The following is a 132,812-nucleotide window of genomic DNA, read 5'->3' as shown; positions in this document are numbered from 1 at the left end:
AAAACATGATGCGTCGCCACTGTGTAGGCTAATCACCCGCTGGTAGGCTATGCACATTTGCGAGCAATGTGTGTGTGGATCTATCTGTTTGCTAGCCAGCTAAATTAGCAAGTTAGTTTCTTCAATTACCAGTAGATAGAGCTCGCTTTAGTAATTATTAGCCATAGTGTCCAGCATGCTACTGGCAACACTGGTCGTGCTGAGAAGTCTAAAATATGATACAACTAGCAAGTGTTGCACTAGGAAAATATTCTCAATCCCTTGCTGAATGAAAATCGCCCACAATTCCAGTTTTCATTCAGAAGCTCAACATCAAAGCAATTTTGTAGCAGCAGAACCACCACCAGTGTTTTCAAATCTGTGCTCCTGCATATCGTCAGCTGTCGCACAGACAGGCAGACGCATAGACGGACTGACAGCCAGGAGTCAATATTATTAACCTTTACGTCATGAATTTGTCAGATCAATTACACATTTATTATGTATCACTCAACTCTGTATTGTATGTATTGTTGATGTAAGTGTTGCTGTAGTCCAGGATGGATCAGAAGGACAGATAGAACGTGCGTGAGAAAAATTATCAATAGGCCTATGCATGCAACATGTCATAACTACCTGGAGAAATCTGACCTGCAATTTGTAAACAAAGCTAATGTACTTATAATTCGTAAAACCTTTATTTGTATTACTTTGAGGTGATCCAAATGGCAAATTAATCTTTCATCTAAACATTTCGAGATACACTATATATACAAAAGTATGTAGACACCCCTTCAAATTAGTAGATTTGTCTATTTCAGCCATACCCGTTGCTGATTGGTGTATAAAATCGAGCACACAGCCATGCAATCTCCATAGACACACATTGGCAGTAGAATGGCCTTACAGAAGAGCTTAGCGACTTTCAATGTGGCACCGTCATAGGATGCCACCTTTCCAACAAGTCAGTTCGTCAAATTTCTGACCTGCTAGATCTGCCCAGGTCAACTGTAAGTGCTGTTATTGTGAATCGGGAATGTCTAGGAGCAACAAAGGCTCAGACACGAAGTGGTAGGCTACACAAGCTCACAGAACGGGACAACCGAGTGCTGAAACGTGTAGCAGTGGAAACACATTTTCTGGAGTGACGAATCACGCTTCACTATCTGGCAGTCTGGTGGGCGAATCTTGGTTTGGCGGAGGCCAGGAAAACGCTACCTGCTCGAATGCATAGTGCCAACTGTAAAGTTTGGTGGATGAGGAATAATGGTCTGGGGCTGTTTTTCATGGTTCGGGCTAGGCCCCTTAGTTCCGAAGGAACATCATAACGCTACAGCATAAAATAACATTTTAGACGATTCTGTCCTTCCAACTTTGTGGCAACAGTTTGGGTAAGTCCTATCCTGTTTCAGCATGACAATGCCCCCGTGCACAAAGCGAGGTCCATACAGGAATGGTTTGTTGAGATTGGTGTGGAAGAACTTGACTGGCCTGCACAGAGCCCTGACCTCAACCCCATCAAACACCTTTGGGATGAATTGGAAGGCCGACTGCGAGCCAGGCCTAACCGCCGAACATCACTACTCGACTTCACTAATGCTCTTGTGGCTGAATAGAAGCAAGTCCCTGTAGCAATGTTCCAACATCAAGTGGAAAGCCTTCCCAGAAGAGTGGAGGCTATCATAGCAGCAAAGGGGAGACCAATTCCTTATTAATGTCCATGATTTTGGAATGAGATGTTCGACGAGCAGGTGTCCACATAATTTTGGGACTTACTGAGTCTGGCTTTAATTAAACGTCACATTTCACTTTCTGTATGACTATCACTCAAAAATCTAATATTCAGAATTCCGTTCCTTGCGACGCTTGACAATTTTATTTCAAAATAAAAGTTGACAAAGCTGAATATTTAACAAGTTGAGGAGTCTATGGCTGACTGTCATTGAGTGATTGGTTCTAAGTTGCAATGGATAAGAGCGTTTGCTAAATGACTCAAATGTAAATGTAATACTTGTAAGACTAGGCCACCATCTAGTGGAAAATGTGTGGTACACTGTAGTTCTACTTTAGCACCATAGTATCAAATAGCCTATGACCCTTTCAACAATATTGCATTGATGTGTATTATGTAAATAATGTTCTTATTCACTTCCTTAGGCATACAGTAGTTTTGACCCTTGTTCTTTATTGATCCATTAAGCAGAAGGATGTCCAAGCCCTTGCATGGTGCTTCAACTGAAAAAAAAAGGAATTCCAAAAATTTTTCTCCCAAATAAATAAAACCAGGTGTGACATTAGGTGGGACTGTTGACCTCCCTCTGCTCAAGCCATGTGATCCCCTATTGACTGTCTGCTCCATCAGCTGGAGGCTGGAAACACTCAAATCGTGGTACAGACCGACTCTTACCATATACTGTAGCTGTTTTATTTGATTCTTGATTGTCTTTTTCTGCCTTTTTCAAGTGCTTTGAGATAATTTTTGTCATGAAAAGCGCTACAGAAATTGAATAAATTATTATTGTTATTAGGCTTTTCAAATAGGCTTGAGTAGGTTACATTATTCACAGTAAACATTAAGACGATCAATTAAACAGATGTTAGCAATATACTCATGACTATATAATATAACATGCTGTACTTGATCTAACACTGACTGACTCATATCCCTGCAGAGAGTATATGATTGTTGGGATTATTTCCATGCATAGCCCCTTTCCCTTCCTTCCCAATGCAGCCTGTGTAGCCTACGTTGATCTCAGCTAGACTCCTTGGCTCCCACTCTCCTGGATTTAGCCGCACAGCACTAATCATCATCACTCAAGGATTCCACACAAAATCTTTTCTAACCATAGTCAACGACAACTTGAGGAATAAGAAGAGAATAAGACGAATTTTGTGTCATTTTGATAGCAGGTGCCCTGCTGTGAGTCGCATGACATGTAGAATGGAGAAAGGGACGTCACTTCAAGGTAAATTATGTTTTTACAGATCAGTTAATTGATGTTTTCCCCGACCTTCCATTACTATATTCCCTGCGGAACCATTTTAAGTTGTTTCTAGTCGTTTATTATGTTCTCTGATTATATTGTAGTGTTCTTAATTGGTTGTTTTTGTTAATTTGAAATGTCCATAAAAACATCCTATAATTCCAAATATACCTGTTGGTAGCCAGGTTTTTATTATTGCATTGATTCTCAGCCGACCCATGTTTGACACACACCAGTTAGGCAAAAGGCGGTATAACTTGCCAACTCTTGTTTCAAACAATTCCGGTACGTGGGCGCACTAATTAAGTGTTGTGCAAGATAACAGCCAAGGAAATGTTTCCAAATTAAAAATGACAGAGAATCTCAATGGAGTGGTTAAATTTATAATGAAGATTGAAAAGGCATGTGGACATCCTGATTATCTGGTCTATTATATTATATTCTAGCTACCCCATGGCTTTATGTTTGTGAGGGAAGACGCTCATGGCTTGACGCAGTCTGAACACGTTTTTCTGTCATTCATTTATTTAGCTACTATGACATCTTTCATATGGCAGAATAAATAGTTCTACTAATAATCCCCTCAAATATACCTTATGCATTAACTGAAGTCCAGACTGATATGATTCCCATCATGTTGGTTCAGGTGTGTCTAACCTATTTCCCACAGCTTCAATGTTGCTTTAATGATAATATGAGGCCAAGGTCCAGCACACAAAGCACAATAGAATACTCTCACCCTTTCACAGTATGCTGGCTGTCACTGGCTGTCCCTCTCCTGTAGCCTAGGTGAGGGCAGAGGCAGCTCTGCAGTCATGTCTCCTGTGGCTGTACAAGTCTAATGAGCCTAGCTGCTGATAAGTGACTCACTCTCCCTCCTCTCCATGTGCCTCAGCTCTCCCACACTCCATAAAGCTCCTTTCAGATCCTGCTCAGTGGAAACGGCCTTGTCTCTCCTCTGTCTCAGACAGTGTCACAGCTATCCGCTGTTCTGTTCTCTTGCCAATGCCAACATACTTAAATAGCCGATTGAGGTGCCTGATACAGGTGTAGGATCTTAATCTGAGCCAGTTTACTACAGCAAGAAAATAATCCTGCAGTAACAGGAAATACACATTTTTATATGGATTATAATTAATGGACAATTTTGTAGCGGTTTGTACATTTTTCATAAGGTATAATCAAGTCTGAAATTTCAAAGTGGAAATGACAGACTTCAGAAGTCTTTTTAAACCTCAAATACACTACAAGTTTTACATTTCCTGCACTGCGGGAAAGTTATACTGCAACAGGGTAATCAAATTAAGATCAGCCAGGGTAATCCTGTGAGATCCATTGGAGCAAGGATGTTGATAATGGTGTGATGAACCCCTGGCATTTACATAATCATCCAATGATGTGCTCTTATTCAGGTCATTTTAATATAGTGTATGATTGGGTAGATTTTGTTCACGTAATCAGATTGCATTCAGGAAAGGTGAGGATAGAGAGGATCAGGTCATTCTTTTACTCCATTGAAATGAATGTTCTCCTATTGGTGCATGGTAATTACGGTATTCTGTTTTCAGCACCCTCATTTTGGAGTTTGTATTGTGTTCCCTAGAAACAAAAGTATAAAGTGAAAGCTCGGTTTTCCCATCTATAATTCTCCTTACCCTATTATCATCTCTACGTGCTTGGTTTGTTAGTCAATATTAGTTGTGTATTAGTAGTTAGCTTCACACAAACAGCTATTAACGCTGAAAGAAAATAGGACTGCATCCAGGGCGGTCACTGTACTTTTCATCCAGCTGTGTGAAATGGCAAGATACACCCAATTACTCTTCAGTGAAATATCAATACAGACTTACGCCTCCGCAAGGATCAGACTTTTAACCCCTTTTATTTGACAACATCGCCATCATCACTAAAAGGAACGGACCAACTGTCAAATAATGGTGACCATTGGGTGCTCCTACATCGGACAAGATGTTAAAGGTTAAAATAGGGAACCTCGAGGCAGGTGGACTCACTGTCTGGGAGATAGGAGAAAACAAATCTGTCTGGTCTGAATTTTCTAGCTTTTTATTAGCTTCTGGTTATCAGATTGAGTTACAGAAAAAATGTATTCTAAGACTCTGCACAGAAAACTATTACCAGAACATTGTTAATATACTCTCTCTCTCTCTCTCTCTCTCTCTCTCTCTCTCTCTCTCTCTCTCTCTCTCTCTCTCTAGCATAATGTTGATCCCAGCAGCTCCTCTATCCAGAGATGCTCACCAGCTCAGATAAATATCTCTCTCTGATGCCAGACCACTGCGCCCCAGTGGGTTTGGCTTCCGGTCCCAAAGTCTGCACCACCAGTAGGGGGATGCACGGCACCCGCTCCTCCCTCTCTCTCCCTGAGCCCGAGGCATGGCGTCGAACCCCGAGGCCGAGCCCGGGCACCACCCGTCAGGGGGGCCTAGCCCAGGGGTCCCGCTCCTGCTCCCTGCAGGTTCCCCGCTCCGGCCTGGAGACCCTGGCTCTACCCCCGCGGGCGGCCAGCTTCGACGTCCCTTACAGGGTGGAAAAGGCCGGGTCGGACACAGGCTCGGGGTCTGTGAGCCCCTGTAGTATGCAGAGGAGACGCGGGGGCATCGTGGATCAGAAGGATGTGATCAGAGCCCACGAGTCGCACAAGATGCAGAGCACACCACAGGCCCGCAGGAAAGAGTGGGAGTAAGTACACAAGATAGAGGGGGAGTGGTTTTCTCTTAACATCTCTGGCATGTGTCAAGATGAAAAGAAGCACAGGGAAAGAAATGTACAGAATGTATACAGGAATAAAATGTATACAATCATTTCTATGAATGCAGAGTATAATCAGCCTACATTGAGGTCAGTGGCGTAGCGCAGTTTTGCCTCCCAAACCCCCCCAAAATATATTATTATAATTATTCTTACTATTTATTATTATATTTTTGCCATGGGGCAGAGCGAAATGATGTTGAAGCCAAGCTACTGTATGCGTAGCTTGCTTGTGGAACATTGAGCTCTGAAGCCTGGAGCTCTGATTAACTCCTTAGCATCAGGAAGGAACTCCTTAGGAACTCACTTGACTGTGCCACTCCATCACTGTCGACCCCCCTCATTTCTATACCCCCCTCTCGCCCCCCACCAGCCCCAACACACACTCTTCATCATACCGTACATACAGCACATACTGGTATATCCTGGGTTCTTGTGTCACTCTCTCTTTGTCTCTGTCTCTCTCATGCTTTCTCTCTCTCCCTATTTCTCTGTCTATTTCTCTCTGATGAATTCACTCTCATTCTGTCTTCTCTGTGCTCTCTCTCACTCTGTCATACGCACGTACATAATTACTCTTTTGTATCCCTATTACACAAGCACACACTCTCTTGCTTCACATCCCCCCCCCCACCGCCCCCTCACTCATTCATCATATACAGCCAAACATAATTGGGAGAGTTGTTTATTTTGGGTTGCAACCCAGTGTTCCAATGTGCAACATTGAATGCAACGGTTACTCTCTCAGTCTCGCACTACGGTGTCTATCAGGTTTGGGAATCACTGGGAATTCACCCTTAACAACAGTTTCAGCATGTTAAAATGAGATTCAATTTGGGAACTCACACATTTATTCCCCCCGTTATTCCCCCTCCCCCCCCTTTATTCCCCCCCCCCCAATAGAATGTCCAGCAGAAAGGCCAGACATCACGGTTTATCTGAGTGTAGTGTGCATACCTGACCATTAGAGGATGCCACAGAATAAAACAAAGCAGACCGTGGAAAGTCAGATAGATAGTGGAGATGACAATTGAAAGAGAACGTCTTGTTCTTCCTAGCTGTACACAAAATAGTTTGGGTATTTGCTAAACATGAGCAGTAGAGCAGTAGAGACGATTAGGCTACACAAGTAGTGGATGACTGGTTTCAATAAAGTATTTCTAAGGATCTTGGGGGTGTGGTGTACAGTTAGTTACGATGAATATGTCTATTTATATAAGCTTCAGTTATTGGTATGTCCAAACCAACATGACTCAGGAATATAGCATGTCTGTTGCTAGGTAACGGAGAAAAATAAAAACGATAAAGCCACTCCAGTCAGTGTTTTTTGGTGAAAGTCTCTGTCGACAGTTACATAAATGCTCTTCAGAGTTCTGGCGATAAGTACACCCATTAACGTTTTAACGTGGTGCATCTAGGAATATCTTTAAAAAGGGCTGTGCTTATTATAACTTCCTCCTCCTAAATGTTGTGAAGAGATAACTACATAATTTGTTTTCCTGCAATGTCTAGAAAAACAAGAGATGGCAACGGAAATGCTCTTCTCCTCTTTGTATATCCAATACAGAACTTCCTACTGAAACACATAATAACAGCACACCATTTCTGCCATGACCCCCCTACTGAGGTGATCTTAGTGGAGGTGTAGTGTAGATGTGGCCTCCACCCACTACATCCAACTACCCCCACCAGAACAGGCAGAAGGTTACTCGATTGTTCCTGATGCTGTCATAGGAACAACCATGCTAAACCTTCTGATGCCATGAATTATGAAGTGACATCTGAAGGCATGATGATGATGAGCTGACATAATGATGAATGCATGATTATTATGCATGAAGTGGATTCAATCTGGAAACAAACTCAAACGTGTTTCTCTGTGCAACTTTGATGATTAGATATTGGATCACGATCGGTTGTTACATTCAACATAGTAAGCCGAGCGGTGTTCATACACGTTCAGTTCACTTGTTTTACCGGAGAGAAATATTGTTTGAAGGTGGTGTTGGCCTCTCCGTTTATCTAGGGGGACTGAAACCTTGACATGATGTGCTTGAAGCGGAGTTGCCCTGGGGGAAAAACGATTTCTGTAGGAAGAGGTTGCTCTATTGTGCAACATGGCTTTTGTTGGCAAAATGAAAAGAACAGAGCAGAAATTCAAGAGAGCTGTGTCGCTATGGAAACAACTGTTAAGATAGAGGAAAAAGGAATGTTTATAGAAATTGACAAATATTTTAGGCCTACCTCTGAGGGTCTTTTTTTGTGCTTTATGTAATGGAGGTTTATGTAAAACAGATAGCTGGATTTAAATATGTATTATTTTTTTTATTTTTTATTTCTCCCTCCTTCTTTCTCGCTCCCCCTCTCTTTCTTTTTCTCTTTATCTCTCTCTCCTTATCTGCACATACAGTATACATCACATACAGTATACCCATAGGGATGGGGGGAGGGAGTGTTTGGATGACGTGGTAGTCATTTTTAAGACCCATCTCCACATCTCCCTCGGTCCCCATTGGGAAGGGAAGGACAGCCGCAGATGGAATGAGAGAGCCTGGTTGCCAAATTAGGTCTCCATCACACTCTGAACTAGTGTTAAAGCCCCTGCGTTCTTCTCCTCTCCCTCAAAAAGGGGGCAGCCCTTCAGGATCTATTTCATGATCTATTTTTATTTCAGACATGATATTCCGATATTAGCACAATGACCTGGATTGGTTAAATGTTTTTAATAGTAGCCTACAAGTTTGTCTTCATTAATACAAATATCTCAATGCTCTCAGTGTGTAGCCTAAAGCTAATACAGTCACCTCCAGAAGTATTGGCACCCTTGATAAAGCATTATTTCATACAGCAAAAAAAATAACTGTATGAAATAATACAAAAAAGGGGGAAATTACATTGAGCTCCAAAAGTATTGGGACAGTGACACATTTTTGGTTGTTTTGGCTCTGTACTCCAGCACTTTCGATTAGAAATGATACAATGAATATGCGGTTAAAGTGCAGACTGTCAGCATTCATTTGAGGGTATTTTCATCCATAGTGGGTGAACCGTTTAGAAATCACCCCCAAGACATGCTAACCTCTCACCATTACAATACCAGTGAAGGTTAGCATTTTGGGGTGGGGTAATGATATTTGTGCGATTGTAACTTTCTCACTCATCATTATTCACGATTCATTCAGGATTATCCTTATTCATGGCAGACTCCAAAATGACACAATACATTATTTACCATTAATTTCTTTTGGGCACAAAATAATCTGAAACACAACCAAAACAAACAGAAAATGCCATCCAACAAATTTGTAGAGTCACAAGCTTGATGTAGTGAACTTTAGGGTATTTTAATCCGTATCAGGTGAACCGCTTAGAAAATTACAGCACTTTTTGTACATACAGTGCATTCTGAAAGTATTCAGACCCCTTCCCCCTTTTCAAATTTTGTTACCTTACAGCCTTACTCTAAAATGGATTAAAAAAATAATAATCCATATCAGTCCACACAAAGTTAGACGCACAAATAAAAGCCAAAGAAAAGTCCAAGGGCCACCGTTGGAGAATTACGGAACTTGGTCGCATCTTCGGGTCTCCAAATCTACAATTGCACGCCACCTGCATGCCAATAGGCTATTTGGAAGCGTTGCCATAAAAAAAAACTTTCTTGAGAGCAACCAACAAATGCAAATGCGTTGGCATTTGGATTGGAACCTGGTGCTATGGTCAGATGAGACGAAAATAAAGCTCCTGGGCCACGCACACACTAGTGGTGAGTTTGGCCACGAAAGAAGGATGCATATGCAGAAAATAACCTCATACCTACTGTAAAATATGGTGGTGGATCGTTTATGTTATGGGGCTGTTTTGCTTCCACTGGTCCTGGGGCCCCTGTTAAGGTGTACATCATCATGAACTCTACCAAGTACCAGGACATTATAGCCAAAAACATGGTTGCCTCTGCTAGGAGTCTGAAACCAGACCACAAGTGGATCTTCCAGCAAGACAATGACCCCAAGCACACATACAAATGTACAAAGAAATGGTTAATTCACCACAAAATCTACATTTTCCAATGTCCATCTCAGTCTCCGGATCTAAACCCCATTGAAAACCTGTTGTTTAAATTGAAGAGCACAGTTGATAAGCGCAGACCGAAGGATATCAAGGATCAGGTAAGATGCTGTATGGAGGAATGGTCTAAGATCCCTCACAATGTGTTCTTCAATCTCATGAAACATTATAGAAAAAGGCTTTTATCCTCGCAAGGGGAGGGTGCACAAAGTATTGAAAATAGGGGTGCCAATATCTTCTGGAGATTTCTTTAGCATTTGACATGGAGTAGGCTACAAGGAGTGCAATGTTAGCTCAAAAGACTGGTACCCAGCTCACTGGACACACCATGTAATTTCAACGTGGAAAATTGGGTAATATTGGGTAATATTTGATCAATGAAATTCCTACCTAATATATTGACAACACAACCAAATATCAACTATCTACTGCTTGGATAGTTAAATCTGAGCCACTGGCTTAATCCTATTATTTTATTTCTTTAACTTGTATTTTTTTGGTTGAGATGCAGATTTGAATCCAACATATCATAAGTTAATAGGCTATTTACCATATTGCAAAAGTGTTACTGAATTGTGTTTGGCTGTCAACGCAAACAAATATCAACGTTTAAAGGAGATGAACTCATCACTATGCTAAGGACCCTGGGACTAAACACCTCTCTCTGCAACTGGATCCTGGACTTCCTGATGGGCTGCCCCCAGGTGGTAAGGGTAGGCAACAACATGTCTGCCACACTGATCCTCAATACTGGGGCCCCTCAGGGGTGTGTACTTAGTCCCCTCCTGTACTCGCTGTTCACCCACGACTGCGTGGCCAAACACAACTCCAACACCATCATTAAGTTTTCTGATGACACAACAGTGGTAGGCCTGATCACCAACAACGATGAGACAGCCTATAGGGAGGAGGTCAGAGAACTGGCAGTGTGGTGCCAGGACAACCATCTCTCCCTCATTGTGAGGAAGACAAAGGAGCTGATCGTGGACTACAGGAAAAGGCGGGCCGAACAGGCACCCATTAACATCGACGGGGCTGTAGTGGAGCGGGTCGAGAGTTTCACGTTCCTTGGTGTCCACATTACCAACAAACTATCATGGTCCAAACACACCAAGACAGTGGTGAAGAGGGCATGACATAACATTTTCCCCCTCAGGAGACTGAAAGGATTTGGCATGGGTCCCCAAATCCTCAAGATGTTCTACAGCTGCACCATCGTAAGCACCCTGACCGGTTGCATCATCACCTGGTATGGAAACTGCTCGGCATCTGATCGTAAGGCGCTTCAGAGGGTAGTGTGTATGGTCCAATACATCACTGGGGCCAAGCTTCCTGCCATCCAGGACCTATATAATAGGCAGTGTCAGAGGAAAGCCCATAAAATTGTCAGAGACTCCAGTCACCCAAGTCATCGATTGTTTTCTCTGCTACCGCACGGGCAAGTGGTACCGGAGCGCCAAGTCCAGGACCAAAAGGCTCCTTAACAGCTTCTACCCCCAAGTCATAAGACTGCTGAACAATTAATCAAATGGCCACCGGACTATTTACATTGACCTCCTTGTTTTGTACACCGCTGCTACTGGCTGTTTATTATCTATGCATAGTCACTTCACCCCTACCTACATGTACAAATTACCTCAACTAACCTGTACTCCTGCACACTGACTCGATACCGCTACCCCCTGTATATAGTCTCGTTATTGTTATTTTGTTGTGTTACTTTTTATTATTTTTTACTTTAGTTTATTTGGTAAATATTTTCTTAACTCTTCTTGAACTGCAAGGGCTTGTATGTAAGCATTTCAAGGTAAGGTCTGCACTTCTTGTATTCGGCACATGTGACAAATAAAGTTGGATTTGATTTGAGATGTTTCTTCTGCTTGGATAGCTCCATCTATGCCACTGACTCTGGCTTTAATTCCAGTTTGTCTACAAATTAATAATTTACATGTTATATTCACGTCTCCATTTCAACCAAAAATGTAAGTTAAAGAAAAGGATCAAATCAAACTTTAAATGCACTTTAAATACAGTTTGATTTGATTTAATCCTATTAGCATGTAAATCTTGGTGGGGCTGTCACATTCTGGCCAGTAAAGGGGTTATTTGTTATTGTAGTTTGGTCAGGACGTGGCAGGGGGTGTTTGTTTTATGTGGTTCGGGGTTTGTTGGGCTATGTGTTTATGTAGAGGGGTGTTTGTTTAGAGTGTTCCGGGGTTTTGGTTAATGTTCTATGTTAGTATATTTCTATGTTCTAGTTTAGTCTTTCTATTTCTATGTTTAGTTGATGGGGTTGATCTTCAATTGGAAGAAGCTGCACTTCATTGCTTCTAATTGAAGGTCTTATTTAAGAGGGGTGTTTTTGTCATGGGATTTGTGGGTAGTTGTCGCCTTGTTTAGTGTCTGAGCACCTGACAGGAATGTTAGTGTCATTCGTTGTGTTTGTATACGTGTTTGGTTTTTCCTTCTTTTAACCAATTAAAGAAGATGAGTATACACGTTCCCTCTGCACCTTGGTCCAATCATTACGACACGTGTTACAGGGGCAAACATTTTTTTTTTTTAGCAAAGCCAATGCACAGTACAACACTAAACAATACATTAATTTCACTGTAACGGTGACAAACGGTGCCCACAAACTGTTAGGGCATACATAAAGATGTCCCAACAGCAGTCCCAACACCTTACTACTGCTACCCCTGGCTATCATCGGAGCCTTTTCTGGCAGCAAAACAGTTCATTCAGCCTAATTCCCTGCCTTTTAAAAAAACATATCTGATATGGCTGACTTGCTTAAACAAATGTGGTTTCTTCTAACAATTGAGGTGTACAAACTATGGCATAAGGGGATGACGAGTGTATAAATGGCAATCCGTAATTTCGATTAAGACATTAATGAGCAAGCTAGGACGGATGTAGTCAATATAACTATTATTCAGCACTTTTGAAATGTACAACGACAGAATTCAGAACATGGGCCGTTCTTACAGTATTCTCCCTGTACACCAAGTCAGAACCGTAAGATAAATAAAGGGGATTATAAGCAGACAATAAAAGCTCTTAAAATATTTGATGATGACATTTCTCTAAAACAGGCTGTAGGCTACATGTGCACCACCAAGTCAGAACAGTAGGCTAAGTTATGAGGGGGAAAGGGACCAAATTATTAGGGTGAGGCACATGGGCTACTAACAGCTTACTACACAACATACACTTAGTATTAATTTCTTAGCTACAGTATACATATCTCCCTGGCATATTACATAATTTATGCAGCAGCATACAAGAGATTTTTCTCAACCTGCTCCAATACAGCCCCGTCAATGAGAATGGGGGCGTGCTCGGTCCTCCTTTAACTGTAGTCTACAATCATCTCCTTAGTCTTGGTTACGTTGAGGGATAGGTTGTTATTCTGGCACCACCCGGCCAGGTCTCTGACCTCCTCTCTATAGGCTGTCTCGTCGTTGTCGGTGATCAGGCCTACCACTGTTGATCTTGTTGGAGTCATGCCTGGTCATGCAGTCATGGGTGAACAGGGAGTACAGGAGGGGACTGAGCATGCACCCTTGAGGAGCTCCAGTGTTGAGGATCAGCATGGCAGATGTGTTGCTACCTACCCTCACCACCTGGGGGCGGCCCGTCAGGAAGTCCAGGATCCAGTTGCAGAGGGAGGTGTTTAGTCCCAGGATCCTTAGCTTAGTGATGAGCTTTGAGGGTACTATGGTGTTGAAATCTGAGCTGTAGTCAATGAATAGCATTCTCAGAATATGTGGACAACTACACATACCTAGGTGTCTGGTTAGACTGTAAACTCTCCTTCCAGACTCACATTAAGCATCTCCAATCCAAAATTAAATCTAGAATTGGCGTCCTATTTCGCAACAAAGCATGCTTCACTCATGCTGCCAAACATACCCTCGTAAAACTGACTATCCTACCGATCCTTGACTTCGGCGATGTAATTTACAAAATAGCCTCCAACACTCTACTCAGCAAACTGGATGCAGTCTATCACAGTGCCATCAGTTTTGTCACCAAAGCCCCATATACTACCCACCATTGCGACCTGTATGCTCTTGTTGGCTGGCCCTCGCTTCATATTCGTCGCCAAACCCACTGGCTCCAGGTAATCTATAAGTCTTTGCTAGGTAAATCCCAACCTTATCTCAGCTCACTGGTCACCATAGCAGCACCCACCCGTAGCATGCACTCCAGCAGGTACATTTCACTGGTCACCCCCAAAGCCAATTCCTACTTTGGCCGCCTTTCCTTCCAGTTCTCTGCTGCCAGTTAATGGAACGAATTGCAAAAATCACTGAAGCTGGAGACTCATATCTCCCTCACTAACTTTAAGCATCAGCTGTCAGAGAAGATTACAGATCATTGCACCTGTACATAGCCCATCTGTAAATAGCCCATCCAACTACCTCATCCCCATATTGTTATTTTTTTCTTCTTCTCCTTTGCACCCCAGTATCTCTACTTGCACATTCATCTTCTGCACATCCATCACTCCAGTGTTTAATTGCTAAATTGTAATTATTTCGCCACTATGGCCTATTTATTGCCTTACCTCCCTCATCTTACCTCATTTGCACACACTGTATATAGACTTTTCTATTGTGCTATTGGCTGTACGTTTGTTTATTCCATATGTAACTCTGTGTTGTTGATTTTGTCACACTGCTTTGCTTTATCTTGGCCAGGTTGCAGTTGTAAATGAGAACTTGTTCTCAACTGACCTATCTGGTTGAATAAAGGTGAAAAAAATATGTTAAAAAAATAAATGACGGGTCGCCACCTCTCCTTCCCTGAATGACTGGTCGCCCCTGTTATATTCTTTAACTTAGATTTTTGGTTGAGATGGAGAGATGAATCCAACATATGTATTATGAACTTGTAGATTCCATTTGAAATCAACCAACGTTTTTTGTTGAATCCTGGGCTGAATTTTAACAATAGCTGTTGATGACTTTCCAAATGCTGAATAGGCTTAAAACGCGTAATTTATGATATACAGTACGATTGATGGTTACATTTAATTTGCTCTGTTAAGTTGAAGGTGCTTCCCGGCCTATAGTTTTTTTTTCTTATAGTGGATATTACTTAGAAGATATTACGTTGTTTTAAGGTTTGTCTATGTTGATAATTGGTTACCATGATGACATAATCCTATGGTAGAAATGTTACACTCGAAACAACAGTTGACTACTTTTTCAAATCCAGTGTATTGTCCATGTAGATTCCACATCACAATGCATTAACAACGTTGATTTAACCAGTTGGTGCCCAGTGGGAGACTAGTGGTTCTATAGAAACCCCTACAGTTCTTGTTGATGGTGTGTTCACCGATGCAATGACTGTCACCTAGTGGTACCAAGGACACACCTCATGTTACGCAGAAAACGTTTTGAAATGCATTTCAGAGAGAGGCCTACAGTATGTGTATCTACCTGTATTTTACTATAGCATAATGCTCACAGATAGGATTCCTAATGTGTTCCTTAAATTTCAACGGCGATTTCAGCCCACCCCTCTACCCACCCCCTTATGAATTATGCTTCATGCTATACATTTAGAACTTACAAGGACCTGCAAATGGTCTGGATAATGGATTTATATAATGCATAGTTCATGTGTATCTTTGGAAAGTGACAATTTTGAGAAAATGTCAGCGTATATCATTGAACGCTGAAAGATGTATTGCCATGGAAACGGAAATATGATTTTTCTATCTTATGATAATTCTCATTGAGATGGGTGTTGAAAATTGCCATACTGAAAGACGTGGGAGGGGGTTGCGTTGCGCAAGCGTGCGGGAGCTTGCGCTGGCAGCGCTTTTAGAGGCAGGTGATCATATTGAAAGATAAGCGTGCGCCTATCAAACCAGTATTATCGCATCAAATGTTTCTCTCTCCAGAAACAATTACATTTCTGATTGATAAGTGGATAAAGGAATGCAAAAATGTGTTAGTACACCAATCGTTTCGGAAAGTTACCAATATCGAATTTGGCTGGACGAGAGGAGATGCTTAAAGTTGTTGGAGACGAGTATTCCATTGTCTAACGAAGATCAACTGGGTTTAGGCTAAACATGCATTCTATAGTGTACGTAACTCAAGTTAATAGTTTTTAGAAAGTCGGTGCATCCAATGATTTTCTTATGTTGAAACTTGCTGGAGCGAGGCTGACAATCACTTTTCACTCGCCTGGACAGATGGGATGATTGATAGGCTATAGATTGAGATATTTTACAATCCGTGTAACTGAATCGTTATACATTGTGGAATTTGTATTAAGACGCCTCACGAATTTTACCTTTTGTAGTTTACTTCAGCATGGAATGACATTACATGTAACTTTTTGAGGGATAATCTTGGTGCTCCAAAAGGTCGTCTCAGGCTGTCAATGGATTGAAAGTGGATCTTTTACTATTTCAATCCATTAGATTTTTCATGCTTTGATATACAAGAAAACAACATTTAGCAAGGCTGATCAGCGTTTTTTCTTCCATAGAATGGCTCGGTTCGGAGAAGAGGTTCATATGGCGATGGATTCTCGAGACTCCGGGGACCCGGAGCGCGGGGAGGACGGCGGGGACACGGCTTCAGGTACAGGGTCAGGGACAGGGTCAGGGACGCTGAAACAAACCAAAGCAGCGAGGGCGCGCACCATGGCTCTTTACAACCCTATACCTCACCGGCAGAACTGCCTCACCGTCAACAGGTCACTCTTTATATTCGCCGAGGACAATTTCATTCGGAAAACTGCCAAGAGGATCATAGAATGGCCATATCCTTCCTTATACTTTAAATACTCACTATAAAGCTTACCTCCTGAATATCACAGCACCTAAGAGTAGTTTTCCGTTGTCTAAAAGTTAGCGCTACATTGACTATAGTGCAGTTCAGTACCATGGAAAGCACCATACTTATCTAGTGCGCTATTCTACACGTTTCACTATTGGAATTTAGTGAATTTAGTTGAAGGTTATGTTATGTATTGGCTGTCCTCAGTCATCACTGTAGTTCTTTAGATTTGATTGGACTGTTACTAGGCCCCCTGCAATCTTTTATTTGATGAGGCACAGCACATTTGTCTATAAGTCCAATGTTACTGTCTGTGTGTCAATCTATCATTTTCCATTTTTCATGACTACTTTAAATAGGTGGTCTACCTTCTGTACCTTTATCCATCTCCCTCAAACCCATAGTTGTACCTATTGTGCAATAAAATGCTGTGGGAATGTGAGCTGGTTGTGCTCACTGAAATGAACAGGCCTAGGTTGTAGGCATATCTCTGCTGCCTTGGTGCATGATGGAATATAAACAAGAGTAGGAGTCAGGACAAATGCATTATTCTTTTCACTTTTGTGTTTTGCGACATGAATATCTGTCCTTGTCGGTCATTGCAGATACTTTTGCTGTATGAAACTGGCTGAAATTAAGATCCTACATCTGTACTAATACGTTTTATATTCTAGCCATACAGATATTGCATTGATTCCATAATGCAATACACTGCTCTTTTGAGTATCGTCATACACATACATTGTGTCACTCTCCTGCTTGCTGTTATCTAACCACCATCCTAGTTGTTGTGTGGCTGTGGGACCTGAGTGGTCAAGGCAAGTTGAACGCAAAGGGTTGAAGGTATACGGCTCGAGACTGTGAGTGTTCAGGACCAGATAGTATTTTATTTTCTGCACTTGATTGAGCTTTTGTGAGGCAATGGACCTAATATAATCGTCGCCAAAGTGCACATGGTGTACACATGGCACTTCCAGGCAGGTTCAATCAAACGCTTAAAATATTTGAAAGAAAACAATACTTTGTGAGCCCAGGTCTGGTAGTTTGTGGTGAATATTAATTCAAGTGACTGTGAGTGACTAATGGGAGTCATGAATCTGCAGAGTATTATTTTGTTCTCTGGATTGGCTATTTTTAAATAGTTTGTGTCGTGCTGACATGATGTGGACTCATTCACAGTAGCTCCCAGAGGCCCCCGCCACATCCTACCTCAGTGACACCATTTTCACTCAAGGCTAGAAATTAATAATGATGGAGCGAGTGTTCCATGTGGCGCCGCTTACGATAGCCAAGACAACCACAGTCTCTCATACACACACACACACACACCCACACACACACACATGCACACACACACACACACACAGGCACATACACACAGCTATGCAGCAGCAAGTCTGTGGGTATCACATTTCACATCCAACAGGTCCCTCAAAGAGTTGTCCTGTGGGAAGAGGCTGTCAGTCCAAAGTGACTTTTGAGCACACTCAAATAACTGTTATTGTCATGTTGCCATGGATACTGTATTATCTCTGACTGCTTTGTTTCAATACCATTCTCTATATCAACCATTCCATTGTCCATCATCTGATAATCCATCCATCCAGTTTTCATTTTACTGGAACTACCAACATCCACAGCCGTAGAAGTATAACAGATTCCATTGTAATGATAAGCCCCCTCCCCACAACACCAATATAATTAGCATTATCACTATGACCTGTTTGTCAAATGATTGTTGTGTACTGTATATGATGTGTAAAAAAGCCCTTTCCTTAACCTTATGGCCCTTACACCGTTTGAGTGGGTGATCCTGGCAACCATCACGGCCAACTGCATCGTTCTGGCCCTGGAGCAACATCTTCCTGGGGAGGACAAGACTCCCATGGCCAAAAGACTGGTGAGACTACAGGCCCTGATTGGTTTTTATTAGACTTTTAGGCTGCATCTCAAATGACCCCCTATTCACTATAGTGTTTTAACGTACAGTAAATGGGTTACAGAGTTAAATGAGACAGAGTTAATTTCATTAAGAATTATCTACAGATGTTATTTACAAGAGAGTCATTGTATTACATTGCAATTCATGTGACTGAGAACTACTACAATTTTTATTTTGTAGGCCTATTGGCTAAAAGACTGTAAGTTTACCTACCTTTCTTTTACTGTTTTGTACAGTCTAAAGTGGCCAGCAAACCCCCTCGCCCTCAGAACAGCCTCAATTAGTGGACTCTACAAGGTGTCGAAAGCGTTCCACAGGGATGCTGGCCCATGTTGACTCCAATCCTTTCCACAGTTGTGTCAAGTTGGCTGGATGTCCTTTGGGGGGTGGACCATACTTGATACACACGGGAAACTGTTGAGCATGAAAAACCCAGCGGTGTGCAGTTGTTGACACAAACCGGTGCACCTGGCACCTACTACCATACCCTGTTCAAAGGCACTTAAATATTTTATTTTGCACATTCACCCTTTGAATGGCACACATACACAATCCATGTCTCAATTGTCTCAAGGCTTGAAAAGCCTTCTTTAACCTGTCACCTCCCTTTCATCTACACTGGTTGAAGTGGATTTAACAAGTGACATCAATAAGAGATCATAGCTTTCACCTGGTCAGTCTATGTCATGGAAAGAGCAGGTGTTCATAATGTTTTGTACACTCAGTGTATAATAGTGCACACATTTTTGACCATGGTCCATATGTCACTATATACAGATTTTGTCGCTGAGAATTTTCCTGAGGAAATGAAAGTGGTAGTGTGTTTAAAAAAGGCTTCTAAAGTTTTTAATTTCCATTTTGAAATTTCAGACAGATATCCTAATCTATCCATGTTGTCTCTTCCTCTACAGGAGTGTACTGAGCCTTACTTCATCGGGATCTTCTGCTTTGAGTTTGGAATCAAGCTGGTGGCACTGGGCTTTGTGTTCCATAAAGGCTCCTACCTGAGGAATGGATGGAATATCATGGACTTCATCGTCGTGGTCAGCGGGTGAGTTACAACTAGTGAAATATGGATTGCTTTACGTATGTGTGTGAAATTTGGACTAATAGTTCAAAGAAAAGAAGCTCCTGCACGAATATGACTTGTTTATTTTGTGCCAAGGTTTTGGGTTTAAGGCCTAAATTAGAACATTTTCTTTGAGTTCAATGGGTGAGTGGCAGCATGGGCCGCTTTCCTCTCTTTTCTGTGACCTCCAAAGCTATGGCTGTGTGGGTGTCCAGTGGTTTGTTGTGGACTGTATTGCAAACATGTCCATATGGATCTAGTCTATGGCAGTTAGGCAGTGACTATTACAGTAATGACTATACATTGTGTGCGTTGGGCTTCAGTCAGTGTTTGTACTTAGATGTACTGTATATGAGGATGGATCCATATTTCCAAACCTTGGACATATAAAACGTAGTCTGAAACATACCGTAAGTCATCAATTGGTGAAGAAATCTTATTCAATTGCCTTGATACAGTGTAGCTATGGATACCTGCTCATGTCATGACTTGTGTTGGTTAGATAGCTGTTCATCATTACGAAATGAAAATGTGTAACAACTAACATGTGTGTTTATGCATAACTAGGGGAAGTGTGTACTCCCCTTGCACAGTGTGGCCAGCAGATAGGTGGGTGGATAAGTGGATTGGCTGTTGTGTCGAAAACCTGTTTTGCCCCCAGGACCTGTAAATGTATTCCTGAAGAAGATTTTATGCAAGAAAAGGAGAGAGAGGCGGGATAGAGAGAGAGAAAGAGAGGCAGACAGAGCGAGAGAGACACAGAGACCGTTCTTTTGTTCCCCCAGGAATGGGTTAATTTATGCTTTATGTTTACTTATTCATAATGCTTTAAGTCAATATTATTGGCATCCATATTCGTTCAGTTCTGTTGTATGGAGGGAGAAGCAGCATACAGCATACAGTATTCAGGGAATATAGCTGTTGGCATATTGACATCAAAGCTCACCCCAACGCCCACATCTATCTCTTTCTCTCTCCACTTTCTCTTACTGAATGTACTTACATAAAAGCCCAGCTAACAACAAACGTTCCCACAACTTAAGAGAACGTTCCCTTAAGAGTTTCATTAGGTCATTAACTAATGTTTTCATAGGAATGTTCCTGTGATTTGCAAGGAATGTTTCCAAGAGAGCGTTCCCTTAATATCAAATATAATTTATCAAGAACGTGGTTACCGTGTTCTCAGAACTTAAGATATGACTGTTCTAGAAACGTTAAATGAGAGCCTTGCAAGAACATTAACCTCTACAGGATCGGTAGGTCGGGATGGTTGAGCTAACGTAGGCTAATATGATTAGCATGAGGTTGTAAGAAACAAGACAATTTCCCAGGACATAGACATATCTGATATTGTCAGAAAGATTAAATTCTTGTTAATCTAACTACACTGTCCAATTTACAGTAGCTATTACATTGAACTAATACCATGCTATTGTTTGAGGAGAGTTTACAGTTATGAACTTTGAAAGTTATTAATAAACCAATTAGGCACATTTGGGCAGTCTTGAGACAAAAGTTTGAACAGAAATGCAATGGTTCATTGGATCAGTCTAAAACTTTGCACATACACTGCTGCCATCTAGTGGCCAAAATCTAAATCACACCTGGGCTGGAATAATACATTATGGCCTTTATCTTGCATTTTAAAAAATGATGGTACAAAAAAAGACAAAACAATGCGTGTTTTTTTCTTTGTATCTTTTACCAGATCTAATGTGTTATATTCTCCAACATTCATTTCACATTTCCCCAAACTTCAAAGTGTTTCCTTTCAAATGGTATCAATAATATGCATATCCTTGCTTCAGGTCCTGAGCTACAGGCAGTTAAAATTGAAAAAAAGGGGCGGATCCTTAAGAGGTTTAATGCATCCAATTTTCTGTGGGTTAGGAGAATATTCCATCAACATCCCACCAACAAACACAGAACATGGTTGCTATGTTCTCATAACATAAGATAATAATGTTCTAGATACGTTTCATGAGAACGTGTCAAAAACATTAATGTGTCCAGTTTTCTGTGGGTTAGGAGAATATTCCATCAAACATACACAGAAAATGGTTAGAAAACAGACAGTGTTTTTAACACAAACATTGTTTTTAACATACAGTGAGTGTATAAAACATTAGGAATACCTTCCTAATATTGAGTTGCACCCTCTTTTGCCCTCAAAACAGCCTCAATTTGTTGGGACATGAACTCTACAAGGTGTCGAAAGCGTTCCACAGGGATGCTGGTCCGTTTTGACTTGTCCGTTTTGACTGTTTTCCCAAATTTGTGTCAAGTTGGCTGGATGTCTTTTGGGTGGTGGACCATTCTTTACACACACGGGAAACTGTTGAGCATGAAAAACCCAACAGAGTTGCAGTTCTTGACACACTGAAACCAGTGCGCCTGGCACCTACTACTATACCCCATTCAAAAGCACTTAAATATTTTGTCTTGCTCATTCACCCTCTGAATGGCACACATACACAATCCATGTCTCAATTGTCTCAAGGCTTAAAAATCTTTTTTCTTTACCTTCTTTTGGATTTCACACATTTCTGGAACTTCGGCCAAAATTCAAGAAATGTGTGAAAGAGGCAGCCAAAGTTCCACAAATGTGTGAAAGAGGACAACTATATACACATTATGTCCATATAAACAAGTCTGATAAATACAATCTAGAACAGCAAATAATGACATTATCATCTATTGCTAAGAATGTGAGAGTAGGATGATTCCCCTAGCAGGTCTGGAACCCAGGCCATCAGCACAATGATGAACACCCTAACCACTGTCCCAATAAGAGAGATCTCTAGGGCATGTGCTTATTGGGCTAGTATAGTTTAAGGTTAATATGCCCCAACCAACATTAGACATCTATACAGAAATCCCTTAAATTGTTCAAGTAAGTAAAAATCAATGATGAGAGAATAGTCCATTTAACTGATAACTGACATGGACATGGTGGAGTAGCAGGAAGATAATTTACAAACCCTAAACCTCAACTAAATCTTGTAATGAATAATGTGGTAATTGAGCAAGTTGAGGAGACTAAACTGCTTGGAGTAACCCTAGATTGTAAACCATTATGGTCAAAACATATTGATAAAACAGTAGCTAGGATGGGGAGAGGTCTGTCCATAATAAAGTGTAGCTCTGCATTTTTAAGAGCACTATCAACAAGGCAGGTCCTACAGGCCCTAGTTTTGTCGCACCTGGACTTCTGTTCAGTCGTGTGGTCAGGTGCCACCAATAGGGACTTAGGAAAATTGCAATTGGCTCAGAACAGGGCAGCACGGCTGGCCGTTGGATGTACACAGAGAGCTAATGTTAATAATATGCATGTCAATCTCTCCTGGCCCCAAGTGGAGGAGAGATTGACTTCATCACTACTTGTATTTATGAGAGGTATTGGAATGTTGAATGCACCGAGCTGTCTCACTAAACTACTGGCACACAGCTCGGACACCCATGCATACCCCACAAGACATGCCACCAGAGGTCTCTTCACAGTCCCCAAGTCCAGAACAGACAATGGGAGGCGCACAGTACTACATAGAGCCATGACTACATGGAACTCTATTCCACATCAAGTAACTCATGCAAGCAGTAAAATTAGATTTAAACAAACAGATAAAAATACACCTTATGGAACAGCAGGGACTGTGAAGCAACACCAACATAGGCACAGGCACATGATAACATACGCACTATACACACACGTACACATGGATTATGTGTTGTAGATATGTGGTAGTAGAGTAGGGGCCTGAGGGCACACACTTAATATGTTGTGAAATCTGTTGTAAATCTATTGTAATATTTTCTTAAAACTGCCTTAATTTTGCTGGACCCCAGGAAAAATAGCTGCTGCTTTGGCATCCATAATAAATACAATACAAATGCCATGAACCAGGAGGTAGTGAGTTCAAATCCCAGGTGAAGAAATGTTGAATAATAATTACTGTATAAATGAACATGCACAATGCAATATTGTGTGTAAAATCTGTAAGTTAAAAACACTGTATATTAAAAGCAGTGTGTGAGTAGGGCTGTAGTGTTCATTAAATTTAGTTAACCAGTAATTGTCAAGCAAATAACTGCCGGTCTCACAGTAATTGACTTTTAAATAACATAAACACATTTAGAATCTCCTGGCTTCCACGCCTAGGTTACCATCCACTGATGCAGACCTTTGGAACATCTACATTTTAAAACATCTAATAAATGTATTTAATATAGCCTCACAAGTAGAATATATCATTCACAAGAGAGAGGCTAATTTTGCCACCCATCAGACTATTTTTGATTTAATATTGTGTTTACATATACTAAATAATATATGTGTGAAATTTGTTTTGATTTAGAATGGTCCATTATCATGCACCTGTCTCGAAAAACAGCGGCAGGGGAAAAAAAATACATGTCATCTATGCACTTAAATAGCAAATGGAGGACGCTTTTCCCGTGGTTCATTTTCATGCCAGCCAGTTATGCCATACTCCTGTTGTAAAGAGAAGCAATGTGTTTTATATTAGGAAAGTTGAGAAATAAATATAGTAGGCCTAGCCTATAGAAAGCTGATGGAATCCTCCTCGTTTTAATAGAGGCCATCACTCTGTTTTATAACGCAATTGCATAGCCTTGTCACAAGTATCTTCGTCTTCTGACGATAATGCGAAATCGTCATCGGAAAAGGTAGACCAATACGCAGCAGGTGTGCAGTTGTTCATTTTGAACATTTAATTAAATCAACACGAATACAAAAACAACAAACAAAACGAACGATAAACTGACAGTCTCAACACAGAACAATCACCCACAAATCACACACACAAACACACCCTAATATATGGGACTCTCAATCAAAGGCAGATAGACAACACCTGCCTTCAACTGAGAGTCCCAACCCCAATTAACCAAACATAGAAACACACACACCAGACTAACCATAGAATACAAACACATAGACCATCAACCAAAAACCCGGAAATACTAAATCAAACACCCTTTACACAAACACACCACCCCGAACCACATAAAACAAATACCCTCTGCCACGTCCTGACCAAACTACAAAAACAATTAACCTTATACTGGCCAGGACGTGACAGTACCCCCCCCTTAAAGGTGCTACCCCAGAAGCACCTTAACAAAAAATAACCCCAAGCAACACCAAAAAAAAATCCCCTTTTCTAAAGGGAGGGAAGGGAGGGTGGCTTCCGTCAACGACGGCACTGCACTGTGCTACACCCCCCCTCCCCAACCCACCTATTTCTGGAGGTGGCTCCGGCTCAGGCCGTTCCAGGCTGTCGGGGCTTTCTGGCAGCTCGGGACAGTCTGGGCAGTCTGGCAGCTCGGGACAGTCTGGCAACTCGGGGCAGTCTGGCAACTCGGGACAGTCTGGGCAGTCTGGCAACTCGGGACAGTATGGGCAGTCTGGCAACTCGGGACAGTCTGGGCAGTCTGGCAACTCGGGACAGTCTGGCAACTCTGGTGACGACTGTTGACTGGCGGGCAGCTCTGGTGACGACTGTTGACTGGCGGGCAGCTCTGGTGACGACTGTTGACTGGCGGGCAGCTCTGGTGACGACTGTTGACTGGCGGGCAGCTCTGGTGACGACTGTTGACTGGCGGGCAGCTCTGGTGACGACTGTTGACTGGCGGGCAGCTCTGGTGACGACTGTTGACTGGCGGGCAGCTCTGGTGACTGTTGACTGGCGTGGCTGGGTTGACGCACTTGTAGCCTGGTGCGTGGTGCTGGTACTGGGCTTACCAGATTATGTACACGCACCTCCAGGCTAGTGCGGGAGCGGGAACAGGACGAGTCGGACTGGGTTGACGCACTTCCGGGTCCGCACGAGAGACAGGAGCTGGAAACCCAGGGCTATGGAGGCGCACAGTCGGTCTCGATCTTACCTCCTGCACAACCCGTCTTGGCTGGATGGAACTAGTAGCCCTGTACGAGCGGGGTGCTCGTACAGGGCAGACTGGGCTGTGCAGGGGCCTGATGGTAGCCGTGCGTGAGCGGGAGTTGGGTAGCCTGGTCCTCGGAGGCGTACCGGCGACCAGATGCGCTGCGCAGGCATCCTCCTACCAGGCTGGATGCCCGCTCTAGCACGGCACCTGCGAGGGGCTGGAATAACGCGCACCGGACTGTGCGTGCGTATGGGTGAAATAGTGCGCTCCTCAGCGAAACATAGCGCTCTCCACCCCATACGCTCCTCCATATAACCATGGGTAGCTGGCTTCCGGCTCTTCTTACGCCTAGCCAAACTACCCGTGTGCCCCCCCAAAAAAAATTCTTGGGGGTGCCTCTCGTGCTTCTCCCTCAGCGCGTACTTGGCCTCGTACCTCCGCCTCTCTGCCTTGGCTGCCTCAATTTCCCACTGCGGGCGGCGATAATCCTCAGCCTGGTGCCAAGGTCCAGCCCCGTCCAGAACTTCCTCCCAGGTCCACTTCTCCCGCCAGTCCAACTCGAATTCCCTCTGCTCCTTCTTCTGCTGCTTGGTCCTTGAGTGGTGGGTGATTCTGTCACAAGTATCTTCGTCTTCTGACGATAATGTGAAATCGTCATCGGAAAAGGTAGACCAATACGCAGCAGGTGTGCAGTTGTTCATTTTGAACATTTAATTAAATCAACACGAATACAAAAACAACAACACGAACGATAAACTGACAGTCTGCAAAGCATAGGCTCAACACAGAACAATCACCCACAAATCACACACACAAACACACCCTAATATATGGGACTCTCAATCAAAGGCAGATAGACAACACCTGCCTTCAACTGAGAGTCCCAACCCCAATTAACCAAACATAGAAACACACACACCAGACTAACCATAGAATACAAACACATAGACCATCAACCAAAAACCCGGAAATACTAAATCAAACACCCTTTACACAAACACACCACCCCGAACCACATAAAACAAATACCCTCTGCCACGTCCTGACCAAACTACAAAAACAATTAACCTTATACTGGCCAGGACGTGACAAGCCTATAGAAATGTTGCGCAACATGAGCTCATAGGCTCTCATGAAGTGTTTGATTAGATTTTATGATGACATTTGCATTGATGTCAGAATGATTAGAGGGACAATAGAGTGCTGAGTACCAGGCAGTTAACACGTTTGGTAGGCTACTAATGACCATCAGCAGGATCAGAGCTTGGAGAAGCCTAATTACTGTAACTAAACAGTCACGTGGAATATGACTGCCGTGGCGGTAATACGGTCACCATAACAGCCCTACTGTATGTGTGTGTATCACTGACCGTGTCAACAGACAAAAAGAGCTTTGACTGAATCAGTGGTTCACCAATCAGGGCCTTAATGGGCTTGGCAACAGTAACAAGGCGTAATGTGTAATGAATTTTTGTTGTTGTTCTGAGAACGTTTCTTTGGAACCATTCTTGCAACGTCCCCATGAAATGTGTCTAGAACATGAATATCTTTTTACATTCTGAGAACATGTCAACCATGTTCTGTGTATGTTTGATGTGACTTTGATGGAATATTCGCATAACCCTCAGAAAACTGGACACAGGAATGTTCTTGCAACGTTCTCATGAAATGTGTTTAGAACATTAATATCTAACATTGTGAGAACATGGCAACCAACAGGTCAATCTCAACAGCTGTTCTTTCACCATTTAGTGTTGGAAGAATAGATGCCCATTGCTGGAAGAATCCAAAACAGAGGCTCTACTTAGATTCAAAATATATCTTATTCATTTTGGGCACCGATTCAGGCTTAGAAAATGTATGCCTTTCCGACGCACTTCTCAGCAGTTGATATTCAGACTTACCTTATGCAGGTGCGTAACGGACACCTTGCGCGTGCTGAATAAATGTAATACAACCGCTGATAACCCTCCCACTTCCTGGCTAACAGAATTTCTCATGGAGTTTTCATTCATTGGGTTTTCAGTACATTTATCTAAAGCCCTACCTTTAAAATTGGTGCAACTTTAATTAGAATTTTCTCGACAGACTCACAAGAAGAGTGGTCACCAAACATTTCTGAGTCAAGATTACTTTCTGAGTTTTTTCAAAACATTATTTAAAAAACGTAAGCCTATGCAACATTAACCAATTAACAGTTCTGTAGCAATTATTTTTAGCAATAGGTTTGTGCCGTGGGCTATAAGCCCAAAACATTATCACTGCATATTGGCTATGCTTGAATTGCCCTACCAATGTTGTTCTTCTCAGACAATTTTGAAATTCTATTGAAAAAATGTAGATACAGTATATGATCACACTAGTAATAGATCATTTGTTGTATTACTTGTGAGGCACAGCTGAGTGAGCATAATATTTTTTTGTGGCCTGATGGCCTGCATCTCATGGTCAGTCTGAGGGGAGGGAGGGAGCAGCTGTGAGGCTGCCGCTCACTTGACTCACCGTCCCTCTGCTCTCCCTCCCTTCACTGAGAAAAGGGGACAGTCTTCCAGCTGATGGCGAAACTCAAGTTGCACTGCATTATTTCTGCCTCATGCACCAATTCATGTTGTTACTCTTATTACCAGAGAAAGTGAAATATTCCTCAATATAAAAAATACACAAGCTGCTAATAATAACAACACAAGCTTACTGAAACACTTTGCAATACTCATTCATTGCAGCTGCAATGCTGGTTGTAGCATGAGTGGACGTAGGGAGAACGCACATTTTATGGCTTATAAAACTGTTGAACATAGTGTTGACAGTGCTGAATAACAACTTGAATAATTTACTCATAAAAACAGCAGCTCTTTGCTGTATTCGTTGCGTCTATTTCTAGTCATGGTTTTAAAAGTTTCGAAATCTCACAGTATAAACTTTGCTGTGCGTTTGAGGCTTCTTTTTAGTCTATGGCTCGAGGAAACTGTGCAGACAAGGTGACCTGAGTTATCTATTTGGGCAGCGGTCGGCCTATGGGGGCACTTAACTTGCTGTCTAGACCTGCCGGGGAGGCAAAGTTCTACCTTCATACACATGAAATGGTTGAAAATGGGAAGACTTTGCCTTCCCGGTGTGAGGGCTGCTGAATCAAGTGCCACTACAGTACCACCAAAAGTGAAAAACGAATAAAAAAAAATGTAACGCAAGGCTTTATTGTTGTTTTGTTTTACAGAAATGCAACTGACCGTTTGGTGACCACTGGACTAGAATATATGAGAGAACTGTTCAGAATATTAGGGATCAATGGAAGAAAGCCATGTATACACACATATTCACCTCCTTTTCAATACCAATTGCTAGATTTAAAAACCTCTTAAGTATCAGACCCTTTTTTTTCAATTTTCGATCTAAAATGACATACCCATATCTAACTGCCTGTAGCTCAGGCCCTGAAGCAAGGAAAGGAAACACTTTGAAGCTTGTGGAAATGTGAAAGGAATGTAGGAGAATATAACACATTAGATCTGGTAGAAGATAATACAAAGAAAAAACCAACTGTTTAAAAAAAAAAATTGTACCATTATCTTTGAAATGCAAGAGAATAACCATAACGTATCATTCCAGTCCAGGTGCAATTTAGATTTTGGCCACTAGATGGCAGCAGTGTATGTGCAACGTTTTAGACTGATACAATGAACCCTTGCATTTCTGTTCAAAATGTTGTATCAAGACTGCCCAAATGTGCCTAATTTGTTTATTAATCGCTTTTCATGTTCAAAACTGTGCACTCTCCTCAAACAATAGCATGGTATTCTTTCACTGTAATAGCTACTATAAATTGAACAGTGCAGTTAGATTACAAGAATTTAAGCTTTGTGCCAATATCAGATATGTCTATGTCCTGGGAAATGTTCTTGTTACTTACAACCTCATGATAATCGTATTAGCCTATGTTAGCTCAACTGTCCCGCAGGGGACCCACCGATCCTGAAGAAGTTTTAAAAATACTCTGATCTTGCATATTATTTAGGGTTAGGTAACTATTTCTGAATAATAAAAAAATGCCATATTCAATTGTTCAATCCATGAAATATTGGAAGGTGAGAAAAGTGTAGGGGTTGAACAGTAGTCCTATAAATCTACCCAAGTAATCCTCACTAATCATAGAACTGTAATGACAACGGTCCAGTCGCGTGAACCGTATGAATGAATGTGGGTGTAAGTGATGGTGGCTACCGACAGTGTCTAATATTTAACACGATGCAAATTATAAAAAATACAGTGAAAAGGGCATATAATTAAAACATTCTAGAAATCACAAATCAACTCGGTAGGTTTGGCGCTATACTGTCACTTGCTTATGGCTACAGAAGCCTATAGCTTGAGTGTCAAATTTGATTCCTGCAAGTTATAAGGCCAGCATTTCATAAACTTCACTGTGGAAAATGTGATATGTTGATATGCTTAAGTTTTCTAACATATGACTGGTTTCACATTTGTCTGCAGCGATCTAGGTAAAATAGATCGAAAACAATTGTCATTTATATTTACAATCCATTTATCCAAACAGCTTACTCATTTACCTAGCTTTTATCAATAGCTCCTATCAATTTGTAAATTACAGTGCATGGAGAATGGTGTTATTTCTATCGTTGAAAAGAAAGTAGAGGTCAGAGGTCAGAATACAGCATATATGTAGACACACCTCCCCCACACCTTCATTTCTATGATCTCTACCCCAAACGAATAGTGGGTGACTAGCATGCTATTCTCATGCTTAAGTTCAAGGTCATAATATGCGTAGAGAGAAAAGTGCATAAAAAGGGAATTTTACGTTCCATCTAGTCATGCTTAACTCGGGTTGAAATCCCCCCCCCTTTTATCAGAGTCATCAGTGGGCGGGGTCACGGCAGGGCAGACAGACCACTCCATGTCCGTACAGTCTCTGTATTCAAGTGTTACGAGGACAGACACAGTATGGTCACTGTCTGGCACGGTTATTGAGTACATAGAGGCGTGGTGTTTACAGAGTAAATCCTTTTTTTTCTGAGGCGATAATGATTCGAGGACAGAACATCCATTCTGTTCTTGTTGGAAAGAAAAAGGTTGATGATCGATCTGTACCACAGAGCCGGCCCATTACTGTACAGTAGCTCTCCTGCTGGCTGGTCAGAAAAGTATGTGTGTGTGTGTGTGTGTGTGTGTGTGTGTGTGTGTGTGTGTGTGTGTGTGTGTGTGTGTGTGTGTGTGTGTGTGTGTGTGCGTGACAGAGAGAGTTGTAAATGCAATATGCCTATGGAGGTCAGGTCAGGACCTGGGTGAATCAAAGCTATTTAATTCCAATGCTTCATCCCCTGACAAGTGTCACTATTTCAAATGGAAGATGTGTCATGCCATTTCCTGCTACTCATAGTCAGTATATTGCATGCTACGTACTGTATATTCTTGGGTAGTAGTAATCAACTGATTAGTCAATCAATCAAATAAATATTTGACAGAATATTTCACTAGAAAAATATTAAATCAGGTGTGTTAGCAATATTGAAGAATTAATCAGGTGAGGAAGTTGGACTGATCTCGTGACCCAGAAAATATTCTAAAAGGTCACTGCAGCTGGGTGGTTTGAAAATCAAACTCTCCTTCTCCTATTACAATTCAATTCATTTGAACAAAATCTGTCACTTATAATGTTTTCCACATCCTTTTGCCCAGCATGGATTCACACACGGACACATCTGGAACCTGTAATACTGATGACCTGCTTTCTACTGCACTTATCTGACACACTTTCTGTTTGGAAGCATATTCCCCCTCTCCCCTCCTCTCCACCCATTCCCTCCCCTAACCAGCTAGGAAGTAAGTCAGACTTAAAAGAAACAGCACACGTGTCACGGCGGCAGCCGGATGGGAATTGAAACAAGGCCAGTGGGCCAGCAGCTGGCAGCTTTCATTTCATCTGAAAATAATCAAATCGCTGGAACCTAATCTACAGGGACTCAGATCTCAATTAAGAATTCTTAATTTTGATGGGGAGAGTGTGTAGAAAAATCCAGCACTAGTCCATCGTACACCAAAAAACGATTTGATTTGCTGGGATATTGAATAGGGTCAATTACAGTAGCTCCCCTGGCAACAAGTTTGGTATGTCATTTTTGATTAGCATATCCCAGGTGAATTTAATTGCATATGTTGGTATTCCAATTATGCTTTAGTACTGTAACAAATCAAACATTATTTATAGAGCACGTATCTTACATGGGATTGCATTTCAAAGTGCTTAACAAAAGAGAATAATAAAAGGTGAGACATTTAAATAGTAAAACAACAATAAAATAGCAGTGGACATGAAATAAAAGCCCCCTAAGTAAAAGATTGACTAAAAAGGTGGGTCTTAAGATCTTTCTTAAACATTTCTACAGTTTCTGAGGCCCTAAGATGCTCCATCAGGCTGTTCCAGAGGCCAGGACTATAGTGGCTTAAGGCAACCTCACCAAACACTTTTATTCTGACCTTTGCCAGAGGATCTGAGGAACTGACCAGGCACATATCTTAAAAGCATATCAGACATGTATTCGAGTGCAAGGCCACAAAGTGCTTTAAAAAGCAATAAAGCAATTTTTAAATCAATTCTGAAACTAACAGGAAACCAATACAGGGACTTTAAAATAGATGTTACGTGTGCTCTCCTTCTGGTCTTCGTTAGCAGACATGCTGCTGCATTCTGAATTAGTTGGACAACTGGATAGCTACATTATATGCACCTATACAGAGGTGGGGTTTCCAGCTCCAAGGATTTTAAATTGCAACCCTCTTATCACTACTCAATTTCTCTATACTCAGTAAAATGCTGGGTTGTTTCGATGACCCAATTTCTGGGTTGCAGGCATTGGGTCACTTAGTTGGGTTGTTTTCTTTAAAAAGAGCAAGGTTGGGTTGTTGATGCAGGGTTATTGATGCTAGGTTGTTGAGATATGACCCAGCGGGTCAGATCAGAAGACTTGAGGCGTGGCTTAGTAGGCTGTGGCTTTCAGATAGATATAGTTGGTCATATCCCAGTGTTGGGATAGTTACCACTTGTTACAATATATAAATAACAGTGGTGTAAAGCACTTAAGTCAAAATATTTTAAAGCAGGGGTTCTTAAACTTTTTCAGCCTGGGACCCAAATGAGAAATTATGTGTTTTCCTGGGACCCAAGTTTAGGAAAATATACAACTATACATAAATATTGGTACATTTTATTGCCCTTATACCTAAAATAAATGCAATATAGACAAAAACAAATAACAATGAAATTAAATATCCATATAAATATCTATTTATTTTTATTTCCCCCCATTAAAAACACTCTTACATAACTGTCTAGGTTGGAACTGTTGCTGTTAAAATACAATAAATTATTTTCATTCTGAACTGGAATAAACTGATTGATCACATCACACAGATGAATAACAGAACACACACACATGCTTTTTGATTGTGCAACCCTACTGTAAGTAACAGTACAGATGGAAAATGATCAGGCCTACTGTATATCTTACTGTAGAAATTATTGTTGAAAGAAAGTCTAGGTTGGAACTGTTGCTGTTAATATACAATACATATTTTTTATTCTGAACTGGAATAAACTGATTGATCACATCACACAGATGTAGAACAGAAAACAAACAAACAAACACACAAACAAACACACACACACACACACACACACAGTCCTAATGAGAGGTGTGTGGCTGGTTGAGGTTGTCAACAAGCATGTCTATTCTGGGCTCAGTTTTTAACAGTGCAACACTGAGGTCATGCTCAGCTTGAAACTGTTTCTGTACTTGTTTTTTAAGTATGTCAGAGTTGAGAACCCTGGCTCGCATAGGTATGTGGTGCCAAACTGGATCAGAAAATCTACTGCTTTCTCAGTCAGGCAGGAGACCGCTTCCTGCTGTAGATGAGCAACCCAGAACTGACTCAAAAAGCATCTTGCTTCAGTTTATTCCAGTTAAGAATAACAGTTATTACTTGTATTTTAACAGCAACAGTTCCAACCTAGACTAGTTTAACAATAATTTCAACAGTAAAATGTACAGTAAGCCTGATCATTTTTCATCTTCATCTGTACTGTTACAGTAGCTAGCTTGCTTTGGCTAATGTTAGCTATTAGCTGTTTACAAGGCCAGGGGATTGTTTTAAAGACAAACTCACATCTACTACTATGAGAGTTAGTCAGTACTCCCTTATTACTGCTGTCCTCACCTGTTATAAAATGACAACAATGACTTGCTAGCTGACTTACTTTTCCACTGTCGAAGCACTACTAAGCACTTCCCCGCAGAAAACACATTGTGGGCGCAACTTATCGCTGTATTTGCGTTTCATGACAATTGAGCTCAGTTAGAACTTGTGTCTAGCATGAGTCCATCTTATGACAGCGGTGAGTGATGGCGAGTGGGAATGACAAGTCAGTGGCTGACAGCAATTCATCTGCCGCTGAACGACAGCGCCGCAGCGTGTGTCGCGGACTGTTCTTCAAGAAAACTGCAGAAAAAAAGATCCGGTAAACCGTGAAGTAAACGTGCACTTGTCCAAATCAATTCCAGTAATTCATGAAATAATTATACATTTACTTTGACACGTCGCGACCCACCATTAAGTGTCGCGACCCATACTTTAAGAAGGGCTGCTTTAAAGTACTACTTAAGTCGTTTTTTGGGGTATCTGTACTTTACTTTACTATTTATATTTTTCACAACTTTTACTTTTACTTCACTACATTCCTTACTCCATACATTTTGTCTGACACCCAAAAGTACTCGTTACATTTTGAATGCTTAGCAGGACAGGAAAATGGTCTAATTCGCATACTTATCAAGAGAACATCCCTGGTCATCCCTACTGCCTCTGATCTGGCAGACTCACTAAACACATGGTTAATTTGTAAATTATGTCTGATTGTTGGACCGTGCCCCTGGCTATCCGTAAATTTAAAAAACAAGAAAATGGTGCCGTCTGGTTTGCTTAATATAAGGACTGTGAAACGATGTATACTTTTAATTCTACTTTTGATACTTAACCCTTGTGTTGTCTTAAGGTCGAAAATGACCCGCCACTATGTTTAACAGCAGAGAAAACTCCCTAAATTAAAAAAAAAAATCAGCTTAAAATTTGATGACTTTTCCTAGATTGACCCCAACATTAGAAAAAGTTAAATATCGCCTTTGTTCATATTTCCATGAAAGCTGTACACCACCAGGGTACAAAGATTGTCTTAAGGTCATTTTTTACCCGGCAGTTATAAAATCATTTACACACCACAAAAACCACACACACACACACACACACACACACAATGAGAAATTCAGATTATGTATGCTACTGATTGAACTCAGCCAGCAGCTACTGAAGAGGAAGATCGCCATGGTTGGCACAGTTAGAAAGAACAAGCCTGAGCTCCGCCCTGCACTCCTCACAACAAGGGGGAGAGAGGCCTTCTCAACAAAGTTTGTCTTCACCCCCACCACCACTCTAGTTTCTTACCTCCCAAAGAGGAACAAGAATATGGTCCTCCTGAGCACACTGCACAAAACGGCTGAGATCAGTGATTGTGAGGACAGGAAGCCAGCCGTCATCCTGGACTACAACCACAACAAAGGAGGCATGGACAACCTGGACAAGGTGATTGGAACTTACAGCTGCAGGAGGATGACTGCCTGCTGGCCCCTGGTCATTTTCCATAACATCATTGATGTGTCCTCATACAATGCCTTCGTGATATGGAACAAGATCAACCCTACCTGGATGCCTGATAAGCAGAACAAGAGGAGGGTGTTCCTGGACCAGTTGGGAAAGGCACTTGTAACCCCACACATTCAAAGAAGGGAGCACCTCCCCCGCACAGCATCCTCTGCAGTGCTTGTGAAAGATTTTTCAGGGGGCTGAATCTTGTCCTGATCCACCTGAGGCTGCAGCTGGGGAAGGCAAGAGGAGATGCCAATTCTGCCCCCAAAGAAGGACTGTAAAACAAATACTATGTGCTACACATGTGAGAAATACATCTTCAAAGTCCATGCACACACACTTGCATACTGTCCTACATGTGCTAATTAGAGTTGATTGATTTACGTTCTTTACGTTTTTGTTTTGTATCTCTTATCTTATTTTATTCTTATTTATTGTTGTTGTTTATACACTTTGTGGGTGGGGGCAATGGTTAAAAAATGGGAGAAGACTAGTATTATGTAGTTTAATTCCACATTGTACAGTATGTAAGAGTATATCACTATGTTGCCAAAAAAGTTCAAGACTGTTACTGTTTCCCTTCAATAAAATGCATTCAAAACTACTTTCTGCTCATTTCTGCTACTTTCTTAGGCTATACAAGTGCTATCTCTTGCTAAAAAAAAAAATGTATGTTTACACCTATGCAGTTCCTTTAGTAATAATAATAATAAACCTCGACTGTAGTAAAGAAAACAATTATGACAAGTGTGTTGTAATAAAAATGAGTGGTGTCCGCTAATTAAATGCAGTCTTTCTGCATTGTGTAGTGGGAAAACCCAGATATTCACAAAGTTTGTGATGAGAGGTTGTTTCGTCATGCAAAATAGATTTGGGGTTTAAAATTCAATTAAGTTGCTTTATTTTAGGGGTTTAGTGAAGGCGGGTCATTTTTTACCCTTGGGACAAGGGTATTATACAGAATGTTAAGACTACAGAAGGGTTAAGTATATTTTATAAATTAAATTTACCTTTGATACTTAAGTATATTTAAAACCAAATACTTAGACTTTTACTCCAGTAGGATTGTACTGGGCGACTTTCACTTTTACTTGAGTCATTTTCTATTAAGGTATCTTTACTTTTACTCAAGTATGACAATTGAGTACTTTTTCCACCACTGATAAATAATAATGTTAATTTTATATGTGATTACATGTCCCAATTGAGTCATATGTACCCTTTCCAAGATTGGCTTTTTTGTACATTATATAAAAGTATGTAACGGCTGTTTATGGAAGAAGTGGACCAAAATGCGGCGGAGTTAGGGTTCGTCATATTTAATGTCACGAACACTATGCATTTACAAAAACAACAAAAACTGACAGCCAACACAGTCCTGTCAGGTGCAACCACATTGACAAGCACAATTACCCACGAAACACAAAGGAAACGTAGGCAACTTATGTGTGACTCCCAATCAACCACAACCCTCTACAGCTGTGCTTGATTGGAAGTCACACGGCCAAAATCAATGAAACAATAAAAAACACACTCCCTTCTGCCACGTCCTGACCCAACTACACCCTCTACTGGTCAGGACGTGACAGTACCCCCCCCCTCAAGGTGCAGACCCCTGGATGCACCTAAAAAAGAACACACAAGAAAATCCCCAACAAAAAGGAACACCTAAACAATAAGGGAGGGAGGGAGGGTGGCTGCCGTCACCGACGGCACTGTGCTACACCCTCCCTCCCCAACCCACCTATCCTGGAGGTGGCTCAGGTGCAGGACGTGGACCTCGCTCCACCTTCGGCGTCGCCCACTTTGGTGGCGCCGATAGCTGCGCCGGGCAGACGGGCCACTCGGGCTGACCCTGGCAGACAGACCACTCGGGCTGGGCCGGAGGACTGGAGGGCCACTCGGGCTGGGCCGGAGGGCAGGAGGGCCCCTTGGGCTGGGCCGGAGGGCAGGAGGGCCCCTCGGGCTGGGCCGGAGGGCAGGAGGGCCCCTCGGGCTGGGCCGGAGGGCAGGAGGGCCCCTCGGGCTGGGCCGGAGGGCAGGAGGGCCACTCGGGCTGGGCCGGAGGACAGGCAGGGCACCCTGGCAGATCCTGGCAGGCGGGCCACTCGGGCAGCTCCGGGCAGTCTGGCCACTCGGGCAGTTCCGGGCAGTCTGGCCACTCGGGCAGTTCAGGGCAGCTCTGGCGACTGTTGAATGGCGGGCAGCTCTGGCGACTGTTGAATGGCGGGCAGCTCTGGCGACTGTTGACTGGCGGGCAGCTCTGGCGACTGTTGACTGGCGGGCAGCTCTGGCGACTGTTGACTGGCGGGCAGCTCTGGCGACTGTTGACTGGCGGGCAGCTCTGGCGACTGTTGACTGGCGGGCAGCTCTGGCGACTGTTGACTGGCGGGCAGCTCTGGCAACTGTTGACTGGCGGGCAGCTCTGGCGACTGTTGACTGGCGGGCAGCTCTGGTGACTGTGGCAGTTCCGGCTCAGGATTCACCAGGCTGGGGAGACATAACGGATCCCTGGCTCTGGGCGCAGGCCCTGGACTCACCAGTCTGGGAAGACCCGCTGGAGGCCTGGTTTGAGGAGGTGGCACAGGAGAGACCAGGGTGGAGAGACCCACTGGAGGACTGGTCTGCGGAGGAGACACGGGCTTGACCAGGATAGGGAGACCCACTGGAGGACTAGTCCGTGGAGGAGGCACGGGCTTGACCAAGATAGGGAGACCCACTGGAGGACTGGTCTGTGGAGGAGACACGGACTTGACCAGGATAGGAAGACATGCAGGAGGCTTGGTTCTGGGCGTAGGCACAGGACGTGCAGGGCTGGGAAGACATACAGGAGGCCTGTTTCTGGGCGCAGGCACAGTCTTTACCAGACAACCAGCACGCACCTCAGGACGAGTATGGAGAGCTGCCTCAGGTGACATCATTCCCACGACACGCTCATTAGGGCGAATGCCGTACTTAATGCACCATACTAGTAGCTCTCTCATCTCTCTCTCTCCTAATTTCCCCATTAATCCCGTCACAGTCTCTGTCTCATATCCCTCGCTCACCTCCAATGTCATCCCGACTGGCTCTGGTTCCGACCTCAGCTCCACCGACTGTCCCGTGTGCCCCCCCCAAAAAAATTATTGGGACTGCCTCTCGCGCTCGTTGCGCTCTCTCTCCTCGTAATAGCGCCTCTCCGCTTCAATCTCCCACTGCGGGAGGCGATATTCCCCAGCCTGAGTCCATGGTCCCTCTCCGTCCAGGATCTGTTCCCAAGTCCATTGGTCCATAACGCTATACTCCTGCTGCTCCTTCCTCTTCCGCCGCTTGGTCCGGGTTTGGTGGGTAATTCTGTAACGGCTGTCTATGGAAGAAGTGGACCAAAATGCGGCGGAGTTAGGGTTCGTCATATTTAATGTCACGAACACTATGCATTTACAAAAACAACAAAAACTGACAGCCAACACAGTCCTGTCAGGTGCATCCACATTGACAAGCACAATTACCCACGAAACACAAAGGAAACGTAGGCAACTTATGTGTGACTCCCAATCAACCACAACCCTCTACAGCTGTGCTTGATTGGAAGTCACACGGCCAAAATCAATGAAACAATAAAAAACACACTCCCTTCTGCCACGTCCTGACCCAACTACACCCTCTACTGGTCAGGACGTGACAAAGTACAGACTCAGAGCTTCATAATGGTATATCATACAACTGCAGGTGGGGGAAACATGGGAAAGTTAACCTTATTTGAAATGTGATAAATGATTCCACCTGGTAAACAAGTACCAGAAAATCCCCTTGAAAGATTTTCACACTTGCTCGAGGGCTCTTTCTTGAGTATGCCCACTCAGCATCGTTCACACCCCCTTAAGCCTTAACCCCACCCATCACTTTAAGTATTCACGTGAGCCCAAACTAAAGGCTAAACTGAGTGATTAAGGTAGTGTAGTAAACAAGTGGTGAAAGTAGTAGCCAACAATAAAATCTCCAGGTAAAAATACTTTATCTAGTCCTTGGCCTATATCCTAGCATGGTGTTCTTCACATTGTCTCTGGTAAACACACTATATATCAAATCAAATCAAATCAAACCACCTCCCAGACAAATCTAGCTAAATGGATGGGTCTCTATTCAATCAATCAATCAATCAATCAATCAATCAATCAATCAATCAATCAATCAATCAATCAATCAATCAATCAATCAATCAATCAATCAATCAAACTTATTCATAAAGCCCTTTTTAAATCAGCCGATGTCATGAAGTGCTACACAGAAACCCAGCCTAAAACCCCAAACAGCAAGCAATGCAGATGTAGAAGCACGGTGGATAGGAAAAACTCCCTAGAAAGGCAGGAACCTAGGAAGAAACCTAGAGAGGAACCAGGCTCTGAGGGGTGGCCAGTCCTCTTCTGGCTGTGCCGGGTGGAGATTATAACAGTACATGGCCAAGATGTTCAAACGTTCATAGATGACCAGCAGGGTCAAATAATAATAATCACAGTGGTTGTAGAGGGTGCAACAGGTCAGCACCTCAGGAATAAATGTCAGTTGGCTTTTCATAGCCAAGCATTCAGAGTTCGAGACAGCAGGTTCGGTGGAGAGAGAGAGAGAGTTGAAAACAGCAGGTCCGGGACAAGGTAGCATGTGCAGTGAACAGGTCAGGGTTCCATAGCCGCAGGCAGAACAGTTGAAACTGGAGCAGCAGCACGACCAGGTGGACTGGGGACATCAAGGAGTCATCAGGCCAGGTAGTCCTGAGGCATGGTCCCAGGGCTCAGGTCCTCTGGGAGGAGAGAGAGAGAGAATTAGAGGGAGCATACTTAAATTCACACAGGACACCATATAAAACAGGAGAATTACAGTAAGTTAGTCAAATGTCCCCATCGTTTGCGTTTTGTCTGCTCAGCTTTCTTGGGATGTTGTGCATTGTCTCTCCAGTTGTCACATCCTGACCAGTAAAGGGGTTATTTGTTCTTATAGTTTGGTCAGGACGTGGCAGGGGGTATTTGTTTTATGTGGGTCAGGGTGTGTTTGAGTATGTATTCATGTAGAGGGGTATTTGATTTATTAGTCCGGGGTTTTTTGATTAGTTCTATGTTGTTAGTTCTATGTCTGTGCTAGGGTATTGTATTTCTATGTTTAGGTAATGGGGATTGGGGCCTTCAATTGGAGGCAGCTGTCTATCGTTGCCTCTGATTGAAGGTCCTATATTTAGGAGTGTGTTTGTTTTGGGGTTTGTGGGAGATTGTTTCTTGTATTGCTGTGTGTTGCATACAAGACTGTTTTGTCGTCAGTTTTTCGTGTTTGTTTTGGATAAATAAAATGAGCATTCACGTACCCGCTGCGCCTTGGTCCATCTATTACGAAGACCGTGACACCAGTTCACATTTACAGTGTTCAATATTCCAAGACTCATCACATCCTTTTTTGTATGCAAATGGTATATCATACACTGCAGTTGTAAAAACTGCAGTGTAACTGCATGTATAAAAAACAGCCTGCATTCAGAAAGTATTCAGACCCCTTGACCTTTTCCACATTTTATGTTACAGCCTTATTCTAAAATTGATTTAAAAAAATTTAAATCATCAATCTACACACAATACCTCATTATGACAAAGCAAAAACAGGTTTTTAGACATTTTTGCAAGTGTATTAACCTTTTCACACGTAGCAATAAACGGGTGTGGTCATTCTACAGTGGTCCCTGTAGCATACGCTCAAACCGGTGTGATTAGAGCGCTTATTTAGAACATCCAGTTTCGATTGATGCAATAGTCAGCGCTTGAGCTGGCCACACTGTTTTTTTTTCTTCACAGAAACATGTTGCACAAACACAGTCCTTACATAGTTATGTCCTGAATGTTACCAGTTTATTTTTGGATGCAATGTTCAGACATTCACAGAAATAACGACAGCATAACACAATCATCCAAACCGGAAAATGTAGGTTACATCGGTCCTAGCGCTAACTGAGGAAAGATTGACGTAAAACAAGCAGTCCAATTTAGAGAACTCTCGGGTGACAGAAACCACAAAGTGAATTAGCTAATAACAATTTATATGTATAATTAATCACATCGGGGGTGAGCTCAACATTGATCGAAATAACTGAGCAAAACACTTTCTAGAAATCAAAAGTAATCAGACAATGGGTAGTTTGTGCGCACCGCTGTTTTTTTTCTCTCGCGTGAACCAAAGATAAGAGGAGACAAGATGAGTTTGGTCTGTTTGCAGTATGCATGTTGAAGGGGTGTGTCGTCTACGATCTTTCACTTCCCTTCATTCACTTCCGGAAGTTTACTTGAAGGATAATTAACATCTTTGGTCTGACAGACGTTTACGTGACACCCAGAATGCATTGTAAAATGTCAACAAACATGACGCCACACACATAGCTGGCAAATAGCTTAGAATTAGCTAATTATAATCAGTACAACAAAATACAAAAAAGTATTTTACACATCATAGGTGTCCATTACAATCTATGCAATAATCGGAATGCATTATTTGTCACCCGTACTTGAAAACATGTTAATAAAACTAAATACATTATGCTCCATACTGTATGATTCAGTTGAAATGAGAACATGCAGAAAAAAAGGCACTTAATTAGATAGGAACGCACACGTCCAAAGTTATTATTTGTAAGGAAAACAACAATGCGAGGGCCAGCTGGTTCATGCAAGACTGTGCAAAGGTCTGCATACTTGAGGTGCGAAAAGAATTGTGAAGAGGAAAGTTTGTCTGGCTCAGTAAAGCCTCAAACATAAATTGTAATCTACACTGAAATGGGCGACTTCCATCTGAATTAATGAGGTCGAACACACCTCAATTCAAACTATTGTTAGAAAATACTTGGAAATTGACAAGTTGAAACATAGCCTATAGAGAATTAGCAGGTAGCGCGTGTTAACTGTCCTGTTGTGTAATAGTCACATTTTGGAACAGTGAGTGCATTCTGACATCACGGCCATAAAACAACTCACGCTGGGGCGATTGTTCGAGATATTTGGAACTCACATGTGAAAAGGTTAAAAATAAAAAACTGAAATATCACATTTACATAAGTATTCAGAACCTTTACACAGTACTTTGTTGAAGCACCTTTGGCAGTGATTACAGCCTCGAGTCTTCTTGGCACACCTGTATTTGGGGAGTTTCCCCCATTCTTCTCTGCAGTTCCTCTTAAACTCTGTCAGATTGGATGGGGAGCATCACTAGACAGCTATTTTCAGGTCTCTTCAGAGATGTTCGATCAGGTTCAAGTCCGGGCTCTGGCTGGGCCACTCAAGAACATTCAGAGACCTGTCCCAAAACCACTCATGCATAGTCTTGGCTGTGTGCTTAGGGTCATTGTCCTGTTGGAAGGTGAACCTTCGCCCCAGTCTGAGATCCTGAGTGCTCTGGAGTAGGTTTCATTCAAGGATCTCTCTGTACTTTGCTCCGTTCATCTTTCCCTCGATCCTGACTTGTCTCCTAGTCCCTGCCGATGAAAAACATCCCCACAGCATGATGCTGCCACCACCATGTTTCACCATAGGGATTGTGCCAGGTTTCCTCCAGACGTAGAGCTTGACATTCAGGCCAAAGAGTTCAATCTTGGTTTCATCAGACCAGAGAATCTTGTTTCTCATGATATGAGTCCTTTAGGTGCCATCTGGCAAAGTCCAAAAGGGCTGTCATGCCTTTAACTGAGGAATGGCTTCGGTCTGGCCAATCTATCATAAATGCCTGATTGGTGGAGTGCTGCAGAGATGGTTGTCCTTCTGGAAGGCTATACCATCTCCATAGAGGTACTCTAGAGCTCTGTCAGTGTGACCATCAGGTTCTTGGTCACCTCCCTGACCAAGGCTCTTCTCTCCCGATTGCTTAGTTTGGCCAGGCAGACAGTTCTAGGAAGAGTCTTGGTGGTTAATTGAATTTAGCACAGGTGGACTCCAATCAAGTTGTAGAAACATCTCAAGGATGATCAATGGCGCCGGAAGAAATGGCAGCAGTTTTACGGGCGCCCAACCAATTGTGCTTTTATGTGGGGTTTTTTCGCGTTATTTGTAACTTATTTTGTACATAATGTTTCTGCATATTTGCGGTCTGTGCATATTTGTAAACAACAACTGGTGCACGAAATCTAAGGAAGTCTCTAGATTTTGCTCGCCTGACGGAGAGTATATTGTGATAAATTTCAGGCCACACTACTTGCCTAAAGAGTTTTCAGCTATACTTTTCGTGGCTGTTTATTTACCACAACAGACAGATGCTGGCACTAAAACCGCAGTCAGTCAGCTGTATAAGGAAATAAGCAAACAGGAAAACACTCACCCAGAGGCGGCGCTCCTAGTGGCCGAAGACTTTAATGGAGGGAAACTTAAATCAGTTCTACCAAATTTCCATCAACATGTTAAATGTGCAACCAGAGGGGAAACAATTCTAGATCACCTGTACTCCACACACAGAGATGCGTACCAAGCTCTCCCTCGCCCTCCATTTGGTAAATCCGACCACAACTCTATCCTCCTGATTCCTGCTTACAAGCAAAGATTAAAGCAGGAAGCACCAGTGACTCGGTCTATAAAAAAGTGGTCAGATGAAGCAGATGCTAAACTACAGGACTGTTTTGCTATCACAGACTGGAACATGTTCCGAAATTCTTCCGATGGCATTGAGGGGTACACCACATCAGTCACTGGCTTTATTAATAAGTGCATCGAGGACGTCGTCCCCACAGTGACTGTACGTACATACCCCAACCAGAAGCCATGGATTACAGGCACCATTCGCACTGAGCTAAAGGGTAGAGCTGCCAATTTCAAGGTGCGGGACTCTAACCCAGAAGCTTACAAGAAATCCTGCTATGCCCTGCGACGAACCATCGAACAGGCAAAGCATCAATACAGGGCTAAGATTGAATCATACTACACCAGCTCAGACGCTCGTCTTATGTGGCAGGGCTTGGAAACGATTACAAACTACAAATGGAAGCACAGCCGCGAGCTGCCCAGTGAAACGAGCCTTCCAGATGAGCTAAATCACTTCTATGCTCGCTTCGAGGCAAGCAACACTGGGGCATGCATGAGAGCATCAGCTGTTCCGGACGACTGTGTGATCACGCTCTCCATAGCCAACGTGTGTAAGACCTTTAAACAGGTCAACATACACAAGGCTGCGGGGCCAGACGGATTACCAGAACGTGTGCTGACGACCTGTCAGGTGTCTTCACTGGCAGGTGTCTTCACTGACATTTTCAACATGTCCTTGTCCGAGTCTGTAATACCAACATGTTTCAAGCAAACCACCATAGTCCCTGTGCCCAAGAACACAAAGGCAACCTGCCTAAATGACTACAGACCCGTAGCACTCACGTCCATAGCCATGAAGTGCTTTGAAAGGTTGGTTATGGCTCACATCAACACCATTAACCCAGAAACTCTAGACCCACTCCAATTTGCATACCGCCCAAACAGATCCACACAGGATGCAATCTCTATTGCACTCCACACTACCCTTTCCCACCTGGACAAAAGGAACATGTGAGAATGCTATTCATTGACTACAGCTCAGCGTTCAACACCATAGTACCCTCAAAGCTCATCACTAAGCTAAGGACCTTGGGACTAAACACCTCCCTCTGCAACTGGATTCTGGACTTCCTGACGGGCCGCCCCCAGGTGGTGAGGGTAGGTAGCAACACATCTGTCACACTAATCCTCAACACTGGAGCTCCCCAGGGGTGCGTGCTCATTCCCCTCCTGTACTCCCTGTTCACCCACGACTACATGGCCAGGCACGACTCCAACACCATCATTACGTTTGCAGACGACACAACAGTGGAAGGCCTGATCACCGACAACGACGAGACAGCCTATAGGGAGGAGGTCAGAGACCTGGCCGGGTGGTGCCAGAATAACAACCTATCCCTCAACGTAACCAAGACTAAGGAGATGATTGTGGACTACAGGAAAAGGAGGACCGAGCACGCCCCTATTCTCATCGACGGGGCTGTAGTGGATCAGGTTGAGAGCTTCAAGTTCCATGGTGTCCACATCAACAACAAACTAGAATGGTCCAAACACACCAAGACAGTCATGAAGAGGGCACGACAAAGCCTGTTCCCCCTCAGGAAACTAAAAAAGATTTGGCATGGGTCCTGAGATCCTCACAAGGTTCTACAGCTGCAACATCGAGAGCATCCTGACCCCGTTGCATCACTGCCTGGTACGGCAATTGCTCGGCCTCTGACCGCAAGGCACTACAGAGGGTAATGCGTACGGCCCAGTACATCACTGGTGCTTAGCTGCCTGCCATCCAGGACCTCTACACCAGGCAGTGTCAGAAGAAGGCCATAAAAATTGTCAAAGACCCTAGTTATAGACTGTTCTCTCTACTATCGCATAGCAAGCGGTACCGGAGTGCCAAGTCTGGGACAAAAAGGCTTCTCAACAGTTTTTACCCCCAAGCCATAAGACTCCTGAACAGGTAATCAGATGGCTACCCGGACTATTTGCATTGTGTGCCCCCCCCAACCCCTCTTTTTACACTGCTGCTACTCTCTGTTTATCATATATGCATAGTCACTTTAACTATACATTCATGTACATATTACCTCAATTGGGCCGACCAACCAGTGCTCCCGCACATTGGCTAACCGGGCTATCTGCATTGTGTCCCGCCACCCACCACCCGCCAACCCCTCTTTTACGCTACTGCTACTCTCTGTTCATCATATATGCATTGTCACTTTAACCGTATCTACATGTACATACTACCTCAATCAGCCTGACTAACCGGTGTCTGTATGTAGCCTCGCTATTTTTATAGCCTCGCTACTGTATATTGCCTGTCTTTTTACTGTTGTTTTATTTCTTTACTTACCTATTGTTCACCTAACACCTTTTTTGCACTATTGGTTAGAGCCTGTAAGTAAGCATTTCACTGTAAGGTCTAGACCTGTTGTATTCGGCGCACGTGACAAATGAACTTTGATTTGAATTGAAACAGGATGCACATGAGCGCAATTTGGAGTCTCATAGCAAAGGGTCTGAATACTTATGTAAATAAGTAATTTCAGATGTTTTTTGTAGTTTTTTTTAACCTGATTTCCCTTTGTCATTATGGGGTATTGTGTGTAGATTGTTGAGAGAAAACAATTATTTAATCAATTTCAGAATAAGTCTGTAACTTAACAAAATGTGTAAAAAGTCAAGGGGTCTGAATACTTTCTGAATGCACTGTAGATAGGGTAATATGGTCAATCAGGACACAGGACACAGAACACAGTTTCTGAGTTATTACAATGTTCCTATCCTCTTCATATGCTGTGTACTTGTAACAATGTATTTAATTTTTTTTTCTTCTTCATCACGTGTTGAAACTCTTAAGAAATGGAAAGTGGTAGGCCACACAAGCTCACAGAGCAGGACCGCGGAGTGCTGAAGAACGTGGCGCATAAAAATCATCTGTCCTCGGTTGCAACTCTCACTACCGAGTTCCAAACTTCCCCTGGAAGCAACGTCAGCACAGAACTGTTCGTCGGGAGCTTGATGAAATGGGTTTCCATGGCTGAGCAGCCGCACACAAGCCTAAGATCACCATGCGCAATGCCAAGCGTCGGCTGAAGTGGTGTAAAGATCGCCGCCATTGAGCAGTGGAAACGTGTTCTCTGGAGTGATAAATCACGCTTCACCATCTGGCAGTCCGACCGACAAATCTGGGTTTGGCAGATGCCAGGAGAATGCTACCTGCCCCGATGCATAGTGCCAACTGTAACATTTGGTGGAGGAGGAATAATGGTCTGTGGAAGTTTTTCATGGTTCGGGCTAGGCCCCTTAGTTCCAGTGAAGGGAACTCTTAACTCAACAGCATAGAATTACATTCTAGATGATTCTGTGCTTCCAACTTTGTGGCAACAGTTTGTGGAAGGCCCTTTACTGTTTCAGTGGGACAATGCCCTGTGCACAGAGCCCTAACCTCAACCTTATCGAACACCTTTGGGATGAATTGAAACGCAGACTGCGAGCCAGGCCTAATAGCCCAACAACACTGTCCGACCTCACTAATGCTCTTGTGGCTGAATGGAAGCAAGTCCCCACAGAAATGTTCCAACATTTAGTGGAAAGCCTTCCTAGAAGTGTGGAGGCTGTTATAGCAGCAAAGGGGGGGACCAACTCCATATTAATGGCCATGATTTTGGAATGAGATGTTCGACGAGAAGGTGTCCAGAATTTTTACAAATAGATGGCCAGCTGGGGCTAAATGGTTAGTAAAAGCACCACACATTTAATTTGTGTCTGTTATGGGACCAGAGGCTGTTACAGCCTGCTGGGGCAATGGGGGGATGGAGTTTATTCTCAAAGATTTGACCACTTTCCAGAATTTAGCTGGATTTCCACCACTCTCCGTACACAATTGAAGAAGTATGCTGACTTTGCTTTTCGAAACAGATTAAGACATATGTTCTCAAACGTCTGATGGACTGCCAGTCACGGGAAGAATCAGTCAATTTAGCCTTACTCCAAGCAAGTTTCTTTCATGAAATCTTTAATCTCTTATTTGAGGCATGTTAATCTACAACAGAGTTAAACAGAGAGGTAAAACATTTAAGGGCCTGATACGAATCAGAGATAGAGGACACATCCTCCCAATCATACAATCCCAGGTCACACAGGAAATGTTGTTCATTGAACGTTCTAAAATGTATCTTTGTAATAATGCGTGGACATGGTTTAGGTAGCTTTGAATCTCTAATGCAGGCAATGGGACAATGGTCACTGAGCTCATTAGCAAAGATTCCATTGGCAGTAAACTTATGAGGGGCGTTTGTCAGAATGAAAAAAGTAGATTTTTCAGGCAGTTTTAAATTGGGGTGTGTTGATCTGTTCCCACAACCTAATTAAATGTTCTGGGAGCTTTTAAATAACATAAAAAATGTGTTCTGGGAATGTTCTTGTAACATCAGGTGAATGTTTTTTGCACCCTAAAATAAACATTGTATAATCATCCGTACAGCAGGTCAGTTCATCTTTTGTGATGTCCTCACAATGTTGGTTCTGTAAACATTAGTTAAGTTGTGGCAAATGTTCTCATAACACAAAAACTGTCCAGTTGTGCTGGACACAATGTTCCACCCCACTGTGGGAACAGTCGGGTGGGAACATTGTGTCCAGCACAACTTAACTAATGTTTACAGAACCAATTTTGACTTTCTGGGAACATTTTAGTGAATGCTAGGTGAACATACCAAGGATATTTAATATTACACATAAAACAAAAACATTTTTCGTTTTTGAATGTTTTGGTTGTTATCATCCTAATGTTACATACAACCCTAACTTGAACTTAATGGGAATCTTAGCTAATGTTCTGGGAATGCTCCTGGTTTGCTGGATACCCTCTATGCCAAACTGCATTTCATTGTACTGTACTACTGACCCCTCTACAATGTATGTGTCAGCCTGAATGACACATTCAGACCACAGACCAACTCACCCTCCCCACTCCTCGCCTCTCATCCCTTGCCCCCTTGCCCCCTCACCCCTCTCTCTACCGTATGTGCCAGACCAGCTCATCCTCCATACTCCCCTCATCCCCCAGCCATCACCTGCCTCTCCTCATGCTGTCCCTCTGCTGTTCCTGTTAGAGTGTGTGTGTGTGTGTGTGACACTTAGCTCTGATTCATAATAGATCTGGGAGGGTGTTCTGAATGATTTATTAGCCATCTGGCACAGAGACAGCTACTCCATGATGTCTCTGTGTGTGTGTGTGTGTGTATGTGTGTGTGTGTGTGTGTGTGGATTACCTGTACTCGGCATCGCCTCACACCTCACACACAGCTACAGTGGACACTCCCAGCTCCTCAACATATATTCAGTCCACCTCTTGATTCCCTTTCTCTCCATTTTCAGTCTGTACACAGCATTGGCAATATTATACAGCACTTATAATATAGGGGGATGGGGGGGCACATTTCCAATCTTGCTGTGCTAATTGAACTGTATAAACAATGGTTTCTAGTCCCATGTGGGTAGTGGTTGGGAAAACACAGACCCAGCTATTTATTCTGTGACTAATAATGGTTTAATGCCGCATGCTTTACTAATCCCAATGGAAGCACGCTAAACGTTTTATAAAACATTTTGTTTATGAAGTTAAATGGAAGATAATGCACTTACAGAGAGGGAAAAAAGTATTTGATCCCCTGCTGATTTTGTACGTTTGCCCACTGACAAAGAAATGATCAGTCTATAATTTTAATGGTAGGTTTATTTGAACAGTGAGAGACAGAATAACAACAAAAAAATCCAGAAAAACACGTCAAAAATGTTATAAATTGATTTGCATTTTAATGAGGGAAATAAGTATTTGACCCCCTCTCAATCAGAAAGATTTCTGGCTCCCAGGTGTCTTTTATACAGGTAACGAGCTGAGATTAGGAGCACACTCTTAAAGGGAGTACTCCTAATCTCAGTTTGTTACCTGTATAAAAGACACCTGTCCACAGAAGCAATCAATCAATCAGATTCCAAACTCTCCACCATGGCCAAGATCAAAGAGCTCTCCAAGGATGTCAGGGACAAGATTGTAGACCTACACAAGTCTGGAATGGGCTACAAGACCATCGCTAAGCAGCTTGGTGAGAAGGTGACAACAGTTGGTGTGATTATTCGCAAATGGAAGAAACACAAAAGAACTGTCAATCTCCCTCGGCCTGGGGCTCCATGCAAGATCTCACCTCGTGGAGTTGCAATGATCATGAGAATGGTGAGGAATCAGCCCAGAACTACACAGGAGGATATTGTCAATGATCTCAAGGCAGCTGGGACCATAGTCACCAAGAAAACAATTGGTAACACACTACGCCGTGAAGGACTGAAATCCTTCAGCGCCCGCAAGGTCTCCCTGCTCAAGAAAGCACATATACATGCCCGTCTAAAGTTTGCCAATGAACATCTGAATGATTCAGAGGACAACTGGGTGAAAGTGTTGTGGTCAGATGAGACCAAAATGGAGCTCTTTGGCATCAACTCAACTCACCGTGTTTGGAGGAGGAGGAATACTGCCTATGACCCCAAGAACACCACCCCCACCATCAAACATGGAGGTGGAAACATTATGCTTTGGGGGTGTTTTTCTGCTAAGGGGACAGGACAACTTCACCGCATCAAAGGGACGATGGACGGGGCCATGTACCGTCAAATCTTGGGTGAGAACCTCCTTCCCTCAACCAGGGCATTGAAAATGGGTCGTAGATGGGTATTCCAGCATGACAATGACCCAAAACACATGGCCAAGGCAACAAAGGAGTGGCTCAAGAAGAAGCACATTAAGGTCCTGGAGTGGCCTAGCCAGTCTCCAGACCTTAATCCCATAGAAAATCTGTGGAGGGAGCTGAAGGTTTGAGTTGCCAAACGTCAGCCTCGAAACCTTAATGACTTGGAGAAGATCTGCAAAGAGGAGTGGGACAAAATCCCTCCTGAGATGTGTGCAAACCTGGTGGCCAACTACAAGAAACGTCTGACCTCTGTGATTGCCAACAAGGGTTTTGCCACCAAGTACTAAGTCATGTTTTGCAGAGGGGTCAAATACTTATTTCCCTCATTAAAATGCAAATCATTTTATAACATTTTTGACATGCGTTTTTCTGGATTTTTTGGTTGTTATTCTGTCTCTCACTGTTCAAGTAAACCTACCATTAAAATTATAGACTGATCATTTCTTTGTCAGTGGGCACTCCGTCAAGGAAAATATATCTACATATATTTCACGATGTTGTGTATCCCTGGAAATAATCAGAATCATGTAAACTTTACAGTGTTGAAAAGCTAGCTTGTCTAAAAATTGTAGTCTCTTGGCACAACTTTGCCCGGATATGGGGTAAGTTGAGCCGCGAGACAGGGTAAGTTAAGCCGCCTACAAATTTCTGTACTGAATGAAATATTATCACTACCATAACCATGTTTTTTTCCCAAACACAAGACAACACAATCAAACAAACACGAACACAATCAACACAATCTTTTAATAATTTTAAGCATCTTTTAACAGAGGCTTAACATCTAAAAACCACTTTGTACTTTTTTAAACAGTTTTAACATAGGGCAGACCCTGTTGTTACCTTGTATCCCCGCGATAAGGCCTTGCATTATGTCTGGGAAGAAAACATTTCAATTTGCTCTAATTGCCATCGGCTCAACATACCCCATGGCCATTGGCTCAATTTACCCATAGGCAAACATTTTGACTATATTAGCCCACACAGGTACAAGGATGCACTTTCATATTACAGTAGGTTTAAGACCTCATGTTGAAGCTTATAGACCCCAACTAATGTATAGAACAATCATAAAATGATTGATGTTGGTTTAGATAGAAGCATCATGAAACCTCTAACACAATAAATTAATTTGACTTGGTGAAAATCTGTTTTTTGGATCTAACTTGCTTACCACTTTTTCCATGTAGTTTCTTCCTTCACAGACTCCATGAAATATTTGGTGAAATTATTCATTTTGTGTATGGTTTCCTAGAAACAAGGCTGGTTCAACTTACCCCTTTGGTGTAATTTACCCCACTCTCTTCTACATACAGGACTCCTCTGTTTGTGTTGTTGTCGTTAGCTGTAAGCAGAGTTGTCTTATAATGGCAGCAACGTGATGTTCAGATTAGAGTTATTCTCTCTCTCTTTTTCTCTATTTTTCCCTCCCAGTGTTCAGTGCTGGTTCTCCGTGTAGGTGGAGGTGTGTGGGAGAGGCCGGCAGGCCGCATTCTGTTCACGTAATGAATTCAATCACTTAAAAGTCAGTTTCAGTACAATTAAGTTACACTATGAGGATGAACGTGATAGTGAAGCAACTTCTCACTGTAGCGTGAATGAACGACGACAAACAAACACTTAAACAACATAAATCAATTCCAGAAATCTGCCTATGCTACTCCTATCAATCCCTTAACATTAACAACTACTGAAAATACTAATCACTATTAGCTAGTGTATTTCTCCAATGCAGGAACTGCTTGATTTAGACTGTGTTTATGTGACAGTTGGTTTGTGTAACCTGAGTGCCAGTCTGTTTGTGCTATCATATCAACTGTCACTCATTGTCATGTTTGGCTTGACAGTGACAGCAGTGGTGTTGGCAAAAGCACAAACAGATCTGGGACGAGGCTATTGGTCGTGTGGTTCTGAGAGCAAACCTAACCAGTCTCAAAACCAGTCTCCCCCCCAGCAGATCAGCCTTGAAAAAGCAGCAGTGCTGCAGCTTTTGTTAAATGTGTTTTCTGGCTGTAGACTCCTACACCTCTCCACCACAGGAGGTTGGTGGCACCTTAATTGGGGAGGACGGGCTCGTGGTAATGGCTGAAGCGGAATTGGTGGACTGGTATCAAATACAGAAAACATATGGTTTCCATGTGTTCTCTCTCTCTCTCTCTATCTCTCTCTCGCTATCTCTCTCTCTCGCTCTCTCGCTATCTCCCCAGTCTCAGGACAACCCCCCTCTCTCTCGTTCTGTCCACGCTCTCTCTCTTACCCTCTTTCTCTCCTTCAATCTCTCGATCTTTCTTTTCATCAATCCCTCTCCCTCTTTCCCTCTCTCTGTCCCTGTCTCTCTCCGCTTTCAGTGAATATTGCGTGGGCCCACACTTGAGTTTCTGCCATGTGCTTTCTGCACCCCTCCACACACACACACACACACACACACACACACACACACACACACACACACACACACACACACACACACACACACACACACACACACACACACACACACACACACACACACACACACACCCTCGCCCACAATCCACAGCACTGACGTGTGTGAGTGAGTGAATCTATTAATCTACAGCGCCTTCAGAAAGTATTCCCACCCCTTGACTTTTTTCACATTTTGTTGTGTTACAAAGTGGGATTAAAAGGAATTTAATAGTCATTTTTTGTCAATGATCTACACAAAATACTCTGTACTGTAAAAGTGGAAAGAAATTCGAACATTTGTAAAAAAAGAAAAAAGTATGTACAACAAAACACCCGCTCTTTCCATGACATAGAAAGAGCGGGTGAAAGCTATGATCCTTTATTGATGTCACTTGTTATATCCATTTCAATCAGTGTAGATGAATTGGAGGAGCCAGGTTAAAGACGGATTTTTAAGCCTTGAGATAATTGAGACATGGATTGTCTATGTGTGCCATTCAGAGGGTAAATGTGCAAGACCACATTTTTTAAGGGATATAGTAGTAGGTGCCAGGTGCACCGGTTTGTGTCAAGAACTGCAACGCTGCTGGGTTTTTCATGCTCAACAGTTTCCAGTGTGTAACAAGAATGGTCCACCGCCCAAAGGACATCCAGCCAACTTAACACAACTGTGGGAAGCATTGGAGTAAACATGGCCCAGCATCCCTGTGGAACGCTTTCAACACCTTGTAGAGTCCATGCCCTGATGAATTGAGGCTGTTCTGAGGGCAAAAGGGGGTGCAACTCAATACTAGGAAGGTGTTCCTAATGTTTGGTATACTCAGTGTATAAATCATTGACTACACCACTGATTATTATTTATTATCATCTGACCACATTACATTCAGAGAGTCATTATCAGTAGGTAAGAACACAGACATCATTCAGTGTGGCTCTCTCTGGAGGGAGAGAGTACAAACCAAATCTCACATCTCTCAACAACCGACGCACGTATTGACAGCCCTCCACCCACACACACAAACATTGAAACACCATTTACAGCAACCAACAGGAGGCAAAGAAAGGCAAATTCACAGTCTCTATGTACTGTATACACTGTATATCTTGTACTGTACGCTGCATTCCTGACCAGTAGCGGTGCGTGGATAACATCACTGGGGAAGCCAAGCCAAATCAGTAAAAAAGCCATATTACAACCTATGTTGTGATAATTGCGTTGTTTGCTCTATAACCCATTAGTTCATACACCACCATGACATACAATAAGGCCGTGACAACAAAAAGACAACAGTCACACAGTGTCGGAATAAATTCAACTACACATACTATCAGGGATCAAGGTAAGACCCAGATGCAGACTGTCGAAGTAACACTGTTTATTGTAGCAAACCGGGGCAGACAAGACAGGTCAAGGTAGGCAGGGGTCGAAAATCCAGTTTAAGGCAGAGGTACAGGGCGGCAGGCGGACTCAGGGTCAGGGACACAGGTATAAGTACACACCGGGTATAATAGGGAAGATGGACGACACCTCGAGGGGGGTGGAGACAAGCACAAGGACAGGGGAAACAGATCAGGGCGTGACATACATTTGTTTCATCCCAAAACCGGAAATTAACATATGTCCGGTGAAGTCCACAAAGCAAGTAGTGCATACCAACAGTTATATCACCTGCAGCATGGTCAAGCAAGTTAATATCTACAGTTTACTAAACAACTACTGATTTAGAACCACAGAGTTACCGCAAGTCAGCACTAAGACAACAGGAGGACTGCCTCCGCTATTCCAGCACCATTTCAACTTAAACATTGAAACATCATCAGCTCAACAAGGTTATACATGCTTAGTTTAATACACTGAAAACAAACTTCAAGATACCAAAAATGATTTAGTCCAATCAATGTTGCTAAATATCATATGGCTGCCCATGGTGCTGATTTGTGTGTGTGTAATTGTGTGGGAATAATTGTAATCAAGATATATATATATATATATATATATATATATATATATATATATTTACGCTCAGTGTGTCGTCGGGATCTCTGTTGAAAAGTTTGTTTCTGTTGGAGAGTTTGTCCGCCCTCTCTCTCTCTCTGCCGTGGTTAGAATGGATAGTTCAGAGTAACATTCATTAATGTTGTTATAGAGTAGATGTCTTCGCGTTCACGGGTACATAATTCCTAGCTGCAGACTAGTAATTAGTATTAAAGATTTGTTCTTATTCTGTCGGTATCAATAGTCTAAGAGTTTAACCACATGGTATGGTTAAGAATTCAGCAAGAGAATTGCATGGTCTCTACTCAAACCTTAGCCTTCTGTGATGAGGTACTGGTCTCTACTCAAACCTTAGCCCTCTCATGGTTATCGAGGTAAGCTGGTCTCTACTCAAACCTTAGCCCTCTCGTGGTAATCGAGGTAAGCTGGTCTGAAGTGAGAAAACCCAGGTGGGGGTTTTATTGTCCCATGACTCCGGGTCCTGCCTGTGCTCAAGGGGCGGTCCTCTGATTTAGTTAAACTCCAAAGGGAATTGGAATTTCCTTCATTAAACAGTCTAAAATCACATTACATCATTTCACAAATAGTTTCATCTTTACTCATTCATTTTATACAACAATTAGATGTAAGCCTCATAACTGAGACTCTTGTATAAATGGGGTTATGGAAATGTGGCTGTATTGTCTCTCATGAGTTTCACAAAATTGTACCAAACGGACCAGTTCGTAGCTCGTTACTTCACTGATCTTTTATACATTCTCCAGAACATGAATGTCGTTCGGTTCTCCAGTTCTGTGAGGTGGAAGAAATTCCTTTGTTCTCTCTATGAAACTCACTCTCTCTATACTGTCTGGCCATGAGGAAGATTCTCCTCCAGGAATTTACGACCTCTCTGACCACAGCAGCTTGAGTGTAGGAGAGAGAGAGGGGGATGGTGCAGAGGTAGGGGGATGGTGCTCGCTGTGTCCAAAGAGGGCAACGTCATGACACACACTTTTAGTTTTTGTTGTGATAGGCTACCTAGCTAAAATACTTGCTAGCCTGAATTCCTCACATGGGCAACAATGAACCATCTAAGTTAACTAGCTAGTTAATGCAAACCTACTAGGCTACATCTAGGCTACATATTAAACATAAATTGTCTCAGGCCAGTGGCACAACATATTTATTTATGGTTAGATCAGAATCGCTGTCATAATCATTGGCCTGTACAGAGAATTAAGTCAAAACCAGAAGTTCAAATCCCCATCTCCGTCCATGGCTTAGGAAAGGGATGATTTAGCAAGCTAGCTACTGCAGGACATCAACACAAGCAGACCAGAAACAGACACGTTTTTCTGACAATGACGTTTTGCAAAGGAAGTGATTTGATTGGTCTGAAGCCTAATGCAAACAGGCCTCCCTTGGGCGGTGCTTTGCTGCACCAGGACAACCCACAGTTGAGCTGAACTCAATGCTGATTGGCTAATTATTTTATAATTTTTTTATCAAAGGCGGCCAAATGCTTGCTGGAATCAATCAAGTGCTACGGCGGCAACATGTTATACTCTTTTGGTCAAGACAAAGTAATCTTTACAAATTAATAAAAAATGAAAAGCTGAAAATGAAAAGCTGAAATGTCTTGAGTCAATAAGTATTCAATCCCTTTGTTATGGCAAGCCTAAATAAATTCAGCAGTTAACATGTGCTTAACAAGTCACATAAGTTGCATGGACTTATCTGGAAGGACCCCTTGGTTGAGCAGTGAATTTCAAACACAGATTCAACCACAAAGACCAGGGAACTTTTCCAATGCCTTGCAAAGAAGGGCACCTATTGGTAGATCGGTAAAAATAAAAATAGCAGGCATTGAATATCCTTTTGAGCATGGTGAAGTTATTAATTACACTTCGGATACACCCAGTTACTACAAAGATACAGGTGTCCTTCCTAACTCTGTTGCTGGAGAGGAAGGAAACCGCTCAGGGATTTCACCATGAGGCCAATGGTGACTTTAAAACAGTTACAGAGTTTATTGGCTATGATAGGACAAAACTGAGGATGGATCAACAACACTGTAGTTACTCCACAATACTAACCTAAATGACAGAGTGAAAAGAAGGAAGCTTGTACAGAATAACATTTTTCAAAACATGCATCCTGTTTGCAATAAGGCACTAAAGTAAAACTGCAAAATATGTGCGCCCTGAATAGAAAGCGTTATGCTTGGGGCAAATCCAACACAACACATCACTGAGTACCACTCTTCATATTTTCAAGCATGGTGGTGGCTGCATCATGTTATAGGTATGCTTGTCATCAGCAAAGACTGAGGAGTTTTTAGGATGAAAAGAAACAGAATAGAGCCAAGCACAGGCAAAATCTTAGAGAAATACCTGTTTCAATTAGCTTTCCAACAGACACTGGGAGACAAATTCACCTTTCAGCAGGACAATAACCTAAAACACAAGGCCAACTATACACTGGAGTTGCTTACCAAGAAGACATTGAATGTTCCTGAGTGGCCTAGTTACAGTTTTGACTTAAATCAGCTTGAAAATCTATGGCAAGACTCGAAAATGGCTGTCTAGCAACTTGACAGAGCTTGAAGAATAAAAAAAAAAGAATGTGCAAATATTGTACAATCCAGGTGTGCAAAGCCGGTTTGTGTCAAGAACTGCAACATTGCTGGGTTTTTCACGCGCAACAATTTATTGTTTGTATCAAGAATGGTCCACCACCCAAAGGACATCCAGCCAACTGCCACGACTGTGGGAAGCATTGGAGTCAACATGGGCCAGCATCCCTGTGGAACGCTTTCGAAACCTTGTTGAGTCCATTCCCCAACGAAGTGAGGCTGTTCTGAGGGCAAAAGGGGGTGCAACTCAATACTAGGAAGGTGTTGCTAATGTTTGGTATACTCAGTATAAATTATAATTCAATGTACACCACTTCCGCCCCAAAACCGCTTATTCATAAACCACACTGCTTATTAACCGTTGATCCCACTGGAAAATATTCATTCAATTTTTTATTCTGAATCTGATCATGTATTTCTATCTGCAGAATACTGGCAACAGCAGGGGCCCACATGAACATACCAGTGGATCTGCGGACCCTGAGGGCGGTGAGAGTCCTGAGGCCCCTTAAATTGGTCTCTGGGATCCCCAGTGAGTACCGTCAATATCTACCAGCATATCAATATAATTTACAGTGTCATAATACTTCAATATGTACCTTACTATAATGTCTAACTCTCAGAGGCAATCAGACATTAACTCTTCACACGTGTGTGTGTGTGTTATAACATTTTATCATCAGGCTTGCAGATCGTGCTGAAGTCCATCATGAAGGCCATGGTGCCCCTGCTCCAGATCGGTCTGCTCTTGTTCTTCGCCATTCTTATGTTCGCCATCATCGGTCTGGAGTTCTACAGCGGGAAGCTCCACCACACCTGTCTACCTACTGCTGACATCCTGGGTAGTTACATACTCCAGTCTCCCTCACACTCTCTGTGTTTTATACACTACCCCACACTCCCTCATACTCGCTCTCTACCCAAAACCTCTTTGCCCACTTCTACTGTACCTCTATCCATTAAAGAGGTTCCCTTCCCCTCCGTGTTGCATTTTCACAGGGTCCTCATCTATTTTCACAGGGTCCTCATCTCTATTATCCTGTATTTGACAATCTCTCTCTCTTTCTGTCTCTCACGCTCTCCCTCCTGCATCATTATTAAGAACATCTTTATACTGCTACTCTTTACCTGACAGCTTCATGAGGACCGGACTGTCCCATCTAACCAGTGGTGGAAAAAGTACCCAATTGTCATAGTTGAGTAAAAGTAAATATACGTTATTAGAAAATGACTCAAGTAAAAGTGAAAGTCACCCAGTAAAATACTACTTGAGTAAAAGTGTAAAATTATTTGGTTTTAAATATACTTAAGTATCAAAAGTAATGGTTTAAATCATTTCACAATCCTTATATTAAGCAAACCAGACTGCACAATAAAAAATATATATACTGTATATTTAGGGATAGCCAGGGGCACACGCCAACACTTCGACAATAATTTTCAAACAAAGTGTTTAGTGAGTCTGCCAGTTCAGAGGCAGTAAATCAAATCAAACTTTATTTGCCACATGCGCCGAATACAACAAGTGTAGACTTTACCGTGAAATGCTTACTTACAAGCCCTTAACCAACAGTGCAGTTCAAGAAGAAGAAAATATTTACCAAGTAGGCTAAAATAAAAAGTAATAATAAAAAGTAACACAATAAGAATAACAATAATGAGGCTATATACAGGGGGCACCAGTACCGAGTCAGTGTGCAGGGGTACAGGCTAGTTGAGGTAATCTGTACATGTAGGTGGGGGCAAAGTGACTATGGCTAGGTAACAAACAAACAGAGAGTAGCAGCAATGTACAAGAGGGGGGGTATCAATGTAAATTGTCCGGTGGTGAATTTTATGAATTGTTCAGCAGTCTAATGGCTTGGGGGTAGAAGCTGTTGAGGAGCCTTTTGGTCCTAGACGTGGCGCTCCGGTATCACTTGCCGTGCGGTAGCAGAGAGAACAATCTATAACTTGGGTGACTGGAGTCTCTGACAATTTTATGGGCCTTCCTTTGACACCGCCTATTATATAGGTCCTGGATGGCAGGAAGCTTGACCCCAGTGATGTACTGGGGTGCACTACCTCTGTAGCGCCTTACGGTCAGATGCCAAGCAGTTGCCATACCAAGCGGTGATGCAACCGGTCAGGATGCTCTCGATGGTGCAGCTGTAGAACCTTTTGAGGATCTGGGGGCCCATGCCAAATCTTTTCAGTCTCCTGAGGGGGAAAAGGCTTTGTCGTGCCCTCTTCACGACTGTCTTGGTATGTTTGGACCATGATAGTTCATTGGTGATGCCGCTCCACTACAGCCCCATCGATTTTAAGGGGAACTTTTCCTGTAGTCCACGATCAGCTCCTTTGTCTTGCTCACATTGAGGGAGAGGTTGTTGTCCTCGCACCACACTGCCAGTTCTCTGACCTCCTCCCTATAGGCCGTCTCATCATTGTCGATGATCAGGCCTACCACTGTTGTGTCGTCAGCAAATTTAATGATGGTGTTGGGGTCGTGTTTGGCCACGCAGTCGTGGGTGAACAGGGAATACAGGAGAGGACTAAGTACACACCCCTGAGGGGCCCGAGTGTTAAGGATCAGCGTGGCAGATGTGTTGTTACCTACCCTTACCACCTGGGGGCGACCTGTCAGGAAGTCCAGGATCCAGTTCAGAGGGATGTGTTGAGTCCCAGAGTCCTTAGCTTAGGGATGAGCTTCGAGGGCACTATGGTGTTGAACGCTGAGCTGTAGTTGATGAACAGCATTCTCACATGTGGAGTGCGATTGAGATTGCGTCATCTGTGGATCTGTTGGTGCTGTTTGCGAATTGGAGTGGGTCTAGGGTGTCCGGGAGGATGCTGTTGATATGAATCATGACCAGCATTTCAAAGCACTTCATGACAACCGATGTGAGTGCCACAGGGCGGTAATCATTTAGGCAGGTTACCTACGCTTCCTTGGGCACAGGGACTATGATGGTTTGCTTGAAACATGTAGGTATTACAGACTCGGTCAGGGAGAGGTTGAAAATGCCAGTGAAGACACTTGACAGTTGGTCCGCACATGCTATGAGTACACGTCCTGGTAATCCGTCTGGCCCAGCGGTTTTGTGAATGTAGACCTGTTTAATAAAGGTTTTGTTCACATCAGCTACCGAGAGCGTTATCACACAGTCATCCAGAACAGCTGGTGCTCTCGTGCATGCTTCAGTGTTGCTTGCCTCGAAGCGAGCATAAAAGGCATTTAGCTCGTCTGGTAGGCTCACGTCACTGGGCAGCTCGTGCCTGGGTTTCCTTTTGTAGTCCGTAATAGTTTTCACATCCGACGAGCGTCAGAGCCAGTGTAGTAGGATTCAATCTTAATCCTGTATTGACGCTTTGCTTGTTTGATGGTTCGTCTGAGGGCATAGCGAGATGTCTTATAAGCGTCCGGATTAGTCTCCCGCTCCTTGAAAGCGGCAGCTCTAGCCTTTAGCTCGATGCAGATTCCTCAATGCCATTGGATGAATCCCGGAACATATTCCAGTCTGTGCTAGCAAAACAGTCCTGTAGTGTAGCATCCGCATCATCTGACCACTTCCGTATTGAGCGAGTCACTGGTACTTCCTGCTTTAGTGTTTGCTTGTAAGCAGGAATCAGGAGGATAGAATTGTGGTCAGATTTGCCAAATGGAAGGTGGGGGAGAGCTTAGTATGCATCTCTGTGTGTGGAGTAAAGGTGGTCTAGGATTTTATTTTACCTGGTTGCGCATGTGGCATGCTGGTAAAAATTTGGTGAAACTGATTTAAGTTTAAGTTTGCCAGTTTGCCTGGAGCGCCGCTTTTGGATGAGCATTTTCTTATTTGCTTACGGCCTTATAGAGTTGGTTGAGAGCGGTCTTAGTGCCAGCTTCGCTTTGTGGTGGTAAATAGATGGCTACGAAAAATACAGATGAGAACTCTCTTGGTAGATAGTGTGGTTGACAGCTTATCATAAGGTACTCTACCTCAGGCAAGCAATACCTCAAGACTTCTTTAATATTAGACATCCCGCGCCAGCTGTTATTGACAAAAAGACACACCCCCCCACCCCTCGTCTTACCAGAGGTAGCCAGCCAGCTCTATATTGTCCGTTTCTTCGTTCAGCCACGTCTCGGGGGAAACATAAGATGTTACAGTTTTTAATGTCCCGTTGGTAGGATAATCTTAATAGTAGGTCATACATTTTATTTTCTAACGATTGCACGTTAGCAAGGAGAATGGATGGTATTGGGAGTTTACTCGCTCGCCTCCGGCTTCTCAGATGGAGCCCCAATTTGCGTCCTCTTTTTCGGCGTCTTTTCTTCACGCAAAAGGTGTGGATCTGGGTCTGTTCCAGTGAAAGCAGGTTATCCTTCTCGTCGGACTCGTTAAAGGAAAAAGTTATTTTTGGTCATAATGGACGGTAGCAGCAACATTATGTACACAATAAGTAAAAAAATAAGTTGCACAAAACGCAAAAAAAATAAGAAAATTGCACAATTGGTTGGGAGAATGTAAAACGGCAGCCATGTTCTTCGACACCATCTTTTCAAAAAGGATGACAAGGGATGTTCTCTTGATAAGTGCATGAATTGGATAATTTTCCTGTCCTGTTAAGCATTCAAAATGGAACAAGTACTTTTTGGTGTCAGAGAAAATGTATGGAGTAAAAAGTAAATTATTTTCTTTAGGAATGTAGTGGAGTAAAAGTAAAAGTTGTCAAAACTATAAATAGTAAAGTAAAGTACAGATACACCACTGCATCTGACTCTACTCTACAAAAAAATATTTTTGTTTTGTTTTTATTTACACAGTAATGTTTCAAACTGCTTGTTCTAACTAGTGTACTGTACTTATAGGCTTTTAATGTGCACAGATTTGTAAGGTGATGGCATTCGGGCAAACATATTATTCATGTTTGGGAGTTAACGTTATTTATAATAAGGGTTACATGGAGAAAATCTGACCTCTGAAATGAAAATGGATGGCCCTCCCTTCAGCAAAATATATTTCACATAAACCCTCCCTGAACACTTAAAGAATAAACAGGTGACCCTCCCCTATACCGCAAATAATAATGAAAAAGTGGATAGCAGAGAACATGTCTATCGTTTACCCTGACTTCTTATATAGACCAGAGCCTTAGATATGCAGTTTTAGAAACTGTTATTCATCCTGTAAGCATGATATGGCAATGCAGGAATTTTGATAGCTCACAGGGCTGCGGGCCAGAAGGTTGTGGGTTCGCAGACCACCATGGACAAGAGTAGGGGTGGAAAGATCTCCTTTATAGTAAAAACCTTACATGAATCTGTTGTTGTATTTGCAGGTCCGAGAAAAAAATGGCCTTTTATAAAAAATGTCACACAATTGTACTTAATTTTACATATTAGCGGAATCGTATTTTAATACCACACAAGTAATTGAAATGACAGGCTAAGAATGGACAGAGAGATAGACCTATGTGTTCATCTTATCATATTTCTCCAATGCCAAATCAGTGTGTCTTGTTTGCAACCAAACTGTCCTTGTTTTCAAATAATTCAATCTGAGACATCATTAGGATTCTGTGCATGGTGCTTTCAAAAGTTAGGCCTACCTTTCCACCCCAGACAGAGTAAGCCTACCGATGCAGAAAAATTACAGCTTTAACAGCTGGCTACTTTTCTTCCATGGCTTAACCAACGAGAGAAGGTCACAAGTGTTTCCTTAAAAGCTGTCTGAGTTTAACATCTTCTATTGTACAGAAAGTGAATAGCTTAATCAATTGATAGTGACATAATTAGATTATTTCCCAAGCAAAGTCAGCCCGTGAATGTCAAAAAACGAAAAAGGGATATCCCCATATGCATCTTTTCCGGGTATTTTGCTGCTTGTTTCTAGCATAAAGCATCGCCGATCAAAGCGCTCTTATAGATCATTTTATGTAATCAGATCCGTTTCATTTTCTTCAAAATACCTATTTCCGGCGCCGACAGAGATGGCCACCTCGCTTCGTGTTCCTAGGAAACTATGCAGTATTTTATTTTTTTTATGTGTTATTTCTTACATTGTTACCCCAGGTAATCTTAGGTTTTATTACATACAGTCAGGAGGAACTATTGGATATAAGAGCAATGTCAACTCATCAACATTACGACCAGAAATACGACTTTCCCGAAGCGGATCCTCTGTTTGGCCTACCCCCCAGGACAATGGATCAGATCCCAGCCGGCGACCCAAAACAACGACGCCGTAGAAGGGGCAGACGGAGCGGTCTTCTGGTCAGGCTCCGTAGACGGGCACATCGCGCACGGCTCCCGAGCATACCACTCGCCAATGTCCAGTCTCTTGACAGCAAGGTAGACGAAATCCGAGCAAGGGTAGCCTTCCAGAGAGGCATCAGAGATTGTAACATTCTCTGTTTCACGGAAACATGGCTCACTCGAGATGGGCTATCTGAGGCGGTACAGCCACCTGGTTTCTTCACGCATCGCGCCGACAGAAACAAGCATCTCTCTGGCAAGAAGAAGGGCGGGGGTGTATGCCTTATGATTAACGAGACGTGGTGCGATCATAACAATATACAGGAACTCAAGTCCTTTTGTTCACCTGACTTAGAATTCCTCACTATCAAATGCCGACCGCATTATCTACCAAGAGAATTCTCTTCGATCCTAATCACAGTCGTGTACATCCCCCCCAAGCAGACACATCGACGGCCCTGAAAGAACTTCATTGGACTCTATGTAAACTGGAAACCACATATCCTGAGGCTGCATTTATTGTAGCCGGGGATTTTAACAAGGCTAATCTGAAAACAATGCTCCCCAAATTTTATCAGCATATCGATTGTGCTACCAGGGCTAGCAAAACCCTAGATCATTGTTATTCTAACTTCCGCAACACATATAAGGCCCTCCCCCACCCTCCCTTCAGAAAAGCTGACCACGACTCCATTTTGTTGCTTCCAGCCTATAGACAGAAACTAAAACAGGAAGCTCCCGCCCTCAGGTCTGTTCAACGCTGGTCCGACCAATCGGATTCCACGCTTCAAGATTGCTTCGATCACATGGACTGGGATATGTTCCGCATTGAGGCGAATGATAACATTGACGAATACACTGATTCGGTGTGCGAGTTCATTAACAAGTAACAAGTACCCACAGCGTCTATTAAAACATTCCCCAACCAGAAACCGTGGATTGATGGCAGCATTCGCGCAAAACTGAAAGCGCGAACCACTGCTTTTAATCAGGGCAAGGTGACCGGAAACATGACCGAATACAAAGAGTGTAGTTATTCCCTCCGCAAGGCAATCAAACAAGCTAAGCTTCAGTACAGAGACAAAGTGGAGTCGCAATTCAACGGCTCAAACACGAGAGTTATGTGGCAGTGTCTACAGTCAATCACGGACTACAAAAGAAAAACCAGCCCCGTTGCGGATCACGATGTCTTGCTCCCAGACAGACTGAACAACTTTTTTGCTCGCTTTGAGGACAATACAGTGCCACTGACACGGCCCGCTACCAAAACCTGCGGGCTTTCCTTCACTGTAGCCAACGTGAGTAAAACATTTAAACGTGTTAATCCTCGCAAGGCTGCAGGCCCAGACGGCATCCCTGGCCGCGTCCTCAGAGCATGCGCAGACCAGCTGGCTGGTGTGTTTACAGACACATTCAATCAATCCTTATCCCAGTCTGCTGTCCCCACATGCTTCAAGAGGGCCACCATTGTTCCTGTTCCCAAGAAAGCTAAGGTAACTGAGCTAAATGACTACCGCCCTGTAGCACTCACTTCCGTCATCATGAAGTGCTTTGAGAGACTAGTATGAAGTGCTTTAAGGACCATATCACCTCCACCCTACCTGACACCCTAGACCCACTCCAATTTGCTTACCGCCACAATAGGTCCACAGATGACGCAATCGCCATCACACTGCACTTTGCCCTAACCCATCTGGACAAGAGGAATACCTATGTAAGAATGCTGTTCATCGATTACAGCTCAGCATTTAACACCATAGTACCCTCCAAACTCATCATTAAGCTCGAGACCCTGGGTCTTGACCCCGCCTTGTGCAACTGGTTCCTGGACTTCCTGACGGGGCGCCCCCAGGTGGTGAGGGTAGGTAACAACATCTCCACCCCGCTGATCCTCAACACTGGGGCCCCACAAGGGTGCGTTCTCAGCCCTCTACTGTACTCCCTGTTCACCCATGACTGCGTGGCCATGCACGCCTCCAACTCAATCATCAAGTTTGCAGACGACACTACAGTGGTAGGCTTGATTACCAACAACAATGACACGGCCTACAGGGAGGAGGTGAGGGCCCTCGGAGTGTCAGGATAATAACCTCACACTCAATGTCAACAAAACAAAGGAGATGATCGTGGACTTCAGGAAACAGCAGAGAGAGCAGCCCCCTATCTACATTGACGGGACAGTAGTGGAGAGGGTGGAGAGTTTTAAGTTCCTCGGCATACACATCACGGACAAACTGAAATGGTCCATCCACACAGACAGCGTGGTGAAGAAGGCACAGCAGCAGCGCCTCTTCAACCTCAGGAGGCTGAAGAAATTTGGCTTGTCACCAAAAACACTCACAAACCTTTACAGATGCACAATCGAGAGCATCCTGTCGGGCTGTTTCACTGCCTGGTACGGCAGCTGCTCCGCCCATAACCGTAAGGCTCTCCAGAGGGTAGTGAGGTCTGCACAACGCATCACCGGGTGCAAACTACCTGCCCTCCAGGAAACCTACACCACCCGATGTCACAGGAAGGCCAAAAAGATCATCAAGGACAACAACCACCCGAGCCACTGCCTGTTCACCCCGCTATCATCCAGAAGGCGAGGTCAGTACAGGTGTATCAAAGCTGGGACCGAGAGACTGAAAAACAGCTTCTATCTCAAGGCCATCAGACTGTTAAACAGCCATCACTAACATTGAGTGGCTGCTGCCAACATACTGACTCAACTCCACCCACTTTATTAATGGAAAAATGTATGTATTTATCACTTTATATTATATAATGTTTACTTACCCTACATTACTCATCTCTTATGTATATACTGTACGCTATACCATCTACTGCATCTTGCCATCTGATGTAATTAAATGTACCACTAGCCACTTTAATAAACAATGCCATTTATATAATGTTCTCATACCCTACATTGCTCATCTCATATGTATATACTGTACACTATACCATCTACTGCATCTTGCCATCTTGATGTAAGGTATCACTAGCCACTTTAAACAATGTCACTTCATATAATGTTTTCATACCCTGCATTGCTCATCTCATATGTATATACTGTACTCTATACCATCTACTGCATCTTGCCTATGCCGTTCGGCCATCACTCATTTATATATTTAAATGTACATATTCATATTCATTCCTTTACACTTGTGTGTATAAGGTAGTTGTTGTGGAATTGTTAGGTTATATTACTTGTTAGATATTACTGCACGGTCGGAACTAGAAGCACAAGCATTTCGCTACACTCGCATTAACATCTGCTAACCATGTGTATGTGACAAATAAATTTGATTTGATTTGAAAATCTTAAACTAACAAGCGGTAGGCCTGTGCTTTTTTTTTTTGCCATTTTCTTTAATAAAAGGTAGGCCTATGGCATACCCTCTCATACCACCACAATTCGAGTTTTGGTTTTAACTTAACAACCCTTCACTGACTCGGCTATTTAACTCCCTAGAGTCAATTGCCGCACCAGTGCGTCAATCTAAATTAAATAACCAAAAAATCCCTATCAAAATCCGTTTATTTAAACCAGAGATATCAGTTTGTTTTTACTTTGGCAACTCACGTAAACGTCTGTAGCTTCGGAACGGTTTGACCTATAAATTATTATGACCAACCTCTAAAGGGGAGACTGTCACGAACACGATGGTGTTTTCCGTTTTGACTTGTCTGAAGTGTGTACCGTCGATGTGCCAACTTCTGTTTGGTAACGTCCGAACTGTTTGGGCTACAAACTAATGGGAACATGATGGTGTTCTCCGTTTTCATCTACAACCCCCAAAAGTGTCACAGGACTCGTCTGAAGGTAACCGGTACCGGTTTAAAAAAGTGAATGGAAGTATGAAGGTAGTTAAATATGTGTAAAAAAAAAATATATATATATATATATATATCCTGAGTTTTTTTTTTAAATATCTCCTAGATTTAGGACAGACACTTCAAAACCTTGTTTCTTACGATTAGTTTTTTGATTGTTTTGGCATTGAATGTGTTATTCAATGTGTTTCTATGGGCTTTAGTAGTAAAGGCCCAAAGAAAAAGTTTTTTTTTGTTGTTTATAACTTAAGGGGTCCAACAATTCAAAATCAAATAGCTAAATGATCCATGGTATAACCACCTTAAAACAATTCCATATGTCAGCTTAGCACCCCTCCCTCCTCCTCCAACGTCTTAGACTCTAAATAATTAAAGAGTGCATTGTGGGTGGAAGAATAACCAACAAATCTATGGCTATAGCAGCCTACAGCCTAATTTTGTCTGTCAAACAGGTAGGCCTACCTCTTTTTTCTTAAATAGGAAGAAATAGGCTCCAACACAAAACCCTCTTGTTGTTATTAAAGTCGAATTAAAATTGTGACGGTTGAAATAAATTATGCCTACTAGAATTTGACTGCTTTCAGCACCATGAGCTGTCCATTTTCGATTGATTGTGCCGCGGCACCACAATGTACATTAAGTTACTCGAATCTGGCTTATTGTGAGGTCAATAAGTTTAATAAAAACATCAGGGGCAAGAAACATATTGTTTTTAATCAAATCAATTACAGTAGTAGCAAGCTATCAATGTTGACCTCCGGTCCTCCTCCTCATCTTCGCTCTCTCTTCTCAAACTGAACAGAACATAGGTTATATGCTAGTTCGCGCGCAAGAAAGTACATTTTTTGGAGTAGGCCCAATCAAAACCTATTTTTGGTAGAAACCTTTGACTCACCTCCTGAACTACCACCGTAGGCCTACACAGCGCAGCCATTAGTTATGCAGCACACAAAAAAAGCAGAGCAGGCTGGGGCTCAGGGTTGGAATATCCATTTCCGTGTGTAATAAAGCCTAGTTTAATTTACACCATCCCATTAGCTATCTTAGAAATATAACTTTGCTCTGTGCTTCTCCAAGCGTGCACTTCGTAGCCTATAGGCTATGGATCACTTGATTGAGACCACACTAAATAGCATATAGGCACACTTGATATTGCACACCCAGCAGAGAATCAGAGATGAGGGACGGCATCGGGCACACATCGATATATAGCCTAATAAGCAACTAATTCTAAAACACTGAGAAATATAAAAATGTCATCAATTACAAATTACATGACCCCAAACCCTCCCCATGACTGAAATTGAACATGACACTCCCCCATTTTCCTCCAGGTAACCATTCTGTAAATTGGAATCCATCCCTTAATACGCCCAACTGGGCTCCCTAGCTACCCATTTAATTAGTCAACATTAATTACTCTGTAATCACACAAGCCATTTTTATAAAATATGGTTTAACACAGTCAGATATGATCTCTCCAGAATGTGTATTTCTCAACCCTCAATTCACGAAGCAGCACTGACCCCTGGGATGTTGGTGACCGGTCCCTGAGGTGGTTAGCTGAAACAGATTCAGTCAGGTTTCAAGTGCAAGTTTTTAATCTAAGCGGTCCTTGAAGGAGGAAGGATCACAGCTCTCCTGTTGTAATTAAGGTTAACGCTCTTAGACATACGCTACTCCTAAACCTTATTGCCCTCTTAAAGAGCAATCTGCATTTCAAACAAAAACAAAGCGTTTACCCTGCCACTGTTTTGGTAAACAGCTGAGGGATGGGGCTGGAGAAATGTAACCACTCTCAAATTCATAGACAGAGTTATGGATGCCAGGACTGACCATCCATGATATCAAAATGTTAGTTTTAACAATGTTTTGAGGATATACAGTGTTTGTTCTCAATTACTTTGCTTACAAACAATGGAGTATCATTTTTTACATTTAGCAGACACACTTACAGTAGTGAGTGCATACATTTTCCAACTGGTCCCCCGTGGAAATCAAACCCCCTACCCTGGCGTTGCAAGCGGCATGCTCTACCCACTGAGCCACACGGGACCTATAAAACAAGCTTATATTTTGGGTTCAGATGGGCAACGACAGTTGAACTAAGCTAATGGGTTTTTTATAAGTTACATTCTTCAAAAATCAATGGGTACATATCATTCATTTAAAAGGTCTAAATTGGATGTAGGCAACTTTGTCACATTGAAAAGGTCAGATGCAGCGCTAATGTAATCAAACAATGAAAAAGCTGCGACACTGTTATTTTTGTGTAGAAAGTAACAAGCTACCTACACGTTAACCTCCACAACCCCTGCCTTGTCCTGTGTTAGAAAATGAGACGATGGATACGACCGAGGTGGAGTTTGCGTGTGGAGTGAGGAAGTGTCCGGAAAAGTATGACTGCATCGGGTCATGGATTGGCCCCAACAACGGCATCACCCAGTTTGACAACATCCTGTTCGCTGTGCTCACTGTCTTCCAGTGCATCACCATGGAGGGATGGACAGCTGTACTCTACAATGTGAGAACAGATTACTCAAAGTATTTTTTAGGAACTATTTTTAAGGTAGAGACATTGAAGTAAGGGATAATCAATGAGGGGCTATGTTGTCCTGTGGAAATAACCCACAATGTGCGTGTGTGATGCGTTCCCGGCGCACGGCATTGTGGCACAGCTTCCGCATTGTGCTTGATTTCCAGAGAATGCATAGCCCCTTGTTCTTACATAGTAACTCTTCAGTAGTGAAGCGTTAAGTCTGTACCTGTATTTATGTACCCTATACCTGTCTATTGTACCTCCTTTAGACCAACGATGCCTTGGGCTCTATGTGGAATTGGATGTACTTTATTCCTCTCATCATTATTGGCTCATTCTTCGTACTCAACCTGGTGTTGGGAGTCCTCTCTGGGTGAGTAAATAAAAGCTGTGTGTATGTGTGTATGTGTGTGTGCGTGCACATGTGGACGTTTGTGTGTGATTTTATGAGGGTTTTGGAAGAGGAAACAATGGATTGCCTCATGTCCTGCGTGTGTAGGGAGTTTGCCAAAGAGAGGGAGCGGGTGGAGAACAGGAGAGCCTTCATGAAGCTGAGACGTCAACAGCAGGTGGAGAGAGAACTCAACGGATACAGAGCCTGGATAGACCGAGCAGGTACTGTACTGTTATCTTACAACCGCTACCACCCGAGCGATAACTACATAAGACGCAAAAATGTATGTATTATAAGATCCAAGTGGATCTGCCGTGATGGAGCTACCTGGTGAATATGTTGATGGAGGGTGACTTTGTGAAGCTGCAGTGCTATAATGGCAATCTACAGTATCTTTCTCCCACGCAAGTAGAGTTTGAGAGGAAGGTGATGCGGACTCCTTGACGCAAGTGTAAATGTGTGAGTGCGAGTCTGTGCATATCTGTGTGTGTGAGCGTGTGCGCATGCGTGTGGGTGTGTGTTCACTCATCCGTGTGTGTACGCTCATCTGTGTGTGTGTGTGTGTGCGTGTGAATGTCTGTGTATGTGTGCACATCCACGCGTCTATCTGTCTGTGTTTGAATGTATGCATTAGTCATAGAAATCAGTAAGTGTTCCCTCTGTGTGTGTGTGTGTGTGTGTGTGTGTGTGTGTGTGTGTGTGTGTGTGTGTGTGTGTGTGTGTGTGTGTGTGTGTGTGTGTGCACATCCACACGTCCATCCGTGTGGGTGGGTGTTCACTCATCTGTGTGTGTGTATGCTCATCTGTATGTGTGTGTGTGTGTGTGCGTGTGAATGTCCGTGTGTGTGTGCACATCCACACGTCCATCCGTCTGTGTTTGAATGTATGCATTAGTCATAGAAATCAGTAAGTGTTCCCTCTGTGCAGGGCGTCATCAGGGCCTGCTACCTGGATGAGCTCTTACCTGATGATGAGTTCTTCCCCCTCTCAGAGCATCAACACTATGCAACACTATGCATTCAGCCCAAATACTCACCTTTGTAATGCTAATAAAATCATCTCAATATTACCTTTAAACAGGTTAGCCCCATGATTTGCTCACGATCTTCTGAGAGTGCTAAGGGAAAGAGAGAGAGAGAGCCCTGTTTATGTTTCAGGAGCACTTTATGATTGACCTGGAATTCACTTTGTGTGGATGACAATGACATGTTCATCCCAATGTTTCAGAGGAGGTGATGCTGGCGGAGGAGAACAAGAATTCAGGGAGATCTGCTTTAGATGGTAAGAACCAGAAAACACAATTCATTGAGAGGAGTCACCACCACAATGGTGAATTCAATTGTGCTGAAGTCCTTTCCTCCCACGTTCACGTCAGTAAATCCTTATGTAACAACAGGGGTCAGTGTGCTGCTAAGAGCTTTGCTTCCTCTACTGTCCAAATGCCCCTTACTGGGCTTGAACCAGTGATCCTCTGCTTTGCAAAACACGTGATTCCTCTCCTTGACAACGTTCCAATGGTTTTGGCTGCCGGGAAAATATCTAATTGGAAAGCTCAATCCGCGACATTTCAAGCTGCTGTGGAATGAGTTTCCGGTACCTTCTTAACTCCGCTACACTTACAGTACAGTACAATGTTTTTGAATGTTCTATACCATGTTCCAAAATTGTTACACAACCTGCCTCTCTCCATCCACTACACTACACTTTAACTCCAGTTGTAAACAAAGGCAGACATGTTGTTTCTCTTTGACCTCCATTAGCTTAGAGCTGCTGCAGACAATTGAAAATTGCAGTGAAAAGGCTAAACCTCTTTCAGAGGAAAATATACCGTAAAACCCTCAAGAAGTTAATTTGCTTTGATTACTGTGTGAACATCGCGGGTGTCTTGGTAACAGCAAGGTGAAAATGGCTTGGCGCACGCCTGTAGTGATATATCCTCTGTCAACAGTCTTGTTTTTATCATGTTTTTGTGAGTCTCACTCCTTTTTGGAAAACGAATGGTTCATATGACACTTTCATTTACACCATACCTTATCAACCTAGCAAAAAGTTGCCATCAATAAAGCCACATTTAATTGTCTCTTCCTCCTTCCTCTCATGTTCAGAGTATTTCAGTCAGTTTGCCCTGAAAGTTAGTATGTCAACATTACCATTTCCATCCATTAATATATCATTATCTCTATAACTAGCTTGTAGTTCCTTTTGGACGAAATGGCTGGCAAGTGAAATATGTTGTGCCGTTATGCTTATAAGCATCTGTTGTTCTATCTATGCTATTGTTTGTCCTAATTTTCTGTTGTGTGTGTATTCAGTGCTGAAGCGGGCCACCAGTAAAAATGCTAAGCATAGAGGAGGTCCTGGGGATGCAGAGATCTCCACTATAGGTGAGAGAGGAACACACAGCTCAGATCCTCATATTTAGGGGTCTTTTTGTCATTCTCCCCACCTTCATATCTGCTCTCTTTCCCCAATATCTACTGTATTTGACCTCTATTTGACATATTTACTATTTTCAACACCCTTTCTCTCTCCTCTCCAACCCTGCCCTTTTTCTTTCTCCATATCCTTCCTCTCGCTCTCTTTCTTTCTATTTACTCATCCTCTCTTCTCATTCTTCCTGCCCCAGGAGCACCTCGTATGCGGATCCGTACAGTGCGGCGTGGCCCGTTAGCGTATATACGTCGTAAGGAGCGTATGCTGCGTATCTCCCTGCGGCGCATGGTGAAGACCGACACCTTCTACTGGACCGTCCTCAGCCTGGTGGCTCTCAACACCATCTGTGTGGCCATCGTACATCACAACCAGCCCGAATGGCTCTCCACCTTCTTGTGTACGTCTGGGCTGGACTATCAATCAACCAATCAATGAATGAAAATGTGTCTTTATTAGCCCTTTTTACAACAACGATTGCACATTCAGAAGAAACTCCAGGTCCTAAGTATAGGCTATTTAGTGTATTTACAGTTACAGTAGCAAACTATCAATGCAATCTGGCCGGCTTTCAAATATACTTCTAGACTATGGAGATGTGGTTCTTCTGTTGTACAGAGTTTATAAAATGAAAAAAAAGCTAAATAGCTTGGTTTGAACAGAAAAAACTGTGAACATTTGCCCAGTCTTTGATTCATAATGATTTATTTTTTCTTCAGACTATGCGGAGTTTGTTTTCCTGGGGCTCTTTTTGGCAGAGATGTTCTTAAAGATGTACGGCCTGGGTTTCCGGCTCTATTTCCACTCCTCCTTCAACTGCTTCGACTGCGGAGTGAGTTCATTCATTTTACTCCACGTTAGCTTATGGTGAACCAAGAATTAGAAGTGGGTCAACATAAGATGTTCTTATGGTTGTACAGGTGAATCAAGGTGTGTTATATTAGGGAATTAGGAAAAACAACAAGACATTTCATGTCTAACAATATGGACAATTAAGTGCTATTCTTATGTGATACTGTCCTATATTGCTGACTAATGTGTGTTCTTAATGATAAAGGTTTGTCGTAACTTCTCTTATGGTGTTTGAATGTTGCGTGGTGTCTCTCCCGTGCAGGTGATAGTTGGCAGCATCTTTGAGGTGGTGTGGGGCTTTTTCCGGCCTGGCATGTCCTTTGGCATCAGCGTCCTGAGGGCACTGAGACTCCTGAGGATCTTTAAGATCACCAAGTGAGTGGGACATCAACCAGAATGAGGGTTAGGGTCAACATTAGTGTTGCTGCTGTAAGTATAATGTATTACCATTCTAGGGTTAGGGTTAGGGTAGGGTCAGCAATATTTTTACTGCTGTAAGTACAATGTATTACCATTCTAGGTTAAAGGTTACGGTAGGGTCAGCATTAGTGTTACTGCTGTCTTTTCCTACTAGCACTGATCTGTCTGATAACTACTTTGTTGAGGGAAAATGCACTTGCTACGACTGTGATATGTGGTTGTCTCACCTAGCTATCTTAAGATGAATGCACTTTTGTAAGTCGCTCTGGATAAGAGCTTCTGCTAAATTGCTCAAATGTAAATGTAGGGTCAGCATTGGTTATACTGCTGTAAGTGCAATGTATTACTCTCCAAAATACATTAAAATGGCAAACGGAAGATGTCGAGGTCTGTCTAGTTTGTATGTGAACCTTTTTTCCTTTTTTCTTGACCAGGTACTGGGCATCTCTTAGGAACCTGGTTGTGTCTCTTATGAGTTCCATGAAGTCCATCATCAGTCTGCTCTTCCTCATTTTCCTCTTCATCGTCGTCTTTGCCCTGCTGGGCATGCAGCTCTTTGGGGGCAGGTGAGCACAACCAGAGGGTTGGGAACACTTAGATAGGGTGTCACTGATCTCAGGATAGTGATTCAGTGCTTCACCAATATTAGGATGTCAATATGTTTTGGTATGCACAGGTCCCAGGTCCCATGACTGTATTTTCAGTTGATCTGTTCATTGACTAATGATGTGTATTGGCCATCATCACGTCTCCATATATTTACAAATATAACTTCAGATGCAGCTTGAAGCTTGCCATGTTTTGTTTTGCTGCGTCGGAAATGGAATGATAGACCTGAAATTACACGTCTAGTTGAAAATAGCAATTTCCACCACCTCCTCTTCCCACTTCTTCCTCCTCTTCTTCCCCGGTCATATCTGCCCATCCATTCTTTCTCTCCCTTTAGGTTCATCTTTGAAGATTACACTCCTGCCAACTTTGACACGTTTCCAGCTGCCATCATGACAGTGTTCCAGGTTTGGCTCGTACACTCCAGACCGTTCCTCTCACTGGCTTCTCCATTGTGACACACATAACCTACCCGGGAATATCTCCCACAACCTCCAAGGGCCAAAATGGAACAACTCTGCTCACTGCTCACCTCCCCCTCCATCTACTAGCATCCCATACATACACATATGCACATACATGTCAGAGCTGTGAAATATGGAAGAATGTTTGATCAAAACCATAAACTGTGTTTCCGAGACAAATCAAATAATACTAGTTCTGACATTTTTAACTCTGCAGGGAGAAAGAACACTGTTAACGATGTGATTCAATTATGGCCCATAATGCATTTGTGTGTTAGCATTTTATAAGATACAGTGCATTCGGAAAGTATTCAGACTCCTTCCCTTTCTACAACTTGATTGGAGTCCACCTGTGGTAAACTCAATGAATTGGACATGATTTGGAAAGTCATACACCTGTCTATATACAGTTGACAGTGCATGTCAGAGCAAAAACCAAGCCATGAGGTTGAAGATATTGTCCATAGAGCTCCGAGACCGGATTGTGTCGAGGCACAGATCTGGGGACGGGCACCAAAACATTTCTGCAACATTGAAGGTCCCGAAGAACACAATGGCCTCCGTCATTCTTAAATGGAAGAGGTTGTAACCACCAAGACTCTTCCTAGAGCTGGTCGCCCGGCCAAACTTAGCAATCGGGGGAGAAGGGCCATGGTAAGGGAGGTGGCCAAGAACTCGATAGCCACTCTGACAGAGCTCCAGAGTTTCTCCGTGGAGACAGGAGAACCTTCCAGAAGGACAACCATCTCTGCAGCGTTCCACCAATCAGGCGTTTATGGTAGAGTAGCCAGACGGAAGCCACTCATCAGTAAAAGGCACATGACAGCCCTCTTAGAGTTGCCAGATGGCACCTAAAGGACTCTCAGACCATGAGAAACAAGATTCTCTGGTCTGATGAAACCAAGATTGAACTATTTGGCCTGATTGCCAAGCGTCAAGTCCGGAGGAAACCTGGCACCATCCTGACGGTGAAGCATGGTGGTGGCAGCATCATGCTGTGGGGATGTTTTTCATTGGCTGGGACTGGGAGACTAGTCAGGATTGAAGGAATGATGACCGGAGCAAAGTACAGAAAGATTGTTGATGAAAACCTGCTCTAGAGCTCAGGACCTCAGACTGGGGCGAAGGTTCACCTTCCAACAGGACAGCGACCCTAAGCACACAGCCAAGACAACGCAAGAGTGACTTCGGGACAAGTCTCTGAATGTCCTTGAGTGGCCCAGCCATAGCCCGGACCTGAACTGATCGAGCATCTCTGAAGAGACCTGAAAATATGCTGTGCAGTGACGCTCCCCATCCAACCTGACAGAGCTTGAGAGGATCTGCTGAGAAGAATCAAAAACCAAAACAGGTGTGCCAAGCTTGTAGTGTCATACCCAAGAATGCTCGAGGCTGTAATCACTGCCAAAGGTGCTTCAACAAGGTACTGAGTAAACTTATGTAAATGTGATATTTCAGGTTTCTGCTTTGTCATTATAAGGTACTGATTGTGTGTAGATTGATGAGAAAGAAAAACAATTTAACCCATTTTAGAATAAGTCTGTAACTTAACAAAATGTGGAAAAAGTAAAGTGGTCTGAATACTTTCCGAATGCACTTTATGCTTTCTGTTTGCATATTACTTTCATTCAGATTTCAAGAGGCTGATCATTATAGATCTTGTACTTTTCAATCTAGATTCTGACTGGTGAGGACTGGAATGAGGTGATGTACAATGGCATCCGCTCCCAAGGAGGAGTGCAGTACGGCATGTGGTCCTCCATATACTTCATAGTGCTCACCCTGTTTGGGAACTGTATCCTTGCTCATCATCCTGCTAACCACAAGTGACAGATTCTGCTGACATTGTCGATAGGTTTACATGTATCTTTCTTTTTCTTTGAAAGTTGTAGCATAGACCTAAAGTAGTTGTAGGGTCATGGGTTGATTTATTGGGGGAAAAGATGGACTGAGTACAACCCAGGGGATAACCGTTTAAAGCGATTCCACTTGTTTTCAATGTATTTCAGATGTTTTGTGGAACTGTCCGACAGTAACCTAATTCATGTATTGCAGTTTCATCCACCCCTGTTAGGACTCTTGACCATACTGTGAACAGATACACTACTCAATGTCTTCTTGGCCATCGCTGTGGATAACCTTGCCAACGCACAGGAACTCACCAAGGTGTGTAGTACTGTTTTAAGAGTTTTTATGGAATGGGGTATCTTTAAATAAAAATAAGTGCTTTCGAAGAAATGTGTAAGGGTCATGACCTAAGGCCATATCTGCCCTATATCATAAACTAATTGTGGGATGTAAATTATTTACATATTGTTTTTATTTTACCTTTGTTAGGACGAAGAGGAGGAAGAGGAGTTTTTCAATGCAAGATACGCCAGAGGCAGAGATGGCCCGATGTCTGAGTAAGTGTTCTGTTTATACCTTTATCACAATGGCAGTTGGTCAGTCACCTACTTTGGCCTAGCCTTGATAATGATTAGGAGGAGATTGAATCTGAGGGGTGATCATGATGTTTTCTCAATATCTATTGATTACACAGCCATAACACCCACAGAAAAATAAGGATCCGCTATTCTCTTTGAGAATCTGATGTAGGCGTTACCAGGAAGAATGTTTATTTTCCTTAAGTGCAGCTGCATGATGAGTCTTCAGGGTTAGAGAGGCATGTTCTGAGTGTGGAAAATGTATGTGTACCTGCCTGTTACATAGCATGTGTAATGGAAATTCATTAGTGAAATTAGGGATGAGGCGCACATCCTAGTCATGACAAGCATCTTCGCTCATAAATATGATGTTGTTCTGGGGACTTGCTAAAGGATAATGCATGATTTTAATGACACTTTTTGGGGTTTATTTGAGCATGTCATTCAACAGGCAAATTAAGAAAGATAACAGGCCAGTCATACACGCATGTTTTTATTTATCTCAAATTTGTTTATTTGTGCATGTCAGTCAACAGGTAAATTAAACCAAATGACAGGGCAATTATAAGCATAGTATGTGCTTAGTGTATAAGCACCACCAACCATTCTGCTCCCTCTGTAACAGGTACAGGTAGGGGGAAAAAGGATGCATGGATTGTACTGTCCTCTGATCTTCTCCAGGCACGTTACGCTGACTCTGTCATTTGTCTGTTACTACATATTTGAGTGTCAGTCCTATGTGTTTCAGAGCTGTCAAGATGGTGCTGCTTTTGATACATATACTGTACTATGGTGTAATGTTATCTAATGCTGCTTCCATCTTGTTGTCTTGTTACTCTATGCCTGTTATGTTGCACTGACCAAAATAGATATGACAAAATATAGAAGTCTAAATTCTACCACTGCCCCTGTACGGTCAAGGTGAAACAATTTGTAACTTGGATAACCACTGTTATCTGATAAGATTTATAAACATCCACTGTCACTACTTAGGAAATAATGATTTTTCTAAGTGAACAGGATTTGGATCCATTTATCAAGCCGTCAAAGCCAAATCCCCTTGCCAAATATAAAAATATAATTATAAGAAAAATAAAATAAGATATAACCAAATATACTAGACTGGCATTAAGGTGACGTCTGTTGACCATTGGCCTTGACCCTTGACCTGGTTTTGGACTGTGTCACAAGGTTCTGTTCTGTCTTTGTTCCAAAATCACTAATGTCTTGTTTTCAACCAATCACTCATTGATTACATGGACTACAAAAGAGTTTGAATACCCGTAAGTAAAGTTGTTTGTCTGTACCCCGTGACACCTAATTCCATTTCCTTTATCTTAGAAGAAGTTAATTGCTAGATATAACAGTATTTCCCTATTTTAATCCTGCACTATTCCTTTTTGTTTTTGTGGCTTTTTGAGTTTGTGTGCTTTCTTCCCAGGTACTTTCATCATTTGAATTTCAATTGAATTTATGGATGTTTGTTTTATTTAGATGATAATTCAATATGTGAATTCAATTAATCTTTAGCCATACAATATGCAATATATCTGAGTCAAAATGTTAATATATGTCATGCAATTTTCGTACTTCATTATTGACTTACATACATACATACATGAATACATACAATGTTATATAATATGTAATATGTTTATACTGTATTTATTGTTGAAATGTATCCTTTCATTGATATGTAAGTGTACATATGACATAGGCGTGATGCTGCCCTCTAGTGACAGGCTTTGTGTTGTGCTCTGTAGGAGGAGGAGGAGGCCCTATCTCCGCAGGAAGAAAGCCATTCACAGGGGCCGTATGGCCGTCCCCGAAGAGGAGGAGGAGAGCGGCGCCCCGGGCGGAGCTGACCAGCCCCCCAATGGGGCCAACGCCTTCTCCAACCGCCGTGACAGACGGAGGAGGGGGGGAGGAGGAGGAGGAAGAGGCGGAAGATCCGTGTGGGAGCAGAGGGCCAACCAGTTACGCAAGCGGCGCCAGATGGAGAGCCAGGAGGTGCTGTTCGGAGGCAGCCCCACCGAGGACACCACTGACAACCCTACCACCGCCTACCGCGCACCCACCCGTTCCCCAGACCCCAGTCCCGGTCACCTGCCCGAGTCGCCCATGTCCGGGATCATGCCCATGCCTGAACCCCCGATGTCCATCGCCATCCGGCTGCCGGAACCTCCAGACTCTGAGCCTAGGCCTCTGTTTACATTGGTTGAGGAGAGAGCAGTGCACCATCGACCCGCCGGTGGGGACAGGAGGCACAGGGTGGCCCGGAAGTTCAGGCCTGGCCTTGGGGGGGCGGAGGAGGGAGGGGTGGCTCGGCATAGGAGGCACCGTCATCGTGAGGCCCGGGCTGAGGCCAAGAGCAGAGAGTCCCCACATGAGGAGGTCACAGAATCAGGCAGCAGAGAGAGGAAGATACTAGAAGAGAGGGAGGAGAAAGAAGAAAAAGAGGAGAAGACGGACAAAGGAGAGGTCGCCGAGGTGGAGGGAGGAGTGTCGGGCCAGGAAAAAGGAGCCAGCATTGTCAACTTAGAGAGTGAAGAAGAGCATCTGAGGTAAGACAGTGGTGCTAGGTTCCATTCTTTTACACTAAGGGTTAAGGCATTGTGATTCGTGAGATAAGACTTCAGGCCCACATTAGGATTGGCTAAGTGTCTAAACACATCCACACATTCTCTTCCATACACCTCCTCTTCAGAGTGTGTATTGCAGACATCCCTGAGCCTCCCCTATGTGATGACTTCCCTGAGTCCCTACCCCCACCCCTGTTGGACCCTCCACCCCAGATGGAGGAGGGCGAGGTGGGGGAAACCGGGCAGTGTGAGCCCCTGTCTCAGGATCCTCCATTGGAGCCAGCCCCAGAACAGTTCACAGACCCCCCAGAGCTCCAGGCAGCATCCGGGGTCAATGATTCAGAAAACAACCCAGCCTCCCTGAACCGTGAGGAGGGTGAGGAGCCAGGCCAAGTCCTAGACAGCCAGACTAGTGTGATCATAGAGATGTCTGGAGAACAGCCACTGCTGGAGATCATCCCTATGACAGGTATGCTTCCATATAGTCGCTCTTGACCGACATTCGTAGCTTGATACATTCTAGTTCATTGAAAGCAATGTAATTGCCATTGACTGTTCTGTACCGTTTCCTGCTGGAACAAGGATGGTAACGATAACGATGGACTTGTTTTATCTTCAATTTACATGTAGCTTTACACAGCAGCAAAGAGATGGATGTGTACCAGCCTGAAAGGAAGGAGAAGGAGAAGGAAAAGGAGGAGAAGGAGGCGCAGGAGGAGGCCAGCCCGCCCAAACCTGTACCTCCTGACAGCATGTTCCTCTTCAAGGCCTCCAATCCGTAAGACTCTCCTTCCTGGTCATGTTTTGGCATGCATTCTAGTGCGGTACTAATCAATTCAGTTCAGTTTTATAAAAGGACTCAGAAACATGTTTCTTTGATCCCTTTTAGTATACGTAGGCTATTGTGTTTCTCTCTCATGCACTGTAGCTGTACAGCACTCTCATTCTCAGAGAAAAAGGTATGGTTAGGGTACCATATTGTTCCCTGCGGTACAAAAATATTAGAATGCACATAATGTATCTTCAGAGGTACACTACTGATCAAAAGTTTTAGAACACCTACTCATTCAGGGGTTTTTCTTTATTTTTTACTATTTTCTACATTGTAGAATAATAGTGAAGACATCAACGCTATGAAATAACACATATTGAATCATGTAGTAACCAAAAAGGTGTTAAACAAATCAAAATCTATTTTATATTTGAGATTTTTCAAATAGCAACCCTTTGCCTTGATGACAACTTTTCACACTCTTGGCATTCTCACAACCAGCTTCATGAGTTAGACACCTGGAATGCATTTAAATGTACATGTGTGCCTTCTTAAAAGTTAATTTGTGAAATTTCTTTCCTTCTTTATGCGTTTGAGCCAATCAGTTGTGTTGTGACAAGGTAGGGGGGGTATACAGAAGATAGCCCTATTTGGTAAAAGACCAAGTCCATATTATGCAAGAACAGCTCAAATACGCAAAGAAAAACGACAATCCATCATGACTTTAAGTCATGAAGGTCAGTCAATATGGAACATTTCAAGAATTTTGAAAGTTTCTTCAAGTGCAGTCGCGAAAACTATCAAGCGCTATGATGAAACTGGCTCTCATGAGGACCGCCTGTCACGTATAGTGGCTTGAGAAATTATTCACCCCTCTTGGCATTTTTCCTATTTTGTTGCCTTAAAACCTGGAATTAAAATTGATTTTTTGGGGGGGGGGTTTGTATCATTTGATTTACACAACATGCCTACCACTTCAAAGATGCAAAATATTTGTTATTGTAAAACAAACAAGAAATAAGACAAAAAAAAGAAAACTTGAACGTGCATAATTATTCACCCCCACCAAAGTCAATACTTTGTAGAGCCACCTTTTGCAGCAATTACAGCTGCAAGTCTCTTGGGGTATATCTCTATTAGCTTGGCAGATCTAGCCACTGGGATTTTTGCCCATTCTTCAAGGCAAAACTGTTCCAGCTCCTTCAAGTTGGATGGGTTCTGCTGGTGAACAGCAATCTTTACGTCATTCCACAGATTCTCAATTGGATTGAGGTCTGAGCTTTGAAAAGGCCATTCCAAGACATTTAAATGTTTCCCCTTGAACCACTTGAGTGTTGCTTTTGCAGTATGCTTAGAGTCATTGTCCTGCTGGAAGGTGAACCTCCGTCCCAGTCTCAAATCTCTGGAAGACTGAAACAGGTTTCAACCAAAAGAATTTCCCTGTATTACGGTCATCCATCATTCCTTCAATTCTGAGCAGTTTCCCAGTCCCTGCTGATGAAAAACATCCCCACAGTATGATGCTGCCACCACCATGCTTCACTGTAGGGATGGTGCTCTCGGGGTGATGGGAGGTGTTGGGTTTGATCCAGACATAGCGTTTTCCTTGATGGCCAAAAAGCTAAATTTTAGTCTCAACTGACCAGAGTACCTTCTTCCATATATTTGGGGAGTCTCCCACATGCCTTTTGGCGAACACCAAACGTGTTTGTTTATTTTTTTCTTTAAGCAATGTTTTTCTTCTGGCCACTCTTCCATAAAGCCCAGCTCTGTGGAGTGTACGGCTTAAAGTGGTCCTATGTACATATACTCTAATCTCCACTGTGGAGCTTTGCAGCTCCTTCAGGGTTATCTTTGGTCTCTTTGTTGCCTCTCTTATTAATGCCCTCCTTGCCTGGTCCATCAGTTTTGGTGGGCGACCCTCTCTTGGCAGGTTTGTTGTGGTGCCATATTCTTTACATTTTTTAATAATGGATGTAATAGTGCTCCGTGAGATGTTTAAAGTTTCTGATATTTTTTTATAACCTAACCCTGATCTGTAGGTCTCCACAACTTTGTCCCAGTCCTGTTTGGAGAGCTCCTTGGTCTTCATAGTGCCGCTTGCTTGGTGGTGTCCCTTGCTTAGTGATGTTGTAGACTCTGGGGCCTTTCAGAACATGTGTATATATACTGAGATCATGTGACAGATCATGTGACACTTAGATTGCACACAGGTGGACCTTATTGAACTAATGATGTGATTTCTGAAGGTAATTGGTTGCACCAGATCTTATTTAGGGGCTTCATAGCATAGGGGGTGAATACATAATGCACGCAGAACTTTATTAAAAAAAAAAATCATTTCACTTCACCAATTTGGACTGTTTTGTGTTTGTCCATTATATGAAATCCAACTTATTGTGGGAAGCTTGTGGAAGGCTACCTGAAACGTTATACCCAAGTTAAACAATTTAAAGGCAATGCTACCAAATACTAATTGAGTGTATGTAAACTTCTGACCCACTGGGAATGTGATGAGGAAATAAAAGCTGAAATAAATAATTCTCTCTACTATTATTCTATTATTCTGACATTTAACATTCTTAAAATAAAGTGGTGATCCTATCTGACTTAAGACAGGGAATTGTTTTTTGGATTAAATGTCAGGAACTGTATTTAAATGTATTTGGCTAAGTTGTATGTAAACTTCCGACTTCAACTGTACATCCATCATTTCAAAGCTTACGACGTTGAATCACACATAATTTAAAAGCCCATTTCATAGAGAATGTTACAAACTAGTCTAAATGTAGTAACTTACTTTGAAAAGATGGTGATTGGGTCTAAATAGGAGTTTGTCGTTTGTTAGTCTAAATTCAGTGTGCTTGTCTGTAACTACCATTACTCGAAAGTGGACTCTTCCCATACGCCAACAAATTTTTCTCAGCCTCAGAAGCATCTGCATTCACCAAATGTTGTGTGGTTATCTTTACACGTATTCTCCAGATTTATACATAGGGAATTGTTGATATGTTGTCAAATGTTTATTTTAGATTACATTTTCTTCCCCAAAATTTGACACATTCATTATATGTACCTTTCTTTAGTATATAAAAAGTATTAATCCACAATCTCAATTCAAATCAAATCGTATTTGTCACATGTGCCTAATATAACAGGTGTAGATTTACAAGCCCTTAACCAATCTGCTATCTCAAAGTCCAGTCATGAAGTGTCTTAACAAAATGAAGCCAAAATATTTAAGCTGACTTCATCAGTGGCCAGAAAACATTATTAGAATATATGTGCATACTTAATTAGATATAACCTAATTTGTGTCCACATTCAACTGGTTAAAGTTGATTGTGATATGATTCATGGAATAAAAATACCTTATTTGGGTGTGGTCCCTGGCCTTGACCCAACACTGAGAGACAATGTCAAGAGGTACGGATCTCTTGGTATAATGGTTAAGGTGTTGGCTGGACTCCGGTTCAAGTCCTGGTCAGGGCTGAATTCGCTACATCGGTGTCAGAAGTAGGATTGTAGAGAGGTGTGTACATGTGAGGGTCTTGGTATAGAGAAGATGTACATTTTTGCCACTTAAAAGGAACAAACGGCTTTGTCACTGTGGTGGTAGCCTAAAAAGGCACATTTGTACCTTTTTCTATCTTGTCCCCTAAGGTACACAATTGCCTCTTTTAAGGTACAAACTACAAGGGTACAATTACCGTAGAGGGTACCACTACAGTGGCAAGCGTTTGTACCCCTTTACGTACAATTCTGCACCCTCTTTTCTGAGCCTGTATGAGCGACCATAAGTGTATGCGATACTGTCAACTCCGCTCCTCTTTTTTGATCTGTAGGATCAGAAGGATCTGTCACTATGTGGTGACCATGCGCTACTTTGAGATGACCATCTTGCTGGTGATCGTGGCTAGCAGCATCGCTCTGGCTGCTGAAGACCCTGTGTGCACCAACTCTGACAGAAACAGGGTAAGTTCAATATGAATCTGGAATGTTTGTATCAGTGACGTGAAGCTGTGTATTTCCTCTCACGTAATTGTTGGATGTGTTTTTGCTTTTCTAGGTTCTCCGTTACTTTGATTACGTCTTTACTGGAGTCTTCACTTTTGAAATGATCATAAAGGTGAGATACTCAAAGAGAAATGATCAATTATGAACCTCCTAAAACTATGCACAGAAATACACTTGTAACATTGTTTTCAGTGTAGTAACTTATGTTGTCTTGTGTGTGTGTGTGTGTGTGTGTGTGTGTGTGTGTGTGTGTGTGTGTGTGTGTGTGTGTGTGTGTGTGTGTGTGTGTGTGTGTGTGTGTGTGTGTGTGTATCTGTGTTGTCCTTTGTATGTGGGTGTGTGTTTGTGTCCTCCAGATGATTGACCTGGGCCTGCTTCTGCACGACGGCTCCTACTTCCGTGACCTGTGGAACATTCTGGACTTCATCGTGGTGGTGGGAGCTCTGTTCGCCTTCGCTCTGACGTGAGTCACAATACTTCTGGTGCTGGATTAGTAATCACACTGACTCACTGACTCACATATATTATACACTGTGCTGTAGCATATCTCCAAATATATAAAACTAAGTGTCTGACAAGCATCTTCTGGTTGATGCCTCATGCGGGGATATAAATATTGCATTTCTTATGTCTTTGTTTAACTCTTTCCCCTCTGACAGGTGAACGTGTTAAATAACTTTCAGTGTCTTGTAGGCTAACAGACTAGTAACGTAATCAAGTAGCTTGCTAACGCACCAAATATTCCGTTCTGGGTTGCGAGATGAATGAACTTGTGCTTCTCCCCTGCCTTATATATAGATATGACTGTGTGTTGATTTCTCTGTTGTGGATATAGCTGTAACTGTGATCCTCATTGTGTATCTCTATTTATGCTTCTATTTCTCTGTTGTTCCTGTGGAATTTATCACTGTTGGGGCTTCCAGGAATGTGATTGGGTAAAGCAAACACTTCTCACTCTCATACTTGTCATGTACAATTTGTCATACACTTCTCATAGAATTCTCATGCACTTCCCATACTTCTTGTACACGATTCGCCGTGTCTTTTGTCTGATACTTCCCACTCAGCTACAAAACTTTAAAGTACTGAATACAAGTGAATTCATATTACTCTGATAATTTTCTCTATAGTATTGCTTGTCATCAAAAGATAGATTGAGATCTTTTTTGTTAATGTGTGTGTGTGTGCGTGCGTGCGTGCGTACGTGCACTCGCTCGTGCATGTTTGCGTGCATGCGTGTGTGTCTTCCCTCTCCCCACAGTACACTAAAACACATGTCTACATCAACAGGAACAACAAAGGCAGAGACATCAAGACCATCAAGTCCCTCAGGGTCCTGAGAGTCCTACGACCTCTGAAGACCATCAAGAGACTCCCCAAACTCAAGGTAATGCACTGTGTATATGTTAATTTATGTTCATCTGCCAACATGTCAATGTTTAGTTGACCTTGGCTTCTACATTAAAATGAATGAAACCTTTCAAGGAATTTCCAGTGAATGTGGGTTTTTACCTTCGATTTGTGCTACCATGTCATTATGCTATTATCTTTCCTTCTCCTATACAGGCAGTGTTTGACTGTGTGGTGACATCCCTGAAGAACGTCTTCAACATCCTCATCGTCTACAAGCTCTTCATGTTCATCTTCGCTGTCATCGCCGTGCAGCTCTTCAAGGGAAAGTTCTTCTATTGCACAGACAGCTCCATGGACACAGAGAAGGAGTGCCAGTGAGTCAAACACACAGATATACACACTGCCTGCTGCCCCCTCTTACAATACACACACTGGAACAAACAAAGCTATACACATTGACCTTACTAATTTATCTCTTCATAATCGAATCAATAAATAAATACCATTAAGTCGTGATCATCCACACACCACCCATTTTGTGAGTGATCAGAGGAATCCTAACTTCCTCTGGCTCTGTCCCCTAACGACCATTCTGTTTCCTACAGAGGTTATTACATAGACTACACTCGAGACAAGAAGGAAGTGAAGAAGAGGGAGTGGAAGAGACATGAGTTCCACTATGACAATGTCTGCTGGGCTCTGCTCACCCTCTTCACTGTTTCCACTGGAGAGGGCTGGCCGCAGTGAGTCCCTGATGTTCCCAGCCCTACATTCTTAGAAAAAAAGTGTTCCAAAAGGGTTCTTCGGTTGTCTCCCATAGGAGAACCCTTTTTGATTCCAGGTAGAGCCCTTTTTGGTTCCAGGTAGAACACTTTTTGTTTCTATGTAAAACCCTCTGTGGAAAGGGTTCTTCATGGAACCCAACAGGGTTGAACCTGGAACCAAAAAGGGCTCATCAAGCGGTTCTCCCATGGGGACAGCCGAAGAGCCCTTTTAGGTTCTAGATAGCACCTTTTTTTCTAAGAGTGTATGCTCTAACACCAAATGAATGCCATTTGATAGAGGATTCAGAGAGACTGTTTAGACATTAGAGTGTTACTATTCTCTCTTTCTCTATCTTTCTCTCTCCTTCCCTCCAGGGTCCTGCAGCATTCTGTGGATGTGACAGAGGAGGACAGGGGTCCAAGTCGGGGCAACAGGATGGAGATGTCCATCTTCTACGTCGTCTACTTCGTGGTCTTCCCTTTCTTCTTTGTCAACATTTTCGTTGCTCTCATCATCATCACCTTCCAGGAGCAGGGGGATAAGATGATGGAGGAGTGCAACTTGGAGAAAAATGAGGTACAGGACAGAAAACCCCATACAAATGCACTCCCAGTCTACTGTAGCTTAAACATACTTCACTCATACACAAATTCTTACAACACAAATACATTGCATTCGGAAAGTATTCAGACACCTTGACTTTTTTCACATTTTGTTATGTTAGTCTTATTCTAAAATTGATTAAATAAAACAAAATCCTCATCAGTCTACACACAATACCCCATAATGACAAAGCAAAATCAGGTTTTTATTATTTTTTGCAAATGTATTAAAAATAAAAAACATATACCTTATTTACATAAGTATTCAGACTCTTTGCTACGAGACTCGAAATTGAGCTATTTGAGCATAATGTTTCCATTGATCATCCTTAAGATGTTTCAACAACTTGATTGGAGTCAACCTGTGGTAAATTCAGTTGTTTGGACATGATTTGGAAAGGCACACACCTGTCTATATAAGTTCCCACAGTTGACAGTGCATGTCAAAGCAAAAACCAAGGAATTGTCCATAGAGCTACGAGACAGGATTTTGACGAAGCACATCTGGGGACGGGCACCAAAACATTTCTGCAGCATTGAAGGTCCCCAAGAACACAATGGCCTCCATCATTTTTAAATTACTCTTCCTAGGGCTCGCCGCCCAGCCAAACTGAGCGATTGGGGGAGAAGGGCCTTAGTCAGGGAGGTGGCCAAGAACCCAATGGTCCCTCTGACAGAGCTCCAGAGCTTCCTCTGTGGAGATGGGAGAAACTTCCAGAAGGACAACCATCTTTACAGCACTCCACCAATCAGGCCTTTATGGTAGAGTGGCCACTCCTCAGTAAAAGGCAGATGACAGCCCGCTTAGAGTTGCCAAAAGGCACCTAAAGGACTCTCAGACCATGAGAAACAAGATTCTCTGGTCTGATGAAACTAAGATTTAACTCTTTGGCCTGAATGCCAAGCGTCAGTTCTGGAGGAAACCTGGTACCATCCCTACGGTGAAGCATGGTGGTGGCAGCATCATGCTGTGGGGATGTTTTTCAGCGGCAGGGACTGGGAGACTAGTCAGGATCGAGGAAAAGAGGAACAGAGCAAAGTACAGAGAGATCCTTGATGAAAACCTACTCCAGAGCACTCACAACCTTAGACTCGGCGAAGGTTCACCTTTCAACAGGACATTGACCCTAAGCACACAGCCAAGACAACGCAAGGAGTGGCTTCGGGACATGTCTCTGAATGTCCTTGAGTGGCCCAGCCAGAGCCCAAACCTGATCAAACATCTCTGGAGAGACCTGAAAATAGCTGTGCAGCGACGCTCCCCATCCAACCTGACAGAGCTTGAGAGGATCTGCAGAAAATAATGGGAAAAACTCCCCAAATACAGGCGTTCCAAGCTTAAAGCAACATACCCAAGAAAACTCAAGGCTGTAATCACTGCCAAAGGTGCTTAAAAAAAGTACTGAGTAAAGGGTCTGAATACTTATGTAAATGTGATATTTCAGTTTTTTTATTTTTGTAAATTTGCAAACATTTCGAAAAACCTGTTTTTGCTTTGTTATTATGGGGTATTGTGTGTAGATTGATGAGGGGGGAAAAAACTATGTAATGCATTTTAGAATAAGGCTGTAAAGTAACAAAATGTGGAATAAGCCAAGGGGTCTGAATACTTTCCGAATGCTCTGTACAATTACAGGAGTTCATGAAATTGATTCACCTACAATAACCATCTTGGTATCTTGATCAGATATACACTTTTTATTGATCACAATACTCGTAACAGATGAATTCCTGTTTTTTTTCCTCTTCTTTTTGTTATCTCCCCATCAGAGGGCATGCATTGACTTTACCATCAGTGCCAAGCCCCTGACCTGCTACATGCCTCAGAACAGACAGACCTTCCAGTACCGACTGTGGCACTTCGTGGTGTCACCGTCGTTTGAGTACACAGTGCTGGTCATGATTGCCCTCAACACTGTGGTGCTCATGATGAAGGTATGGAACCTATATCTTTTTAACAGAGCTTATAAACATGACATATGTGCAGGCCTTTGTTAGAATCTAGTTTCACTCTCAAAGTCTCAAATCCATAGGAGAGAGCCCAGTGTGCCCCTGTTTGTCTGATAACAGTTTAATATTACACATCTCAGACTCTTTGTATTAAATATTTTACCCTCTTCTTTGCCATCGCTCTGCAGAGGTTGACATTTATTGTCATGAGTTGTATCCTGGAGGCAGAACTGAGAGGTTTCCACTAGATGGGCCATCTGCAAAGTCAAAATTGGCTATATCGTAAAGATAGGTTAAAACAAAAATTAGCTTTCTGGTCTTAATTTAAGGTTAGAGTTAGGTATTAGGGTTAGCAGTGTGGTTAAGGTTAGGGTTATGTTTAAACTCTGATTTTATGACTTGGCTAGTAACCACTCTGTAGAGCTGCCTCCAGTTCATGAGACATCTCAATAAATGCCAACCTGCTCACTGTTTGATACATCCTGGTATTACCCTGACTGTGTCCTGTTATCTGCAGTACAACTCCGCTCCAGCAGCGTATGATACAGTATTGAAGCACCTGAACACAGCCTTCACCGTTCTCTTCTCCCTGGAGTGTATCCTCAAGATCATGGCCTTTGGTTTTGTGGTGAGCAAGACAGTAGGACATTAGTGAACTGTTGGCAAAATGTAGTTAACTCATCCAATGACATGGTAGCATGTACAGATATAATCCTTTCCATTCAAGAAAGTAGCCTTGCCATTTTACAATGGTGTTCATTTGTCCCCTGACAGAACTATTTTCGAGACACTTGGAACATTTTTGATTTCATCACCGTGCTCGGCAGCATCACTGAGATCATTGTGGACTTACAGGTGATATTTCACTCTAGCTCCTTAACCTTTACTTTATAACAATTCTGATTCACAAGGTGGTAGTACTGTAAAGCTTTTTCTCTCAGTAAAAACTAGGCTATTAAAGTTGTAAACTCACTCCGTTCACTTGAGTGCCTTTCAATCAAATCTATCTCTATATGTCCCTATCTGCCTATATCTTTACAATTTCTCTAACACCTTCTCTCTCCCCGGACCCTTCTCCTTTCTTTATATTCCTTGCCGTCTCCACCTCTCTATATTTCCTATGGTCTGTCTATCTCAGTCAATAAACACGTTCAATATGAGTTTCCTGAAGCTGTTCCGGGCTGCCAGGCTGATCAAGCTGTTGAGGCAGGGCTACACAATACGAATCCTGCTCTGGACCTTCGTACAATCCTTTAAGGTCAGCCATGTTCTCTCCTACTTTTACCATCTCTCATGTCCACTTAATAAATATCCAACTTTGTTAATATAAATGGTTTTCAGTCTTTATTTTGTATGTCCCTGGTCCCAGTACACTACGATGGACCACCAACCTTTTCTGAGTTAAGATGACTTTCGCAGTGAAAAAGCAAGCCGAGATCTACCGCTAACAATTTTTATTTTACTTGACTTAATAAATGTAACATTAAACTAATAAAAACAGTTCCATATGAATGAGGTTTATGCAGTAGGTCTAATACATTATCACAGCATATTGGCGATATTCCTGGCCTGCCAATATTGTTCCTCAGACCATATTATATTTGAAAACTCAAGCTTGCATAACAGAATAGATCAGTTGGTGTAGCACTTGCGGGGCACAGCTGAGCATAAATAAAAAAAAAATGCTAATAATTAAAAAATTTATTTTACTGGACTGATGGTACCTGCATCTGATGGTCATGGTGCTTTCAAGACAACTGGGAACTCGGAAAAAACAAGGTCAAATCATGACTTCAGTGAACTTCTGGTCTGAAAGTCGGTGCTCTAAAAAGATGCCAGAGTTTCCAAGTTGGATGACCGTTCAAAATGATTTTCCCCAGTCTGATTTTTTTCACCGAGTTCACAGTTGTCTTGAACGCACTGAAATCGGAAGTCGGAGATTTCCAAGTTCCCAGTTTATTTTAACATGGCATTAGTCTCAGCGGAGGGAGGGAGAGAGCAGCAGAGGGTCCGCCTCTCACCGTGTCTGCTCTCTTCTTCCTGTCCTCTGGTGAGACTGACCAGAGAGAGGGCCAGTCTTCCACCTGATGGCGAAACTCGAGTTCAAATCAAATTTTATTGGTCACATACACGTGTTTAGCAGATGTTATTGTGGGTGTAGCGAAATGCTTGTGTTTCTAGCTCCGACAGTGCAGTAATATCTAACAAGTAATATCTAACAATTTCACAACATATACCAATACACACAAATCTAAGTAAAGAAATGGAATTAAGAATATATAAATATATGAACGAGGAATGTCAGAGCGGCGTAGACTAAGATACAGTAGAATAGTATATAATACTGTATATACATATGAGATGAGTAATGTAAGCTATGTAAACATTATTAAAATGACTAGTGAAAGATTATTGGGATCTGTGTGGGAAGCTGGACAGGTAGGATGACTGACAGTGAAGGTGAACAGGTGGTCACGGAATGGATGAGACTGAGGCAGGAATTCCTTTAACCATAAAGTGGTATATTTATTGGGTAGTCTGTGCTGCATAACAAAGGAAACAGAAAGACATGTATCCAATCAAATTCATAATCACAAATGTCAAGTCATAACAATCATTCTCATTATTAACACAATTACGTAATTCAGCAATTCAGTTCAATAAGAAGTCAATAGGAATCACCATTGAGTCATTTAGGCTCATAACTATTCATCATAATCAGGAGAATAATAATACAAATAATTAAATCAGTGATCGGTTATTCAATCTATAATCTCCATCAGTTTGATATCAGAATTGATCAGTTCAGCAAACAATAATGACGTTTCATATTTCACCTTTCAAGTTTGACTTCATATGTACATTTCATTTCATTACATATTAACCAGATATCGATGGCATAATTGGCCTGTGATGATCTGCAGGGCTGTGATGATCTGCAGGGCTGTGATTATTGTCTATTTACATTACGCAATAGGTTTGAAGCGTGCGCTCCAAGCCGCGTTCCGCGGTAATAACTATAAATAATTACTGATGGCCCGCTCTCCCGATCGCAACAGATAGTTCAGATGAAAGGTAACAGATTTGGTGGACTTACATGGATTCATGGACGCACAGAATGTCTGAATTAGACGCCGTTAAGGAAGAGAAAGCAGCCAGGTCGGGCGATGGCGATTTCCTCCTTTTAATGAGTTGGGATCTGTCGGACATTCCACCTGATCTAATTAAAGTCCCCTGGCCCAGCTGAGCAAATGGCCATGAATTAAAGGATTATTCCACCAACTCCATGGGACTTTTCTACAACTAGTGTTCCATTTATTAAAGTGGCCAGTGATTTCAAGTCTATTTATATAGGTAGCAGCCTCTAATGTGCTAGTGATGGATATTTAACAGTTTGATGGCCTTGAAATAGGAGCTGTTTTTCAGTCTCTCGGTCCCAGCTTTGATGCACCTGTACTGACCTCGCCTTCTGGATGATAGCAGGGTGAACAGGCAGTGGCTCGGGTGGTTGTTGTCCTTGATGATCTTTTTGGCCTTCCTGTGACTGGTGCTGTAGGTGTCCTGGAGGGAAGGTAGTTTGCCCCCGTTGATGCGTTGGGCAGACCGCACCACCCTCTGGAGAACCCTGCAGTTGTGGGTGGTACCGTTGCCATACCAGGCGGTGATACAGCCCGACAGGATGCTCTCAATTGTGCATCTGTAAAAGTTTGTGAGGGTTTTAGTTGCCAAGCCACATTTCTTCAGCCTCCTGAGGGTGAAGAGGCGCTGTTGCGCCTTCTTCACCACACTGTCTGTGTGGGTGGACCCTTTCAGTTTGTCAGTAATGTGTGCACAGAGGAACTTGAAGCTTACCATCTTCTCCACTGCGGTCCCGTCAATGTGGATATGGGGGTGCTCCCTCTGCTCTGTCCAGAAGTCCATGATCATCTCCTTTGTTTTGTTGACATTGAGTGAGAGGTTATTTTCCTGGCACCACACTCCCAGAGCCCTCACCTTCTCCCTGTCGGCTTTCTCGTTGTTGTTGGTAATTAAGCCTACTACTGTAGTGTCGTTTGCAAACTTGATGATTGAGTTGGAGGCGTGCTTGGCCACGCAGTCATGGGTGAACAGGAAGTACAGGAGGGGGCTGAGCACGCACCCTTGTGGGGCCCCAGTGTTGAGGATCGATGAAGTGGAGGTGTTGTTTCCTACCTTCACCACCTGGGGGCGGCCCGTCAGGAAGTCCAGGACCCAGATGCACAGGGCGGGGTTCAGACCCAGGGCCTCGAGCTTAATCATGAGCTTGGAAGGTACTATGGTGTTGAATGCTGAGCTATAGTCAATGAACAGCATTCTTACATTGGTATTCCTCTTGTCCAGATGGGATACGCCAGTGTGCAGTGATGGCGATTGCATCGTTTGTGGATCTATTGGGGCGGTAAGGAAATTGAAGTGGGTCTAGGGTGACAGGTTAGGTAGAGGTGATATGATATGATCCTTGGCTAGTCTCTTAAAGCATTTCATGACGACAGAAGTGAGTGCTACGGGGCGATAGTCATTTAGTTCAGTTGCAGCGCATCTGCCTCAGGCGCAAATTCATGTTGTTCCTATGACCAGAGAAAGTGAAATACTCCTCGATATTAAAATAGACACGATGAGCTGCTGCTAATAATAAAAACGCAATGTTAGCGATACACTTGGCTACTCATTCATTGCAGCTGCAGCCCGAGTGTAAGCAGAGAGAAGCCCGTTTTATGTTTTGTAATAGTGTTGAATAATAAACGGTGTTGAAAGTGCTGGATAAAACGTATACATGAACTCACCCATAAAAACAGCAGCTCTTTGCTGTATTTGACAGTCTCTCTCTGGTCATGGTTTTAAAAGTTATGAAATCTCACATAGGCTAGTATCAAACTTTGCTGTGGCCAGGGTCGTGGAAGCTGTAGGTAGGCACTGTGATTTGAGCTATCCGATTGGCCAGCACAGTAGGCGCACTTGATTTAGCCACAGATCTCCCGCAGTTTATATTTTCAGACAAATGGAATGGTTCAAAAGGGAACACTTTGCCTACCCAGTGTGCAGGGCTTCTAAATCAAGTACATCTGCCGTCAACAGCGCAACACAAAAAAAAGGAGCGCTGCCTTAATCGTTGGCTTTTCTACAGAAGTGTTTGGTGATCGACTAGGAATGCCTTGAAGATCGACCAGTCTGGTTGGTGACCACTGACCTGCAGTATGCTGCTAGAGTGTATGCTATTGGGAAAACCAAATAATTATTTATCTCTTTGTATCTCTTCTTCTCTCTAGGCCCTTCCTTATGTGTGTCTGCTCATCGCCATGCTGTTCTTCATCTATGCCATCATTGGGATGCAGGTAATGCATCCAAAAGCTTATATGCTTTACAATGGTAACTTCAGCCTCAAAGGCATGGATCATCCACTAGATTCAGGAGTGGATGATCAGGGAGCCGGAACACACACCAATAGTTACCAAGAAGCCCAAACAGATATAATATTTGACTAAAACATAATTGTTCCCAGGTGCGCAACGTTCACTGGTGACATATCCCCCACACATTCTGAAATTGCATTTTTGTCCCCCCCCCAGTTTTATCATTGGAATGTGATACAAAATGAGGCAACGGTGTGCTTTAGGACCATACAGACGCCTCCAAGCAGTACATCTCACTTCTAAAAAGTTGCACCCCTGATTGTTTCAAACCATGTTTACATTTGTATACCATCCCTTATATCTCTCTATTATACGTGGGAATACTTTGGAACAGATTTCCAAAATTAAAATCACTTGGAGCTGATTTGTTAGTGTTTTTACGGTCTTTTATGACCAACAACAAAAAAATGCATGTATTTATTTTTTGCATAGAAAACATGGGGGAACACCAGTTGGAGAACCCTGCTCAAAGGGATGTTGTATAATGGTTTTTTTCTCACCTGATCCATACAAGGTGTTTGGAAACATCAAACTGAACGACGAAAACCACATAAACCAGCACAACAACTTCAAGACCTTCTCCGGTGCGCTGATGCTTCTCTTCAGGTGGGCGCATTGAGAAGGACTCGGAAGCTGAACTGAGATATTCTAAACTATAAGTAGATGATTATGCTGACTGATGATGAATTAATATATTGGTTAATGTTTAATAGACTAATTGGTTGATCAAATAATTGCTTGCTTGCTTGCTTGCTTGATTAATGAATTGACTTATTGATTAACTCATTGATTGACAGGAGTGCGACCGGGGAGTCATGGCAGGAGATCATGTTATCGTGTCTGGGGGGGCAGGAGTGTGAGCCAGACTCCTCCATGGCACCCATGACCATGTCCCCTGACCACGAGGGAGGCTGTGGTACTGACTTCGCCTACTGCTACTTTGTCTCCTTCATCTTCTTCAGCTCCTTCCTGGTGAGGACGCTCCTGAAATACAGTTTTTCTCCTTATCTCCACTATTTGTCAGTGCTCTTCTCTCTCTCTCTCTCTCTCTCTCTCTCTCTCTCTCTCTCTCTCTCTCTCTCTCTCTCTCTCTTTCTGTCCATCTTACTGATACACAATGTGCATTTTGATTGTGCAACACAAATACACATTCTCTCCACTCTGTCAGCACTCTCTGTCCATCTTTTTCATTCTCATACTTAAAAGCAGTTATTTTTATTGTATGCATGCACATGTGCACATCAGTATAGCACATACTGTATATTTGTATATACACACATGCTGTCCTTCACACGTCCGCTCCTCTTGTGTGACTCTGTAGATGCTGAATCTGTTTGTGGCTGTGATCATGGATAACTTTGAGTACCTGACCAGAGACTCTTCCATCCTGGGACCTCATCACCTGGATGAGTTTGTCCGTGTCTGGGGAGAGTACGACCGCGCAGCATGGTGAGAGATAAGAACCCCACTATGTCTCAACTTTGCCCAGCAGAGGGCAGTGTATTGATTCACTAAAGACAAAATAGGCCTAAACTGCCTTAAATTCCTGTGCAAGATTTGCCAACTTGTTCTGTTTCAAACTTACACAAACTTGTAATGAATGCCTCTACCTTTTCCTTTTTTCCTCAACTCTTTGTCTCTCTCCTTCCTCATCTTCTCTGTTTCCTCCGTAGTGGGCGTATACACTACACTGCCATGTATGAGATGTTGACCCATATGTCTCCACCCCTTGGTCTGGGGAAGAAATGCCCCAGAGGTATGGCCTACAAGGTATGGGAGAAACACTTATTTTCTTCTTTTTAATTTAGGATAGAGAAATATTTAAGTTGTTTTACTGTAAAGCAAGTGGGACCCTCTCTCTCTGTCCTTCCTTCCTTCCTTCCTTCCTTCCTTCCTTCCTTCCTTCCTTCCTTCCTTCCTTCCTTCCTTCCTTCCTTCCTTCCTTCCTTCCTTCCTTCCTTCCTTCCTTCCTTCCTTCCTTCCTTCCTTCCTTCCTTCCTTCCTTCCTTCCTTCCTTCCTTCCTTCCTTCCTTCCCTTCTCTCTCTCTCTCTCTCTCTCTCTTTCTCTTTCTCTTTCTCTCTCTCTCGCTCTCTCCCCCTCCCTCCTCTCCCCCCTCTCTCCACAGAGGCTGGTGTTGATGAACATGCCAGTGGATGAGGACATGTCAGTCCACTTCACCTCCACCTTGATGTCTCTGATCCGCACCGCTCTGGAGATCAAGATCGCACGAGGTCAGGGAATGAGTTGAGTTTGAAACCACCATGCATCACTGCATCTGCATGCATTTATCCAATTTAGACTTGGTCTTCCATCTTAAGCCTGGAGATCCACACATCCTAGGGATGCAGGCTTTTGGTCCAGCCCATTACTGGTAACACACCTGATTCAACTTATAAATGGCTTGATGATTGGTTGAGTAGTTGAATCAGGAAATGTAGCAATATCAACAATTTCCACTGCCTGTGTATAATGGATGAATAAATATCTATTTTATTGTGCTCCAGGTGGGGAGGACCGAGTAGCTCTGGACACTGAGCTACAGAAGGAGATCAGTGTGATATGGCCGTACCTCCCCCAGAAGACCCTGGATGTACTGGTGCCCATCAACAAAGGTCAGACCCACGTTAGAGAGATTTGGAGAGGTAGAGCTGGGAGGCAGTCAGTCACTCAATGACTAGCAATCTAACTGTGTTTGTGTCTTACAGATTCCGACATGACAGTAGGTAAGATATATGCCTCCATGATGATCATGGACTACTTCAAACAGAACAAAGCCAAGAAGCTGAGAGCACAGCTGGAAGCACAGGTCAGATATACACACTATATTAACATCATATATACTGTATAAACCTCACTTCTCTTTTGTGCAAGATTATCATGGCATCTGATCTGTTGACACAACCCAGTGCCTGTAGTGATACATTACTTTGTGTGGTCTCCTCTACAGAAGGCCAACCTGATGCCGTTCAAGAGGCTGGATGCCTCGACTCTCTCTGAAGACATTCTGTACAATGCCCATCCCCTGCCCTGCATGTCCCTCAGTGCCGGCTCCGCCCTGTGAGTCAATCCACGCTCAGTGTGTGTGTGTGTGTGTGTGTGTGTGTGTGTGTGTGTGTGTGTGTGTGTGTGTGTGTGTGTGTGTGTGTGTGTGTGTGTGGACGTGTTTAACTATACTTGTGGGGACCAGGATCCAGATTCACAAAACATTTCTTACGCAAAAACGTAAGCTTCTTAAGAAAAAAAAAAGTTCATAAGTGCAATTCCTCAACAATATCTTAAAATTGTATGATTTTCTTAAATATCGTTTTGATTTTCTTAAATATATTTTTGATTTCCTCAAATATCTTTTTACATATCTTCTTAAGATGTTTGTTGCTAGGCAACTGTTTTAGGTAGCTATCTAGCTAGCAATGGCAATCATGTTAGCCTATTTCTCACTGAGATTACTGTTCTAAAACATGTTTTTGGGTTGAAAATAATCAATACTGAAACTTTCAGATGAAGTTTGTGAGTGAATTAAACATGTTCAATTGCTTTCCTGAGCTTTTTCTCTCACTGCCTGAGTTTAAGACAAGGGTTTAGCTATCTTGGAATTAAGAATATTTCCAATAACTTTATTTTCAAGAATCACATTTCTTCTTAAATTTTTGACCAACTGGGGATTTTGTTAGTCCCCACAAGGTCAAATGCTATTTCTAGGGGGTTTAGGGTTAATGTTAGAATTAAGGTCAGGGTTAGGAGCTAGGGTTAGTTTTAGGGTTAAGGTTAGGTTTTCAGGTTAAGGTTAGGATTTTGAGTGGGACTGAATTGTGTGTCCCCACAAGGTTAGTTGTTCAAGACTGCGTGTGGGTGTGTGTGTGTGTGTGTGTGTGTGTGTGTGTGTGTGTGTGTCGTGTGCGTGTGCGTGTGTGTGTGTGTTGTGCCTTTAGTACGTATTTGACAGTATTTCCTGTTGGGCTTGCCTCCATCTGTAGGACCAGAGGAGGCCTGGTGGCGTTGAGTCCTCTCTCCCAGGACCTGTTCTCCATGCAGCCCATGACCTCTGACCAGGACACCAGCAGTCAACACTCCAGGGTAAGGAGAAGTACCAAGGAGTATGTACTGTACTATAGAAACGTATCACATGAGTACTGTACATCACACTAAACTAGCACAGACACCAACACATAGTACACCAACAAAGGAGCCTTTATATAATTTAGTAAGCGTACAATGATAGCTCTATAAGGCCCTTTGCTAGGAGCCGAAAGGAAAAAGTAAAATCACAATGATGTAGTAGCTATGGGCAAAATATGAAATACTGCACGTAGAAAACCTAACCTCCTGTGGTAAAGCTCAATATCACACATAGACAACAATGAATCAATGACAGATCTAGTAGTAAGGGTTAGGGCCAGCTGTTTTAGTTGGTTTTTGTGATTCTACACCTCACTTTGCTCAAGCCGATCCTCTCCAATGGACTCAGCAGTTGTAGCAAAAAGTTGGTCAATTAGGCTATGTTTATACAGGCAGCACAATGCTGATCTTTTTTTACCAACAACATCAGATCTTTTTCAGAGGTGATCTGATTGGTCAAAAGACCAATTAGTGAAAAAAGATCAGAATTGGGCTGCCTGTGTAAACGCAGCCTAATTGAGCCATCTTTAGCAACAACTTCCGAGTTCATTGGAGAGGATGGACTTGAGTGAGGTGTAGAGTCACTGCTCTACAAATAGTGGGCTGCCTGTTTAAATGCAGCTCAACAGGCAGTTTAAGGGGAGAGTCAATGACCACATTTACATGCACACCAATGTTTTTGAGTTGACTCATATAAACATCCTATCCCGTTTACAATCACTGGAAAAAGCCTATATCCTGGTTATGAGAAACCCGGATAAGATGCCTGGGATATTCTGATCTAAAACGGGATACTGTGTAAACATCTTATCCCATTTACTGTGTAGGCTCAATTTCGCATATCATGCGTATTGTGTGAAGATGTTTTCATCTGATTGTCAAACAAACAAATCACTTCAAAAAGTAGTCTACCTGTGCAGTTTGAGCCACCATAATAATTCAATAATAATTTTTCTTATTATAATTCATTTACTACTTGCTACTTTCACTGCTACGTTCACCTGTAATTTAGACACGTTTCTGTTATACAGTTGAAGTCGGAAGTTTATATAAACCTACATAAACCTTAGCCAAAAACATTTAAACTCAGTTTTTCACAATTCCTGACATTTAATCCTAGTAAAAATTCCCTGTCTTAGGTCAGTTAGGATCACCACTTTATTTTAAGAATGTGAAATGTCAGAATAATAGGAGAGAGAATGATATATTTCAGCTTTTATTTCTTTCATCACATTCCCAGTGGATCAGAAGTTTACATACACTCAATTAGTATTTGGTAGCATTGCATTTAAATTGTTTAACTTGGGTCAAACGTTTCGGGTAGCCTTCCACAAGCTTCCCACAATAAGTTGGGTGAATTTTGGCCCATTCCTCCTGACAGACCTGGTGTAACTAAGTCAGGTTTGTAGGCCTCATTGCTCGCACACGCTTTTTACGGTCTCGCCACAAATGTTCTATTGGATTGAGGTCAGGGCTTTGTGATGGCCACTCCAATACCTTGACTTTGTTGTCCATAAGCCATTTTGCCACAACTTTGAAAGTATGCTTTGGGTCATTGTCCATTTGGAAGACCCATTTGCGACCAAGCTTTATCTTCCTGACTGATGTCATGAGATGTTGCTTCAATATATCCACGTATTTTTCTTTCCTCATGAAGCCATCTATTTTGTGAAGTGCACCAATCCCTCATTCAGCAAAGCACCCCCACAACATGATGCAGGTTATGTCGATATAGGACTCGTTTTACTGTGGCATGCACAAAGTAGATGTCCTAACCTACTTGCTAAAACTATAGTTTGTTAACAAGAAATTTGTGGAGTGGTTGAAAAACAAGTTTTAATGACTCCAATCTAAGTGTATGTAAACTTCCGACTTCAACTGTAATTTCCGACACTGGCCATATTATAATTTCCGACATTTGGTAGGACATTTGTTTATCGTTTGATACATGCAGCTTCTCTTCTGTCAAAGTAAAGTAGTGCTACCAGAATGTCTTACATCAGTAGAATTAATGCATTGGTGATCTAGTTAACACCAGTAAAGTTGTCTGTTTTGTTTAGGGACTGGGGAGAAAACACAATAACTCAAACAGTGGAAAGATTGGTCCTGTGCAAAATGTCCAAATGTCATCAGTTTGATCGCTTTTAAGGAAATGAAAAGCTGAGAAAACGACGAAACACCTTTCTGATAAGACTTCAGTTCGTCTTGGGTGCATATTCCATGTGGTTGAAATACTGTCTGCTTGCATAAGTGTCAAATATTACACATTACAGGCACATTTGTGTTTTCTCAAGAGATGCTGAAAGAAAGAAATATTTCTCCACTCGTGTTCCTGAGACAAAATTAACATTTGTGGTATAATTTCAATGCAAGAAATTCATTTTTTTATTTTCTTTTGGAAAAGTTTTATTGTTGTATTTCCTTTAAAAACAGCAAATTTTTGTACGGAATTTTATACACATAAAAACAGCATAAAAACATAAAACACAGCATTTGAATTACATTTAAATATGTTAAAAAGTACATGTTGTTAAAAACAATAGAAATAACCATGAATAAAAGTACTTTTCCTTGTAAAAACTTCAAGAAATTCATAATTCTGGTTAAGGTGTTGGCTTGACAGTTGCTGGACCTGGGTTCAAGTCCTAGTCGGGGCTACCCCACGAATTTGTTACAACACACTTCCATGGTTGGTTTCATTGACTCGCCTTAACAGCACCTAATTTACCAATTTTTAGCTACACTTCTAACTCTGTTGGAGAGGATCAGCTTGAGCAAAGTTAGGTGTAGAATATCTGATCTACAAATAGTATTCCCTGTTAATTAAGATTCGAAGAGCTACGCCTCCCCTGGCTTAGGCGATCCCCGACACAAAACACTCACGCAAAACGAGACATTGATTGATTGATTGGAGACAACTTGTGTCAATTAAAGAAGATTTCCTAGGATTTTCTACCTGCAGCAAACCTAGTGGATAATGCTGGAAATACCGGTCAAAGAAAAACATTTAGAAAAAAACAACTGTTCCAAGTAATAGTTGAATGAAGATACTAGTACTGCATTGCAGAGCAGGGCATTGATGTTTCAAGGTGTTTCTGTCCTTGCCAAGTTGTAGACTGGTTAGTGGAAGTTTGAAAGGAGATGTTGTCATTCTCAGTGCTCACTGTACTGTTTCTATGCTGTTTGGTTGAACTGGTCTGCAGTGTACTTTTTGCCCTATAGGAATCTGTTAGTGTTTGCCTTCTTCTATGTATATTTTCACTGGGGAGTAACATGACTGGCTTTAAAGCAGGTGAACTTGTCTGGCTCAGTATGTTTGGTGCATCCAGATCTGAACTTGCATGAGTGTATGTGTAACAACAGCCCGATAGTTGTTCTGTCCTCTCTCTTCTCATTTATTGTCGTAGCGATGTGCTTATGTCGCCGTCTCCTTACGCCCTCTGACTCTTTCTCCTACTCCTGTTTTGCCCAATCCTTCTGGGGTCAGTCTCCTTGTTGTCATTGGTTGTTAATCTGTGGCTCTTTGGCTGGAATGGCTTCTGATTGGTTGGTGATGATGGAATGGCTTAAGTTCTCTCCCAATTGCAGAAAGGCACTCGCAAATTATTACGATGTAACAATGGCCGAAACCCTCCTTGGCTGGAACCCCAAAAGGCAGTTAGTACCGGTATTAAATTGACCAGCCTGATCTGTACTGTACTCTATCTCTCCCCTCGCCCCTCTCTCTGTCTCTGGTCTCATATAGGTGAGTGCAGGGGAGTTCAGTGGGTTGATTCCTGACTCACTGGAGCTCCCGTTTGGCAAGGGGCTGTGTGTACGGGCCTCCTCTATGCCCCGTCTGGCTGTAGAGCCACAGGTACTGCCCTCTGACCACACTGACTCCTCCAGGGGCCAGAAGGGCCCTGGGCAGCAAGGGGGCCCCAGAGTGTGACATGCATGTTTGTTTGACAGAGGACGAGGACCAGGCTACACTGGTTGTGCCGTTTGGAGAGAAAAGTGGGTTTATGTATCTTCTGTTTGCTGCTGGGTTTCTGGAGAGGGATAATCAACATGGATGTTTCAAAGGAATGCTAGCGTTTCAGAATAGTGTTTGATTGATCCTGGGTTACTGGTATGTTTTGTCTCTGTCTTCCGCTAAACAATGAGTTGAAGAGTAAAATGAAGTGGTTCAAGCATCCTAGTTGACCTGTTAATTTCCTGGAATAGTGAGCATGGATATGGATTAAAAACAGAGAATGCTGCATGGATCGACAGATGGATGGATTTCTTTGAAAATAACAAAACCTATTTTATGGTACATGTGGGTATTTAGTTGTGTCTCCCTCTGTGTGCGTGCATGTGCGTGTGCGTGCAGACGGAGATGGCCAGTGGCTCCATTAAGCGGTCCTCGTCCACTGTGGCTGACCAGAGGGTTAATGGCCTGTGGCAGGAGGAGAAGAAGAGTCCTGATAGACTGTACAGACCACGCCACAAGAGCTACAAGGCTGCCGGTCAGTCTCCACTCTCCAATTTCCACTCACGTGACCTCTCCTCTTATCTCTCCCACTGGCATGATGAGGGATGTTACTGTGTGGTTATTGTTTGCATGTGTTAATATGTCAAGTTCTCTTCCCCACATTTTCCCTTTCCTTTCTTATGTCTTTATCCTATATACAAGTGCCACTTTTCCTTTTCTTTTATCCTACGTGCATCAATGATCTACCTGTCAACATACTTTTTAATGATCTACAGTGTTAAAAAAAAATCAATATATTTTTATCTTGCTTTCCCTCTCTGTGCTCCTTTCCATGGTCTTCCTCGTCCTCCTCCAGTCTCCCGTTCAGAAAGAAAGAGGCAGTTGGACACAGAGAAGGAGCGTGGGAGGTCCAAAGAGCGCCGCCATCTCCTCTCCCCAGACACATCCCGCTGTAACTCTGAGGAGAGGAGTCTGCAGCCCTCATGCTCCCCTAGCCGAGAGCGCACACACCCCCTGGACAAACAGGTAGGACACACACACACACACACACACACACACACACACACACACACACACACACACACACACACACACACACACACACACACACACACACACACACACACACACACACACACACACACACACACACACACACACACACACACACACACTGGATGCCTTACCAAGGGCAAACATTAAAGGGCCATACACCACTGGTGTAAACTCTGGTTGAGACGAAGTAGACCACAAACACATACCCACATTGGATACACAATATACACTTTTAAAAAAGGCAATCAGACGTCTGTATTAAATGTGTTTCGACTCCTGTGTCCAGGGTAACAGCTCCGACAGCCCCATCCCCACCTCTGAATCTAGTACACCTAGTCGCCGCCCCCTGTCCCAGACCCCAACTCGCTCCCATCCCCACATCTCCTACTCCCCTCTGGTGTCTCGCACGCACCCTCCCTCCGGGGACGATGATGACGACAGGGGCAGCCCAGAGACCCAGAGGCGGGGGGGGGCCTCCAGAGAGGCAGGTGGAGAGGGGCAGACCGGGCCCAGGGGTCGTCGCCACCACCACCAGCAGGGCTCCCCTCTGCGTCGCTACCCGTCGGAGCCCTATCTCACCCTGCAGGAGGACGAGCATAGTCCGGACCCCTCTGGGTTCATGGAGACACTGACCTTCGAGGCGGCGGTGGCCACTAGCCTGGGACGCGCTAACACGGTCAGCTCCACCTCCAGCTCTAGCTTCAGCTCGGCCCGACGGGGCTCCAGGAGCGGCTGGCAGATCCCCAATGGACACTTCCGGAAACGCCTGGCTCAGACCGTCTCTGTTGCGGGCTGTGAGCCACTCAGCGACACAGAGGAGGACGACCGCTGCTAGGAGGAGGAGGAAGTGGTGGTGGATGAGAGGTGAGGAAGGTGCTAGTGTATAAGATGTACTACAATATAAAAGAAAAAGGGACATTTGTCGCTCTCTTGCATTACTACTGCATACCTGTGTGATTGCAGTATGTTTGATAAAATGTGAGGGGAGAAAAAAATTAAGAACATCCATTTTTTCACTTCCTGCAAGTGGGATCCCTTTTAAAGTCACACAGAAAATGTACAATAAATATCTACCCACAAATATTTGACTGTGGTTAATTTATATTCTGACTAACAAAAGAAAGTGACTAATAATAAACCTCAAATAGCCTTGGATGTACAGAAAAGAGATTAAATAAATTGAAAGGATAGAATTACGTTATGTGTCAATAGGTATTGTCATTTCTGAAGGTGTTTCTCTGACATTGATTTTGTGTTTCTCTTAACAGTGTATGTGGGGTGTGTGAATATGTGCAAAATAAGGAGAAACAATATCTTTGAAAACCATGGTTTTTGTAAATACATGAGATTTTTGTCATGAAAATTGTAATGCCACCAATACCACTTGATTGTCTGAGTAGGATACATGGCCATAGAGAAGGTTAACTGTTGACGTATTATTAAGTTAATAAAATGTAATCATGTCTGTAAAAAAATACATCCAAACAATAATTGATCAAACCAATGTGTTTTAAAATGTAGTAGAGATTGTTTTTTTTTTTACCTTTTGCACCCTCCACCATTAGATTTCCTATCCATTTACTGTCTACAAAGGGAACACACTTCTTTAGTAATTATCTATTCATACGTAAACTATGTAATTCCTGTTGTAAAATGTCAAAGGAATAAAACAATGATCAATAGGACAGTTATCCACTTTATACAAACAGGAAGTGAATGGCACACTCTTCTGTTGGGAATCTGTAGGATTTATTTAACATTTTTACCGACTTGCAGGACAATTGAAAGCAACCAACAATGTTATGAAATGTGATAAACTATTTTTCAGAAAGGAATGCCTAAATATCCAGTGTGATTTGAAAGACAGTGCTTTGCTATGAACTGGACTCTAGAGAACCAAATGACTAGAATTACACCCAGAACATGGCTTCAATTCATCAACAAAACTTTATTAAGTCACTAGGAAAACCAGCAGACCATTTGCCTGTCTTGGACCAACTTTCATCTTGTCAATGTACTGTACCTGTTTTTCTTCAGTTGTTACAGTATTCTACCATTTGACGGATTCATTCCTTGTCATCTTCCAGAATCAATAACTGGCACAGAAGCAATCATGAACTTGAGTGTTTTGTTGTTCATCAATGTAGCCGTCCACATTCTCCTCTTCTACATTAGCTTACAACATCATCAGTATGTGTCAAAGAACTCACTGCAACTGTATATCTTCTTCATTAATTCTTTATGTCAATACTGTATGAACCATTACAGACGACAGATGTAGAAAGATGTTTTCCACACCTGGTTTCACCCGTTATTTAGAATGGTTTACTAATAATGTACAGTACATTTATATCATGTTTTCTGTATGATTGTAAGAGACAATATCCCTTTCTGCTCCCAACACGCTTGAAGGATGGAATAGGATATCTCTGGAATGTTAATTTAAGGTATTTGTATTTGTTTTATTTGCCTGCAAAAGGGTAATGATTCTGTGAAACTCAGTTAACCAAAAAACATGGAGAATTGTCCTGGAATGCAAAATAGTTGTTTGGTTTATGTGTGTATAATAGCTGTATATATTAATAAAAGTGTCCTCAATTGCAATAAAAGTGTCCTCAATTGCACATACAATATGTGGCTGCTTGTCTCCATATCTGAGGTAGACTAGACCAAGAGGCTTTACATCATCTGCCGTATTGTGGATTCAGAGATACCTATCTAACATAACACATAAGGTTTTTCTTTAATGGGAGCCTCTCTAACGTAAACCAGTGTGGTATAGATCAAGGCAGCTGTCTTGGTCCTTTATTGTTTTCTATTTTTACTAATGACCTACCATTAGCCTTGAGAAAAGCCTGTGTGTCTATGTACGCTGATGACTCAGCATTATACATGTCAGCTACCACAGCAAGTGATATCATTGCAACCCTTAAAAAAGAGCTGCAGTCAGTTTTAGAATAGGTGGCTAAATTTGGACAAATCACTCGCTAAACCCTAAACCTCATCTAAATCTTGTAATGAATAATGTGGCAATTGAGAAAGTTGAGGAGACTAAACTGCTTGGTGTAACCCGCAAAACACCAGTCTCAACGTCAACGGTGAAGAGGCGACTCCGTGATGCTTGCCTTCTAGGTAGAGTTCCTCTGTCCAGTGTCTGTGTTATTTTGCCCATCGTAATCTTTTATTTTTATTGGCCAGTCTGAGATATGCCTTTTTCTTTGCAACTCTGCCTAGAAGGCCTCTTCACTGTTGACATTGAGACTGGTGTTTTGCGAGTACTATTTAATGAAGCTGCCAGTTGAGTACTTGTGAGGCATGTTTCTCAAACTAGACACTCTAATGTACTTGTCCTCTTGCTCAGTTGTGCACCAGGGCCTCCCACTCCTCTTTCTATTCTGGTTAGAGCCAGTTTGCACTGTTCTGTGAACGGAGTAGTACACAGCGTTGTATGAGATCTTCAGTTTCTTGGCAATTTTTCGCATGGAATAGCCTTCATTTCTCAGAACAAGAATAGACTGATGAGTTTCAGAAAAACATTCTTTGTTTCTGGCCATTTTGAGCCTGTAATCAAAGCCACAAATGCTGTTGCTCCAGATACTTAACTAGTCTAAAAGTAGCCCGTTTTATTGCTTCTTTAATACGCATAACAGTTTTCAGCTGTGCTAACATAATTGCAAAAGGGTTTTCTAATGATCAATTAGCCTTTTAAAATGATAAACTTGGATTAGCTAACACAACGTTGGAAGACAGGAGTGATGGTTGCTGATAATTGGTCTATGTACACCTATGCAGATATTCCATTAAAAATCAGCCGTTTCCAGCTACAATAGTCATTTACAACATTAACAATGTCTACACTGTATTTCTGATCAATTTGATATTATTTTAATGGACAAAAAATTAGCTTTTCTTTCAAAAACAAGATATTTTTATGTCACGGGTGTCGTAGGGATTGGACCAAAACGCAGCGGGAACGTGTAAACTCATCTTCTTATTTTATTAAAGAAGGAAAACAAAAGAAACACGTATACAAAAGCAACAAACGACACTAAACAGTCCCGTCAGGTGCACAAACACAAAACAGGAAATAACTACCCACAAATCCCATAGAAAAAAACACCCCTCTTAAATAGGACCTTCAATTAGAAGCAACGAGGAGCAGCTGCTTCCAATTGAAGGTCAACCCAATAAACACCACATAGAAATAGACATACTAGAACTAACATAGAAATAGACTAACAAAGAACATAGCCCAACAAACCCCGAAACACTCTAAACAAACACCCCCTGCCACGCCCTGACCAAACTACAATAACAAACAACCTCTTTTACTGGTCAGGACGTGACATTTTAAGTGACCCCAAACTTTTGAACGGTAGTGTATATGCATAGGCCCCCGTCCCATGTCTTACCAGAGGCTGCTGTTCTATCCTGCTGATAGAGTGTATAACCCGCCAGCTGTATGTTATTAATGTCGTCGTTCAGCCACGACCCGGTGAAACATAAGATATTACAGTTTTTGATGTCCCGTTGGTAGGATATGCGTGCTTTCAGTTCATCCCATTTATTTTCCAGAGATTGAACGTTAGCTAGCAGGACAGAAGGCAAAGGCAGATTAGCCACTCGTCGCCTGATCCTCAAAAGGCACCCTGATCTTTTTCCACAAAATCTCAGTTTCCTTCTCCAGTGAATGCCGGGGATCTGGGCTTGGTCGGGTGTCTGTAGCATCTCCCTCCCGCACCGACTCATTGAAGAAAAACTGTTTGTCTAATCTGAGGTGAGTAATTGCAGTTCTGATGTCCAGAAGCTCTTTTCGGTCATAAGAGACGGTGGCAGCAACATTATGTTGCATTGAAGAAATGGCGGAGCGATTTTAATTATTAAGCAAGTGAGGAGTTTTTGAGAGAGGTTGGAATTTAGTCAAGAAAAAAAAAATATGTGTTTTTTGATACCTGAGGCTTATTTGATCTAATATAAGTTAATTAAGTAATGCTTAGGTTGTTATGAGCATACTGATAATAAGTGTGATGCACGTGACATTCTGGTAAACTGAGAAAAAACACATTGCATTGAATTGTCCCTGTTGAAATTCAAGGCGTCTATGCGTATTCATGAGGATAGAAAAGCATCTCACTCTCCATTGAATACAGGCGGTTGACGTCAACACCCTATCGAATATTGAAAATATATTCAAATAATGAGATGTATCCACCAATCCAGAGAGGAATGGGCGGGAGCTTGACGTCACTCTGTTCCGCTCTATGGACAGCGAATCCCATTGTTAGGGCGGAGTCACAAGCATCTTGTCATTATGTCCAGGATCTCTGATAATATTGCTTGCCAGACAGTTATTTGTTAATTTTTTCGCGAAGTCAGTGGTCGATATTTGTGCAAAATATTCATTTTCTATTGCTTGATGTTGTTATGGTAGTTGCTTTTTATGTGAATGTTTTACCTTTCAAATTGTAGACCGAGGAATGAGTGATATTCATTTTGGAATAACATGTCGCTAACATTAGCTAGCTAGCCGTTAGCTACTGTTATTATCTAGCTCTTTGTTTTGACTGTGATGGTCTGATGATGTTAAATAGCTTGGACAGCTGCTGGGGCTCGATATAGTATTCGTATGAACAGACATATTATATTTTAATGGGTTGTTAAACAGTAGTTAATGTGTAATACCGTTACTTCTGTAACGAGTGGAGGATACATGTGGTTGTAAACTAACAATAGTAAGTTTACAAGCTAGCTACTATAGCTAGCTAAACAACGAGGGGCTGAGAACAGGACATGGGCAATTGTCTCAAATCGCCGACGTCGGACGATATATCTTTGCTTCACGAGTCTGACAGAGGAAGTTATGGGGACGCAGACGCGGATTTGGAGCCACCTCCGCCTTACCAGGTCAGACTTGATATTAACTTAGCTAGATAGTTTTATTAGTTATTTAGCTAGCAAACGTTAGCTAGTCACTGGGCTATGATAATTGACAGAATCATGCAAAACCCAGGGTAGGGGTCAAATGCATTGATCATCTAGGGAATGTTGTAAAAAAAATAATAATAATCGGATTATTTAGCTGATGTATTTTCTTTTGTACTCTTCCAGACCATGTATGACTCATTCATCTAGCTCGGTAACGTTATAGTTGCTGTCAAATGTATAGTTTGAATTTGACTTCAGATTAGCCCGAATGAAAGACCAGGGGAATTAATAGGGTTTGAATATTTGTATATATATTTTTTTTACCTTTATTTAACTAGGCAAGTCAGTTAAGAACGAATTCTTATTTACAATGGCGGCCTACCCCGGCCAAACCTGGACAAGGGCAAAGTGTGCTCAGCCCTATGGGACTCCCATTCACGGCCGGATGTGATACAGCCTGGATTCGAACCAGGGACCAGTGACACCTTTTGCACTGGGATGCAGTGCCTTAGACTGCAGCACCACACAGGAGTCCGTAGTGCAATAAAATTATTATTTTCATAGCTAGGTATTGCAACTGATTATGGGTCTGAGTTTTCATATCACAATAGTTTAACAAACCCAGTTACACAAAGGAAAAACCACACACGCAGCACTTTTGTTGCCCAAATGCTTTTCAATCTCATAAAAGTGTTCCTAACAGGCTTGACAGAATGTCCAGAATGGGCCGTTTTTGTCAACTGCTTTATCCACGGCAGGATGGATAACAGTACAACAGTATCTATGCCCTTAAGATGCCTAAATAAAAAAACTTTAGCTGACATAAAAATTCTGACAAGTTAGAAATAGCTCTCTAAGGAATGTAATGACTAACATGACAAGAGGAACTGATGATGCACTAACCAATTTCTACATTGCACCTTGTGCATTCTACTATTACAACTAGGTGTCCTCTGGCATCAACTTTATCAATTGAAACCAATATAAGCCAAGCCACTCTTATAGGCAGGGTGAAACCGAGCTAGGAGGGGGGCCCATCCCACCTCACCCATACAGTGATTGATAAAACACTGGGTTGTGCGATCAGTCCAGTTGAGTTGGCATGTGTATTGACTCTCCTCTGTATGTGCGTCTTTTCTCTAGGAGCAGGCTCACATGCCGGTGTACCACCCCACCCCCAGCCAGGCCCGCCTGGCCACCCAGCTGACTGAGGAGGAGCAGGTCCGTATCGCCCAGCGTATCGGCCTCATCCAGCATCTTCCCCGGGGCGTCTATGACGGAGGACGGGACGGCTCCGAGAAAAAAATCAGAGAGTGAGCATCTGCATACCACTGTTTTTATTCTCTGATATTATTGATAAAGATCACTGATCATGTGACCTAACTAGGTAAAACTTCGGCCCTAGCTATAACATGTAACTGTGTGTTTAACAAAGCTAGTGCCCATAGTTTTTCCTGGTCAGGTAATGTGCTCAGGAAAAATATACGACAGACTCTAATCAAAACTATAATTCATAATTGTATAAAATCCATTTTCTAGGTGTGTGATATGTATGATGGACTTTGTGTACGGGGACCCCATCCGGTTCCTGCCCTGTATGCACATTTACCACATGGACTGTATAGATGACTGGCTGATGAGGTCCTTCACCTGCCCCTCCTGCATGGAGCCTGTGGATGCTGCCCTGCTTTCCACCTACGAGACCAACTGACCCCTAAGACAACCCTACCCCATTATGATGAGCTCCGCCTAGCCACACACACACACACACACACACACATTCTACAACCATCACAGACTTCTTACAGCGCCTTCCTCCACCAGCCCCAACAAATACATACACATGCTGCCCTCCTCCCCTCTGCTTTTAACTTTGGGATAAAAAGTAGCATGGTGTCTTGGTCGGTGATGACATAGAGAGAGAGACTATGCGAACACTAGTGATTAACAAGGAAAAGACTTTGACTCATCCACCCATCACCTGGAACTGGCACTGAACTGAACAGGCTGAGTCATGGAGGACATAGGAGGACAAGCATGCAAAATATGTTTGTGTGTCTGTGGTGGACTGGGTTCCTGAGCCAGCTGTTGAATACAGTAGGCCTGGGTTGGTGATGTAATGGTGGGAAGGAGGGGGAGGGGCTGTTACCGTAGTGATGGCTCACTGCATTTCCACTTGAGCAGGTCTCGGTGGTATCCCATCCCAGCAAATTGTTCACCATGATTAGTAGCTGGGAATGGGATTGGATAATTCTCTGTAGTCTGAATTTGGCCACCAGGAGGTATCCTATCAGATTCCTTTAAAAGCCACAGCTGGCAACACGATGACATGACTCATCTGTCTTCTAAAGGCTCCAAATCCTGCACTCTGAATATGGCTTAGTAAGGGTAAAAAAGCCCCAGGAAATCCTCCATGGTGGCATAATAATAGGTATCTCTCTATGGACTGAAGCTTACCCTGTTTTAGTGTTACAGTTGCAAAGTAAAATAAGTTACAGAGCATAGTATTCTTTAGGCTTACAACAAAGTAACTATAGTATGCACATACACAGTGCAGAAATCACCCAAAGTCCATCCTTTATTAGACTATGTACTACATGCATTAGCTTTTGTTTTGTCATTCAGATTTACCATTCGAAATAGCTCCACTGCCATTCCGAATGGCCTAAAGAAGTGTATGAGCTGTATGTCAGTCACCCTGTGTAAGGTTAATATGTTTTACTTTTAGAGGATTAACATAGCTGTCAGCCAATGTAAAGGGCTCATTTGTGCATGTGCTGGAGGATCAGTCTAGAAGTTAGGAATGCTTGCACACACATTAAATCTGATCCCGAGATTTGCACTTTACTTGTAGGACATTAACGGAAGCATTATGTTAATATATATATATCTATAACCTTGCACTTTTCAATATTATTTATTCTTTTTGCAGCACAGAAGTTAGGAATGATATTGATAATGGTATCAATGCTACCATTGGTTACTTATCACATTAAAGAAAAGCTCAATAGCTGAATTTATGTTCATGAATTGTGTGATTCAGTAGAGTGAGTCTCTGCTTTGTTTTGCTTGTCTTGATCCTAGTGTGTGTTTTTGTGTGAAAGTGACTGGGAGAAGGGGAGACATTAAGAATAGTGGAATTTCTTCCCTTAAGTACTTAGCTTACTTATCTGTATTTTCAGTCTTCTCCCACAGTCAATAAATACATCATTGCGCAAAAATAAGTTCTGGCTGTTTTTACATACACTATGATTTCCTTTTTTTGTTTGTCGCTTTTTTTATATATATATATATATATATATATATATATATATATATATATATATATAATGTTTGTAACTGCTGCTGTGGTGAATTATTTCTGTTAAATGTTTAGTTTATATTATAATGATACCCTTTTCTGTATTTATGTTTGCAGTGGTGGAAAAAGCACCCAAATTCATACTTGAGTAAAAAATAAAGATACCTTAACAGAAAATGACTCAAGTAAAAGTCGCCCAGTAAAATACTACTTGAGTAAAAGTTAGAGTATTTGGTTTTAAATATACTTAAGTACCAAAAGTAAATGTAATTGCTAAAATATACTTAAGTATCAAATGTAAAGTATAAATAATTTCAAATCCCTTATATTAAGCAAACCAGACGGCACCATTTTCTTGTTTTTTTTTAATTTACGGATAGACAAGGGCACACTCAGACATAATTTACAAACAAAGCACTTGTGCTTATTGAGTCTGCCAGATCAGAGGCAGTAGGGATGACCAGTGATGTTCTCTTGATAAGTGCGTGCATTGGACCATTTTCCAGTCTTGCTAAGCATTCAAAATGTAACGAGTACTTTTGGGTGTCATGTAAAATGTATGGAGTAAAAAGTACATTATTTTCTTTAGGAATGTAGAGAAGTAAAAGTAGTAAAAAATATAAATTGTAAAGTAAAGTACAGATACCCCCAAAAACGACTTAAGTAGTACTTTAAAGTATTTTTACACCACTGGATGTTTGTATATGTCCTACCTTTAGATGTATTGTTTGTCATTGTGTTTGTAGGAGATAAAAGTTTTGCCCATTAGAGTTTACACTGGTTTGACTATGCATCTGCAAAACTCTGTCCCAAAGATATAGTGTGCAAGAAGGAGAAGATTTACAGTGCATGTAAATGTAAAAATGCATTTGGAAAGTATTCAGACCACTTTACTTTTTCCACATTTTCCACATTATTCTAAAAATGGATTACATTAAAACAAATCCCCCATCAATCTACACACAATAACCTGTTTTCACTTTGTCATTATAGGGTTAGACATTTTGCAAATGTATATATATAAACAAAAATGATACCTCATTTACAGTTGAAGTTGGAAGTTTACATACACCTTAGCCAAATACATTTAAACTCAGTTTCACAATTCCTGACATTTAATCCTAGTAAAAATTCCCTGTCTTAGATCAGTTTGATCACCACTTTATTTTAAGAACGTGAAATGTCAATAATAGGAGAGAGAATGATTTATATCAGATTTTACTTCTTTCATCACATTCCCAGTGGGTCAGAAGTTTACATACACTCAATTAGTATTTAGTAGCATTGCCTATAAATTGTTTAACTTGGGTCAAACGTTTCGGGTACCTTCCACAAGCTTCCCACAATAAGTTGGGTGAATTTTGGCCCATTCCTCCTGACAGAGCTTGTGTAGGCCTCCTTGAGTCGGGTTTGTAGGCCTCCTTGTCGCACACGCTTTTTTAGTTCTGCCCACAAATGTTCTATAGGATTGAGGTCAGGCCTTTGAGATGGCCACTCCAATACCTTGACTTTGTTGTCCTTAAGCCATTTTGCCACAACTTTGGAAGTATGCTTGGGATTATTGTCCATTTGGAAGACCCATTTGCGACCAAGCTTTAACTTCCTGACAGATGTCTTGAGATGTTGCTTCAATATATCCACATCATTTTCCTTCTCATGAGCTATCTATTTTGTGAAGTGCACCAGTCCCTCCTGCAGCAATGCACCCCCACAACATGATGCTGCCACCCCTGTGCTTCACAGTTGAGATGGTGTTCTTCGGCTTGCAAGCATCCCCCTTTTTCCTCCAAACATAACAATGGTCATTATGGCCAAACAGTTATATTTGTGTTTCCACAGACCAGAGGACATTTCTCCAAAAAGTACGATCTTTGTCCCCATGTGCAGTTGCAAACCGTAGTCTGGCTTTTTTAACGGCGGTTTTGGAGCAGTGACTTCTTCCTTGCTGAGCGGCCTTTCAGGTTATGTCGATACAGGACTCGTTTTACTGTGGATATAGATACTTTTGTACCTGTTTCCTCCAGCATCTTCACAAGGTCCTTTGCTGTTGCTCTGGGATTGATTTGCACTTTTCGTACCAAAGTACGTTAATCTCTAGGAGACAGAACGCGTCTCCTTCCTGAGCGGTATGACGGCTGCGTGGTCCCATGGTGTTTATACTTGCATACTATTGTTTGTACAGATGAACGTGGTACCTTCAGGTGTTTGGAAATTGCTCCCGAGGATGAACCACACTTGTGAAGGTCTACAATTTTTTTTCTGAGGTCTTGGCTGATTTCTTTTGATTTTCCCATGATGTCAATCAAAGAGGCACTGAGTTTGAAGGTAGGCCTTGAAATACATCCACAGGTACACCTCCAATTGACTCAAATTATGTCAATTAGCCTATCAGAAGCTTCTAAAGCCATGACGTCATTTTCTGGAATTTTCCAACTATATAAAGGCGCAGTCAACTTCGGCTATGTAAAGTTCTGACCCACTGGAATTGTTATACAGTGAATTATAAGTGAAATAATCTGTCTGTAAACAATTGTTGGAAAAATTACTTGTGTCATGCACAAAGTAGACGTCCTAACCGACTTGCCAAAACTATAGTTTGTTAACAAGAAATTTGTGGAGTGGTTGACTCCAACCTAAGTGTATGTAAACTTCAACTGTAAATAAGTATTCAGTATTCAGATCCTTTGCTATGAGACACGAAGTTGAGCTCAAGTGCATCCTGTTTCCATTGATCATCCTTGTGATGTTTCTACAACTTGATTGGAGTCCACCTGTGGTAAATGAAATTGATTGGACATGATTAGGAAAGGCACACACCTGTCTATATAAGGTCCCACAGTTGACAGTGCATGTCAGAGCAAAAACCAAGCTGTGAGGTCGAAGGAATTGTCCGTAGAGCTCCGAGACAGGATTGTGTCAAGGAACAGATGTGGGGAAGGGTACCAAAAACACAGTGGCCTCCATCAGTCTTAAATAGAGGAAGTTTGGAACCACCAAGACTCTTCCTAGAGCTGGCCGCCCGGCCAAACTGATCAATCGGGGGAGAAGGGCCTTGGTCAGGGAGGTGACCAAGAAGCCGATGGTCACTCTGCCAAAGCTCCAGAGTTCCTCTGTGGAGATGGGATAACCTTCCTGAAGGACAACCATCTCTGCAGCACTCCTCCAATCAGTTCTTTAGGTTAGAGTGGCCAGATGGAAGCCACCCCTCAGTAAAAGGCACATGACAGCCCGCTTGGAGTTTGCCAAAAAGCACCTAAAGGCTCTCAGACCGTGAGAAACAATATTCTCTGGTCTGATGAAACCAAGATTTAACTATTTGGCCTGAATGACAAGCATCACTGCTGCAGGAACTTGGCATCATACCTACGGTGAAGCATGGTGGTGGCAACATCATGCTCTTGATATGTTTTTCAGCTACAGGGACTGGGAGACTAGTAAGGATCGAGCGAAAGATGAACGGAGCAAAGTGCAGAGATCCTTAATGAAAACCTGCGCTCAGGACCTCAGACTGAGGCCAAGGTTCACCTTACAACAGGAGAGCGACCATAAGGACACAGCCAAGACAACGCAGGAGTGGCTTCGTATAAGTCTCTGAATGTCCTTGAGTGGCCCAGCCAGAGCCTGGACATGAACCCTATCTAACATCTCTGGAGAGACCTGAAAATAGTTGTGCAGCGACGCTCCCCATCCAACCTGACAGAGCTTGAGAGGATCTGCAGAGAAGAATGTGGGAAACTACCCAAATACAGGGGTTCCAAGCTTGTAGCATCATACCCAAGAAGACTGGAGGCTGTAATCGCTGCCAAAGGTGCTTCAAAAAAGTATTCAGTAAAGGGTCTGAATACTTATGTAAATGTGCTGCGTTTTTTAAATTTTTTTATACATTTTCCAAAATGTAAGAAACAGTTTTTGCTTTTGTTATTATGGGCTATTGTGTGTAGATTGATGAGGGGGGAAAAACTATTTAATCCATTTTAGAATAAGGCTGTAATGTAACAATGTGGAAAAAGTAAATGTTTTTCACATCTTTTGCTTCTTTTTTTTGTTCAGGAATCTGAAAATAAATGTAATCTTGGTTTTTGGAAGGCCAAACAGCCCCTATATTGACCTTGATGAGTCACTTAACCAATCACCTTGGGGAAGGTCTGAGACAGGAGCCAATGACTGCCCTAGCAGGGCATCACCCTCTCTGGGTGAATGAGTGCACAGAGAATATTGGCTGTTGTGAGCTGTCTTCACAGGAGAAACCAGCCAGTGTAGCTCTCCAGCACTACTGGTGGATGTGAACCCACTGGTTTGGAATCACTCATGGCTGGCATATGAGTGCAATGTGTGAGTTGGAGTATACCTCCAGAACCCAATTCAGACTACTCTCTGCCCACTGTTTTGTTCTCAAACTACTGTACCCCTTTCTCTCACGTTTACTCTTTCAACTAAATAAAAAATACTTTTATTATTCAAATTTCAGTTATTATTAGACTACTCTACCCAAAATCCCGAACTATCCCTTTAATGACTGATCTTTGCTTCTTGATTTGCATATTCCTAGAATTCTTCACTCTAGTTTGTACTATTTTGTTACAGAAATAACCACAGACCTAGGTGGGATTGTTGATAAACAAAAATGATCATATGTAAAATATATTCTCTGCCCATGATTCTTTTTAAACGGTAATTTTATAAGTAGTTGCAAAACCGTAATAGAAGAGGTCGAGGTTGCTGTGGCACTATATAACAAGATCTACTCCAATGCTGTTCCTGTGGGTGGAAGCTCATCGTGGAGGTCACATGCAGAGTGCTAGTCACTTAACCAATCACCTTCCTCTTTAAAGCTAGTTCTATCAACACAGTAAATGCAGTATATCTTTCTCCTTTGTTTTTTTTTTAGCTGGTATTATCGTGGCCATGGTGTTTGAAAGTCTCTTGCCACAGGCAGCCCAATTCAGATTATTTTTACGCTAATTGGTCTTTTGACCAATCACATAAGATCTTTTAACATAACATGTTTTTCAGAGATGATCTGATGGGTATGAATGCAATCACCTGAAAAGCTTAGGCTAGCGGGGCTAATGTCATGATACGTAGGCAAGATTACATTAGGCAACGTTAAACAAAACATGGGCTCTGTCAAAAGAATTACTCTAGTTGCAACATGCTAACATGTTTGTACTTTTCCTTGAAACTTAATACAATCATAATAATATATGCCATTAAGCAGACACTTTTACAATACACCTAATCAGATTTTCTATGGCAACAGCTCGTCTTTGTTGCTCTTTCACTAGTAGTTCCAATCAGCATTAGAATGGTTTTTGGGTGCAAGGTCTCAGAATGTATTCAAATCTTATTTTCATGAAGGAGCATTGACATGGAGCAGAGGAACTTTATTGTTGCCTTTTGGGACTAGCGCTTTCATATATGTACCTGCACTACATGTGCATCTATAGGGGATGAGGTGTTTTTATACAATATAAAATAGTCAAATTATTAGTTACACCATGCAACTTTCCCAAAATAACTGGCATACAATAGAAAGGCCAGTGTTTTGATTCTATTTTTTATTATTGCAACCTTGAAGTACCCAAAAGACATGGCACTGTGAACAAAGTCATTGATTTCCAGCACTGGCACAATAATTGTATTCAGATTGTTGTGATTGTGGTGCCGCTGATCTTGTACGCGGTCTGTGGGCTCCCTGAGAAATAATTGTAAGAAGCCTATTGATACTCTGATACCTGCAGGTTCCATTTTCACCAAAATGAACGCTCAACCATACTAAATCATAGGTTTCACAAAGTTAAATGACTTCAAATCATGATGTAAGATGATCAGGTATGTGGCTTTTTTTGCAAGTTATTTGTAACCTATAGTTTGTCATTGTTTATTTGTTTGTTCTATTGTTGAGTGACAGTTGATGCATAGTTAGTTTTAATAGCTTGGAATGTTGACTACTAGTCTTTGTTCCCTGAGTATTGTTGCCAGGTTATGGCTTGTACATTCTGTGGAAGGTGACAGGCATAGAGCACTCCACCTCTGCCCTGGCGATCTCCGACATGTCCTTGGCGTTGAGGATCAGCATGTACCCTGGCCTCTGGGCCCCGGGGGCCACCACAATGGTCAACAGGACACCTGTGGGTCATTGGAAAACCACACTGGTTGTTAGAAAACAGCCTGGACTCATAGACTAGACGTAACATATTACATTTTATATCGGGGAATCTCAAATGAGTATGATATGTTATGTTTGGTATGGTTACATAAGACAGAAGGTTACTTAACCCTTTAACCTAAACCTTAGCCCCAAACCCCTAGCCTAGGTAACGTTAGCCACCTAGCTAACGTTAGCCACGACAAATTGAAAGCAGTAACAAATCATACATATTGTATATTCATAGCATATTGTACGCATTGCAATTCGTAACATATCATACGAATTGTAATTCATGCCATATTACACGAAATGGATGATGGACATCCACAAATGAATACACAACATATCATACTAAATGGAGGTAGACAGATTTACATTTACTATGTTACGTCTACCCCTGAGTCCCGGTTTGAAAATACAGTGCCCATCAAATTTTACAGTAACCCCACTTTTGATCAATTTTGCTGAGAACATTTTTCTACTAAATCGAAAATGCCCTGGATAAATAGCTAAAGTCTCTTAAACTCTCTTCCTAACACTAACACAAACAAGATACTGGGTATGTGTTTTCCCTGCACCATACCTGTAACTGTTACCGTATACTACAGTAACAGTACAGTACAGTACATACCATCATCCTCATCCACGCCACTGGGGGTTTGCATAAACGGGCTCTGAGGGGTAGCAGTCCGGCTCTTGCCACACCTAGGTCTCCTTGGTCTTCACGTTCAACTTGATAATCTACAGCCGCAAGTGGACAGAGACTCATCAAGGTCTAACATACATGTTTTGGTCTTCACATTCAGCTTGATGATGTACAACCACATATAGACAGAAACTCATGGTCACTCAGGTAACATGCTATGGCCCCTGCTATTCACTGCTCAGAGTTAGAAGATTTTGAAGACAGATTTGTGGCAAACAAGACGACTCACCCTGTCAGGGATCGCCTCAACCACCGTGCTTCTAATAGTTGATTTGAGGGAACTGAAAGGCTTGGCGGGGCCCAGAGAACAGCACTTCACCGCTGTTGCCGTGGTGTACGGCTTGCAGATCAGGTACTTTCCCTGCTCCTCCTGGAACATATAATCAGTATATGTTGCTATCCAAAAGAAGGGGAAATAGAGGGTAGGCACATATGCACTTGAATGTAAAAAAAAAAAATTGACGCAAATATGGAAATGAAAAATGTATTTTTTCTTAAGCTGGAATCCGTGGTGTTTGCGATATTACAACAACAAAGACGTGACTTCAAACAAATGCATTTTTTCCCCCCCTCGGACATCATTGCAAGCGCAATAGAACATAGTACGTACTAAGATTTGTTTTTCTTCACGAAGCTGGATGCTCATGTCCTCCGTTTCAAAACCAGAACAAAAACAATAACATGCTTGGGGTAACCAGTGGCGCTGTTTCACCTTTCGGGGATTTCAGCTTCCATTTCAGGATTTCCATTGGCTGTTGTGAGCTGTCTTCACAGGAGAAACCAGCCAGTGTAGCTCTCCAGCACTTCTGGTGGATGTTACCCCACTGGTTTGGAATCACTCATGGCTGGCATATGAGTGAAATGTTGGAGTATACCTCCAGAACTCTGCCCACAGTTTTGTTCTCAAACTACGTTTACTCTTTCAACTAAATAAACAACTACTTTTATTATTCAAAATTAAATTACTATTAGACTACTCTACCCAAATCCCGAACTTCCCTTACCCTTGATGACTGATCTTTGCTTCTTGATTTGCATATTCCCAGAATTCTTCACTCTAGTTTGTACGATTTTGTTACAAAAACAACCACATCCTGACCTAGGTGGGATTGTTGATAAACAAAAATGATCATATGTAAAATATATTCTCTGCCCATGATTCTTTTTAAACGGTAATTTTATAAGTAGTTGCAAAACCGTAATAGAAGAGGTCGAGGTTGCTGTGGCACTATATAACAAGATCTACTCCAATGCTGTTCCTGTGGGTGGAAGCTCATCGTAGAGGTCACATGCAGAGTGCTAGTCACTTAACCAATCACCTTGGGGAAGGTCTGAGACAGGAGCCAATGACTGCCCTAGCAGGGCATCACCCTCTCTGGCTGAATGAGTGCTCAGAGAATATTGGCTGTTGTGAGCTGTCTTCACAGGAGAAACCAGCCAGTGTAGCTCTCCAGCACTACCGGTGGATGTGAACCCACTGGTTTGGAATCACTCATGGCTGGCATATGAGTGCAATGTGTGAGTTGGAGTATACCTCCAGAACCCAATTCAGACTACTCTCTGCCCACAGTTTTGTTCTCAAACCCTTTCTCTCACGTTTACTCTTTCAACTAAATAAAAAATACTTTTATTATTCAAATTTCAGTTATTTTTACACTACTCTACCCAAAATCCCGAACAAATGACTGATCTTTGCTTCTTGATTTGCATATTCCCAGAATTCTTCACTCTAGTTTGTACTATTTTGTTACAGAAACAACCACAGACCTAGGTGGGATTGTTGATAAACAAAAATGATCATATGTAAAATATATTCTCTGCCCATGATTCTTTTTAAACGGTAATTTTATAAGTAGTTGCAAAACCGTAATAGAAGAGGTCGAGGTTGCTGTGGCACTATATAACAAGATCTACTCTAATGCTGTTCCTGTGGGTGGAAGCTCATCGTAGAGGTCACATGCAGGGTGCTAGTCACTTAACCAATCACCTTGGGGAAGGTCTGAGACAGGAGCCAATGACTTCCCTAGCAGGGCATCACCCTCTCTGGGTGAATGAGTGCACAGAGAATATTGGCTGTTGTGAGCTGTCTTCACAGGAGAAACCAGCCAGTGTAGCTCTCCAGCACTACTGGTGGATGTGACCCCACTGGTTTGGAATCACTCATGGCTGGCATATGAGTGCAATGTGTGAGTTGGAGTATACCTCCAGAACCCAATTCAGACTACTCTCTGCCCACTGTTTTGTTCTCAAACTACTGTACCCCTTTCTCTCACGTTTACTCTTTCAACTAAATAAAAAATACTTTTATTATTCAAATTTCAGTTATTATTAGACTACTCTACCCAAAATCCCGAACTATCCCTTTAATGACTGATCTTTGCTTCTTGATTTGCATATTCCCAGAATTCTTCACTCTAGTTTGTACTATTTTGTTACAGAAATAACCACAGACCTAGGTGGTTATTGATAAACAAAAATGATCATATGTAAAATATATTCTCTGCCCATGATTCTTTTTAAACGGTAATTTTATAAGTAGTTGCAAAACCGTAATAGAAGAGGTCGAGGTTGCTGTGGCACTATATAACAAGATCTACTCTAATGCTGTTCCTGTGGGTGGAAGCTCATTGTAGAGGTCACATGCAGAGTGCTAGTCACTTAACCAATCACCTTGGGGAAGGTCTGAGACAGGACCCAATGACTGCCCTAGCAGGGCATCACCCTCTCTGGGTGAATGAGTGCACAGAGAATATTGGCTGTTGTGAGCTGTCTTCACAGGAGAAACCAGCCAGTGTAGCTCTCCAGCACTACTGGTGGATGTGACCCCACTGGTTTGGAATAACTCATGGCTGGCATATGAGTGCAATGTGTGAGTTGGAGTATACCTCCAGAAACCAATTCAGACTACTCTCTGCCCACTGTTTTGTTCTCAAACTACTGTACTCCTTTCTCTCACGTTTACTCTTTCAACTAAATAAAAAATACTTTTATTATTCAAATTTCAGTTATTATTAGACTACTCTACCCAAAATCCCGAACTATCCCTTTAATGACTGATCTTTGCTTCTTGATTTGCATATTCCCAGAATTCTTCACTCTAGTTTGTACTATTTTGTTACAGAAATAACCACAGGCCTAGGTGGGATTGTTGATAAACAAAAATGATCATATGTAAAATATATTCTCTGCCCATGATTCTTTCTAAACGGTAATTTTATAAGTAGTTGCAAAACCGTAATAGAAGAGGTCGAGGTTGCTGTGGCACTATATAACAAGATCTACTCCAATGCTGTTCCTGTGGGTGGAAGCTCATCGTAGAGGTCACATGCAGAGTGCTAGTCACTTAACCAATCACCTTGGGGAAGGTCTGAGACAGGAGCCAATGACTGCCCTAGCAGGGCATCACCCTCTCTGGGTGAGTGAGTGCACAGAGAATATTGGCTGTTGTGAGCTGTCTTCACAGGAGAAACCAGCCAGTGTAGCTCTCTAGCACTACTGGTGGATGTGAACCCACTGGTTTGGAATCACTCATGGCTGGCATATGAGTGCAATGTGTGAGTTGGAGTGTACCTCCAGAACCTCACTACTCTTTGCCCACTGTTTTGTTCTCAAACCCTTTCTCTCACGTTTACTCTTTCAACTAAATAAAAAATACTTTTATTATTCAAATTTCAGTTATTTTTACACTACTCTACCCAAAATCCCGAACAAATGACTGATCTTTGCTTCTTGATTTGCATATTCCCAGAATTCTTCACTCTAGTTTGTACTATTTTGTTACAGAAACAACCACAGACCTAGGTGGGATTGTTGATAAACAAAAATGATCATATGTAAAATATATTCTCTGCCCATGATTCTTTTTAAACGGTAATTTTATAAGTAGTTGCAAAACCGTAATAGAAGAGGTCGAGGTTGCTGTGGCACTATATAACAAGATGTACTCTAATGCTGTTCTTTTGGATGGAAGCTCATCGTAGAGGTCACATGCAGAGTGCTAGTCTCTTAACCAATCACCTTGGGGAAGGTTTGAGACAGGAGCCAATGACTGCCCTAGCAGTGCATTACCCTCTCTGGGTGAATGAGTGCACAGAGAATATTGGCTGTTGTGAGCTGTCTTCACAGGAGAAACCAGCCAGTGTAGCTCTCCAGCACTTCTGGTGGATGTGAACCCACTGGTTTGGAATCACTCATGGCTGGCATATGAGTGCAATGTTTGGAGTATACCTCCAGAACCCTCTGCCCACAGTTTTGTTCTCAAACTCACGTTTACTCTTTCAACTAAATAAACAACTACTTTTATTATTCAAATTTCAGTTACTATTAGACTACTCTACCCAAATCCCGAACTATCCCTTTAATGACTGATCTTTGCTTCTTGATTTGCATATTCCCAGAATTCTTCACTCTAGTTTGTACTATTTTGTTACAGAAACAACCACAGACCTAGGTGGGATTGTTGATAAACAAAAATGATCATATGTAAAATATATTCTCTGCCCATGATTCTTTTTAAACGGTAATTTTATAAGTAGTTGCAAAACCGTAATAGAAGAGGTCGAGGTTGCTGTGGCACTATATAACAAGATCTACTCCAATGCTGTTCCTGTGGGTGGAAGCTCATCGTAGAGGTCACATGCAGAGTGCTAGTCACTTAACCAATCACCTTGGGGAAGGTCTGAGACAGGAGCCAATGACTGCCCTAGCAGGGCATCACCCTCTCTGGGTGAGTGAGTGCACAGAGAATATTGGCTGTTGTGAGCTGTCTTCACAGGAGAAACCAGCCAGTGTAGCTCTCCACCACTACTGGTGGACGTGAACCCACTGGTTTGGAATCACTCATGGCTGGCATATGAGTGCAATGTGTGAGTTGGAGTATACCTCCAGAACCCAATTCAGACTACTCTCTGCCCACTGTTTTGTTCTCAAACCCTTTCTCTCACGTTTACTCTTTCAACTAAATAAAAAATACTTTTATTATTCAAATTTCAGTTATTTTTACACTACTCTACCCAAAATCCCGAACAAATGACTGATCTTTGCTTCTTGATTTGCATATTCCCAGAATTCTTCACTCTAGTTTGTACTATTTTGTTACAGAAACAACCACAGACCTAGGTGGGATTGTTGATAAACAAAAATGATCATATGTAAAATATATTCTCTGCCCATGATTCTTTTTAAACGGTAATTTTATAAGTAGTTGCAAAACCGTAATAGAAGAGGTCGAGGTTGCTGTGGCACTATATAACAAGATCTACTCTAATGCTGTTCCTTTGGGTGGAAGCTCATCGTAGAGGTCACATGCAGAGTGCTAGTCACTTAACCAATCACCTTGGGGAAGGTCTGAGACAGGACCCAATGACTTCCCTAGCAGGGCATCACCCTCTCTGGGTGAGTGAGTGCACAGAGAATATTGGCTGTTGTGAGCTGTCTTCACAGGAGAAACCAGCCAGTGTAGCTCTCCAGCACTTCTGGTGGATGTGACCCCACTGGTTTGGAATCACTCATGGCTGGCATATGAGTGCAATGTGTGAGTTGGAGTATACCTCCAGAACCCAATCAACCTCTGCCCACTGTTTTGTTCTCAAACTACTGTACCCCTTTCTCTCACGTTTACTCTTTCAACTAAATAAAAAACTACTTTTATTATTCAAAATTCAGTTACTATTAGACTACTCTACCCAAAATCCCGAACTATCCCTTTAATGACTGATCTTTGCTTCTTGATTTGCATATTCCCAGAATTCTTCACTCTAGTTTGTACTATTTTGTTACAGAAACAACCACAGACCTAGGTGGGATTGTTGATAAACAAAAATGATCATATGTAAAATATATTCTCTGCCCATGATTCTTTTTAAACGGTAATTTTATAAGTAGTTGCAAAACCGTAATAGAAGAGGTCGAGGTTGCTGTGGCACTATATAACAAGATCTACTCCAATGCTGTTCCTGTGGGTGGAAGCTCATCGTAGAGGTCACATGCAGAGTGCTAGTCACTTAACCAATCACCTTGGGGAAGGTCTGAGACAGGACCCAATGACTGCCCTAGCAGGGCATCACCCTCTCTGGGTGAGTGAGTGCACAGAGAATATTGGCTGTTGTGAGCTGTCTTCACAGGAGAAACCAGCCAGTGTAGCTCTCCAGCACTACTGGTGGATGTGAACCCACTGGTTTGGAATAACTCATGGCTGGCATATGAGTGCAATGTGTGAGTTGGAGTATACCTCCAGAAACCAATTCAGACTACTCTCTGCCCACTGTTTTGTTCTCAAACTACTGTACTCCTTTCTCTCACGTTTACTCTTTCAACTAAATAAAAAATACTTTTATTATTCAAATTTCAGTTATTATTAGACTACTCTACCCAAAATCCCGAACTATCCCTTTAATGACTGATCTTTGCTTCTTGATTTGCATATTCCCAGAATTCTTCACTCTAGTTTGTACTATTTTGTTACAGAAACAACCACAGACCTAGGTGGGATTGTTGATAAACAAAAATGATCATATGTAAAATATATTCTCTGCCCATGATTCTTTTTAAACGGTAATTTTATAAGTAGTTGCAAAACCGTAATAGAAGAGGTCGAGGTTGCTGTGGCACTATATAACAAGATGTACTCTAATGCTGTTCTTTTGGATGGAAGCTCATCGTAGAGGTCACATGCAGAGTGCTAGTCTCTTAACCAATCACCTTGGGGAAGGTTTGAGACAGGAGCCAATGACTGCCCTAGCAGTGCATTACCCTCTCTGGGTGAATGAGTGCACAGAGAATATTGGCTGTTGTGAGCTGTCTTCACAGGAGAAACCAGCCAGTGTAGCTCTCCAGCACTTCTGGTGGATGTGACCCCACTGGTTTGGAATCACTCATGGCTGGCATATGAGTGAAATGTTGGAGTATACCTCCAGAACCCCCCTCTGCCCACTGTTTTGTTCTCAAACTGTACTCCTTTCTCTCACGTTTACTCTTTCAACTAAATAAACAACTACTTTTATTATTCAAATTTCAGTTACTATTAGACTACTCTACCCAAAATCCCGAACTATCCCTTTAATGACTGATCTTTGCTTCTTGATTTGCATATTCCCAGAATTCTTCACTCTAGTTTGTACTATTTTGTTACAGAAACAACCACAGACCTAGGTGGGATTGTTGATAAACAAAAATGATCATATGTAAAATATATTCTCTGCCCATGATTCTTTCTAAACGGTAATTTTATAAGTAGTTGCAAAACCGTAATAGAAGAGGTCGAGGTTGCTGTGGCACTATATAACAAGATCTACTCCAATGCTGTTCCTGTGGGTGGAAGCTCATCGTAGAGGTCACATGCAGATTGCTAGTCACTTAGCCAATCACCTTGGGGAAGGTCTGAGACAGGAGCCAATGACTTCCCTAGCAGGACATCACCCTCTCTGGGTGAGTGAGTGCACAGAGAATATTGGCTGTTGTGAGCTGTCTTCACAGGAGAAACCAGCCAGTGTAGCTCTCCAGCACTACTGGTGGATGTGAACCCACTGGTTTGGAATCACTCATGGCTGGCATATGAGTGCAATGTGTGAGTTGGAGTGTACCTCCAGAACCCAATTCAGACTACTCTCTGCCCACTGTTTTGTTCTCAAACTACTGACCCTTTCTCTCACGTTTACTCTTTCAACTAAATAAAAAATACTTTTATTATTCAAATTTCAGTTATTATTACACTACTCTACCCAAAATCCCGAACTACTTAATGACTGATCTTTGCTTCTTGATTTGCATATTCCCAGAATTCTTCACTCTAGTTTGTACTATTTTGTTACAGAAACAACCACAGGCCTAGGTGGGATTGTTGATAAACAAAAATGATCATATGTAAAATATATTCTCTGCCCATGATTCTTTCTAAACGGTAATTTTATAAGTAGTTGCAAAACCGTAATAGAAGAGGTCGAGGTTGCTGTGGCACTATATAACAAGATCTACTCCAATACTGTTCCTGTGGGTGGAAGCTCATCGTAGAGGTCACATGCAGAGTGCTAGTCACTTAACCAATCACCTTGGGGAAGGTCTGAGACAGGAGCCAATGACTGCCCTAGCAGTGCATCACCCTCTCTGGGTGAGTGAGTGCACAGAGAATATTGGCTGTTGTGAGCTGTCTTCACAGGAGAAACCAGCCAGTGTAGCTCTCCAGCACTACTGGTGGATGTGACCCCACTGGTTTGGAATCACTCATGGCTGGCATATGAGTGCAATGTGTGAGTTGGAGTATACCTCCAGAACCCAATTACAGTCCTCTCTGCCCACTGTTTTGTTCTCAAACTTTCTCTCACGTTTACTCTTTCAACTAAATAAACAACTACTTTTATTATTCAAAATTCAGTTACTATTACACTACTCTACCCAAAATCCCGAACTATCCCTAATGACTGATCTTTGCTTCTTGATTTGCATATTCCCAGAATTCTTCACTCTAGTTTGTACTATTTTGTTACAGAAACAACCACAGACCTAGGTGGGATTGTTGATAAACAAAAATGATCATATGTAAAATATATTCTCTGCCCATGATTCTTTTTAAACGGTAATTTTATAAGTAGTTGCAAAACCGTAATAGAAGAGGTCGAGGTTGCTGTGGCACTATATAACAAGATCTACTCCAATGCTGTTCCTGTGGGTGGAAGCTCATCGTAGAGGTCACATGCAGAGTGCTAGTCACTTAACCAATCACCTTGGGGAAGGTCTGAGACAGGAGCCAATGACTTCCCTAGCAGGGCATCACCCTCTCTGGGTGAGTGAGTGCACAGAGAATATTGGCTGTTGTGAGCTGTCTTCACAGGAGAAACCAGCCAGTGTAGCTCTCCAGCACTACTGGTGGATGTGAACCCACTGGTTTGGAATCACTCATGGCTGGCATATGAGTGCAATGTGTGAGTTGGAGTATACCTCGAACCCAATTCAGACTACTCTCTGCCCACTGTTTTGTTCTCAAACACTCCCCTTTCTCTCACGTTTACTCTTTCAACTAAATAAAAACTACTTTTATTATTCAAATTTCAGTTATTTTTACACTACTCTACCCAAATCCATCCTTACTAATGACTGATCTTTGCTTCTTGATTTGCATATTCCCAGAATTCTTCACTCTAGTTTGTACTATTTTGTTACAGAAACAACCACAGACCTAGGTGGGATTGTTGATAAACAAAAATGATCATATGTCAAATATATTCTCTGCCCATGATTCTTTTTTAAACGGTAATTTTATAAGTAGTTGCAAAACCGTAATAGAAGAGGTCGAGGTTGCTGTGGCACTATATAACAAGATCTACTCCAAGGCTGTTCCTGTGGGTGGAAGCTCATCGTAGAGGTCACATGCAGATTGCTAGTCACTTAGCCAATCACCTTGGGGAAGGTCTGAGACAGGAGCCAATGACTTCCCTAGCAGGACATCACCCTCTCTGGGTGAATGAGTGCACAGAGAATATTGGCTGTTGTGAGCTGTCTTCACAGGAGAAACCAGCCAGTGTAGCTCTCCAGCACTACTGGTGGATGTGAACCCACTGGTTTGGAATCACTCATGGCTGGCATATGAGTGCAATGTGTGAGTTGGAGTATACCTCCAGAACCCAATTCAGACTACTCTCTGCCCACTGTTTTGTTCTCAAACTTTCTCTCACGTTTACTCTTTCAACTAACAAAAAAATACTTTTATTATTCAAATTTCAGTTATTATTAGACTACTCTACCCAAAATCCCGAACTATCCCTTTAATGACTGATCTTTGCTTCTTGATTTGCATATTCCCAGAATTCTTCACTCTAGTTTGTACTATTTTGTTACAGAAACAACCACAGACCTAGGTGGGATTGTTGATAAACAAAAATGATCATATGTAAAATATATTCTCTGCCCATGATTCTTTTTAAACGGTAATTTTATAAGTAGTTGCAAAACCGTAATAGAAGAGGTCGAGGTTGCTGTGGCACTATATAACAAGATCTACTCCAAAGCTGTTCCTGTGGGTGGAAGCTCATCGTAGAGGTCACATGCAGAGTGCTAGTCACTTAACCAATCACCTTGGGGAAGGTCTGAGACAGGAGCCAATGACTTCCCTAGCAGGGCATCACCCTCTCTGGGTGAATGAGTGCACAGAGAATATTGGCTGTTGTGAGCTGTCTTCACAGGAGAAACCAGCCAGTGTAGCTCTCCAGCACTACTGGTGGATGTGAACCCACTGGTTTGGAATCACTCATGGCTGGCATATGAGTGCAATGTGTGAGTTGGAGTATACCTCCAGAACCCAATTCAGACTACTCTCTGCCCACTGTTTTGTTCTCAAACCCTTTCTCTCACGTTTACTCTTTCAACTAAATAAAAAATACTTTTATTATTCAAATTTCAGTTATTTTTACACTACTCTACCCAAAATCCCGAACTACCTTTAATGACTGATCTTTGCTTCTTGATTTGCATATTCCCAGAATTCTTCACTCTAGTTTGTACTATTTTGTTACAGAAACAACCACAGACCTAGGTGGGATTGTTGATAAACAAAAATGATCATATGTCAAATATATTCTCTGCCCATGATTCTTTTTAAACGGTAATTTTATAAGTAGTTGCAAAACCGTAATAGAAGAGGTCGAGGTTGCTGTGGCACTATATAACAAGATCTACTCCAATGCTGTTCCTGTGGGTGGAAGCTCATCGTAGAGGTCACATGCAGAGTGCTAGTCACTTAACCAATCACCTTGGGGAAGGTCTGAGACAGGAGCCAATGACTGCCCTAGCAGGGCATCACCCTCTCTGGGTGAATGAGTGCACAGAGAATATTGGCTGTTGTGAGCTGTCTTCACAGGAGAAACCAGCCAGTGTAGCTCTCCAGCACTACTGGTGGATGTGAACCCACTGGTTTGGAATCACTCATGGCTGGCATATGAGTGCAATGTGTGCGTTGGAGTATACCTCCAGAACCCAATTCAGACTACTCTCTGCCCACTGTTTTGTTCTCAAACTACTGTACCCCTTTCTCTCACGTTTACTCTTTCAACTAAATAAAAAATACTTTTATTATTCAAATTTCAGCTATTATTAGACTACTCTACCCAAAATCCTTTAATGACTGATCTTTGCTTCTTGATTTGCATATTCCCAGAATTCTTCACTCTAGTTTGTACTATTTTGTTACAGAAATAACCACAGACCTAGGTGGGATTGTTGATAAACAAAAATGATCATATGTCAAATATATTCTCTGCCCATGATTCTTTTTAAACGGTAATTTTATAAGTAGTTGCAAAACCGTAATAGAAGAGGTCGAGGTTGCTGTGGCACTATATAACAAGATCTACTCTAATGCTGTTCCTGTGGGTGGAAGCTCATCGTAGAGGTCACATGCAGAGTGCTAGTCACTTAACCAATCACCTTGGGGAAGGTCTGAGACAGGAGCCAATGACTGCCCTAGCAGGGCATCACCCTCTCTGGGTGAATGAGTGCACAGAGAATATTGGCTGTTGTGAGCTGTCTTCACAGGAGAAACCAGCCATTGTAGCTCTCCAGCACTTCTGGTGGATGTGAACCCACTGGTTTGGAATCACTCATGGCTGGCATATGAGTGCAATGTGTGAGTTGGAGTATACCTCCAGAACCCAATTCAGACTACTCTCTGCCCACTGTTTTGTTCTCAAACCCTTTCTCTCACGTTTACTCTTTCAACTAAATAAAAATACTTTTATTATTCAAATTTCAGTTATTTTTACACTACTCTACCCAAAATCCCGAACTAATGACTGATCTTTGCTTCTTGATTTGCATATTCCCAGAATTCTTCACTCTAGTTTGTACTATTTTGTTACAGAAACAACCACAGACCTAGGTGGGATTGTTGATAAACAAAAATGATCATATGTAAAATATATTCTCTGCCCATGATTCTTTTTAAACGGTAATTTTATAAGTAGTTGCAAAACCGTAATAGAAGAGGTCGAGGTTGCTGTGGCACTATATAACAAGATGTACTCTAATGCTGTTCCTGTGGATGGAAGCTCATCGTAGAGGTCACATGCAGAGTGCTAGTCTCTTAACCAATCACCTTGGGGAAGGTTTGAGACAGGAGCCAATGACTGCCCTAGCAGGGCATTACCCTCTCTGGGTGAATGAGTGCACAGAGAATATTGGCTGTTGTGAGCTGTCTTCACAGGAGAAACCAGCCAGTGTAGCTCTCCAGCACTTCTGGTGGATGTGACCCCACTGGTTTGGAATCACTCATGGCTGGCATATGAGTGCAATGTGTGAGTTGGAGTATACCTCCAGAACGCTACTTCTGCCCACTGTTTTGTTCTCAAACCTTTCTCTACGTTTACTCTTTCAACTAAATAAACAACTACTTTTATTATTCAAAATTCAGTTACTTTTAGACTACTCT

General features: G+C 42.4%; 2 protein-coding genes across 3 annotated transcripts; both read left to right on the top strand.

Annotated features, from left to right (window-relative positions):
• The first annotated feature begins 18,086 nt into the window (after window positions 1–18,086).
• Window positions 18,087–106,948, top strand: LOC106599779 (voltage-dependent R-type calcium channel subunit alpha-1E). 2 transcript variants are annotated; one of them, XM_045714728.1, is made up of 45 exons: window positions 18,087–18,512; window positions 19,466–19,605; window positions 57,972–58,075; window positions 58,227–58,385; window positions 69,919–70,109; window positions 70,394–70,497; window positions 70,624–70,739; window positions 71,746–71,799; window positions 72,831–72,902; window positions 73,145–73,348; window positions 73,668–73,780; window positions 74,063–74,175; window positions 74,655–74,786; window positions 75,167–75,236; window positions 76,971–77,088; window positions 77,392–77,459; window positions 77,631–77,698; window positions 79,483–80,283; window positions 80,427–80,770; window positions 80,932–81,079; window positions 84,919–85,048; window positions 85,143–85,202; window positions 85,447–85,553; window positions 86,014–86,025; window positions 86,381–86,477; window positions 86,657–86,817; window positions 87,049–87,186; window positions 87,583–87,784; window positions 89,581–89,745; window positions 90,278–90,388; window positions 90,535–90,615; window positions 90,899–91,018; window positions 95,046–95,111; window positions 95,704–95,795; window positions 95,987–96,161; window positions 96,511–96,638; window positions 96,863–96,959; window positions 97,316–97,421; window positions 97,695–97,802; window positions 97,896–97,996; window positions 98,138–98,247; window positions 99,165–99,264; window positions 103,661–103,796; window positions 104,118–104,287; window positions 104,604–106,948. In XM_045714728.1, exons 1-45 carry the CDS (start codon window positions 18,396–18,398, stop codon window positions 105,150–105,152), a joined length of 6,558 nt encoding a protein of 2,185 aa, XP_045570684.1. In that variant the 5' UTR covers window positions 18,087–18,395; the 3' UTR covers window positions 105,153–106,948. The 2 variants fall into 2 exon arrangements, with proteins under 2 accessions (XP_045570684.1, XP_045570683.1); XM_045714727.1 differs by having other exon boundaries at window positions 97,316–97,433.
• Window positions 106,949–109,608: 2,660 nt separating this feature from the next.
• On the top strand, window positions 109,609–113,466 carry LOC106599774 (RING finger protein 11). The gene is made up of 3 exons (XM_014191087.2): window positions 109,609–110,221; window positions 111,386–111,555; window positions 111,782–113,466. Exons 1-3 carry the CDS (start codon window positions 110,108–110,110, stop codon window positions 111,951–111,953), a joined length of 456 nt encoding a protein of 151 aa, XP_014046562.1. The 5' UTR covers window positions 109,609–110,107; the 3' UTR covers window positions 111,954–113,466.
• The last annotated feature ends 19,346 nt before the right edge of the window (window positions 113,467–132,812 follow it).

This window comes from Salmo salar, chromosome ssa03, assembly GCF_905237065.1.
Source record: "Salmo salar chromosome ssa03, Ssal_v3.1, whole genome shotgun sequence".
Taxonomy (NCBI): Eukaryota; Metazoa; Chordata; class Actinopteri; order Salmoniformes; family Salmonidae; genus Salmo; species Salmo salar.
This window is presented reverse-complemented; position numbering and strand designations above follow the sequence as displayed.

Excerpts from the sequence above, each read along its gene's own strand:
- LOC106599774 (XM_014191087.2), top strand. The coding sequence starts at position 110,108 with ATGGGCAATTGTCTCAAATCGCCGACGTCGGACGATATATCTTTGCTT. Across the intron at positions 110,222-111,385 it reads AGCCACCTCCGCCTTACCAG|GAGCAGGCTCACATGCCGGT; the intron begins GTCAGACTTGAT and ends TCTTTTCTCTAG. Across the intron at positions 111,556-111,781 it reads TCCGAGAAAAAAATCAGAGA|GTGTGTGATATGTATGATGG; the intron begins GTGAGCATCTGC and ends TCCATTTTCTAG.
- LOC106599779 (XM_045714727.1), top strand. The coding sequence starts at position 18,396 with ATGGCCCTTACACCGTTTGAGTGGGTGATCCTGGCAACCATCACGGCC. Across the intron at positions 75,237-76,970 it reads CCATCATGACAGTGTTCCAG|ATTCTGACTGGTGAGGACTG; the intron begins GTTTGGCTCGTA and ends TTTTCAATCTAG. Across the intron at positions 80,284-80,426 it reads AGTGAAGAAGAGCATCTGAG|AGTGTGTATTGCAGACATCC; the intron begins GTAAGACAGTGG and ends CCTCCTCTTCAG.